The sequence below is a fragment of the Rhea pennata genome, chromosome 2 (assembly GCF_028389875.1).
Source record: "Rhea pennata isolate bPtePen1 chromosome 2, bPtePen1.pri, whole genome shotgun sequence".
NCBI lineage: Eukaryota > Metazoa > Chordata > Aves > Rheiformes > Rheidae > Rhea > Rhea pennata.
In genome coordinates, this window is record NC_084664.1 from 106,602,281 (window position 1) to 106,746,459 (window position 144,179).

Sequence of the window (144,179 nt, forward strand, 5' to 3'; positions counted from 1 at the left end):
TTTTTCTGCTGGGCTTGATGCAAATTACCAATGTCCACTCAAAATAAAACAGGCATGATTTGGCATGGGCAATCTGGGGGCATTGTTGCCCTTGAAGCCTTCAGCTCTTTTTATTTACTTGTTTATCCATCTATGCATCTATTTATTGTACTCTTAATAAATTCAACTTACATTGATATCAGATCAGTATTTGAATAATCTATTTTTTCTATGATATTATTTGCAAAGCCTATCAGTTATTACTTGAAAATTGCAAATGCCATTTATAAAAATACATCAAAGAACAAATCTTCTCTGTTATGATATACCATTAAATATCATAAGCTGCATGTGAAACAACAATATCATAAGCTGCAGGTTAAATAGAGGCCAAAGAAAGATATAAATAACATCCACAATTTTAGTTCGCAGAAACAATGCATTCCTATGCAAAACCTAGCACAGGAGCTAACTCTTAGCATATGTTAAGATGCTGCTTTTGTATAGAGTACTGCTATAGAATTTGGCAGACTTTTGACTAGTTTCACTGAACTTTTTCCAAAGTATGAAGGTTTGTTAGCTAAGTGTTTTCTTTTTTAAAAAATAATTACTTAAGTTTTTTAGATAAAACTGCTACCTCTTATTCTCTGTAAACTAATATATATGTAATTTACGCCTTTGTTTTCACCTTCTTCCAGAAACAAATGCATTCAAAGAAAAAAATCTAGTTTTGCTTTGGATGTAAAGTCTATTTTCTATTCTCTGCCTTATTATAGAAATTCTCCCTCCATTGCATAAAACTGAAAGCTAGACACTGAAATTCCTTTAGACATATATTTTGGGTATTACAGGCCTCAGACATAGGAGAAGCATGATTAAACAGCAAATAAATGACACAGTGGGAAAAGAAGTATTTTTTTCTCTCTCTCTTTCCTTATCAGAGCTTGTCTTCTTTTCTGGTTTTCCAAGAGTTTTCTACAACATAAATAAATAAATAAATAAATAAAAAGAATTGACCTTGTCGGGGGATCTATCTGTATCAGTTGAATTCTCCCGATAATCAAAAATTATTCAAGAAAGAACCATTTAAAGCTTCCTGTCTTCACCTTTACCTGTAGTCCTACTGAATGGACCCTAAGAGAGTGAAATCTGATATCAGTGGAAGTGATCTTTGCCCCTTAAGTAAGCAAACTCAAAGATGAGGATACATTCATCTCCCTGAATAAGAACTGACCCTTTTCTACTCCTATAATTTCAAATTTTTTCTTCTTTCTTCTTCTTCTTCTTTTCCTTTTTTAAAATAAAGTACCTTATTTTGTTTAAAAATAAACAATATGTCTTGGGTTTCCTATGTTACTTTATTTTTGAGTTGGTGAGAAATGGAATAGATTGTCTTAAAAAGGATAATTAACCCTACCAAATGCCTAGGACTGTCTTCCTTCAAGTCATTATGGCAAGAATATGAGCCATAATACACATAAACATACAAAACACAACTGCTTAATCTTATTATACATTCTCATTATATACAATCTCATTATAAATAGAAATTCAACACTAAAAGACGTGAGTAGACATCATTTTACAATTGACCAATGGGTAATCAAACCTCAAACCTGTATAGACATTTTAATCCTACATTTTTTCCTCATTTTTATTACCTTACGTCCAAGCAGTCAGCTAATTTAAGCTAACTAAATATTTTGAATGGATAAAATCCCTATTTTTAATCGCATTAGGGTTTTTTTTTGTTTTTTTTTTAAAAAAAGAACAGTTTGGTTTGAATTCTGAACCTTCTCTCACAACTCCCAATGTCTATATGACAGCTTATTTATTTATTTAGGTAAAATAAAGCTCATCAGCTTTTCAAAATCTTCAGTGAGGATTTGCTCAGGTGATGAGTAAAGATTGTCATATCTTTTTTTGCTCATTCATCTTGATTGCACTACTAATCCTGCTGTCAGCAAGCAACAGACCTCCCCTGTGGAGCAAGATGATGTTAAGCTTTTAACACACCTTGGAGGGAAGCTGTGACAACAGTCAAGGTGACAGTGGCTGCTGAAAGCTACCATATTGCTGAGATCTCTCTCTGCAGGAAATAACATGGTCTGTGAGATCAGTAAAGAGCTAACAGGGTAATTATTTTCCTCAATATGTGACAGTGCAAATTATTTCCTTTGAATGTTAATATCAAAAAAGGCTGCTGGTAATTAAAATGTGCCTGGACAAAGAGAAGTAGAAATTATTCATTACGGGAGAACACTACTGGATATGCACTCCTTTGCTAATAATATCTTCCCAGTGTGTTTTTTTTTGTGTGTATAAACTTACATTTAGATTTAGATTAATTTCCATCTACATTAGTATCCAAAGGGCCATCCTCCACATTGATTATCCATAGATAGACCTGAAAGGCACGAAGAAGACCATGTTTCTTAGATTCAAAGAATCTAACAAAAGGACCTGCTCAGGTTTCATACCTATATTGATAACACGCTAGATAATGTGCTTTCTCCTCAGCTAAGAAATATTTTGTCATAATTTTGAGAATCCACGTTCATATCTAGCTTCTTTTTTTAAGGTGCAGACTTTCTCTTATTGCTGCACACTATCTACCTCCTGTTAAAATTCCCTCATTTGCTAGCCAGTTCATCTCATCTGTTTTTCAAAAAATATTTCTAAGAAATTTACCTTTTTGATTTGCCTCCTACTGCCTATTTCTGTTCCATTCACATGACATATCCTACATAAAGTACATCCTGTGACAAGACTCAGCATTCTCAGTAAATGAGTATATCTTCTTTACCTACTACCAACAGTACTGTTATTCCTTTCTTTCACGTATATCTAGTTAATTCTGACCTTGAGAATGAAATATAACCTCTTCTGGATTTCAAGAAAGTCAGTACAGTCAATAAGAAATATGATTTCCAGGAGGTAAATATCAATACATTGAACTCTAGTCATGCGTCTGTTTCCACAAATCTTAAGAGTCCCTTCCTTTCTTCTTTCTTTCTTTCTTTTTTCTTTTCCTTTTTTTTTTTTTTTTTTTTTTCATTTTTCATCCTCCAGAAGCTATACTGCACCAGTACAGAGCTGATGTCAGACTGTGAACCAAATGTAAGGTACCACTATTCTTACTAAATTACAGCTATTCCTAAACATTCCTGCTTCTAAAAATGAGATGCTTGATAAAAAATGCAGAAGATAGGAAAATGTGATCTTATATTATGGTGATTCCCTCACTCAAATCAAACATCAAGTTTTATAAGGAGAAAACATGATGTTTCATGGTCATGTGCATCATGGACTAAAGTGCTTTAATTAAGAGCACTAGACATAAATCTGGAGTTTTGTCATTTTGTTTTAGATATTTGCTTTAAAAATAAATAAATAAGAAATATTACTAAAAATATGTACATTATTATACCAGAACTCATGTATGTATAAATCAGAGCTCCAACCTTTATAGACTGTTCTATACAGCTGTTGTTCTCTGACCTCACTACCTTATTTAGTGGTGTTTTTTATAATATTAGATATGCTGAAGAAGCACGTATCCTCACCTAGCATCTTTTGTGTTCTGTTCACGAGATTCTGAATGTCTGAATAAGATCTGCAGAGGTAGTCAGAATTCATTTTCCTTCCTTTGCAGAAAAAAATACGTTAAAAGTACATGAAAAAAAGTACGGACAAGAAGTTCTCATCTTCCACCTAAGAATAGTTACTAAATATTCTTCACTACATGAGGAGGAAAAAAGAGGAACAGGTCACTTTTCTCAAGAAATCAACATTTTCTATTTAAAGCAGGAAATTTCAAGAGTCTGTTGGTTGAAAACATATTTACTCCCTAAGCTGCCAATTTCATAAAGTGAAAATATAAAACTACTTAGTAAATCATTTTTCTAGTTTATCATTAACAAAATGTTAAGCATAAAAAAACATAATGTTTGTTGTTTTAACATTTAAGCCCTTTTTTTTTGGGGGGGGGGGGGTTGAATTTAATACTTGTGTAACTCTAAGAACTAAGTTATCAGACCACAAATGTAAGCCAACCATAATCATTGCAGAAGTATTACTGTTATCTATAGTTCTTAAACATGTTCCAAAGAACCTTAATTTCTTTCTAATCAATATTTGTATTACTAGTCAAAATTCCTAAATTGACTTAATATAAAACTTAATTTCTATGAAAATATTATAACATGTTGCATGATTTTTACACAAGATTTTGAGGGGAGTTTTCATTTTTTTTTCTTTTCTGAAGATTACATAATTAACTTATTTAGTTGATTTAAAAAAGAACAATCTAGTTAAAGGAAGGGAAAAAAAGACAGCTATAGAAACTCTCTTCTTTTACTAACTTTTGTGACAACTCTAAATTGATCACTTGTTTCCCTGACTAATCTCTAAGCATAGGGCATGTCCCTTTCACTTGCAAAATACTCTCACACAAGATGAATTACCTTCTTACCACCTTGGTTACTTGCCAGGGAGTACTTTATTTTTCCACAAGGAAAAAGAAAATCAGCTTGTATTTTGCTTGCTAGAGCCTTCTGCATTTTAATTCTGAACTCTGAATGAACATCAGAGAGGCCTTATGATGTTTTGCACAAAAGTGCCTGTGTTCATAGTTTTCCTTTTTTTCTTTTCTTTTTTTTTTTTTTTTTTTTTTCCACTCAGGGCACCCAAAATAGCATGCAGTAAGCAGTGTCGTACTGTGAGTTTTCAAAACTAAAAGCAGAAGTGACTTACTCCAGCAGGAAGCTGTAACTCCTAAAGCTTTCTAAGGATCTGTGAAGTGAAGAACTGCTTATTTCTCTTCATTGGATGTTTAATGTGAATTTTAAGCTATCCATTTCTTTAAACCTTGAAGGTCCTGGGGTTACACAGGTAAGATCTTGATCTTTTTTCTTCATTATCTTCACCAATGAAATTTAAAATATGTAGCTAGTTGTCACTAGTCTAAATTCCAAGAAAGGCAACGACAAAACTAGAAGCTACTCAAAATCTCTAGAGAGATAAAACTACTTTTGTTGTTTCCTCAGAATCTAACTTCCATAGCTGTAGAAATCTAACTTTCTAAGCTGGATTCACCAGATGAAACTTGCTTTTTTTCTGAGGCTAACATCAAGATGACTAGAAAGTCACCTGCTGTCTTATAGAAACACTTAGAAATGCTCCTTGACTTTGTATTCTGTGTTCTACTGCAGTAATAAGCTTTTTCTTTTTTTCTTTTCTTTTTTTGTCTTAGCTTTACATGCACACTTCTGTTCCCATTTCAGTTTAAAATCCCACATCTGGCAAATGAATTGTCCTTCACATCATCAAAAAAGAAAAAAAAAAAGAAAAGAAAGCTTTGTTTTTATTCGATAACAAGCGTAAAATAGCAAATAGTTAATGAGCAAGATGTTCAAACAATAGTACAGTATACTATCAAAATATTTTTTGCATGTTTATTCTTTGTACTTGCTACTAGCGGGCACAACTACAGTTTATTTTTCATATTCAAACTTTCCATTTAGAATATTTTGAGATTAAAACCCTAGAATATAGCCAAAGACATTTAAGAACTGTTGACAAGTCATTAAAATACAAAATGTCCATCAGTTTCTTCAGTTCTGTGAATCATCTTGGTATGAAACCACCAGGAATAATATGGCTTTTGGACTATATCGTTATTTTACAATATATAGTAATTTAAATTCAGTTGTCACAAATGCACTATTGCATAGATACACTATTTATAATTCATACCTGAGTGTGTGTACATATATATATATACACATATATGTATATACATATATATATGTATGTATATTTCTGTGGACTCAATTGTAAAAATTATATTGATATGTTTCAACAGTCAGTAAGTCTTTGTAAGAAGTGCTGGACCAAGCATTTACATAAAATGGATAAAAGGTTATGTCTGGAGTTCAGACTTCTTCATTGACTAAAAAATGTATCAGAATAACTACAAGCAGACACTGAAAAACCATTACTAGAATCATTTTTAAGTAAAGGATGATAAGAAAGATGACTTTGCCCTCTATATACTCTGAGAAAAATAACTTAAACTTGAAGAAAAAATTAGAAATCTACAGAAAGCAGCACATGTTTAGAATCAAAGAGTAACTATTTTGACATAATATTAGATAATTTTTAAAGTTCTAATGAAAATTTTATATTCAGACCTGCTATAATGTAAAATATCTTACAGCAAATTAAAAATGTTTTATCTCTGTTTCAGAAATGATTAAAAATTACTAACCACAGAGAGAAATATTATCCAATATCAGTATATCTTGACAACAAAATAATAAGGGAGTATGTGATATGGTGTATAGGTAGATTTTTAATGATGTCTATGGTTTAGGCTACCTGTTACTTTTCATTGTAGCTCTTTGGGCTGAAATTTTCATTTTTTAGCCTTTGTATCAGGTTGACTATAAATACTCCTGGAAGTTTCTTGTTTAACTCTAATCAGGAAGATCTGACTATTTCTTAGAATCAGTTTAACTGAAAATAAGGAGTTTTGTGAACAGCTCTAACAATACAAAAGGTAATCCAGAATTACAGTGTTAATTCTGTTACAGCTGAAAAAACGTTAGTCTCATTTTACTCACATTGCAGTCACGAAAAGTTTTGATTTCTACCACAGGCTGTAAAACAAGTTCCATAATTATCCTTTAATTTTCCCAATATTTTAATTATGTTCCTAAAAGCTCTTGCCCCTACATGACACTAAATGGAAGAAAGACATAAAGAAATGTCTTTCTTATCCCTCCCTTCAGCCTGTTCAGCCCACAAAATACTTGTTTCTGAAGATAAACTATTTTAGAGGCTGGAGACTACAGGCTGTAGTCTGCTGTCCTGACTACAGCAGCCCTGAGTATTGCGGAAGTAGTTTTGTCAGGTCCTGTTAAGCAGGCAAGGTAGGTACGTGTGCTTTAGAGAGGAAGCTAATGAGGACCGAGTAGGGTGAGCAAGACCTCATGGGGCAGAACTGGGAGCACAAGCACGCTTTGGATGCCCAGATCCAGGTCTCTTCTTTGCATTCAAATGGCCTGTAGCAGAAAAAGAATTCCTATTCTAAGGAAATGCTAACAAGCTGTAATTGCTAACAGTATTTGCAAAAGACATTGCTCTTAGGCCTTTTCACAGACATAGTGGAGATCCTATATATGCAAGGTGAGGTTAAATGAGAATCTCTCAACCAAAAGCTATTGATTTAATTTTTATGTCCTTCTCTTTTTGAGACAATAGCATGGGAATCATTCAGATAAACGGCATAAAAATATTCGACTGAGGGGGAAAAAAAAACTTCAATGAAAGATTATTCTTGTGTGTCAGATATAATAATGCAACTGAAAATATGGCAATGCATGAAATAAAATTGCTAAGATTATCTGCATGGAGGCACGTAAGATATCTATATTCTGATACAATGTTAATTATTTGAGGCCATTCTTTTTCACATTGGCACTATTGGTATTTTCCAACTTATGTGTGACAGATGTTACAACTTAAGAAACACTAACTAACCATCAGAGAAAGTGTAAGCTGTGTTTATTTTTGCCATTTTAAGATTTTCCTTTTTTACTTTTTACATGATATTATGACATATTGGAAGCCAAAACCTATCCTACAAGAGTAAATTATAAACTAGAAATAAAAGAATAATTGAATTCAATGTGACTGAGCACTGGCTTGAAGAATTTATTGTGATTTAGATCTATTTAGGATAAATTCTCTCCACAAAATCAACTCTTTTCCAGTATTTTACACATATTTAAGTGATAAATAACATGAGTTTGAAATAGAAATTCAAAGTTCTTCTTGATGTTTCATTCTTCTTGGCAATTTTATGTTTAACATTCTATTTTTGCAATTACATTAAACATGAATAGCAATTTGAAATATCCTGCCCTCATTCACATACAGCATAAAGAACATTTGTGGCTATTCATTGTCAGCACTCTTATGGTGTAGCCAATTGCTGCATTCTTTTAAAATAAAAGGTGTTAAAAGGGATAATGCTTGGCAAATGGAAAGCAGACTACAGTTAGTCTCTTTTCTTCATCGCATACACAGTGCTTTCTCTGCAGAGAAACTTTTCAGAATGGTGAATAGGACATGTAGAATAATTGATGATAGGAACAATTCACATTGCAATATGTTATATTTTTCGCATCCCACAGTTTGTAAGTCTAAGTAGGATATCCTTATATGTAAAGGCCATCTTGCAAAAATGGTCAAAAAAATAAATAAATAAAAAGATTCTACACAGGAAATTTCATTTACTTATTGTCTCTTTAGCTACTTGAAAATGTTAAACCACATATCAGAATTAAAATTTATCAGAAGGTATGAAAAAGAGCTATATCATATATTACTTTCTAAATGGAGCATTGTTCACTGAATGTGGTCACAAGTGAGCAGAACCCACTTCCTGGGAGCTTTATTCATGGTGACCAAACTTACATGAGAACATCAGAAACATGAGATGTGAATCTCTGTTAAACCTGATCTCTGATTTCTGAATGACTGGAAGAACTCTGACAGTTTCCATAAGTGAATTAAGAAATTGTATAAATAAAGCAGAGAAAATCATGGCTTAGCATCATGTTATGATTTATATAATCCAAAATATTCTAAATATTCTCTATATATTTGGGGAAGTTCTATTGCAAAGTAATATAAACACACACACCTATACAGAGAGTCATGTTCTGTTGTATATTGTCATGAGGTTTATCAATGTGCAAACTGCTACAGAAGCTTTCTAGTGCTTATTTGTATGTATTTGTGAGAAGATGGACAAGACTAGAAGAAGTCATAACTGTTTTTTAGGCATTATTCATGGCATGGAGTTGATACAAAATAGGAAATTAACTCTGTACAGTGCAAATTCCTTCTCTTTCTTTCCATCAGATAAAGAACATAAAAAGAGGCCACATTGCCCAAGAATTCTTCATCATTGTGGAAGCCTTTATTCAGGCCTTGGTGGTGAAATTACATTTTTCGAGCATAGAGAACTACAACAGAGTAACTCGATAATTAAATCAGAATTTAATTTGTTGAGAAAGGCATAAAAAGGAAAAGGGACAGGATTCCAATTAAATTTAATGGGGTTTACCTAACTCTGACTTTCTAAAAAATCATTCTTATATGTGTTTATTTAAAGTTAATTTGGGTCCTTCCTTACTGAAATTACTAGACAGTGACCTCAATGGTAACAGAGTTATCTTTAAAAAATGTTATGAGAAACTAGGATTTTTACCCATAAAACTACAAAATGAGACAGTTTGCTTTTGAATGCTGAAAGATGAAGTTTTCTGTAACTATTTTGATATTAGATAGCTTCAGCCATAGAATGTCTTCCAAGCTTGTGAAAATCATTATCTTTTCCCCACAATATCAGAAGTAATGGAAATAGCTACAGTCTCCTCACACAATCCTACTTTGCTTAACGGAGATAGGAAATGGTGTCAGTTGAAGCCCTGATTTTTTACCATTCCCTTCTTTTTACAAAATGACACTATTTCCATTTTGGCACTTTCTTTAAGTGGAAAGGTGCTGTTAAAGGGACTGTCAAAGGAACTAAATTATAGAGTATGGATATAGGGTAAAATACCTGGATCCCGGATGAGGTACCAAGCAGTCATGCTGCCTCAGAAAGTGAGCTCTACACATAGGTCAATTCACAACACAGTTCCCAGTCTTCCTGGCATCCCTCAGAGTGCATAGAAAATTTCAGGGAGAGAATGGAGGAAGAAAAGTATATGTGCTAACATGATGTGGACTAAAACCCTTGCTTTTGCCAGCAGTTTGGAAAAGCAGTGCTAGTTTCAGTTACTGCCTGTCCATCTTCCAAGGACTGATCTCTCACTCTTTTTCTCCATGAGATGCAGATAGCTGTCGGAGATGATAAAGGGCACGGCTGATGCTCTTTTTATGTATCACTGTGATATATATTGGCTAGGCCAAAATTTACCCGTAACAGTAATTCCCAATGGTAGATGAGCTAGAGTGATTTATGTTACTTTATATCCCACAATGTGCCCTTGGAAAATAAAAAGACATCTCCAGACAAATTAAGACGACAACCAGCCTTACGTAACAAAAATGTGGTAAGCGTATTGGTTTTCCCATAACATCAGATTTAACATATAAATTGAATTGGTTTCAAATGCCAGATCATTAGATAGCTGGAGTACACAGCTATTTTCATAAAAGGCTGACCCATGAAATATACAAATAGCATTTGGAAATGTCACATAAAGATAAACTGTGCGGATTGCTCAACTTTTCATATGCACCTTTTCAAAAGTGTGCTAATGTTAAAAAATTAGACCCATTTTCTGGTGCCTCACATATGATATTATTCTACTCTAACGCGTCAGACACTCAGCTTTTTTTTTTAATAAGTGATGCTCTTATGAAAAGCTTTTCTCCCACTTAAGGATTAAGGGAAAACAGAATCTAGACACAAGGACTGTCATTGTTTAAGACCAGTTGGACCATGGGGACTAAATGGACTCAGTTACCAAAACATTTTAATCACAACTACATGCAAATTGTTTGAATAACATGACTCCCATTGTTCTGGCAGGAGGGATGGCAAGGTCCAGGAGAGGATGTGGGCAGGTTGGCACAGCTGTCCCAGCCGCAGGGTGCACAGTCAGGGCATAGGGCCCATGGAGCCCCGGGGGTCTCTCCAGGGCTCTCTCGTGGTCCTCCCCCCCCGGTAGGTCAGGGGTACTCTACAGGTATACCTGCAGTCTCTCCCCCCATATCCCTGCAGTGTCTATAGCTAATGTGGTGGTTCTGCAAGCTGAATGCAGTGGGGGGTGTCTGTTACTCACAGGTGTTTACTCCAGGGCAGATGCTGAAATATCTGCTCTCAACAGGACAAGTTAATTCGATTCAATCATTTAAATTCAATTTCAATCATCAAAATTACCCACAGGCATATCTACCTGCTCCTAATAATCCAATGTTAACAAATTGATTTCCAATTAGCAACACCTTTTTACACAAAAAATCTCAGGGCCTCTCCATATATTCTCCTAAATCTCCGTAAGCATACTGCATATGTTTGGAGAATGTGAAGCGTATGGATTGAATAACAAACTTACGTTGACTACCTACAGCAAAGCAAGAGCAATAGATATTACCCAAATACACTGTCTGTAAGTATGGGTTTGCTGCCTGTATGAAGCATTCAGATAAGCCCTGAAATATAAATTTATAATAATGTTTTTCACATATAGAACAGAAACTGGAAAGGTAAATAATTCAGAGTGATGAGTAATTGGTAAGTTGTCATAAATCCTTGCTCTTCTGTTCTGTTTTCTGCTAGGTAGCTTTTCCAAAATAATAGCTGATTTCCAAGTAGAGCAACACTGCATAAGTCTGAGTTACTATAACCTAAGTCAGTCCATTTAACTTCTAAAGAAAATAAGGCTACACTGGACAAGTATTGCATCATAAAAGTGATAGACTATACTTGGAGTGTTACTATTCATAAAAGTGAGAAAGAGAAAAAATACATACTTTTTCAAGAGGATATATAAAGCTAAACTCCAGTGGTATAATTTTGGTAGCATTTTACAGAAAACAACTTGAGATTTCTAGGAAATTGCAACTTTTGTGTTTAGAAGAATTGTGTGGCTTTTTTTAAAAAAATATTTTAATGCTAGTTATGCTAGAACAATGCTCATTACACCTGAAAGGGGGTGGGGGGAAGATGAGCCTTTTACATGCTCAAGTAGAGAAACCTATTGCAGGAGGGACTGGTTATCACTAAATGATTGAAAAGCAGCTTACTAGAGTATTGTATTCACTTGTGAAGCCTGAAAAATGTGAGTTAATATATGTGTGATAAAAGCACAGAAATTTATAACGTGTGGAAATGTAGAAGACTTAGTTTTCCTTTTTTATAACCAAAAGAAACATTTTTATTTTATTTTTCTACTATAAAATAGTATCTATGATGTATGTGTAATGGTAAGATTATAGTAAGATATTGTAGTGGTGTGACACTATTAGTACGATAATAATCATACTAACCATAAATCATTCTAATCCTTTGGAGGGAAAATATTCTGATAATCTATGATAAGGTAGGGTTTCAAAACACATGAGAAGATTTCTGGAATAAATTTATTTTATATTTTATATATATGCACACTGGAAAATGTGAAAAGATGCCCATTCCTTTGGTACTGTTATACCAAATATATGCAAGAGGGACATTATCGACAAACAAAATTGTTTATAGAAAGTACTTATTTTATGTTTCAGTGTCACCATTCTACAATTTTACAGAGTTCCAAATGTCATTTCAGATGAAATCTAAATTATGTTTATTCTGGTCTAATTGACTTTAACTGAAATCATCCAACTTTACCTAAAGTGCAAAATATGAGACAGGAACTGAGTGCTATACTCCTAACATGAATTCAGAAGTGAAAAAAAAACAAAAACAAAAAAAATCCTTGCTCAGAAATTGGATATTTCTGTGAAGATGATTGTAACGTACAGAATTAAGTTCATCTGACCTGATTGCACATATCTAACAGAAAAATTATTTGTTCAGGTTAATTATCAAGATCTTCTGTAGAGGGGGAGAAAAAAAGAGGGTAATTTAGACTGCTTAGTTATCTTTCTTAAAATAGAATAAAACACAGATGCCTGTCTCTTTCTATTGACTGTTGAGGGGGCCTATGTAGGTGTGTTACACTAGATTTCTAACTTTTGCTGTTTTAAATAATAAATCAAACCCTAAGAAAACATGGGAGCCTCAGGCTTTGTATTATTAAAAAACAAAAAGACAAAAAAACAACAAAAAAAACACAAACAATAAAAACCCACTAATCATGTCATAAGCAATAATCATTTACAGGCATGGAAATAATATAGATGACCTCTTAGGTTATTAGCAGGCCTATAACATCGATGAGTCTGTAACAAACACTGTAGGATCTTTAATTCTTATTATGTTTTGCTCTTCCCATAACAAAATTAATTTTTCCACCTCATTTAAAAGCTGTGGTTATTAGATACTGATTCTACGAGTAGAATTAATTCATACAAATTTTACTAGTAAAAGGTAATATTATTGGGATAAATAAAGTTAAAAAATAAAATGAAACATTTTGGTCACATTAAGTTTAGCTGAGGGTCTGATATATCTTGTCAAAGTGGCAGTGGCTACCTGTGGAGAAGCGCTGGTTATTTTTTACTCAGCAGAAACTGTGAATAAGTTTGATTTAACTGAGGCAGAGAGGCTGCAAATTGATTTCTTGATTCATTTAGGACACAGGTAGAGGTAGCATACAGAAAACCGTAGAGAGAGAAGAGGACAGCGTTATTATTTCCTTCTTTAATAGGTGCAAAAGGCTCGAGGTCCGTCAAGCGGCGGCGAGTCCGCCTGTGGAAAAGGCGGCGCACGGTATTTGCCAGTCAGACGCATTGATTGCTTGTGGCAAGGGAGAACCGTAGGTGACAGCCTCAGCAGCCCCTGGTGGCTTGCGTCCTCCCGCAGCTGGGGGAGTGGGATAACCAGCAGCTCGCCCGGCCCTGCTGCAGTCATGCCGCGCAGCCCGAGCGTGCAGGCTGCCGCCGACCGGCTGAGAGATTACGGGAGGTTTGGTTAATCACGGGCTGCTCAGTGGTGCACGGTATTGCTTCACTAAGTTAGCAGATCTGGTTCAAAATTAGTGTTAGGTGAAAGTTATACATATTCCCACGCCTATTTCAAGGGAAAGTGGGGGGGAAAAAAAAGAAAGAAAGAAAAAAAAAAAGAAAAAAGAAAATGAATTTAAAGAACACAAGTCTTTCCAAGTTTTGAAAAAAAAATAAAAAGCTAAATAGTCTGGTCTTCATACATGAAAAATGCCAATGTATTTTTAAGCTGTGGTAACAAAATGCCATGGAAACAATTTGATAAAGAAGAGAAGCTAAATTAAAGGGGCCTGCACTGAAGTTATAATGACTTAAAGACCTTTAGAGGACAACCTCAACAGTAGTTTCTTTAGAAGTTCAGGCCTTCCCTATAAGTGAGCTAGCTATAGATGTATATCAATAATTTGCATAGAGATAGTGTTTACCACTATTCATAATTTTTGTTTTTTAAATATACTTAAAGACTTGATTAGGAGTGTATTAAAAAAAACGAATCTGATTGCTTGATCATTCAGATTGCATTTAATTACTTAATTTACAAATATAATTTGGTGAGATGGGGGATTTTTTACAAGTCTAAAGCCTGAATGTATAGTGATATTATACTCTATTAATAGTGTGCTAAAAAAACATAATTTCTAGCCTGAGAAATAATTTTACATTTTGAACTTCTGAAATACTTAAAAAAAAAAAAAAAAAAAATGCAGTAACTGTGTATACATATGTATATATTTAGTTAGTTAGTACTTCTAATATTCATAGTATGCCTACTCTGTCATTTCTAGATCTATGATAAAGAAAGCAAAATGGTGATACTTAACATCTTGGATCCTTGCTATGAGTTGTGTTGATGGTAGGGGAATCTTTTACCAGAATAACCATTTGCTGATAATCTTTGGCAAAGTCTATAAAGTTTAATTCACTTCATTAAACTCAAACCAGTCAAAGACCTCTTTCTATAAGGAATAAACAGGTCAGGAAAATTTTGATTATCAACTGTGCTTGATATCAAGTGGTTAGACTCCGTGTACCTTCTATCTTATACTGGATATCGTACAGAGCCAATCTCCGTGATACTTAGATATCAATTAGAATATTGTGCTAAAGCCTGTCAAAAGACATTAGCTTGAAATATTAATTTCCTTGCAGTTCTTTTCATGTCTGCTTTCTACATAGAAAAACAAGCAATTGAAGGTATATAGTTCCAACCTACACATTATTTTTATGTTTGAAATATTATCCTCACATTCTAAAAGGTGAGCACTTGTATTTAGGTGTAAGGAGATTTCTAGTAGTTCTTAGACTCTGTGCTAGGATAATGAACAATTCAAACACTATGCTTGGAGAAGCCCATGACCCGAAGACATTAACCCTAGCCTTGAACAGAAACAGCACCATCTTTAGTAAGGAGCTGAGGCCATAAACATGCTGTAAGCATCCCAGCCACTCTCCTTCACTATCGTGCTGTTTCTGCCTTAGAACCTTCTCTTCTATTATACTGACAAAAGTGCAAAGCAACCTGGCAAAAAAGGGAGGAAAAAAAAAACGGAAAAAGAAAGAAAAAAGAGAGAGGAAAAAAAAGGGAGAAAAAAGGAAAAAATGGGAAGGGAAGGGAAAGGAAAGGAAGGGAAGGGAAGGAAAAAGGGGGGGAGGAGGTTTCTGTTGTTGTTTGCTCAATTCATAAATACAAATTCTCAATTCATAGGTTCAAACAGCAAGAGAGGTTGACTACAGGCAACAAATGCGACAGTGATAGAAGAGAAGGAAAAGTCAGTCTAAACTGTCATGGTACTACTGGCGAGAATAATTAAATAAATAAATAAACTAGACCTTTAAGAGGATTGCAGAAGTGTAAGGTAGAAATTTGAGGGGGTGAAAAGAGGCCTGCTTACAATTCATATGCCAGTTAGGGCAAAAAACACAGAATTTTTTAATGTAAAACAATTTTCTGGTGAGAGAAAGAGCTCTTCAGAGTGAAATACTTTCATTACAGATGAATTATGTGACCTGTTTACTAGATCAGGTCCTGTTTCCACAGAGATGGTACTGTAAATCCAAATAGATTGGATTGCCATAATCTTGATAATAGATCATATTTTGTTTTAAGATTGCCTTTTCACAAAGCCTGCTTGGTCTCTATTTGATTCTTGCTTCAGATAGTTCAGCATCTGGTTTGACATCAATATATGAAAAACATCTATTGATAAGATCTGCAGTTAAATATACCCTCTTCTGCTGTGAGTATGAACCAATTGTTTCTCTATGAGACATCGCTTATTCAAAATTTGTATTATTCTCTGTTCAACAGAGGAAGATAATACTAGACATTTCAGAGAATTTGACCAGCTTGGAATTTTTCAACCTTCAAACAACTCAGAGTTGTTCAGGGTATTCTTCTTTTAAGCTAATTGCAATTTTAAGCAACAGTTCTGTTCCATTTATTCATTTTAAATATTATTGTATGTATTCTGTAAAACTTGCTGTATATCAAGCAGAAAATAGTAAGACATCCTGAAAGTCAAATTCAGAAGACATAAGATCATTTACCTATTCCCTGTTCTAGTTGGCATTTTATCTCTTTTCTTTCAGAGAAAGCATGTAAATAGTTCATATATTTGTTTTAATTTTACCTAATTTCTCTTGACATTATTTCTCTTTCATCAATGTGTAAAGTTAACACAGTAGACTTAGTTACTCTGTATGTATTGTTTATTTTCTTGTTTACCTAAGAAAGTTTTAAACCTTATATTTATTTATTGGGAAAGTTATACTTTCTACCCAGTGTTTTTTTTTCCCTCATGCTACTATCCAAGCACTCTTTCTTAGACAACCATTCTGACCTCTTCCCAGAGCGTGTGATTTCTGTGACTTTCTTAAGACATCATAATACTGCTCCAATACACTGTCCTTGCTTTTATACTTTGTTACTGCACAACTCTGGGGGTGAAATAGTACCCCCAGTATAATATAATAATATTAGTATAGTATTTATATTAGATAGTATAATAATATCAACAACATACATTTTGAATCGTACTTCAGTTAAGGCTGAGGAGGTCACAAAAGTAATTTAAAGTAGAATGAGAGGGTAAATGTGCAGAATTTACCTTCATGGCTGAAAGTTGGCAACAACTGAAAAACTCAAGACTAAAATATTTTTAGTGCTTTTTTTGTACATCCATTTTTTTGTAGGAAAACTGTAAGAACATGGAGTAAGTTCAGGCTATCTCGCTACACTAATTTTCAGCAGTCATTTGAATATTTTCTGCTCAGCTTTTTTTAACAAGGTAGTAGTGGAATTGTGATGCACCACTGAATGAAGTTTCAGTACATAGTAACTGAGAACATCTTTGTATTTTGTAAATACTTTGCATATGAAAATGTGCTTCCGTTCATTGCAGTGGTTTATGATGTCCTTCGTGAAAGCAGTTATAAATATTTCTGGGGACTGGGACACTGATTTCTGAGCTGTTTTTTAACTCTGAACTTCTAGAAGACCAATACTTTCTTCAAAAAACAGATACTTTTTTCAAAAAGACAGAATACTTTCTTTAAAATTAACCCTTGCTGTTCAAAGCATAATAGGCACACACACACACACACACAAAAGGTCATATAGACTTTAACAACCTTTGAGAAAATGAACACACAAACAAACAAAATATATATAAATTAATTTTATTTTAGAATTGCTGAATTATAAGACTTCTAGTGAAAGCACTTTCAAAAAAATGGACATCTGAAAAATCAAAAATGTGCTGTGTAGGCATGATATAGAAGTATAGTAGTGTATTGAAGGGAGATGAGAGTCAACCTATCATTAAAGTAGCTGCTATGTTATCCTGTACCAGTTATGGAAACTTCCTAGTCAAAGTAGAATTTACCTAAATTGGCAAAATTACCTAATTGGCAAAAAGAAACAAACAATCAATTATTTATTATTAGGACAAAAATTGAAATTTAGGCTGGTGTTGTGTCTGACCCTTCCCTGTTTTCTTTCACTTCAGCTCTCATCTTCTTTTTATTTTTCTGAATAGATTTCAGCATCCTGTTCTCTCATATCCCATTTATCACCTATTTACAAGAACTGTGCAAGAATCTATAATAGGACCCAAACCACAGGGAACTGTAGAAGATAGCCAGCATGACAAGAAATGTAAATCTAGTAATAAAATCTAAAAGCATGATGAGCAGTGGAATTCCACCCAGGGAGAAATATAGGTATCAATCTGCTCTTGAATTAAATGTGCAGGGAAAATTTTCAGGTTCAACACCTTGCTGAAAGATGGCACTAGAATTAAAATGTACAAAAAGAATGAAATAAAGCAACATAAAATAAAATAAAGCTGTAGTTGCAATTCCCATCTGGGCTGTTCATTTCACACTTGCAGGATTAAAATGAATAACTGATGTACTCAGGAATCTCATGAAAAAGAACTGCAGAATTCATTAATCTAGGGAATTAAATTATATAGCATTGGTTCTGTAAGATGTTGAAGTTATAGGTTGAGGCAATGATTAAAAGATCTTTTCTATCCATTTACTAATGCAAAGTTACAACAAGATATTTATGATATCTATATTTACTAGTGTTATTTAAGAAAGTTATGGTACAGCAGGCCTGGCTGATGATTCTAATCTGTCCAATTGCTAAATGTTGCATAAGGCAGAAAGTAAGGGGAAAGAGGGTAAAATCAAGCGGACTGAGAAAAATATGTCTGTAATCTGTTAGTGGGTGATCTCAATTCAATTTACAGTAAAAGATTTTCAGATTGAGATCAAGAAGTTGAGAAGCTGAGTCTTTTCTGAACTCAGTAAATATATCTTTTTTTATTATTATTTAGTTTTGACATATCCCATCTTGATACTACCTAGTGTAACAGGTGTCTATGTCACACTCTTGTTTTAATGCAATAGAATGCAGTACCCCTTAATAAATCACACTGTGGCATAATGATATGATTTATAAGACATACTTTAAGAGACTTTTCATAGTCTTGCTCCACAACCTGTTATCTGAGCAGCATCCCTAAAATTTATATGCATGAACATGGAAAAAATGACAATAGACTACAGGCCAACTGTTTTCACTGTATTGCAAAAGTGCACTGTCCTCTGTTACTGTGAATCTACGCTATTTTAATGGAGCTTAAGAAGTCATTTAAGGATACTTCTTCAAAATAAACCATCCATAAATAACATAATGCCTAACCTGTCTTGACCTGGAAAGCACTACTGTTACCAAACCATGGTTTCTTGTCCCTTTTCATTCCCCTTGACTTTTTGACTGGCTTACTGTCACACAACTACCTTTGAAACGGCATGGGGCAATCGAGCCCATTTTTCACTATTAAGGAATTGACACCTATTTATTAAATATATATATATAATCCATTAGCAGTGGACTTTCTGGACATAAATAATTTAAAACCATTACTGTCTGCAGGATATGAGTTCTGGCTTATATAAACTGGTGAATTATGTCTTTGTCCAACCAGTTACTATGGCAACTTTACGGACTGCCCAGTTCAGCTGGTTTGTAATGAATTAAATAGTCAGAAACCCTGAGAGACTCCTAAAAGAAAGAGAATTATGCAGAAGAAATTAGCTTTAAAGGAGAAAGATATCCATAGAATCCTATTTCGATAATCTCTGTTGTACAAACTTTTTTCGTGGGCAGTTTTAAACAACCTGATTTAGTCAGCCATTGCATCTTTGAGGGCTCGTGCATGCGCATATGTCTAAATGCACTGAAGGTATTCACCCAGCTGTGCAAAAACCAGAGAATACTATCAGGCTTGAGGAAGGCTAAATGAGGAATGAAAATGACTCCAATGAAGACACACTGGTGGCCAAATCTAAGGCCAAGATGTGTATTGAAAAGGAGCCATTCAAATCAAAGGACTTTAAAACAGGCCTTCTTCACTGCAAATTTTCATAAATCATGGTGAAGGGATGAACTTTGAAAGAATTACAGAAAGTCATCTGCATCAGTTTGACCAAAAAATTTATTTATATATATATATATATATATATATATATACACACACACACATACACATATACATATATACATACATACATGCATATATATACATATGTATATATCCACGTAGAGGGTTATGACTATCATTTTAATCAGCCCAGGGAATACTAATGGATAGTATAGAATTATGTAACTGCCTCCTACAATCTGGTCTCAGTCGGAAGCGCTTTAACTCCATCCAAGCCATCGTATAAAGTCCACACCCATCACTGTGTTGAATAGACAGCAATGTACATGGAGGCATATCTTCAAAACCAGAAGCAAAAACCAGACAGACTTTCCCAAATCACAATGACATTAAGCTGTTTCAGAGCACTTTCAACTTGACTTTAATTGTTATGAATAGATTTTCTACCAATTAATATCTGTAATAACCACATTTAGAAATTATATTTGACTTCCTAGGCAAAAACTTTCATATCTCCAAACACAGGATTTTTCATTTGAAGTGTTACTCATATTTACTGTTCTATTCTGAGATTTTCTTAAAATATTACTTCCTAGCATAAATAGTCCTGTTGCTCTCACATATATCCTATTTAAAGGATTGAGGGAAGGGAGATAGGATCCATGCTTTTTTTCCACTGCTCTTCTCCATGAGTTGCTAGCTGAAGTTACAGTGACATACAAAACTTACTAATATAGATGGAAATAAAATTGACTGAAATGCTCATGACAGAAATACTCCTGCTCATATTTTGCCTACTGAATACCATGTTGGTCTAATTTTTACAAGCAGGTCTGCAAAGACCAGCATGCTTCGATAATAATATTATCTAATTGCTTCTATTTAGGAAAATAAATACAAATAAAGAAGTCAGCTACAGAAAATCAATTTTATTGGTAATATACTTTCAAGTTTTATTTAATCCCTTTTTATTTCCTTTATCTTGCTACTTTTATTCTTTATTTATTCAAGAAATTGATATTTTGCTATTATACATTTTGTGGTATTATTGAAAAAAAAAAGGAGTTGTTAGCTATTCAGTCATACAGCATCTGTGGATAAGCTTACGATTTGCTAAAGCCTCATGTTCTTTCCATTGTTCCACTCCTAAACTTTCTGTCACCTGCTTTTCAACACATTACTTCATGGATCTTTGAAATGTTCTGGAATTACTTGTGTTATCCATATTTTCTGCTCCTCTTTTAGCTGCAAAATTTCTTTTGGTAGTGGTGTTGTATCGCTTCCTTCGGAAGGTCTGATCATAGTAAATTTCCTTAATCTCTTCTCTTACTTCCTTTACTCAGTAGAAACTTTTTTGATCGTGCAATGAACTGCACTAATGCCACTGCACTGACACCAGCCTTCACTGATTTTAATATTCTTTTGAAGTAAATGGGAGAATACTTAATATAGAGTGTTTTGCTACTTTTTACCAGACATGGTGCTCTTGCACTAAACTCCTGCAGTTCCTACAGACTACTGTTAAAAGGACAAAAATCACATTAGTAGTAATATTTCTGAATAACTTCAATTGAGCTAAATTGGATATACCTTCACATTTTAACTAACTGACTTTTAAAGCTGAGAAGAAAATTGAAAAATTCAGTAGAGCTGATTAATGGTTCATGTAGCCCTGCTCTACAACAAGGTGCACAAGCAACGAGGTAATTCATCCTGTGAACCAGTCTCAGGGACAAAACTGCTGCTGGCCTGCCACTCTACTGCTTTCCTTTCTAGGCCAGGTCTGACCCAGCGTTTAGCCTCTTTCTCAAGCACATCGAGAAAGTCAAATTATCGTTATCTTACTTTTGTATTCTAAAAGCCAAGATCTTCTAGTCGCTCGTTTTTTCATGTCACTTACTACTCATTATGATTCCTACTATATTAAACCTCGTGTTCTGGCTCATGCTGTTCTGGCTCATGCTAGCCAGGATTTTTTTTTTTTTTTTTTTTTTTTTTTTTTTTTTTTTAGTAGGAACTCCTGTTTCTATCTCTCTCTGCTTGCTTTACGGCTTGAGAAGATTTTGGGGTGTCAGAAAAAGAAGGTAATGAAGTTTAAAAATGTTGAGTTTGATTAAGCATTTTAATGCTCTGGTAATACATAAGGGACTGAGGATATCTGCTCAGTTTGAAACATAAAAGCTAAGGCTACAAAGTTATAGTTACTATTGAAATAGGCAAAATTACCCTCTGAATGACTCACGGGGACTCTGCTCAACAATAGAATGCGGAACCATTTACTTTTTACAATAACGTTCTGTGAAGTAAAATATCAAAAAAAAAAAAATCTGTACAAAGACGTATGACTGAAAGATACCATTAAAAAGAGAAGTGCCAGACACATTAAAGAGGCAATAACAACGCATCAAGATGGAGAATTTTTTTAAAAAAATAATAACTTGGATAAAATTGCAATAATCTATTATTGCAGATAAGTTACCATCATGGAGACAGGACTAACTGGTGAACAGGTAGATAGCCAGTCTTAAGTCTAAACAGACAAACAGGTTTTAAATGAATGACAAAAAGTGGAGAGGGAGCTTCTGTGCCTTCATGAGTGAGAAGGGAGAATTTGGCTAGGCAGAAGAAGAGGGAGAATTTTGTTTTACTAAGCAAGCTAAAATTTGGTGCAAAAGGGAAGGAATGAATGAGAGGTTAAAGAAACAGAATAAAAAACAAGGAGAAATAACAAAATATTTCCCATCTTCAAGAATAGCTGTAAGAAGACAATCTTTTTCTACAAAGAGCATTAGACCATAACTATTAAGTAATCTTAATAATATTAAACTTATTTTGGGGACCATATTTGAAGTCTTTGGTAATATTGAAATTTGAATCTAATTGTCTGCTACTCTCACCTCTTTTTTGCAACTTTTCATTTGAAGATTGAACAGAATTTAAGGACATAAGATAAATGTGCTAATGGAAGGCAGCATTTTACCAGAAGTAGATGCAGGTGTACAAAGCAGAGCTAAGAACTTTTCAAAGAGTGGCTATTTCCAATCCAGATATAATATAGCGCAAAAATCACCAACAACACAGTCCAGTCGGAACAATTAATTTTAGAAAGGTAACTTTCAGTGTAAATAATAATGATGTTCCTGACTTTCTGATTAATGGGTTTTTAGGCAAAAGGGAATCCATAATTTATAAGAACATCCCAAGATATTCAATTATAGGTAACAACTGAACTATGTTGAATGATAATGGAAGCATCAATGATATTTTTCCCCTGATTTTACAAGTATAGGTATATTTCATGTCCCAACCATCTAACAAGCTGATAGAGGAAAGTGGGACTCCATTTTATGGAAAACTACATAGTCTTTTCATACATGTAATGGACAAAAGTGAAGCTCTGAGATATCAAAGGGACAAGAGGCAACTTAACTACAAAGAGCATTAAAGTTAAGGTCCTGGATAGGATGTAACTGAGTTCTTTGGATATTCTTTTTTTTTTAATAATATCAGAGGCACTTGGAGTAGAAGTTTACTCATCTCCAGACTCTACCCTTTAAAGATTTTAAAAGTTTTATAGTCTAGACTTTTTAAAGGAGGGGATGTCAATAACTAGAAAAGGCATTCTATTTTCAGAATAAAAGTTTTGTGAATCTCCTTTCCCCTCCCTCTAAAAAAGGCTGAAAACCTCCATATACTTTATAAATCTTCTGATGTTTTTTGGACTATACCAGGAATATTTTATTGCATGCCTCTAAACAAAATAGAAAAGGAAAGAAATCTAGTTTGAAGATCTTTGACATGAATGAATGAAATTAATTATGTAATACCATTTACCTGGCCTAATACTGTGTCCCTATCAAGTTCTGAGTATCTCAGTTCTGAAAAATGTCTAGAAAGTTGAATGAAACTGAGAATGAAAATGAGAAGAACTTCATTGGATTGATACATCTTTGGTAAGTAAAGGTATGAAAAGCTTTTAATATAATTGATAGTAAGAGAGAAGAAAGATGGTGAGATGTGTTCCCAGCGGTGGAGCAGAACAGTGAAAGAATAATTGAGGGAGACCTAAAGATGAAGGTAAGCCTCCGATCAGCGAGGGCTAAGTGGGAGAGAAATTGATATTACTCGATTGTGGAAGATAATGGAAGACTCTCCAGCTGAGAACTGGACTAAGATAGAGAATAAAAACTAAAAAACAGTATTAACTTTTTAGCAAGTTTGACAGGTGTGCCTGTTCAATCTCTAATTATCACTATTCTGAAAACACTCTTCATTTTGTTTTTTTCCTACCAAGAAGCAAGCAGATTCTATTTGTTCCTGTCTCATGTTGTTTGCAATCTTTCTGAGGGATGATGCATTCTTTCAGCAATTTTCCAATTGACATGCACTGTGCTGGTGCACTGAGCGGGAGGCATTGGTGCTAAACAGTAGGGTTTTTGTTTTTCATATAAACTTGCAAGTGCTATTTTCTGTTCATGAATCTAAATTGTATCTTGAAACTCTGTTAACTCCTGGTAAGTTTGCTCAGCAACAAGCAACAACTACTCAAATCTGATTTCAGTCAGGTTTACTACTTGTATAGCCTGGTTGACATCATTTAAAGATGTGTCTGGTTTATCTCATTATATGTGGAGAATTGACTACAAAATCAAAACTATAAATTTAACAGGCAAATATAACAAAAACATAAGCAAATTTAAAAGTTGAAACTATTCTTTAACATTGGCTGTCTAATGTTTGGAGAAGTTGAATCTTTTTTAAAATGATGGTAAAGGTGAAGCCGCTGTTCTATTAGTCTTAATGTATGCACGGAGTAATTATGAATGAAAGCAAAAAAAGAAAGGGAATCCTAAAGAGAATTTTGGAGTATTTCATGAAGCGCTTTCCTGAAAATCATCTGGCAAACAGATTCAAGTGTGAATCACAGAATGTGGTCCTTTACATCATTACGCTGACAAGTGGTTGTACAGTACTGAGTGATATCCTGTGGAGATGAAAATGTTCCAGTGGGATTTGCCCAGTGAATCAAACATCTTGTAACTGGACTTGCTATTTTTCTCAAAAAAAAAAAAAAAAAAAAAAAAAAAAAAAAAGCCAGAATGCAAGTATTTTTGCTTTTATTGTGTATGTGTGTTAGTCTTTTCAATTGGTAAAATATTTATGGTAAAAGATAGGCTTTTATTCAGGAGTTTTGTAATTATAACTATCTTAAAAATAAATAATAGTCATACTTAAGGAAAGCTACAGTTAAAACTAAGCATTCACCTATTCTTAAATAGTGTAGTGCACCACAGCTACTGGCATAACTGAATCTTTTAGCATCTTAGCATCTATTAACTAAACTAATTTCTTGGTCTAAATAAAATTACTGAAACTGTTCAATGAGTGCCAAAAATGAACACAATTTCTCATAATGTTTAGCTCTCAGGTAGGCATGTCATTTCTTTTTTCGCCTGGAAACATCTGGACTAAAGTAGGATGTAATTGTGTGGCAGAATACGAAAAAGAACCAATCATTCAATTATTGTGTTTAGAAACACTGTTCAGCCAACAGCTGAGTCAACTATATTAAATTTCTGATCCCGGTATTAACATCTACTGTTTAAAACTGTGTAATCCAAAGGAACTTTAGGTGTATCTACACACAAAATCTTTAACACTTGCTTCCTTTTCATAATTATCAAAATTAGGTTCAATTCTAGAATATTTTTCTATTTAAGTTTAAACAACCTATTTCAAATCAGCAGTATTGGCAATATCATTATATGGCTTGTTACAAACAAAACTAACATTGTCTTATTTTTTTCCAACTTCGTTTTTCTTTTGCAATAAAATGCAGTAGGGATATCAATGCCTTTTGTCTATGAAACAGTTAACCAAATAATTTCAATTCTTCAGTTAACAACACATAGAGAAGCTACGGTTCCCACAACTATCTGGAAGAAATCCTAAAGGATTAATTATGTTCAGAGACTCTGCTGAAACTCCAGTGTGACAACTTAGTGATATCTTCAGGATCCTTTGGGGAATTTCAGTAGACTCCAAAAGAATCCTTTAGTTTTTCTTTATCACTTTTCGATGTTCCAGATTTAACTTTAATACTTTCTTGGTTCCAGCTGAAAAACAGTAACAAAAGAACTTACAGGGAAAGATCACACAAATATCAGATCCTCTTTAGTTCCACCCACATACAATGCTTATTTACTGTTAATATACTGTTTGATAAGATAATCAGTAAACAATTACAAAACAATTGGAATGACAGGATTTCTAGTCAATCAGCTTTACATTGATTTATATCCACAGACTTAAAGGCACTAGTCAACTAACAAATGCATTTATCTAAAGCTATTTTCTCCATGTATAACTGTCACATAATTACTCTAGTAGTTTTGTATAATAGTTTGAAGGCCTTCCCTATGCCAATAGCATATTTACAAAAAGGAGAAAATAATGCGGTGATTAGAATTAAGTGAAGTTTATGCCACATTCATAACATCTAAGTAACTGCTCTCTATATAAGTGAAGAGCTAGGTGATGAGTAGAGACACATGCAACCATACTGTGTTAATAAGCGCTACCAGTCAATATGATTTGGTCAAATGTCACATCAAGTTGTCCTTTAAAGAAGACACTTCTCAAGGTTAAGCAATAGCTTTTAATCAGCTACTCATGCAACACACTAGAAAGTCTATTGTTGATATAGCCCTAATTAACTGACTGAAGATATTTCTGTATTTTACACGCTAGTTCTGGTAGGCATAGTAGAGCTGAATTCAGCACACTTTTTAGGCATACCGTTCCAAAGTTATCAAACGAAAAAAAAAGTATGTAAAAGACCAGAAAGTCAAAGAGACTAAATTAAAATATTCAGATCCTGTACAAATAATAGTTAAGATGAAAAAATTATTAAACGCTAAACTAATAATAAAGAAAAAAAAATCAGGCAGATAAACATAAGCTAAAGACCATTATAGAAAATGTAATCTGAGCTACAGCAGTGAGGTTATGAAATTTACAGATTCACACACACAAAAAACCGCCCCTATATTTCCGTGACATACGCCAACAGTGGAATTTAGTAAAAAATGAAGTATAAACAATAAAATAAATCATTGCAATTTTTTTAGATATTTCCTCCCAGTATTGCTTTTAACCAACCTAAAGAAATATTACTGTTACAGCATTGATGTTTTGCTGTTCTACTCTGAAAAGATAATTATCAGAGGAGCCAGAAGAAGAATCCAGCATAGTTAGAGCTAACTATACCATATTTATTTCTCAGGAAGTAGTACACCTTTTTCTGTTGCCTCTTAATAGTATTTGTGAAATTCATGAAAAATAGAAGATTTACCTTTGCACTGACTGCAAAATTCAAAAGCAATGAAAATGGTAATGGTTTCTAACATATCAAATCTGTAGTAATTATTATCTGTTTACCTTCTCTATGAAATTCAGTGATCATCAGAAATATCAAGAATAGGATTAAGTCTACTAGTTGGAATACACTAAAAGATTTTATCATTATTCCACATGGTTTGAAAAAAAAGTATTTAATATTTTTAAGTATCAAGACAATAATAATTAATTAGACAAGCTGATCTATATTTGATTGATTTCTTGCAAAATATAAATGTAATATAGCATAAGTGTCAGCTAGATTGTGTGCAGCCTAAACTGTGGACAGTGAGAATGAGTTCAAATACAATGTTTTCTGGAAAGGAGGTAAACGCATTATAATACACTAGGTTATCAGTAATTAACCATATAAAATACAAGTAGGACAAAAGTTGTGGTATAGAAGACAGGCTACCAATAAACAAATGTAGAGTTGAAATTATAAAGATTTCTATCAAATTTTTATGACATAGTAATCTGTAGGTGTTGGTTAGAAATAATCTTTCTTCTTTATTCTCCAAAGTGAAAATTAAAGATAACCGTGTACATGGGAGATAAATTTCATTACAATCATAGCAAGACCAACACAAAGAACTTATAACTGAAACAAGATCATGTTATGCTTAAACATAAGAACTGAAAATGGGTATTAATGAATTGGATTGGCTCACATGAATTGTTCCACTTTTTATTTTGCTTTTATTTCCTTGATGTTTTTAAAATAAGCAAAGCCAACACCAAATTTCACGAAAAGAATGTATTTCAGTCCGACATTTTTGGTTTTGCTCAGGACTTGCAGAGACAGAGTGTGCTATTTTTCTCAGAAGTCACTTTTTTCAAAATCCAGCAGTGAAACAGGAGGAAGTACATATACAGGATATTCTTAACAGTGTCTAGTAAAGGAGTACCTATGACTTTCTCTGCTACCTGTATTCCATTCTTTCGTTACCCTCTAATTAGAAGGCCCTACTTCTAATCAAGTTATTTTCTTTTTTACAAAATTAAGCCACTTTGTTCTTATTCTTCACCCAATATGCAACATAATTTATCCCCATCTTATTTATATATATATATATATATATAAAAAATATTTTAGAAGGTTCTTGTCTTGTTCAGCCTTAGCCCCTCTACTCCCCAATGCACAAATTACTTCAATATTTTCCAGAGGCTGTATTTTTTAAACTTACTCTTCTTGTTATTCTTGCAATGCTAGACAGTAACAGATATTATTTTATAAAGTAATTCTATTTTCATAATTTGTAATTAATTATTGTTATAATAAAGGGAATTCAAAGCCATGTAAAACTAATAAGGTACTGAAAACTAATCTCCTGTTTCAAACAGTAAAAGCATTTGATTTGGAGGCAGTTCTGGAACACACATAGCAAAATACTCTGTGACTTTATGCCAGGAAGGTAAATCTGTACCTAGCCTATAGGAAATTCATGATTTTCATTAGGTATAAAGGGAAGACATTGCTTTAAAAGATTTAGCCTACTTATTGCAACTAAAATTGATATTCTCATTGCTCTTTTCTGTGTATCAGTCTTTATTAAACCAATGCAAACCAATGCAAGTGACAGATAAAGTGGACTTTCTGAAGACTAGGACAGGAGCAGAACAATGGTCCCAATTTCTCTCATTCCCTTTGGGAAATTATTAGTGATAGTTCAATTGCTCATCTCTGAAAATACATTTGTCTTTTTTAATGAGAGATTATTCTACTAAGAGTTTATCTATTTGTTCACATTACTATATCACCTAAAAGCTCTGTGCTTTTACTAAGCCTCCTTTCTGCTCCATATTATAATTATAAGAGAGAGTACAAGGTCATTTCAGTTATAAAGAGCTTACAAATTAAGCATAAAACAATAGACAGCTGATGGGTAGGGAAAGGCAGAAGTGTACAGCTGAACAATGAGACAGTACTAGTCAGTGCTCTCAGCACAGAATCACCTTATTTTTATTTTTATTTTTTTTTTAAGTAGGTAACACCAAAAAAGATAAGAAATAGATCAGGGGACAAGATATTAGTTTCTGGATGCTACTTCTGAGATTAAATTACAGTTGGGGGAAGAGTAGGAAGGTGATTGTTTTGCAACTGAACAATTGGGTATATAGAAAATGGCAATATGTTCTCACCACAGCCTAGAGGCAGGTTTTTAACGCCAAATGGGTAGAAAGATGCTGGAAGGAAATATGCTTTGAAGGTTCTTGAAATTAAAGGCAAATAGAGTATGTCTGATGTTGTAAAGAGGAAAACAAAGAGACATACAACCACTTTTTCTATGATAATTTGCTAAAAATCTATATTTTTAAGCCAAAGGCATTTTATACAAATAATGCAATATGTGACATCTCAAAATCTGAAAACGTTTATTCTCCCCCACTATTTTACAGATGTGATACCTGAATATACATATATCATAAGATATTAGTACAGTTTAGGAAGAGATGGCACTGAAATGGGCCAAATGTTAATTGGTGTTTCTAGGCTGTCCGTCATTGATGCCTAACTGCCGAGTGCATCGCCAGAAGGTGGGCAACAGCAGTCTAGCGATATTCTACACCTTTATTACACTGATATATATACACACAGAGCATGTCAGATGAATTTGCTAACGACTCTCTATTTGCAATCCAGTCCACATGAAATACTAGCCTGCAAGAATACTTTGTTGAACTAAGTAAGCAGCGTCAGAACAAATGCTTGGAAAACAAGCTAAAGGTGAGCCAGCAGCATTTGCTATGGCCCAGACTGAACACCTGGCTCCTCATTTAAATAGTGATTGAAACAATTTTTTTTACAATTCCCCTGAAAGGTCTCTTTGACTATTGAACTACTACTTTTCTTTTGAGTGGTCTATCTTTTGCTAAGAAGTACTGCAGTAAAAACAAAACTTATTTTCAAGAGCAGATTCTGTGCAATGCTTAGAATGAAATGTACTCTTTGTACAGAGACACATTTCAAGACCTTGAGGCCTTTTAAGACTCATTTAGGCTTTATTTGAGACCCAGGCTGAGCCTTTGTGGGCCTCGTCTTCCATGCCACAAATATTGTTATTGTAGCTTTAGGGAGATAAGCAATCTTCCACATAAAGCTGGAGCAAGAGAGTACCTAACTCCCATTCAAATCTTCTCTTGTAATATCATAGCCTTAAAGTTGAAAAATAGAAACTTAAGAAATTGGAATCAGGAGTCTAAGACCTGCAGCTCTTTATGCTTTGCTATTAGAACCCCTCTATATTGTTTTCAACAGAAATATGTATGTAAATTTTAACAGAATAATATTTAGAACCATTTATAATTCCTGGAAGGAAGGAAAGATATGTATATGTTTCATCTCTATTATTTTAAGCAAATATGATATTTCTCTTTGCATAAGGAAAGATATTTTTATAGAATTAGCATTTCAGTCATCATCTTAACAGTTACCTTAATTATATGTTATCCTTGATAGGTAAAAAAGCTCATGGATTTTTCAGGCTCAAAATAAATACAGTCAAATATTTTTTTCCAATGTATTGTACAAAATGACTAATGTGGAATAAATTCGTAAACCAGACTTTGTTCCTACAAAGGAATTGTTGTTCTTCAAGTAAGGTTTTAAGAATCAAAGAGTGTGTGGTATGGAATTTCAAAATTCTCCGCTTCACCCCATAAAACATGGCCATTCTCAACCAAACATTGCACCAAAAATTGGGAGTTTTGTTAGTTTTGCCAAAAATCGCGGACATCAATAGCATATAGTTTGTGAAAAGCCTAAAAGCCTTGGTTTTCTGAAAGAACGCTTTCTGACAATGAAACTAGCTTCTGGACCCTAGCACTGCCAGAATATATTTACCCTTTGTTTAATTCAAGACAAGAATGTCACAGGTGGTAGAACAGGACATGGCACTTGTTTTGTATTGACCAGGAAGGAGAGATGTGCACACTTTTCCTGCTTCTTCATGGCACACTAGCTCCTTTCACATTCTTGCAGGCATTTTACTGAGTTTGGTAAGAGAGAAAGAGAAGATTGGAAAAAAAAAAGCACTCTTCTGTTTCGGCTGTCACTCATTAAGGCCGCTAAGGCTAGTTGTTCACCCTGGAGGCAGTTCTGTGACTGAGACTTAAAATGAGCTCTGTCTAAGCAGAAACATACAATTATTCCAATCAAATTATTGCTGGGCTACACAATACAATTACCCAGCTTAATTTGGAAGATGAATTAATTGAAGGATGGTTTTCGTTTTTTGCATAGAAAGCCCCTGTGTAGGATATTCATAAAAGAAAGTTGAACACTTGACTTCTGTGCCACTGAGTCTCTAAAAGAATTTCTATTTTAATGAGAAACAGACTTTGTTCTAGCTCTTTCCTTCTAGGAATGGGAGGTTTTAACCTTACCCTGCAAATCAACCCTTATATTAGTATATAATCAATACATAAAAAAGGGAGGGCAGAAAAGGTACTTTGTTAAATATTTTTATTTTTATTTCTTCTCTTCTACAGATGAAAATTGATTGAAAGGAGGTTTCAGCATGAATTATTATACCTTGCTATCTTTTTTGCTGACACTGGTTCAGCTTTGGCCTTGCTCTCCAAGCTTACAGAAACAAAGTACTAGTAGCACGGATCAGTCTTTCGCAGCAGTTCGAAGAGTGAAACGTGGCTGGCTGTGGGAGCCACTTTTTGCAACTGAGGAACAGACTCCGAGGACGCCTTTGTATGTTGGGCAGGTATGATGCCACAGCGCAAAGAGGTACAAGGTTTGATTTAGCGTGTTGAGTAACAACTTACTACCTTGCTTTGGAAGATCAAGCATCTCCAGTGATTGGAAAGTTCCAGGATAGGTTGGAGGAGGAGCTGAGGGAACTGAAATCAGCCAGTACAACATTTGTCTTCTCCTGTAACCTCGTTAGAATGAGAGATCTCCAGAGGCTGAAGGTCGCTGCAGTGTCGAGGGCCTACACTCATCCGGTTCAACCACCAAGGAGGCACCAAATTCACTCTGTACTGAAAGTAAACCATACTCAGCAAATGTAGGCATCAAGCTTAAATTTTCCTTTTTGCTTTCTGAATGAAAGTTGAGGACTCATTCATCAACATCTGGCAATTTACTTGTGTTATTTTTGGCACTGCATCAAAGCAGCCATATCGAGTGCAGTGTAGTTTACAAACAGTATTTAGCATGATTTTCTATTACACTAAGTAGCAGCTGATTTACCCCTCATTAATTTTTAATGAAACAGATTAATACTAAATCCTTTTACCACTGTGAAGCTACAGGAATCTGCATGGTTCATTAGATTAACGTAGCTTTAGCACAACGAGCAATTATTTTTCACTCTCCTTTAAAAATGCGCTTTAAAGATAATTTTCTTAAGGAGACTTTATCTTCCCTTTTTTCTCTCTCTCTGCTTATTATTATTATTATTATTTATTATTATTATTTATTTTTGTAATCTAGAGGTAATTGTAATCTTAAGATCTGGTTTCTTTTCTTTAAGGCACTTTCTAGATGAATGAACTGAAATAAGTTTAACTGCTAATTAACTAGCACTAAAATTTAATTGGGCCCAAAGGGTGAAGTGCTCAAAATTCATTAATTACTTTTTCACAGCCCCTCGAAGTAACTACTCTGGAAACATGATGTCTCACTTCTAAAAGAACAAGTGTAGACATATTCTTTTTTAATTATTATTACTTTTCCTGTAGCTGGAAAACACAGTTTCCTTCAAAAGAAACTTCATAAATGTCATGTATTTTCATACAGCTTTAGACCATGTTCATAATCTTGCCTTTCTGTTCCTGTAAATAAACTATCTGGAATTTTAATTGAGGATTGTTGTTAGTTTATTGCAGCCTAACTGTTTAAATCAGACATATTTACTTGATGTTGTCTACCAGGTTCTGCTTTCAGTAAGTCTGTGAGCAAGCAAAGACCTTGGTAGTAAATAAGGCCCTGCAGGAAACTATGTCAATAAAAATACTATCATATTGGTAAAGGAAAATTAACTATGCCTAATTTAGACTTGAAAACTCTGAAATGATTCAGGTAGACCAAGAGCAAAATGAAAACAGTACCCTAACTGCATTCTGAATAAACTGTACAGCCGATGTGTATAGACAATCAGACACTTTGAAAATATTCAAAAGATATGGGAATTGTTGCAAAGAAAAAGTAAAATAATTTTTGAAACTTCAAAAGCTATTCCAAAATAGTTTGAGTTTATCCAGCAGGGAAGTGTGCCATTCACAGCTCACAGCTACTTCTTTCTGTCTCTGCGGCCTTGCATCCTACACTGACCTGCAGGGTCAGAAAGGGGCAGAGCTGGTAGGTAGTAACACTTTTTTCTTTATACCCTCTGGAGAGTCTACGACCCTCCCCTAGGAGGACAGGTAGTCTTTAACAAAAGCTCTGTGGCGGGTATCTTCTGTTCCAAAATGGCATTAATGTGAAATGAAGGCTGGCAGATTTCTAGAATGGCAAGTGCACATACACTTAACATTTCTGGAATGAGAGAGCTGAGCATCAACTTTATTTCTAAACTCCATCAATTAGTTAGTCAAGGTAAATTTCTCCTTGGTCTGCAAACCTAAACCTAATCAGTGAGAATCTTTTTGAATATACTATATATTTTAGTCAGGGATACTCTATAATAAGCAAATATTTTTGTGATGGTTTATGTCTCCAGAAATTATATTCTCTTATTCATCTACATGACTGTCAACTAACATGCATTATACTAGTGATAATATATTGACTGATGAAAGGTTACCATCATGGCCTAGAACTGCCTGCTCTGAGGTCTGACTATATGTCATTGGCCTTAAAGAACTAGTAAGAACAAAGCAAAAGAGTAGGATTATTGAAGCCAACAGGTAGAAATATTATTTATATTTAAAACTTTCTACTTAGTAAGAGAAGCAAGTGCAATAAACTTTTTATTCCACTGATTTTTTTTAATAATTAGAGATTTTATATCACATTATTTTTGATTGTAAACTCAAATGAAATAAAGGAAAAAAACAGAGAATTAATGATATGCTGGAAATTGCTGTTCCCATAAAACTCAACTGTGCATGTTTGACATGTTAGGAATTTCAGTTATTGCTTTTAAAAAAATGCTATAACATACTGTTAACACTAACAAAACAATTTTGCTGGCATGAACAAACACAGCTGGATTGCAATGGTCTCCAGGATTAAGTTTCTTCAGAATAATATGACTGTAAATCTCATCTTGGCAAGACAACACAGGATGAAGATCATCCTGGAAGGAAATGGAAAATGTCTATCAATTTATTTCAGAATAAATAATAGAGACTTATACTGCAGAATGACTTCATATCTCTTTAATATTTCAGGATAAGTAGAACACCACTCTCTTTCATATTTACACTTACTGCAGTATTACTTAGAAGAGGAAGAATATTAAAACAGATGAAGTACACTTGAGATAATGTTTAATGCCCTTTCCATTGTTTTCAGCAGAAATCTATCGGAGCTAATATAGCAATGAGCCAAGCCATGTACTTCAGCTCATTTCTTTGACTCCAAAGTGGCTGAGGCAGCCTTATTTTAATCATACATTTATAAGGCAGTTACATTAACTAAAACTGTGCCAAATCTGGTTAGAAATGTGACAGTAGTTGCTTTTGAACATTAGTTTCCAAGAAGATTTACTAGTGATAGGGTTCACTGTAGATGAAAACAAACAAATCCTAAAATAAATATTTCAAAACTTTGTCCCTCCTAAAATGGGTTGTGTTGTTTTTTGTTGTGTTTGTCTGTGTTTTGTCCTTACAGCTGAAATCCGATTTAGACAAGCAGGATGGCAACCTACAATATATTTTGACTGGGGAGGGAGCTGGAACCATTTTTATCATTGATGAATACAATGGTAAAATTTACGTGAGACAGAACCTGGACAGAGAAAAGAAACCTTTCTACACTCTAAGAGCACAAGCAATTAACAGAAACACTCACCTTGCTGTTGAACCTGAATCAGAATTTATCATCAAAGTACGAGATATCAATGATCATGAACCACAGTTCTTGGATGGACCGTATGTGGCTACCGTTCCAGAGATGTCCCCTGAAGGTATGACATGTTATGAACCAATAAAATTCTTTATTTTCTGCTTTTGTTCTGGATAGTTATGCTCATATAAAATCTAAATAGCATATTTTATAGACTGCCTTTCAGTGAGAAGGAAGTCAGAGTATTTTACAAGTTGGAAATTTACAAAGATATCTGCTTAAACTGAAGGAAATTAGTTCTAGGATTTAAAATACTTGCCTTTAAATATTTAGGTAGCTACACGTATCAAAGTCCTTTTGCAGAATCTTGGTCTGGATTGATGCTTGCATTGACTATAGAGAATTTTCTTTTTCATCAGTGAAGCAGCCTTGAAATTTATGTGTTTAAAAAACATAGCATTATACTTTAAGATAGATAGACTAGTATAGCCAGGTGATATGGCAAAGAAAATTTCAGGCAGACAGATTTCACTACTTTTTGAATTAGGACCCCAGTCTAATCTCTACAAAATTGTTCAATGTATGATTTGTCTTACAACCTGTCAGCTCTCCAGGCTTCTAACATGTGAAAGGAAAGCAGTATGTATTTAAACTTTAAAGGTCTCTAGCCTTGGTTAGCTCTTTTAGGTACACATATGCTCAGCTGAACCAAAATGTACTCAACAGACTCCTTCAGTCTACTCTGACTCTGCTTAATAATTAAACAATAGGCCTTTATTATACCCTGTGTAGTATAAAACACATTGTACTGGAACTGGAAAAGGATCACATTCTTATCACAAGCACTCACTTGCTCACCGCTCAAAGATGAGGACAGTTTCCTTCCTTTAACTAACAGGTTCAGAACAGGAAAGGTATGAAGCTGATGTGGGGCTGGTGTGATGAACATCCTCACATTGTGTGTGATGTCTACCTATTCAGATTGCCAAAACTCTTTCACTATCAATTATCTTCCTTTTGCTTGGGTTGGATGGTGTACAGTAAAGGAAAGTCTTCAGATTTCCTAAGCACATGAACTGCAATTTTCTTGTCAAGAGGAAGAATTTAGCCTGTACCCCTTCTACTCCATAACTACACAGTCAAAGAGATCTGGGCCTGATCTGCCATGTATCTGAAATTTCATACAACAAATATGAAACAAAGATAATGCCTAGCAAAAATGTATGCACACACACACATGTACACACTTAAAAAAAAAAAAAGAGAAAGTGTGAAAGCATCTAGCATAAATGAGCATGTTATAGATACTATTATCACCAAAAACCTCTTCTGAAAATTAAAGGAAAAATGGATTCTTTAAGACTTACTGAAATAACCTCACTAATATTTTTTTTAATATTTTATACCGTTTTCTCTTTTTGTTTCTATTGAAAATAATATTGAAAATAAATTCAAATATTATAACACTTAAAACTGTGTGAATTAATGAGCTCATTAGCTCAATAGTATCAGTGATCATAAAAGGCAATAAAAACTATGCATCATTCAGTGTTACTGCTCAACTTTTAGGGCAGATTCATTGAATCTTTTAGAGAAGCTGTAAACTATATCATCCTCTGACAGCCTAGATATCAGTTACAAGACAAGGATGTTCATTCTTGGGGTTTAATCAGAACGAGTATTAATATCCCAGTTCCTATAGGGAATCAGTAGCTCACCATCACTACCAACAACAGCCACAAAAGCCATCTATTTAGTCAACTGATCTTGTAGTTATCCTGCTTCCTCCCAGCTTCTATCCAGGAAATCACTCTGGGTCCTGTGAGTGCTCATTCCCTGTTAGTTCTTCCACACAACTTGTTTGCCTCAAGATTTCAACATTTGAACTTGTAAGGAAAAAAAAAAAAAAAAAAAAAAAAACACAAAAAAACCAAAACAAAAAAAAAACAAAGCTAGATTTAGAATATGCTTGCTTTTGGTCACATAACTCATTTTCTAAAACAAATTGCCACTGGATCAGGGGGTACTTTTGGCCCATGTATCTAAATAATTCACCCAAGCTAGGAGATGAGAAGACAGGTCTCCTGCCAAGTACCTTTGTGTTTTTCTTATAAATTATAATTGATCAGAAATTGTCAGTTGTAGCAGTTTATTGCATCATCTGGGTATTTTTATCTGGGGTTACATAGATTTGGGACTTTGACAATGTGGGTTTTTTTGTTTTTTCTTTTTCTGTGGTGGTGTTATGAGGCATTTGGTCGCTTTTAAAAATGGTTTAAAGATAGCTTGCAATTTCATTTATACTCATCTAGACCTGTAACCGTTCAAAGAACTATATCAACAATTAATTTCTGAAATCTTCCTAAAAAGCTTCTGTTTTACAGACGAGTGGATAATTCCATGTTAAAAAAAAAAAAAAATCCCCCAAACTAGCAAACAAAATGAACATATCTTATCTTCTTGGATAAACTTCCCAGTTAGATTGATACTTATGCCCAAATATAACTGTAGTAATTTTTTTCCATACACCTTTGTTTCTTATCTTCACCATTACCCTCACCAAGCAGTTGTCAGATGAGAGACTTTGATTTGGACTGACAGGGTTTGGCTATAAACTGACAACCTAAAAACGTAAGGTTCAGCAGCCTTTCTCCAATCTTCTGAGTAACCTATTATATACTTCTATTCTGAAAGTACTATGTAACTTTGCATAAAATCAACTACAGTATAAAAGCTTTATTTTATTTTGTAATATTTCTGTAAGATGACAAAACAGACTCCAGAAAACTGTAAAAATATATGAAATTAAAAAAAAAAAAAAAAAAAAAGAAGTAACATTCCTCTCAGTTTGTCAGGACGAGTAAAAAAAAAATAAGGCTAGATCTTTATGTGCATCCCCTTAGACACAGACTGCTTGAAATAGCAAACTAACAAGTTTGTCATTATCCAGTGTATGATATGTGAATCTAGATCAACTCTTACATATCTTGAAATATTTCCTATACCGCTTCTATGTTTGACCTCTTTTGCATATATAGCAATAATTCCATCATTATTTTAGAGATTATTCTTTCACCTACTTCACCCATATACACACTAGTACACCTATAGTATATTAGTGAGTATGTGCGGTGTATAGAATACAGAGATGTTATATAATCTCCTTTATACCAGCCATTGTGGTGGAACATACTTTGTTTTGTGCAAGACACACAATTGCATTGGGCATGCCTAAACTACAACATAACGTTAAAGTACCTTGTCCAGCTTTATATCAGGCAGAAAAAAGCCAAGTTTTTTTCATGAAGTTCATTCTGGGCTAACTTACCTTGGCTCTTCAAGTGTAGGGACTGTACTTCTGAAGGGAAACTCCTTTCAATACGCACTCCAAAGGATTAATCCTCAGAATGAGGTTTGTAACTTCCCAACAGATGGGAACAATAAACAACCATATCTTGCAACATCAATATCATAATTGGTGCTTCTCAGTGCTTCTGTCATGATAAACTAGAATTTCTTTTGACTTGCTAAAGCTGTAGACCAGAATTAGCTTAGATGAAACAGTCCAAGAGTACTTATTTTGTCCTTTGCTCCATTTCAGAGCTCTCTAGCAGCAGCTCGGCTCAGTGATGCTAGACCTGGGATCTCATAGTAATTCTCTTACAGAAAACATGCTCAAGCAGCAAAGTGAACACTTGGGAAAGCAGTTCACTGTTAGTAAACATTGTGTGTGAAACTAAGAAAGCAAGGAGAGAATAATTCACAGCCAGCCATGCATTACTTCCCTCAGAGAACCAGTCTAACCTTTTCCTAGAAAAAAATTGCCTAAAGTTACGTACACGTATCAATGTGAATATCAATGTGACAACAAATTAGAATACATTTTAGTCCTTTCCTAGCTCTCTTTTATCTTCAATATTAAATTTTATTAGGATTTTATATTTGAGTGTCACAGTAAATGAAAAGTGTATCAGCAAATGGACTCTTCTGAGAGTACAAGACTGGTTTTCCCTCAGGCATTTGGTATGGTTTTACATTAAGTGCCTCCCATATAGCTGTTAAACTTGTACAAATGTAGTATATCTGATGGAATGGTTAAGTGTCAGATGCAATAATATATCAGTACTTAGTCTTTTTATAGATTTCAGGCTCTAGTTAGAAAAACAAATAACTATATCTTACATGATTGCCCTATAGTTTACCTAATGGGCTGCATGATTTAAATTGTACTGTTATGTTTTGCTCAAGAGAGGTAAAACCAAATCTCTGGTAATATAAAGAAAAATCTTATACAGCAATCAGCAAAAAGTAGTTTGTTTCAAATAGATGCTAACAGCAAGTAAAGATAGTATAAACATGTTTACTATCTAGCTTAAGACATTTCCGTGCACTTTAAGCACATGCTGGGGGTAAGCTTCATATCAACATATGGGGATATATCTTGATATGTGCCATTCACACATTACAAATTAAGATAAAAGGAGTAAGATATATAGTATTTTAAGCATTATAAATAAAGAAACCATTGAAAAATCATATGCTATTTCTTTTTATTTTAAATGAAAATTTGAATGGAATCAAAAGAGTTACTGAAGAAATATTTTCCCTTTTTTAAATGATGAATTTTAGAAGATGTCATTTACTCCTGAAAATTTTCAGAATGATTTTCTAATATAAGTGGTGTTTTTAAAAGGTTCTTAAAATGTCAGTGCTGTGTAATTATGAAATAATTTATACAAAATGAAACAGGTTGAAAAGAGATAATAGTAAAGAATAGAAAAAGAGGCATGTATAATGATTAAAAAAATAAACTTGTAGGTCATCCTATAGATACTTAATAAGTAATTTGAATGGGTATTTTTACATGTTTAATGCATATATATATATATATTTATATATACACATTTTTTTTTCTTAGGTACATCTGTTACACAAGTAACAGCTACAGATGGTGATGATCCTTCTTATGGGAACAGTGCACGTCTGCTTTACAGTCTTATTCAGGGACAGCCTTATTTCTCTGTGGAGCCAAAGACAGGTACCTCAGAATATCCTTGTAACCTGAAATTAATTTGTAAAACATCGTAAAATGGATGTAAGCAAAAATAGACATTTTCTTTATTCAATTTGACACAAATATCAACTCCTGACATCGTATATTTGTATGTCTTTGCATAATTTCCACATTTCAAAGATTTCATTTTTTTGAATGTGACATTCTCTCACTCTCTTTAGAGAATCAACAATTTATTTATCTTGCCAAAGAAAACAGAGTTGGATTCTGAGCATTCTATCCAACGTATGGACTCAGGAGCACTTCAGTTAACAGCTCTCAAGCTCATTATGTGGCCTTTCCTATCTCTGTATTAGAGTAACCCCAAATATGTAACATACCTCAAAAATCCTGATCTGAGGGGAAGAATGGTAAAAGAGAGATGGGATATTCTGCTCCCCAGTAGAGCCATGGGACCAGAAGGCTGAGCATGCTACAGAGTGGGTACACCATACAGACTAGATGTTGCCAAGAGTACTAATTCTGAGCATTAGAACGGGTGTACTGTGTACTGCCTAGAGTGTAAATTCAGAACTCTGTCCAATTACACATTTTATACTCTTATTTCATGGTCATATTTGGGGGAAAAATGTGACTATTATATGTCAAGGCCATAAAAAGGTACTTTTAATTTTTAGGGGTTATCAGAATGTCTTCCCAAATGGATAGAGAAACAAAGGATCAGTACTTGGTCATCATCCAAGCTAAAGACATGGTTGGACAGGCAGGTGCTTTTTCAGCAACAGCCACTGTTACCATTAACCTCTCTGACATCAATGACAACGCACCTAAATTTCAGCAGCGTGAGTATAGGCTACTTACAGTTGTTGCAGACTTGAGGAATTTAGATCTGCTGTAGCTCTTTTATGCTCACTGAGGTCTATCTGTGCTTTTCTTCAGCATCATAGATTTCAAAAGGAAAGCTCAAACTTGAAATAGAGCAAAACCATCCACTACTATCCAAAGACTTCTGGCTACTGTTTTTATTACTAGCCTTTGGAGGCAACAGAGTTAATAAACTGTTTTCCACATAGCTTGCACTACCTAAGCCCAAGATTTGAGCAGTGGGATACATAGTACTGTTTTCAATCTCCTTCTTTCTCTCCTATCTTCAGTCTTTGCTAAAAGATTCTGTAATCTTGGAAATCTCAGTCCGAGAAGTATTCAGCTGGCATAAGAGCTGCCAGCTGGGCTGGCTGTAGGAGCTGATAAAATGCACTTAGGAAGTGCTGCCTTCCACAGGTTGTTCACAGTGCTGTGGTTGATTCTCTTCTTCAGCCCTTTATTTACTCCTAAAGGGGGGCAGGGAGAGAAGGGCTCGTGGGTGGAAAGGTTGTCTCTCCCCACCCCCAAAGTCCATCAGTATGTCTAATAAAAGCTGGTGCTTTTCCCCAGCTTTCTGATAGCCTCATGCCATCATTGCTATAACGGTTATTAACCAGGTAGATCACTGAATTGTGTCAGTATATGTTTCTTTAGGACTCTACTATATGAGCGTCTCTGAAGAGGCTCCTGTGGGCACTACCATAGGCAGAGTCATGGCAGAAGACAGCGACATAGGGGAGAATGCAGCCATGAACTATTTCATTGAAGGGGATAGTACGGATGTTTTTGACATCATTACTGATAATGAGACTCAAGAAGGAATTATTTTATTAAAAAAGGTGAGATCTCAGAAAGCTACTCAAACATCTCTAAATACTGGAAAGAACCTCCTCAAACAAGCAAAGATTTAAAAAGTGCATATTCCTTTGGATTTTACTACCTTTTTTTTCTTTCTACAGGCTTCATAATTTGATGGGAACATGAAGGGGAAAGACAGAAATATGATTTTCCTTTTGTTTATTTTTTTCCTCATTCCATTTACTGGCTAAATGCAGTACTAGCAAGTAAAGTATCTTAATTTTATTCCCAAATATGAAACATAGTGTACCCTGCTGTGAGAAAATGTTCTCTCTCTTCTGTAAATTCTGTAAAATCTTTATCAATAAAAGGTACACACTATTTCCTTCCTTCCAAAGCTTCCTCTTAAACTGAACTGAAGCCAAAACATATTAAGATACTGAGACAGACAGTGAATTGTGTGGAAATGTTATCATCATATAGCTTTTAAAATACACCAAAACCACTGAAAATATACTAGATTTCTGAATTAAGATATTTAAGAGGCTTTTATTTACCATATGATTTATCTTGGTATCATAAAGGAAGAGGAAATCTGAATACGTCTGAAATGATGATAGAGTTCAATAGTCACCAGTCAAATCCAGGACCTTGAAGAAGTGAATGCCATAATTTTGTTTTTTTTCTATTTGGATTTATTACAATGCAGGAAGCTATTTCTTTAGAATTTCATGTTTTAATTAGAGTGGATAGTAACTATCAAAAATAGTAATATAATTATGTATTTATTAAACTCTCTGTTACTTCCCATAATTTCTTTCTTTTAGACACCAAATTTTAACGAATTCTGTGTGAACTCCTGCAGATTAACTGATAACCATTGTTTATACAGAAATCAAGATAACATTCATTAACATTCTACCTGTTGGAAATAGGAGTACCGGCTGAGGAAGTTATTTTGCTTTGAGCTGACATTCTATAGGAAGATTTCCTTCACAATGTTGTTTAACAATAAAGCAAGCCTCTATGCCAAGGAAATCAATCTTTAGCAGTGAAAACCAACTAAAGTATGCCACAGATTAATTGTTAGAGTGTTTTTATGCTTCATTTCATTTCAATTTCGTTTTCATTTTCTTCATTCAAAAAGAAGATAGCATTATTTTGACTTTAATCTAACACTAGGTATTGGTCTATTATTAAAATTCAAATATGAAAAAATAAATATTCCAAATTCCACTTTGTTTCTTAACAGAGGGTGGATTATGAGAGCAAGAGGAGATATAGTGTTCGAGCAAAAGTTGTCAATAGGTATATTGATGAACGTTTTCTGGAAGAAGGACCATTTGAAGACACAACCATTGTCAAAATCAATGTGGAAGATGCTGACGAACCTCCAGTTTTCACCTCAGAGAACTATGTGATGGAGATTGCTGAAGGGGCTATGAGTGGCTCTTTGGTAGGCGCTGTAACTGCTAGAGATCCAGACAATGATGACAGCCCAGTCAGGTTAATTTTAATTTTCTTAATTTTAATTTTAATTAACTTAAAACATGAATAGGCTTCAAATGTAATTGGGATGTCCAAAGGAACCAAGGACTAGTTTTGTGACATAAATTTCAAAGGTTCCTTTCCTTGGTTCATGATTACAATTAAACGTGCTTTCTTTGTGATAACCTAGGTTACCCTAGGGCAAATCCTGACCCCTTGCAGGGAAAAAAAAAAAAAAGAGAGAGAGAGAGCTTTGTTTGTGCATCTGTACAATCACTATGAGATGGGACAGTCTTTAAAATAGTGCAGAGACTATAGTATAACAGCAGAGCTAGGGTACCATAGCCAAAACTGTAAGTGCCTTGAGGTTTTCCAATCTGTTCCTAATTACTTCTTAAGAAAATAAGAGATGGAGTCATTGGTGGAAGAGATAAACAGAACATCTGGATGGAAAGCTATCCTACTCAGCATAACTAAAATTTACTGTTCCCCTACAGCTACCACAGCTGCCCCATAGAGGCATCACATATTTTTTTAGAAAAAAATCTCACATCAATCTCTTTTGATTTTATAAACTAATCTTGCTGTATCCTAAGGAAGGAAATAGGTAAATAATCTTTAACATGAGATTGAAAATTAAAATAGCTTGTTGACTTACTTGATGTCGCCATGTACTGTGCAATTTAGATAGCCTGGGATACAGTGAAAAATGTGTGAGATGCAAAATAACTTATGGTATGTGGATTAATTTAAAAAATTCCTAATAGTTAAAAAAAAAAAAATGTGACATGTATTCTTTTTTATATATCAGGAAAAATATTTGTACATATCCTTTCCATTTGAGTCAATATCTTGGTGTCTTTTTTTCAGTCCATCACTGACCTGTGACAAAGAGTTAGACTTTACTAAAATTGAATGGAGTGTACGTATGTATGTATGCATGTATATGTCCACATATGGACATAGCACCTAGAGCCTTTTGGGTTAAGATTCTGGAACCCTGGACTCATTTGCAGTCATCTCTCATGTTAGGATTGCGTACCTTGTCTTGGTGACACCTCATTATAGAAAGTTGTCTTTCTTTCTTTCTAATGCCCATTCCCTCAGCATCAGAGCCTGTCAGCAATGACAAAATGGATTTACCATTATACCTCTGCTTAGCTGTTAGTGTTATTCATTTCTCAAGTGGCACTTTTGCTGTTTCTTTGCAACGAAGTCATTCACCTGCTGTGAGCCTGACTTAGAACTAAGAATGAATAATGCATTTCAGATTCAGTTCACATTAATATAGATCTGAGGCATATTTAGTTTTATAAAAAGACGAGCTTTGATCTCAGCAGCAGTGAATTTTAAATGTTTATAAGTGTACATTTTTCATGATTTCTGAGTTGTTGCAGCACACATTTATATGTATATATGCATAGGTCTGTTTTCTCAACTGACAATAGCTTTATAAGTCCTTTTTTTTTTTTTTTTCTGACAACATTTTGGTATTAGGGAATCTCTTTATTTTTTTGGTGCAGGTATTCTATTGTCCGTGGCATGTATTTGAAGAGATTGTTCAGCATTGATGAAGACAATGGAACAATCATTACAACTAAATCCCTGGACCGAGAGATAACTGCTTGGCATAACATAACTGTTACAGCCACAGAAACAAGTGAGTAAGAAACTTAAAGAACACTATGCTTTATAGCCTGCATACTGTAATTATCATCTGAATGTGCCTTTTTAAAATGGAGAATACATGCTTTTTTCTCATTATATTACTGTTGCTTGTTATACTAAGGAAGATTATTAAAATGATTAGTTAAATAGAAGCAGAGCTCCAAGGTCTTGTGCTTTCTCATAAAAGATGACCTTATTAAAAAAAAAAAGAAAAAGGGAAATTGTAATAGGATCAAGATTATAATGCTTTCAAGTTACACTGAAGCATATGAATTGCTCCTGCAATGCAAGATCTTATGCTAAATTAGACCCTGGTTAATTTCACACCAGATTTTTTACTAGTGTGAAATTAGCCAGGTTCTAATTTAACTCCCGTCAGAAACCTGTGGCTCATATTAATTGTGAATATAAGGTTTAAATCAGCTAGACTCCTCTTCAGTGACAATTAAATCCGTGAAGCATCCTTTATATAGATTTCACCTGTGAGTTTTATTTGAAAGTCAAATGCAAATTATCTCTGTTTGTGCTTCTGGTTATCTGGTTGCCCTAACTCTGGGACAATACTCTAGAAAATTAACTACTGCTGATTTATAATGCATTTTAGCAAGATTATTGGGATTTAAAAAAAATAAAAGAACTAATTCCATCCATTCTTAGGAATTATGAAAAAAAATAAAAATAAAAGTGAAACTGGAGGCCAATTAATAGATCAAAGAATTTTTGCCAAATATTTTTAGCATGTTAGTTTCATCCTGAATCTCAGTTTAACGCTATTAATTGAGCAGTTTAAACATATATTCATCAATTGCACTCTGCTGAAAGAAAGCATTCTCTCTATATAGGTCAGAATAGTATGGCTAGAAGTTTAATATAGGATAGCCATTAGCGATATTCACTGGAGTTTCTATTTTGTGTTTGGGAATTGATGGTGTTATCTTCCTTTCAGCTTCTCTGTGAGTTTTTAAACATAAATGTATCTTACTTCGCGTGTTGTTGGACAGCTGGCAGGTGATGGTAAAATAGATCTCTGGCACATTTTTGTCCTGCCTTGAATAGCTCTATGGAAACACAGCAGGACAACTTTGGTCTGGACTTTTCTGTTAGGCTAAACAATAAAAAAGGAAAGGACCAAATGTTAAAAATGGTAAGTGTCTCCTACAGTAAAAGGAAGCAGGTCTTTTGCAGTAATGAAAGTTACTGTAGAGAGACTGAGCCCTCATTCTATTCATATTCTTATTCTTTATTTCTTCAACAATGGTAAGGTCACTGTCTATAAAATCATATTCAAAAGCATTGAAGTAGGTCACCTTGGTCTGGGCAATCATTTCACCTGAAATAATTTATATTATCAACTAGTAGTATTTTATTCCTTGAAATATAATCCTAATGTGCATATAAGATTTTGTGGATGATACTGTGGATACACTGAAGCCTAATCAAAACACCACTAGACTTCATCCACTCTTGACAAATCTTGAAACTGCCTTACAACAGTTATTTCTTTATGGCCCATACTGATGTCCTGGCATTTGCACAGGGCCTAAGTCTTTTGCCTCCTTTCTTATGATAGGGATCAGAGGTTAGTGAGAGAAGCTTGCCTCTGCTATTATAAGCTCCTAGAGTAGATAATATCTCAATAACATGTGTAAAAAATACCCAAAAAGATACATACCCAAATAGACCTAATCCGTTGGATGTAAGATTGAAGTGTTGGGAGCCCACTATCTATTCAGCCTTGTTGTGCTTTATGCCTAAGAGAATTCTTGATCAAGAGAAATCAGTTTACTTATGTGCTTGGTTTTTACTTGCTGTTAATCAGTTTCTACCTAGTACAAGATTCAGGCAAAAATACAGCATTCTACCAAGACATTAGAGATAGAAACCCTTAAGCCATCAGCTTTACTTGATAGTGATTAACTGATGATAATTGAATGACAACTTATTAATCTAGAAGAGGAATGCTTTCCTCAACTTTCTTTTAACTGAGCTATACATGAGCAACAAAATTTTGCAGTGGAAACAACTGAATTAAGCTCCCTTCGATTCTCTTATGTCCAGTCGGACAAAGGACTATCAGTCTGGAGCAGACGTATCCACAAGAGTCAACAGCCATAGGATTTCACACAAAAAACTTTTCCCAGTGGGTTTCAGAGGTAGAATCATAGAATCGATAAGGTTGGAAGGGACCTCTGGAGATCATCTAGTCCAACATCCCTGCTCAAGCAGGGTCACCTACAGCATGTTAGGCAGGGTTGCATCCAGGCAGGCCTTGAAGATCTCCAGAGAAGGAGACTCCACAACCTCTCTGGGCAACCTGGTCCAGTTCTTCGTCACTCTCACAGGGAAGAAATTCCCACTCACGTTCAGGTGGAACTTCCTGTGCTTCAATTTCTGCCCATTGCCTCTTGTCCTGTCACATGGGACAACTGAAAAGAGTTTGGCCCCGTCCCCTTGACACCCTGATAAGGTTACGTTGATAAGATCCCCCCTCAGTCTTCTCTTCCTCAGGCTGAAGAGGCCCAGCTCTCGCAGCTGTTCCTCATAGGGCAGGTGCTCCAGCCCTCTGATCAACCTCGTAGCCCTACGCTGGACTCTCTCCAGTAGCTCCATGTCTCTTTTGTAGTGGGGAGCCCAGAACTGGACACAGTACTCGAGACGAGGCCTCTCCAGGGCTGAGTAGAGAGGCAGGATCACCTCCCTCCACCTGCTGGCAACACTCTTCCCAATGCACCCGAGGAGACCATTGGCCTTCTTGGCCACAAGGGCACATTGCTGGCTCATGGTCAACTTGTCATCCAGCAGCACTCCCAGGTCCTTCTCTGCAGAGCTGCTCTCATGCAGGTCAGCCCCCATCTTGTGCTGAGGATTATTTTTCCCTACGTGCAGGGCTCTGCACTTGCCCATGTCGAACCTCATGAGGTTCCTCTCTGCCCAACTCTCCAGCCTGTCCAGGTCTCTCTGAAGGGCAGCACAGCCCTCAGGTGTATCAGCCACTCCTCCCAGCTTGGGATCATCAGAAAACTTGCTGAGATGCACTCTGTCCCCTCATCCAGGTCACTGATGAAGAAGCTGAACAGGATGGGATCCAGTACGGAGCCCTGGGGGACGCCACTAGCCACAGGCCTCCAGTTAGACTGCACGCCACTGATGACGACCTTTCAGCCAGTTCTCAATCCACCTCACTGTCCACTCGTCTAACTCACACTTCCAGAGCTTCTCTAGGAGGGTGTTATGGAAGACAGTGTCAAAAGCCTTGCTGAAGTCAAGGTACACAATGTCCACTGTTCTTCCCTCATCTACCCAGCCAGTCGTTCCATCATGGAAGGCTATCAGATTGGTTAAGCAGGATTTCTGCTTGATGAATCCATGCTGGCTACTCCTGATCACCTTCTTCTGCTCCATATGTCTGGAGATGACATCCAGAATGTGCTGTTCCATCACCTTTGCAGGGATGGAGGTGAGGCTGACCAGCAAATAGTTGCCTGGGTCCTCCTTCTTGCCCTTCTTGAAGCCTGGAGTGACACTGGTTTTCTTCCAGTCCTCAGGCACCTCTCCAGTTCTCCAGGACCTTTCCAAGATGATGGAGAGCAGTTTGGCAATAACATCTGCCAGCTACCTCAGTACCCGTGGGTGCTTCCCATCGGGGCCCATGGATTTGTGGATGTCTTGGATGCCCAGAAGGTCGCTAATCCTATCCTCCTCAACCAAAGGAAAGTCTCCCCTTCTCTGGACTTTCTCCCTCACATCCAGGCTGCAGGATTCCTGAGGGCTGCCCTTAGCAGTGCAGACTGAAGCAAAGAAGTTATTCAGTAATTCTGCCTTCTCTGTATCCCTTGTCACCAGGGCCCTTGCTCCATTTGGTAGCAGGCCCACATTTTTCCTAGTCCTCCTCTTGCTGCTGATATATTTGAAGAAGCCCTTCCTGTTGTCCTTGACATCCCTTGCCAGACTCAATTCCAGCTGGGCCTTAGCCTTCCTCACAGCATCTCTGCGTACTCTGGCTGCATTCCTATAATTCTCCCAAGTAGCCTGTCCCCTCTTCCACATTCTGTGTACTTTCTTTTTCTGTCTGAATTTGGCCAAGAGCTCCTTGCTCACCCATGCAGGACTCCTGCCCCTTTTGCTGCACTTCTTACTCACAGGGATGCACCGCTCTTGAGCTTGGAGGGAGTGACACTTGAATACTAGCCAGCTCTCCTGGACCCCCTTCCTTCTAGGGCCTTAACTCATGGGATTCTTCCAATTAGGTCTCTGAAGACCCCGAAGTCCACTCTCCTGAAGTCCAGGGTTGCAATCCTGCTTGTTGCCTTCCTTCCTTCCTGCAGGATCCTGAACTCCACCATCTCGTGGTCACTGCAGACAAGGCTGCCCCCAACCGTCACATCTCTAACCAGTCGCTCTCTGTTGGTAAGGACAAGGTCCAGCAGGACACCCTTCCTCGTAGGCTCCTCCACCATTTGCGACAAGAGGTTATCATCAATACACTGCAGGAGCCTCCTGGACTGCTTGTGCCTTGCTGTGTTGTCCCTCCAGCAGATGTCAGGGTGGTTGAAGACCCCCATGAGAACCAGGGTCTGTGGTCGTGAGGCTACCTCCAGCTGTCTGTAGAAGGCCTCATCAACTTTCCCTTCCTGGTCAGGTGGCCTGTAGTAGACACCCACAACAGTGTCCCCCATGCTATCCTGCCCTTTGATCTTTACCCATAAGTTCTCAACTACCTCCTCCTCCTCCACCCCCAGGCAGAGCTCGATGCATTCCAGTTGCTCTCTCACATAAAGAGCAACTCCACCACCTCGCCTTCCTGGCCTGTCTCTCCTAAAAAGCACAGAGCCATCCATGGCAGCATTCCAGTCAGAGAGCTATACATAATGAACAGGTATACAGGAAAACATGATTACAGTATTAGTGGCTCTCTGGAGATAAGTCACTGTTTACGTCATTAATTTAATGTCAAATTGTCACCTTACTTTGGTGAATATGTTCTTGTTGACATACTTTGCCGCAGCCCATTCTTGGCAAGTAAGAGAAGGAACACACACAAATCAATGTGATGCAAGTTCAATCCAACTTTATTCCTTTGTCTATCTAATTTATATATCTTTTCTAACAAGCTCATGTATCAACGCGCCTCGCAAAGCATTTCTATTGGTTGTCTAATATTGTCCAAGCACATCTACTCAGTTTCTAATTGGCTGTTGTGTTGACTCCCCTTCTGGGTGCACATTCTGTGAGTGATTACAGGCATCTGCTTATCTGCTGGGTTGACTCCCTTTCTGGATGTATATCTTGTGAGTAATTACAGGGGTCTGCTTATCTTATCTTATTAGTCCTCTTGCCCTCAAGTAATCCCTCCTTGGTGACTTTTGAATGGCTTGTTGCTTACTTCAGTTCTTTATAATCCTGCAAGATAGCCAAGGCCCGGACAATACTTCTAAAGTTTTAGGTTACTCCTATATGCTCTAATTTTACTACTAACTTCTGCCTCCTTTTCCTTTGGGAAGTAGAGAAAGGCAAATCATAAACTTGCCCTAGCCCAAACTGAACTTTTTCTTTTTTTAATTATTATCATTATTATTCCAAGTTTCCCCTTACTGGCTAGTGACAATCTCAAACCTCCCTTAATCCTCTAAAAGTAGTGAGTTCTATTTTGTCCCTAGAAATAGTCAGTTTTTTTCACACAACTCCCTTGTCCTCCTGAGTGAGTTACTTCATTTGGTCTCTAGTAAGCAAAGAATTAGCTTATTCTCTACACTGATACAGCCTATTCCAGATGACAAACTAGTTTCACAGATCTTGTGTTTCATGTACTGATTTCTATCATGGAGATTATGACAAAGAAATTCTCTTCTCATTGAAAGATCTTTAGCTTAACTTAGGGCCTGAGTATGATAGCTATATTTTGATTCTGACAGCTTTCCTGTGTGAGGCAAACCAAGTGTTGCCTACTTTCTTTCCCAGTTGTATGAGGGACTGGAAGAGTCACTCTGCTTCACCCAACACCTTAGTTAAATCTCTGGACAGCTATTTCAGGGGGTTCTTGGTAATGTGTTACTCCTTCCCAGAACAAAATTCCTAAGATTTCAGAAAGATTTAAAACTGCCATATTGTTATCTCCTATACAACGTGGGAAATTTATTCCTTGTTACTTAAGCACACACTGATGAAAAAAATAAAAAAATAAACAAAAAAACCCCCTTCAAATACGTAAGGAAACAGAAACAAGATCATTAACAAAAATAAATTAAAAGGAAGAGCAATTTGGTGAAAGCCAAAAAAAAGATGTGTGAATAACAGCTCTAGAATGGAAGGTACTGTCTGATTGTTCCTGCAGGCATCTGAGGGTAGGCATTAAAACCAATATGTTTTCCATGAAGTTCATCGAACAAACCAGTCAGGAGTCAGTTCTGAACAAGTCATCCAAAATTTCTCAGTAGCATTTTTAAAAAAAGATACATGTTAATTTTTACATTATTTAAACAATAAACCAAGCGTTGTATTATTGTTTATCATATGTGTGTTGGGTTTCAACAAGAGAAATGTCATCTCGCAATGAAATATTTTTAGGAATACGTAGACAGATCATAAGCTTCTGGAAATTAGAATAGATCTGGTGATTTCACAGGAGGAATGTCAGTGTGAATCTGCTGCTTATCTAGCTCTTTATCTCCATGGTAGTTGCTTTTGCTGCCATTTCCTTTGGCAAAAGACTCAAAGCTATCAGCATAGATTCCTTAAGATCCAAGAAAACAAATGTTTGCTCCAAGCAACTATTCAATAATACATAAAAAAGCAACATAAGAATGAACCAAACCTCTACTGCTGGAGGAAAGGCGAAAAAAGAGAATGTTTTGCTTTTCTCTTAAAGGCCTATTTGCCTAACGTAAGAAACAGCCTTAAGGATTTAAAATCTGGTCAGAGGCAGTGATACGTCATGCAGTATATTTTAACTATATGAATATTCTTATGAATCACCTATTTGTGGATTAGACAGAGTAGGTTGAAATAAACTTATTTAGTATTCCTGGAATGGAAAATAAAGAGTCATTATTCAATTAAAAAAAATCATTTTAATTAAATTGTTTTAAAATCAATTTAATGTGAGTAGATCAAACCATTACTGATAAGCAAAAGACTTCCAAGAGACATTTAGAACCCTCAAATGTTCCTTCTATTGGTTTCAGGTGACATATTTATGAATACTTTTATTATATAAGAAAGCATTTTTTGTTTAGACCTAATTGACACATAGGTTTTGTATCCTGTTAGATCTAGATTCTGTTTGTCTGAAATAGTTATAGCTGTAAACCTTAGGTAAATGAAGTAAATACAGGAATAAAAGTGCCCTATGGTGGAGGTTTATTTTTCATTTCAAATCAGAATAAGCCACATGTACATCGCTTTTATTTCTAAAACCACAGAAGTAAAATATACTCAAGTGAGTGAAACAATACAAATTTCATGGACACATAATGCCTACAAATTAAATTTATTGTGCAAATAACACTTGGAACAAAACTGTAAGCTCGGTTTATCAAGTGAGTCAATAGTGATACTTTAGGCATGTCTCAGTAAAATCAGATTTCTTTACAAATTTTTTACAAATAAGTGTTTGGAGACCAATGGATAGAATAACTCCGTTGTTCAACATTCAAACTGTGTTCTTTAGAGCAGTCTCAGCCTTCTGAGAACCAGGATTAAGTGTGAGTATCCATTGCAATTATTCCATGGCTAGCAGTGGCAGAAGTGTTTTGAAAGTATGTATAATTTGGGGAAATTTGTTCTAAAAACTTCAATATTTTAAAATAATAAAGGAAAAGTGGAAGAGTAATAGAATTTCTTAAAGGATTATGACTGATCATTGTGCTTTCCATGAGCTAGAGAGGTTCCTCATGAACAAAACCTTATCCAGATCGGATTCTATTTCTTACATTAAATCAGATTCCAATCTAGTAACTGAATGACTGAACAAATATAGTATTTTGTATCAAATATGCTTACGTATTTCTATATATACTATTGTATTTTAACCTTATGGGTTGTAGGAAAAAAAACTTTTTTGGAAACACAGCCCTAGTAAATCAGGAAAACACTGTATAATTGATGTTGGAAATTCAGATTATAAGATTGGAGCAAAAACTGAATCAGAAACATAATAAAAAGATCATAAGATACATTTGAACAGGAATATTAAAAAAAGATATAAAATGTAGCTATAGGTCTCAGTAACTATTTTCTTTCATGTAAAGATTTCTAATTTCTACATTTCTTTAAAATAGGTAGTAGATTACTTAAACTTAAGATTTCTTTCTTTTTTTAAACCATTAGGAAATCCAGAAAAAATTTCAGAAGCAAATGTGTACATCCAAGTTCTCAATGTTAATGACCATGCACCTGAATTCCCTAAATATTATGAAACATTTGTGTGTGAAAATGCATTTTCTGGCCAGGTAAGTGCAAAGGTGTTAACCATCATTTTTCACTTTGAAATAAACTACATATGTGATTGGAGGTGTTGTGATTTCCTTTTAATATTGATTATTTCTTCATTGCAAGTACAAGTTGTATTTTGTCTATTTCCAGAACTAGTTCTATTGATAGATAAATGCATAATCTGAAATTTAGGTTCCAGAAAATGGGTGTGCATCTTACCGTCCCTTTAAAACAAAACTAGTACAGCTCTTTGCCAAAACTGATCAAGAAGTATAGAGTAAAACTTCTAAAAAGAACTAAACAACATAACAGATAGATATTAGTCATGGTAACATCACAGAAGCAAAAAATTAGTCCTGGGAATTTCAGCAACAAGCTAGCATAGTCTAGAATGATCATTATTATTCTCTTAATACTATGTTTATAAATCATTCGTTATGGACTACATTCAAACTCTGTCTAATTCAGTGGAAGTCTAAAGATCTTCTTTAAGTCATGGTCTTTGCAGTACCTTCCCAAGCTGGTTACTTGCAGAATTGCTGTTTGAAGGAAGTGTCCTTCCTTTGAGGGTCTCCTCATTTCCTACTTACAAGTTCCCTGCTGTTTCCCAGGTGAATGTGGTCACAGGGGATAGCTGCCCTAATCTCCCAGGTACACCACTGAGACTTCACTTTCCTTTACTCACTTTTCTCCACAGCTATACATTTTCATAAGCAATCCAATTTGACAGTCTAAGCCCCAAAGTGCACACAAGCATACAGCCAGATTCTGCTCAGGATTCTAAAAGAAAACTGTAAAAGAAAAAATAAAAAGAGAAACACTTTTTAAAATAAAACAAAAAAAAGATACAACATAAACAGCAGAAAGCTGTATACATAGAAAATCTACTTTTTTTTTCAATGCCCTAAAGCATTCTTTGGACATACAAAAGAGACCTTTGGGATAACCATGACATTTCTGTTCAAATGGTTTTGCTTTGTTCTGATTTCTGAATCCTAGAGACTTTCTCTTTACAATGGCTTGGTTTACTTTGACCTTGATTAGTGTACAGTTAAATAAAGCTTTCTCTGTTGCCTAAGTAATTCCTTTATAGCTTTCAGCATCTTTTTATATATTCTTCTACCAGCACATGGTTCACATGTTCTGCATTTCTGAATTCTGAAAATGCTACCCTGATTTAGAGATATTTGGAGCAAGCCACCTCTCTAGCCTTCAGCTAACTCATTGTCAGGTCAAAGAACAATCATTAAAGCAAAGGACATATCATTGTGTCCTGTCTTAGAGGCACCATCCGTCTCATCCAATGATGGATTCCATAGATTGTTTTTTTATGAAATTTCTCTTTCATAATAATAAACTGATTATATCAACAAAAGTTTAAAATATACAGAGACAGATTTCCTAAATCATCAGGCTTGCTATATCAATACTTGAAGTTAAATAACAGAATATCACAGAATTAAATATGGACGCTTATAACATGGACATGTTTTGCAATTGCTTGCAATGTAAAAAGCCAGGTAGCTTATTTTCCAAGACTAGTATCACTGCATAGCTGTTTACTGTTAAATAATATCTATTACTCCATTAGTGGTTACTTTTGGAAAGCAAATTAAGGTATTTTAAAATCCACTGAATAAACAGTCACTGTAAAGAGGAGGAGGAGGAGGAAAAATAATAATAATAATAATAATTCAGAGAGCAACGCTAAATAATCTTCCCATTAACAAATGTTCTTGCAAAGAACAAAAGGAAGCTGTAACTGAAATGCATAATTATCACAGTCAGAGATTATATTTTATTTGATGTTTAAGATTTAAAAGAGAATTGATAGTTGATTTTAACATTCCTTCACAGTTATTATTCATTTTTGTAATTTTACTTACATAAAATGTTTATTTATTTTCATCAGCTAGAAGCTAAGAGGTTTAGAAGTGGTTGTCCCCTGAATAATACAACTTGCATTTCAGAAGCATTAGTTTAAGCAATTGATGGACTCAATCAGATAATTAAATATCTTAATTTGGCCTTATTTCTACAATCAATTCAAAACAGTTCAGAAATCTGCTTACATGTTATGAGTTGAGATCAGAGCCTGTATAGAAATTGAAATAAAATAGTATATCTAAAGTAGCTATTTCTTCCTAATTGACTGGAAAAAGACATGCTGAGGGATAGTCCCCAAGATCTTCTGCACCTCTGAAATTCACTTCCTTTCCTTAGCTACATACTATACACAAAGTTTTCTTTTGCACATTGTAAAACCATTTTCACTGCACTACAAGTATTAAATATATTATTTTCAAAATAACTTGAGCATGAAATTTGCTATTTAAAATGGAATTACACTCTATTGTAGGAATAGCTAATATTAGATCTAATAGAATTATATTTATAAACCACCCAATATAGGATTTCATTTTCATTCATATTAAATCTTACTGTATAACTGTGTGGTGTATGATGTTAAGTGATGACCATGATGTGGTGTTAGTTCTTTACAGCTTTTCTTTATGTATGTGTGTAATGACTACAAACTGTTGAATTCTACAGACAATCTATAAAATTGGTCGGGAGACAAAAGGGACCAAATTTGTCTTGAAAGTAATGCTACAGACAACCCAGCAGGAAAGGATTTGACCCAGTAAGCTTTACTCCTAAGGCATTAATAAATTGACTCAGGCTGAAGCTACAGATTGAGAGCTTGAAATAAACTATGTCAAACATCTTTGTGGGCCACTTGTAAGCAAGCTGAGCATCCAAAATGTATCTAGTTGTATGTATGGTAATTTCAATTTCTTGCCGATATTGGTTTTTCTTCATATCATGCAAGAAACATATTTTGGCTGAAGACAAGCTGCACTGAATATACCTACATTGTGATTTAGCACTGCCTTCTCTAATGCGTATTTATTCTGGCAATTCTAAATTCTTTCAATTTTACATTTGATTACATATGAACTGCATTTGATGTTGCAGCTTACTTAATAGTGTTTATTAGATCTATAGAAGTGACTATGCATTAAGCACTTAGAGATAAGAAAAAAACATTTATTTATTCAAGACAATATATAATAAAATAGTCATAAGTTACTGTAAAGTGAAGAGTGTTTATATAGAATGTTACTAGAATAAAAGAGGGGGAAATTTTAAGAAGACTATGTTCTAGGGGTATAAAAGTAACTTTAAAAAAAAGCAGTTTGCCAAAACAAATCCTTTCCAAGAAGTCATGGCTTGCAATTATTTTTGATACTGGAGAAGTTAAATTGATGGGTTAGAAAGGTAACAATTATTTCGCCTTGTTTTGTTCCCTTGAACATTTACAAAAAACATCTAAGCAGCAATGATGAAAAAAGAGAAAAAAGAAAAAAAAATGAGGGCATCATTTTAGAGTATAAAAAGGTGGGTAGAGCCCTGGAAATATAGTATTTTCTAGCAGTCCCTCTAAGTTACTCTAAGCTACACCTGCAGATGGACAGAGTGTAACATTTTGAGAATGTGGGCTCAGTGCTCCATGGAAAATTCCTTATTCTTTTTTTTTATACAAATCATGATTCAACAGTATCAGATCATAGAGGAATGGAATAGGTAGGAACAGTTTATCAGCATATATGAACAAAGATAAAAAGAGGACTTAAATGTCATGGCATTAACTTGATTATAGTGATTCCTTTGCTGAGCTCTTCACCATTTTGTTTATAGCTGAATAGAAATATCTTTGAGTACATCCAGAGGACTCAGATCAATGTTGTGTCAACCTGGTCCTCAATAAAAGGGTAGAGGCGGCCAAAAGAGAGACTGTGGTCTTCAGGTAGAAGTTCTACTTGGAGAATGTAGATGTTCATTAAGAGAGCAGACATTTCATCTTTTACATGTACTAAATTTTGATGGTCATCAAATATTATTAAGCAAAGGATGTGTTCTTTCATGGCATGATAAAAATCCAACTTGTAAGGCCTCTACCAATTTAAACAAAACAGATATATGATCTGATTTCTTACGTCCTTCGAAGTTGAGTGAAAAGGAGAACAAAAAACAAAAAAATAAAAAAAAAGAACCTTCTAAAGATGTTGATACAGTTATTAAAATTATTAAATAGAAGGAGAGAGGTAGCCAATCAGTTCTTATTTCCTTCTGTCTGTCTAATAGGAATGACAAGGCTTTTTTAATACTACAGTTGCACATGGAAGCATACACAGAAGACTCCAAATCATGCACTCAGAAGACCAGCATCAAACTGAACATGATTTTTCAGATGCCTTAAGCTGAACTTGAAGGAAAGAAAAGACTGTAATAGAGAAGCTTTCCCATTCCTTCTAGATATTTCCATAACTCCAATTCACTGAGACAATTTGGACTGAGGAAATACATTTTCAATGAATTTTCATCAAGAATATCAGGAAGCCAGCAACTCCTTTACCTGTTATTTGCAGGACAAACAATACTCTAGTAGCTAATTGGAAGATTTATGAAAAAAAAAATCCCTTCTATACAAAATAATTAAGCATTGAGATATCAAGACTGTTACCAAAATCTTAGACACCACTACCGATGACGTTTATGGTAGAAAATATCCACTAATCAAATAGATTCATGAAGTTAGATATTTTAGGCCATCACTTTTTTGTGAAACTATAACAAGTTTTACTAACCTTTGCAATTTCAGCAAAGGCAATGCAACAATATGATATAATATTGCAGAAGCAAGATTATAAATGGCAAATATTCACCCTCCTTCTTTGTCTACTCATTAAAAGTAGGTTTTTTTGAATCTTAACTCAGAAGTAATAAATGCAATTTTTCATTCTGTAAAGCCAGTTTCTTTGGTGAAGGGCTAAAATTTCCTAGTTTAGGTGTACAAAAGCCTAAACTTTTGTTTAGGCTAGGAAGCCTAGGAAACTTGGAAAAAATATTCTTCTTTCTGGGCTATTTTTTTTCCTTCATACTCAGCAAAATCAGATCTTCCTATTGCTTTATGAATGTTTTATAGACTTATCCAAGTTTTGCCGAATCTTAGCAGAATATAGTAAGAAAAAAAAAGGAATTTGCCCTGAATCACTTGTATTTATGCTTAGAAAGCTATAAGAAGTATTAAATTTGCATAGAACAGCACAGGACAGATCAAAACAATGGGAGTTTTCTTCAGGTAAGACGTGCTCCTCAGAATTATATTGATTTGATTCAGATATAGCTAAAATTTATGGAGGAAAATGATAGGCTCCTAAATTTTTTTCCCAAAGTTATACTTAATACTTGGTTAAATAACCATTAATCAGAATGAAAAATGGGAGTTTAAAAATCACATCTAAAGCTAGCACATTTTTTGTTAGTTGCAGTAAGAAAGGAAATTTGGAATTCCTATAATTCTTACTTCAAAATCAGGGTCTTAGCAAGCTACATCCTTACCTAAACAGGGGAAAAACGATTGTATGATTAATTAATCCAGTAACTATAAGACTTCTTATATTCCTCATAATGACTTCAAATAATGGACAACATCTTTTGCGAAAAAAAAAAAAATTGAAACAGTCTGTTCAAACCCTTTTTCCACCCATAGAAATTTCCTTGAAATTCACTTTACTTTTCAAATAGAAAGAGACACCACTGAAATCATAAACAGACAGAAACTTGGTTTTGATTTTAAGATATTTCTAGGACTGGTGAAGAAATAGTCTGCTAAGCAGAGGTACCTGACCAAGCTCTGAATAAGTCAACTCAGGTATCCCATTAGTATGGCAGAGCTAAATTATTGGGGTTCTCTTCCCTGCTTCAGAAGCTGAACTAAGAATAACAGTATATTAGATGTGACTAAGACATCCGTATTACTGTACAGTATTGCTGTATTAACCTATATATTGAGTTCATTGCCTTCATTACCCTGAACTGTAGGGACGAACACATATCATACAAAGATTTTTTTCAACAGTAAACATGAAGTCACCAGAAAATCCTCAGCAAAGACCAGTGAAGTCTTTTTAATTTGTTGGGGTATATAGCAGAATAACATCAGGAAAATGTGCTACTTGTTCCTGTTTTAGACTGGATATATAGAGTTTCAGTCTCTACTGCTGTTGATATTTAACATATTCTAGGAAATATATTCCATAAAAAAATAAAAATTATGATTTACTCTCAAGATAGTATTAGGAATCAGTTATTACTCTACTCTGATTTCTTGACCCTTGTGCCTATACTTATGTATTTTCATCACCTTAGTGATTTTTTTTTTTTCACTGAGGAAAGAGAAAACTTTTTCTCAAGAAGTTTTGTTCTTTGTACACTGTTACCAGGTACATCACTGAGCAATCACTCATCTAATTAGTGACAATAAGAAAAATCTTCATATTCCCATGGAGTCAAAATATAGATTTGGAATAAATTTCATGTATAAAAAAGGACAAAGTACAAATGCTTCTATGGTATGTGCCACATTTTTCACTCTGCTGTGATGACTTCATCAAACTCAACTTATTTGAAAAGAGAAAGAATGTGTGCTGAAATCTTAGATTTTGAACTGAAAAATGGTTTAATCAGGAGAGAGTTTTCAAAGACACAGGTTGAAGGCTGGTGTCAGCTTCCACTGTCTTTGCTTCTAAAATGGTCCTTGTGGTATTCAGGTACTTTCTGGATGAGAGGTGTTAAGACTTGAAATCTCCTGAGTACAATTATCTACAAAGTATGGGGTTACTGACAAAAAAAAGAACTTGATGTAATGGATTTTATCATTTCTGAATTTTGTTGGGCTTGCATCAGGTTGCTTTCCTCCTGATTGGTGAGGATCTTTTCTGGCTATATGCTGTGATGCTTGAGTCACTGCATATTCACTGATAAAAGTGACAAATATTAGCTCTTTGTAACCAGAAATATTACTAATTGTATTAACTAGAATGTGGTTGTTTATTTGCAAAGATAAAAGACATTCTTCTTAATGCTATAATGTTAATCTTGATTTTCATCTTACAGATGGCAATCAGGTTTGACATATTTGTAAGAGAAAGTTTTTTTGTCTTCTTGAGGAAAAAAAAAATATTACCAAGAAATTCCATAATCAGTATGTTATGATTTCCAGAATTAACAATTCAGCACATGAGCTTTTCATCATATCTCACTTACTGCAATTGCAATATATAAGCTGAATGATGTCTATGTATTTTGCAGACCAGAAGGAAATGGACATAGCATAGAGGGATTTGTTCAAAAGTAGAATAATATACTTTCACCTTTTTTAAAAAAAGGGCAAATACTGTGTATGTGTGTGTATATCTATATACGTGTGTATGTGTGTATGTATGTATATTTTAATGGAAACGTTTTTTATCCCTTGTCTTTTGATCGAGGAAATCTTTCATATTTTCTTAAAGTTTTAATGCTTACCTCTCTCAAGATGAAAAATCAAAACAGCATATTTGCAGAACAATTTAATACATATGAGAACATCAGCAAATCTCAATGAGACTTGTTTGGGTATGGCACGTGTACATTTATGAGTGCATACAGCATGCATACATATTCACAGATTCCATCTCCAGAATCAATAGTTTACTATAACATAGTATGCCTTTTTATTGTTTTAAGAACAAGTAAATACTTTTATTCTTAAATAATTCTGTTTATCTGTGTTTTCAGCTAATTCAGAACATCAGTGCAGTGGATAAAGATGATTCAGCAGAAGGTCACCATTTTTTCTTCTCCTTGGCTCAGGAGGCCACAAACAACTCACATTTTACTGTCAAAGATAATCAAGGTAGTGTCACTCATATAAGCTCTTTAAGACCTTCCTAATGAGAGTCATGCTTCTAATGGTCCTAGAGTCATCAATTTTATTTAAAAAAAAAAAGTATAGAAAATTTTGGTGTAAGATATGAGCACATTATGAGACACATTTCACAACAATAATACAATAATCCTAAAGAGGTTGGAATAGGTTATGAAACTGAGTTTTTGTTTTATGCTCTTCTATTAAAAAAAATAGCAAAACCCAGTTTTATTTCAAAGAAGAAAAGAATATTAAGATTAAAAATACACTAGGATTCCTTAATCATTGTATTTTTAATGTAGGATGTGGATATATAAACTTTCTTGTTAAAATCATTGGTCTTTCTAAGAAAAAAGATTGACAGAAACAGAAAATTGCTGTTAATGCAAGTGTGTTACATTTTTACTACAGCAAAACCAAAATTCTAAACAAATACTCTAAACAAGTACAGAAGAGTGTAATCTTATTTCCTCATACAGTTTAAATCATGTATTTTATCTGAAAATTGCTCTCTTTAACATGACTAAGAAACCGAGATGGACTTAAATGTGAGGGAGTTAACTTTGGTAGACTGTTTGAATAAACATACGTTATAGATAATTGTAGAAATATTTTTTCTATGTACATCCATGCAATAATTCTTCCTGCCATGATTAAAAATCCCAACATGTAAATATTTATGTTTTATTAATATTTTTCTTCTTTTGTATATGTTTTCTTCTTTCTATATGTTTCTTTTCTTCTTTTCATTACACACAGATTTAAGCAGGGATAATTTAGCTTGTTGGAGAAATAAATCTTAGACAAGTTTCAAATTTGAATTAGTTGATATGTAGCAGAAGGTGAATATTTGCTGCTTAACAGGTTTCATATAGAGTTAATTTCTGAATACTAATAGTTAAATACAAAGCAAAACAAGAGCCTCTAGCAACGTTTCCCTGGCTTAAGCAGTAGCTAGCTCTAGTTTTAAGTCAGGGAATGAACAAATGGCTATTTTAATGCACTCTTTTCTTGCTTTCTCTCCTTTGCCATCTGCCTTCTCTCTGTACTGTCAGACAGTTTTGGAGCCTTTTGATTGGTAAACTGTCTATGACTCATCTATGAACTGCAGGACTCATAGCAACTGGTTACATGGAACCATTTTAAGAATGTAGTCTGAGCAGGTGTTAAGATACTGAATGAGTTGGGTTTTTTTCCTTATCTTTGAACATTAAAAAAAAAGAGCTCCTATTGCCCCTCAAATATATCTGTTAAAATAAATACATTTGTTCAGGGTTGACACTAAAATAACACTTATCAGCACCCGGCTTAACTCTCTTACCTTTTCTAATCTGTAATTTTCCACAGTACTATTGTTTATAATAGTATGGTCAGATACTGCTGGATTTTATTGCTATTGTTAAAACGTGATGAATGTATATCATGCATATGATTTATCTTCTAGATAACACTGCTGGAATTTTCACAGCAAAAAATGGCTTCAGTAGACAAGAGCAGCTTTCTTTCTACTTGCCAATCTTAATTTTGGATAATGGAACCCCACCACTTACAAGCACAAACACTCTAACTATCACTGTCTGTGACTGTGACATTGAAGTTAGCATCTTCTTTTGTCGATATGGAGCTTTCATGTATTCCTTGGGTCTGAGTACAGAAGCTTTGGTTGCTGTTTTGGCTTGTGTACTAATTCTCCTAGGTAAGTAATAATAAGTGAAATAACTCTGTTTCCTTTTGCAGTAGGCTTGATTGTGTGGCAAAGGTGTTTCCTAGAGTAGAAGACTGGAAGTACTGTCCTATTGAGAAAAATCACAATAAGGCAAATGTTTCATTCTGCTTCTGTTTTCTTGACTGTAAGTTTCCTGCCCCCCCCCACCAGTTCTAAGGAAAAAAAAAAAAAGAAAAGAAAAAAGAAAGAAAGAAAAAAAAGAGAGAGAGAGAGAGAATTTTAATACAAGGCCCTAAAAGCCTAAAAGTTGACTTTAGCTGAGTTATGGTCCAGTCTATTCCTTTGGCAGTAGTAGTAATAAAGATCTGGAAAGCCAAAGGCTGTATTAGAATTAGATTAGTATGAGCAGAACCCTACTCATTCTCATTCTGCCTTAGGTATATCAAATGTAGAGCAAATAATAACATGCAGAGCAAAGTGATAAGAGAAAAAGTAAAAAAAAAAAAAAAAAAAAAAAAAAAAAAAAAAGAGTAATGATACTATCAGGAAGCAATACTAGCTCTAGAAATAAACACAGAGTTGCTCACTCAATAATGTAGCATCTCCAGACAGCCATTTCTTCAAGAGCGGAACACCACCTTTTTCCCCTCAGGAGACTCCAAATTAGCTTCAATTACATCTAGGAAGTTGTGGATGCAAGATGTGGGTTTGAGAGTTATCTAAATACATAAGAATAATTTATGAGGCAGCTTGTACCTCTGCAGAGAGAAGCCCCTGTCATAGGTAGCTGGTGAATGGCCACCCACAAAAGCAGTCCCACCATCCAAGGTCCTGCCCTGCACAGGACTAGGGCTGCCACAAGCCATAGTGGAGTGACACCAGCCAAAGAAATAGTCTTCTTACCAATGAACTGTGCAGCAATCCCTGCTATTTTCTTTCCAAAGTATGTGATAACACAAATCCATTATAATAGTTGGCATACTGCATTTCTAATCATGAGCCAAAGGTTAAATGCCTGTCCTCAAACTCCATGCCTGAATTAGAAAGGGTAAGGTATGCTAGTTTCTGAGACCAAGAATGAAGAAAGAGTGATGTGATTAGAAAACGGAATTTATGTTCCCAGCCAAGTAACTGAGTTTAGAGTTGGTCACTGATGGTGGCCTTTGGCCTGGAGGCCAGACTCAGTAAAGAAACACTGTTGTTTGTGTAGTAATATGGCATGTCCCTATTATGCCATATAATAGAACATGTCATAAAATGTTATTTCCAAAAATATCATCAAATAAGTGATGGGTCATGATATGGAAACAAATTTTTCTAATGGAAATAAAATATTTCAAACAAACAACTCCAAATTCAGAAAACATATAGAATCAGGATTTCACTAATTTAAAATGGCATAATATCAAATCATCATTATAAACTGAAGATCTAGCATAAGTTATATTTTTCTCTACTTTTAGAATTTTGTTGAAACAAAACAAACAAGAAAACTGCAATGTAATACCCAGTTATGTAATGTCAAGAAAGAAAGAAGTAATAGTAACAGAAACTACATTACTCTAAGAAATAAAATTTTCATGGATAATTATTCTCCCAATATATTTCTTAATGAGAGTGAATAAAATTAGCAACATTTTTTAAACTTCTCTATCACTGAAAGAATTACAAAGCAGTTTTTAAGTAAACCCTACTTTTTTTCCATGTAGGATATTGAGGAAAAGAACATTCTTTTATCTACCCTCATTATACAGTATGACCTCTACTAGTCTATAAATAACAGCATACAACACTAAGCATATCATCACTAACCACAGGAAAGCTGTGAGGCTTGAAAATGAAGGTTGGCAGTTCTATTCTGATGCTGTATTTTGATCTGTCATTGTAGCAATGCAAAAAGAAAGACAAGTCCAGCAAAGTTAATGGAATTATTTTGACTTTGTACCAATGAAAAAGGAAGACATGTTAAAGATCATATTCATTCTGTCTGCAAGCTTATGGTTTGATTTTCCTTAGTGTAAGGTATAGAATCTGGCTTTAATTATTTCCTGTTATTGCACCTTTGGCCCCCTGACTGAATCTCTTGGTGAGCACTCGTTGAAATTTCTCCCAGAATGGAACCCTATGGTTCCCACAAACCCTATGGTTCAGTCCCACAAACTCATTTGAGTTCTCCAGAAGCAACACCTTTATCAATTAACTGTAAATCAGAATCCTTATATAACTTTGAGCTATTGTGAGTAGGTGACAAGCAGAAAACTGCAGAAAAACAATGGCCTACAAAAAAATCATTTTTTTTATTAATTATTTATCCCTAAGAACACACTGAGTAGCTAACACAGGGATTCTATTCACAATAGAGTAGAAGAGTTCACAAAACAACAGAAGAGTAGCTCACAATTATTGTGTCTAAATAACAGTCCTCTTGGACAGACTCTAACTGTATCCTGGCTCCATATCAAAGTCTAGGAAACTACCATCTTCTGGTTTCCAACAGAGAAAACCAGAACATATGATTGAGATTTGTGGTTTCTAGACTGATCTGCAGTTCCAGAACCACCTTATCTGAACCTGAGTTTCCCTTGTCCCAGGCAACCTTCATTATTGGCACTCGAAAGCAGCTTTCCTGACTAATGTCACTGCATAATACCTTCCATTCAGTGTGAGTTTACAGGTGAGCTAGCATGCATTTCAAGGTTTTCTTTGCTTGCAGTAATACATCTAAGCCTGCTCACTTTGCTTTATGCCTGTAAGGGGGTGAGAATGAGGGACTATCACTGCATTGCCTAGGTCATCAACGGAAATATTCATCAAGGGCTTCATCACTACTTGCAGAGAGATCTTTTTTCCAGATGGAATTATCCCTTGGTGCTTTATGAGCTAATGCATATCACAAAAGTCAAAGCAGAAATACAAACACACATATCAATTACAAACAGAAAGAAACAAATCTACCGCACTCCTCATATATATATATATATATATATATATATATATATATATATATATATATATATATATATTCAAAATGCATTAAATCACATAAAGTATTTTGGTGGTTATTTAAAATTAGATAATAAATGTTTTTTACATATTATGTTTTGTCACTTATGGTCTGAAATCCAAATGTTCATTTTTTCTTTTTTTCCTTTTAGTCAGTCATACTTATCATCATACTTGTTATTAGAAAAGTTCATCATGCCAAGGGTTTGGAGAACTGAAATTCCTCTTTCTATTTGTAACTGTAGCATAGTATTGTAGAAATACATTTTTTCAGTGTTGTCAAGTTTGGTGTTAATATCTCCTACTCACATGATACAGTATGTAATAAATATAGGAAAATAAAGTACTTTGGGTATCTAATCCCTATAAGTGAGGTGAAATCTAGTGGTAGTTTTGTTATGTTACATCCTGAGTAAAGAATTTTAGTTCACAATCTACTTATTTATTGAATAAGTATAATGAGATTGTAATAAATAGTGCAGTTAAATTTAGTTAAAAACTGAAATCATCAATTTCTGTGAATGTCATAGAGTACTTGGTTCACTCAGTTCAGAATGATATGAGCTAAGATTAAAAAAGAATAATGCTTCTAAATAGGGGGAAAAAAGAAAATAAGATTTCAAATAAGTAAGAAACAAGCTGCTCTGATTCATAGGTCTTGGTGGTAACTAGGCATTTCTACAATAACTCCTGAATTTAGTGAGTCTTCAAATATCAAAACCAATGTAATAGAAATAATTGAACCGCACCCTAAATAGTCTGTGTAACTCGGTTATTTCCTACCAGTTGAGGAGGATCTCTCTCTCACTCACTGTCTTTCATTTTTTATCTGCTCTTCCTGAGGCTTTCATCTGAGAAGAAGATGGGCAGAGGGAGACAGAGAGAGAGAAATTAAATTTTGAATTTTAGAATTGATATATTAGATGATAACGCAAAGCAGTTTCAAAAAGCGTAACCTGTGTTCCTATCGCTGCTTTAAACTCTCATTTGCCCAAAGAATGGCTCCATTTCATTCACCCATTTTATAAGTCCCTTCGTAACCATTTTACCATCACATACTATGTTCATCTCAAAACCATAAAATCCATAAAGATTAAAGCTCTATAAATCTGTGAAGATAGCTTCACTTTGCAGTAGCACTGATATTAAGACACATTACCACTTTTTAGGTGTTTCTGAGCCCATTCAGAGTCCCTGGTTCTGTTTACTTTTTCCTTTGTGTTTTTGCTTTCTTGCCAGTTTCCATTTTGGCAATTGTAGCCATAAGGCAGCAGCAGCAGAAGTCTCTGTTTTCGGAGAAAATAGAAGAGTTCAGGGAGAACATTGTCAGGTACGATGATGAAGGAGGTGGAGAGGAGGACACAGAAGCTTTCGATATTTCAGCACTGAGGACCCGTACTGTCATGAGGACGCACAGACCTCGAAAGAACATCACCACAGAAATCCACAGCCTCTACAGACAGTCTCTGCAGGTTGGCCCGGACAGTGCGGCGTTCAGGCAATTCATTTTAGAAAAGCTTGAAGAAGCCAATACCGATCCTAGTGCTCCTCCGTATGACTCACTTCAGACATATGCCTTTGAGGGGACCGGCTCTTTGGCTGGATCCCTCAGCTCTCTAGGCTCAAACGCATCAGATGCGGATCAGAATTATGAGTATCTTGCAGACTGGGGACCTCAATTTAAACAGCTTGCAAGCATGTATGCTTCCCATAGAAGTATGAGGGATTAGTTACTTTTTTGTTGTTGTTGTTGTTGTTGTTGTTTTAAGGGCTTAGCAACCAAAACCAACGCGGATTTTCAAACAGAGATCAGTCCACATTTAAGCACCAAAATAGCACTTTTTTCTTTTTTTTTTATTTCTCTAGAGACTGTTGGATGTGGAGATCATGACAGGGTTGTCATGAGCTGGGGAATGAACACTCCCTATTTCGAAAATCTGATCGTTATTTAGGTGCCTGAACACAAACTGTGCTTTGAAAATCTAGGCCAAGTTCTGCCTCCTGAAAATCTGGATGCTGCAAGTAGAACAAATAGGAGTAGAAGCCATAAATGAATATTGTAAATATTCTGTCATCTGTAAGCTTTAAACTGTTTCCAAAGTTAAGACAAACTTTTGCTATTGAATATATTAATTTAACCAAAGTTAAAACATGCATATTTGTATAATGCTTCATTATAAAATATACTTATGTGTAAAGGTAGACTCTAAACATTCTAAAACAATTGTCAGAAGGACTTACAGAATTATCTATTTATTTTTGTTAGAATGATAAAACTAAATGTTTTTTTTTCCTATTAATGTAAAAAAAAAAAAAGGACTTTTTATAACATCAGCAGGTACCTTCTACTATTTTTTTAATGAAACTATTTATAAGTGCCTAAAACCAATAATTAATTTAGCAACTACAATATACAAAAAGATTAGTTCAAGATAGAATCACTATTCAACTTAAATACTACAATCAACTACATTATATATTACAGTACTTACAACAAAATACTATCTACATCTGGGCATTTTTATTTTTATTAAGAGTTTAAAAATGACTGATTTACCAGCACAGATTTTTTTTATTATGGAGTATAAAATTAGCTGCAGTACCCAATTTTATTGAATAGTATTAAAGATCTTTAAAATGCTAAGCTGGTGAACATAAATCTTTATGTATAAGATTAGATAATAAGATAGTAAAATGCTTTAATGTTAACCCACTTCTTCAGAAAATGATGCCATCTTTCTGAAAGAGTCAAGTCAGTCTTCAAAATTAATTTTCCACTGTATTTTTCCAGAAAAATTCATAGTGAGTGTAAAGATATTTCAGAATATTTATTTAGTCTAACCTACACTGGTAGTCAGCAGCAATTTTGCATCTAAGTGTCATCAAATATATTCAACATGGACTGTCTGTAAAAAAGGGACCTGCATGGTTTTTATTCAACTTGCTTCTATCAGGTGCTTATTTTATACCATCTATATCATGTAATCAACTGAAATATTTCCACGGATGAAAATTGTCATCAAGATAATGAAATATATTTTCTTTTTTCTTTCTCCTAATAAGTCCTGAGGTAAGCGCTCCTATATATAATAGAGAGGTAGACAAAGCTTATACAAGATTAAAAAGGAACATAATGTACAAGCCTGTGATGTTTACTACAGGAAAAAAAAAAAAAAAAAAAAACATGGAGAAATTTGAAAATCAGGAGAGATTTCTAATGAGAAGTCTAGTAAGGGCAGAAACATTATTCATGATATTCATAAATGGAAAAATATTGGGGGTCATCTGACCAGGTGCAGATGAAGCAGCTTACGCTTCCTAAGGAAAAACTGTCTCTCACTAGTCTGATGCTCATCCGATATCCGATATGAGTGGGTACAAAATATCTCTAAAAGAAGTACAACAAAAAAGCTTTGCTTTAATGGCTTTAATGCTTGTATTCAGTGGCTCTCAAACAGATATGACAGTTCCTAGTTGAGACGGTATTGTGCATTTTAATCATTTCCTTCATGGAGAGGGATAGAGAAAGAGGCAGTAACCATGCATGCACTTGTGTGGGGATGGTGAGATTTTTAAGATTAAATTTCAAAACCCTGCACAAATCCTTTTCCACAAATGGTCCCAGTGGACGTAATTCCTCAGATTTTCAGTTTGTGTTTAGCACAAAAACCTCTGAACCTCTGTCAATACAGATATTCTGTATGTTTAGACGGGGAAATAGCCTCAAACACCTAAGCATGTTTACATTGGTATTATAATTCCCTCCATTCACTGTAAACAATTAATTTTAATGACAAATAACTTTCATAACCAACATATCTCATTGTTATACTGGTAACTTCTTATATAGAAGAGTCTACTGTGCTTATAAAATAATCTTTGGCTGAAAAGGCTTAAGACTGTGTTTGTACAGCAGGGACAAGGAGTATTTTGTTACAAGGAAGTTATTTCCAGTTGCTCCTGGGCCAGATCTTACTGGATTCCTAATATTCAAAGTAAAACTTATTGATTTATTTCTACATGTGAGAAAGGAAAGAAATCACTGAATGGACTGAGTAACTCCTAAAATGTTTGTGCATCTTTTGATATATTACAGTAGTATTACATATTACTGCACATAATTTAGCTCAATAACGACTGTAGAAAGGCTTTATGGAAGTTTCTGCTTATTTAAAGAAGGAAAACATTCTGAGGAAGCCAAAGGTGAACTATGATCATACATTCCGCTTTTTTTTTTTTTTTTTTTTTTGTGAGTACTTCAGAAGGATGTTCCTATATATTTCTTTTTCTGTTACATAGTATGAGAAAGATTAAGAACTGAGAAATACATGACAAGAGGTTTTCTTTTTTGGTGCTAGCTCACAGGGGCTTAGAGTGTTATTAGTTTTAGAATTTAAAGTCAAGAAAATTAAGACTATTCATATTTTAATAAATGTTAAAAATACAGCTTTTCAAAGTAAAAAAGAAAAGACAAAAGGAATGTGATCAGTAATAGTAGATCATAATTTTATACTACTGACATATACTACTGTTCACCTAAAATAAAATGGTTTAATTTGATTTTAATTTTGCATATCAGAATACTGTTTTTTATTGTCATAACACTGGAAAGCTTTCCTAGTTGCCTCTGAGGATAAACTTGGTCTTTAATTCACATAATTTTCCTACTGTCTTTTCTTAAAGATACTGTCATTATACTCCTAGCTTTACTTTCAAAATTTGCATTGGAAATGTGGTTGTTTCAATACTCATTCTTAACTGTATGGAGTAATCCTGTCAGATGAGAGTAAAATATTTCTGAAAAGACAGTGTACATTTTATGCTTCAAAGTCAGTTTTAATGTACGCTTTCTGAGGAGTAAAAGTTGAAGATTATGTGATTTTACATACTGGAAAAGAACGCATTTTACCTTTGATCCAGAATATGAATGAATAGTGATGGCATGGAAAAAGAAAAAAAAAGAAAAAAACATACAGTAACTATTAACAAAGTCTGGAAGATTTCCCTACAAGAAAAAACATAAACCTATATTTTATAAAGAAAAATATAGTGGATTTGAGCTTATAAAAAGTTGAAACATTTTACAACAGGAATCTGCATCCCCTCGTTCATTTATAAAAGAAAAAAAAACGGCACATCACACTACGTCAGCCTTATGTCTCATACACACAGATTCCAAAGAACAGTAAGATTTACCTACAGCACACACAGGAACAAAACACATACATGCAGAGAGGTCACTTATCTGTAAGGTCAGTATGAAACCCTCCCCTCGCAGCAGACTATAACATTAATTTGAAATATGCCGAAGGTTCAAGAGCATGCTTGCCTGCAATAGTACTAAGAACAAATGTTAATAAATAAAATTAAGAACCATCACTACCTCAAAAATCTCCAATAGCAGAGATCAGGAATGGATATCAATGGCTACTAATACTGAAACATTTTAATTGTCATTTAGGTAATGCTTTAATAATATTTAAGTCTGTAATCTAATGATGTTGCATGTGTGGATTCAAATAGGACTGGTTTATAGAGGAACGCTGGTATGTACACAAATAGAAGGATACTACAGAAATTATCTGAATGAAACTTAAAGAGATACAAATCTACCTATACAAATATGATGCACTCTTCTGATGTTATTATAGTAAGTTTATCTCTGTTACTACAAAATTCACAGATTTCACAGCTGTTCTCATCCAACTTTAGTCATCTAAAAATTAATGCAAGTTACTACTCATCTATTCTGAACTGAATGTTTGGAATCACTGTCTGGAAGTGCCAGTGTCATTCAGTTGACTACAGTAGAAGCCTAGGTAACTAATTTAAAGTCAAAAACTATAATTTAGATTATTCAAGATGAGATGAATCCTCTCCTCCATATCCTGTGTTCCCTTTTGCTGCTCTCTCGCCTGTCCTAAAAATTTGGGGCAGGATGGATGCTTTGTGGGGCTGAAAAATGGGCACAACATCTTTTCGTGATCAGCTTATACTTGACAGATGTTCAACAATGAGGGACTCCTGGGGACAAGTCTCCTTCATGTCACTGAGAACTGGAGTTCTCTAGTTCTGATCCACTGATCAACCTCTCCTAAAATTTCACCTACTTTCCTTATCCTGAGAGGGATGTAAGGATTTTGCTTTGTCTTCATACATTCACATATGGCTGGCATCATTTTTAGCAATTTAACAAATATTTTTCTCTGAGAGTAGTATCTGGCAACCTTGAGTGATTAGTATTGCATTTTTATATTCTACTAGCAGCTAAAGGTTTCACAGTCAGCTCCCCATGGAGGTAGCTATTTTGCAATCATAAATTTCAGGAAATGCAGAGAAAGAGACCTGAAATCAAGGCCAAGAGAGGTCAAATGATTCATGTAGCTGGTGTGCTCTGAAGCTGGAAACAAGATGTAGGTCCTGAAATATTCAGTCTACTGTCCAGCTCCGTAGACTACATGTTTTAGTTAATTTTCACAGCTCTGCTTGTGCTTCCTTGATGTATCTGAATAGTCATTTTAAATAAAAATGCTACATTCACCTAAGCTGGCCTGTTCTGGTTTTGTAGGTTACCTTGAATAACACGCCCACAGTCATTGTCAAATGTGAAAATAATGAAACTGCTAGTTTCTTGTTTATGATGTTTCTCCCCATCCTCAGGAGCTAGACCAGGAAGACTGGTGGGGTTTTTTGTTTGTTTAAGAAGTGCAAGCTAAAGACACAGCTCAGGGAGAAGGCTCCATAAAAAAGAACCTTCTGCACATGCTAGAGTATACCATCCTCTCCCTTATATAACACTTATCTAGATCCACCTTGACCCTGCTGTGCCTTAAAAGGAACAGAAATTTCTAGCAAATGTAATCTCATAGAATTCCTGCTCATGAGAACCTTATAAAGGGCATTCTATGACTAAGGCTGAACAAGTAATTGTGGAGAAGCAAAATGAAAAGAGATAAAGGGAAGAGTGCTGAAGTGCTTATGACATCCCCCGTTAAATATTACCAACTAGTTCCATCCAAGTTGCATAGTATGTTACTTAAAACCCCTTCAATTTGTTACAAACAAAATCTTTTTATAGGAAAGGAAAACATACTTGTATCAAAGGCAAAAATTTATTGTTAGTCTGAATAAAGTTATTATTATTAGTCCAGTTACAGTGATACTGATACAAGTTCAAATTGCAAACAGTTGAAATGACATATACTCAGACTTCATATTCCTTTTCTTTGGTGCCACAAGTCATCAGCATTGCTGGTCTTTTACCAGCAAGAATATAATACTCATGCTGATTGTGGCTTCTTCTTTGTGTCAAGAGCTCCATAGGGGCATTTTTATATGATCACTAACATACTCTGTACCTTGATCTTTCTTCATTGGTTTGTAAGTCTGAAAGTGCTGTGTATGATGTATGTAACATGTTGCATACTTCATATTTGTCATGCTGCCCCCAACGGAAATTATCTAATGATGAGGTGACTATTATGATAAAACAAAGTAAAACAGATCTCAAGTCAGACCAAGACAAGTCCATACAGTAACAATACAGGTCTCAGGACCTGTCAGCTAATTCAACACCAAGTCTGTGCCAGTTACAAGCTGTTTCATCTTCATAGTTACTGGGCTAGAAGGCACTCTGCTCCTTGGAAGGTTTTCAAAGAGAAATCACTGTCAGGAACCAAGTAACCTCATTCTGCAATTTCAAGTATTTCTAAAAGAGTGATCAGCTCTGAAAGGAGAGGTTAATCTTGGCATTTCTGTTGTTCTGTATTAGCAGGGGCAAAGTAACAAACATTGGAAGCAAAGTGATTTGCACAGATTTGCTAGAAGTATGTATATATCCTTGGTATTCCATCACAATAGATTTGCAATTTGAAATTCCTACCTGTTCACCATACGTTTTAGTTTACAGATCCTTGCCCCTAGCTGAAGATTTTCTCGGTTTTCTGCTCTATGAGTACCCCTTTATGTTAAAGGGTTCAGAGTGTTTCAAATAAATTAAAAATTGAAGCCTACTTATTTATTTATTTTTTTTTAGAAGCAGTTTGCAATAGGAGGGAGGAGGGTATGGCACAATAAGGATCTGAGTAGTATTAGATAGCAAATCTTTCAAAAAAAGATCCACAAAGTGAACGCTTCTACCACAATGTTGCAAAACTTTTGGAACTCAAAAATGGATTCAGAAACAGCATTTGTAGCATGGGTACTCAAATTTCAGAGACAGGAGAAATTCATAGAAAAAAAAATCTATTTAGTGCTTTCTTGTTTTCTTTTTCTGATGTCTAGGAAGAGAATATCATAATGTAAATCATTGTGAGGGCAATTTGTGCCAAATGCATAAAATATCTGCTTTAGCAGACTACTGCAGAGTTCCACTTCGTCCCTTGGAGATGCAGCAGGTCCTTGCAGGCTACTGATAATGTTAATAGCATAGTTTAGGCCTGAGTAGCAGGATAAATGAAAAGGAATACTTCCTGACACCTATTAAACTATCCAGTTTGTACTTCCTTTATCATTTTCTTTTGCAGTATCTGTGGCATAAGTCAACTACTCCAGAGATTTCTTGTAAAAGTCACAATTTTGGCTTCACTCCAGAGACCATACTGTAAAATCTTATCCACTTTTAGAGTTGCAGGTTACGCTCGCTTACTGATCTAGAAGAATTCTGTGTGCATTTTTTGGTTTGAGCATTTTCTTAATGTTCTCTTCTGTGCTCCAAACACGCATCCACCCCCACCCCCCCAAAAAAAATGCATACATACATACCCACACTTCCCCTTTGCAGGGCAAAATATACCACTATAAACAACAAAAAACTTTCTAGCTGCTCCTGAAACTTTTTCCATCAATGACCTGGATGAGGGGACAGAGTGCCTCCTCAGCAAGTTTGCAGATGCTACCAAGCTGGGAGGAGTGGCTGACACACCTGAGGGCTGTGCTGCCATTCAGAGAGACCTGGACAGGCTGGAGAGTTGGGCAGAGAGGAACCTCATGAGGTTCGACATGGGCAAGTGCAGAGCCCTGCACTTAGGGAAAAATAATCCTCAGCACAAGTTGGGGGCTGACCTGCATGAGAGCAGCTCTGCAGAGAAGGACCTGGGAGTGCTGCTGGATGACACATTGACCATGAGCCAGCAATGTGCCCTTGTGGCCAAGAAAGCCAATGGTCTCCTGGGGTGCATTGGGAAGACTGTTGCCAGCAGGTGGAGGGAGGTGATGCTGCCCCTCTACTCAGCCCTGGGGAGGCCTCATCTGGAGTCCTGTGTCCAGTTCTGGGATCCCCACTACAAAAGAGACATGGAGCTACTGGAGAGAGTCCAGCGTAGGGCTACGAGGTTGATCAGAGGGCTGGAGTACCTGCCCTATGAGGAACGGCTGCGAGAGCTGGGCCTCTGCAGCCTGAGGAAGAGAAGACTGAGGGGGGATCTTATCAACGTATATAAGTATGTGAAAGGAGGGTGTCAAGGGAATGGGTCAAACTCTTTTCAGTTGTCCCATGTGACAGGACAAGAGGCAATGGGCAGAAATTGCAGCACAGGAAGTTCTGCCTGACTGTGAGTGGGAATTTCTTCCCTGTGAGAGTGATGGAGCCCTGGACCAGGTTGCCCAGAAAGGTTGTGGAGTCTCCTTCTCTGGAGATCTTCAAGGCCTGCCTGGACGCAATCCTGCCTAACATGCTGTAGGTGACCCTGCTTGAGCAGGGATGTTGGACTAGATGATCTCCAGAGGTCTCCTCCAACCTTACCGATTCCATGATCTTCTTTTCTTAGAGCAGCATATTATAGATCTTTTACTACATCTCTTAAGTTCATGATAAAGTTCTGGAAATCATTTTGTAGCTCTTAACAGGGACCTGATAGTGATAAAGATGCTTCTAAGGTAGAAAATATTTCTAACATTGTTATATACACTCATAGGAGCCTAGAATCACTGTTACAGGTGGTTCAACTGACCTCCAAATGCCTGTTTCTAATTCTTAGCATTTGAAATCATTTGACAGTTGAAGCCTGAGAATTTCTTTCAAAATGTTTAAGAATGGATGATCTTGTCTCTGGGAATTGCTTAAGGAAAAAATGACAAAATCTATATGATAATTCACACAAGAAGAGAAGGGGGGGGAGGGAAGTGACAAGAAGTCTCATTCATTCCCACAGTGTATTTTAGCCAGCCTAGCATCTGCTGGAGGTGCAGCACAGTGTGCTTTTACAGTATCAAGCAAAGCAGGAGGTTTCTAGCAAGTACATATCACAGCAGTTTGATGCATGTTTTGAATGGGCTGGATATGCTCTGCTGGCACCCACAACTAGTCAAGGATCAAACTACCCATGGAAAAACCTGTCTCTTATGACCTCATTAAAGGCTAATTGGTGCAGGAAGCAGAGCAGGCATGGCAGAAGGTCAGGTCAGCTGAATGGGGAACCCGTTTTACTTAAATGCAAAAGAGGAATATACAGAAGGTGGAAGCAGAAACAGACTACTTGTGAAGAACATAAAAATATTGTTTGGGCATACAAAAATGGCTTCTTTAAAGCCTCTTAGGAACCTATGGCTACGAACAACTTTGAGGAGAGAAGTTGAAAAATATTGATGTGGTTTGTACGGGTAGACTGTAATGCAAGTGAAAGAAGTCCTAGACAAAGGTATGGAAGACAACTTCAGTAAGTTCACATTGAATATCAAATTGGTAGAAGCACTCAATATGCTAAAAGGTAAGGCTGCCCTTAAGGGCCTCAAAAAGCTAGAGGAATGAGCTAACCAGCAGTTGTACTTCTGTGATAGGCTGAAACGATGAGAAATTATGACTCTGCAGGACTATTTGTAGGTGTTTTGATCTGACAGAGGTCACTTTCACTTGATCCTGAATCCAAATATACCAGAAGAGTCATGCATTACCTACTTGCAGATATGAAATATTCTTACAATTTAGAATCAGGCAGACTCTAACTTAAGGCTACCAGGGTCTAGTTAAAAGATAATAGCATAGTTATCTCCCCACTGAGCAGTTCTAGCCTCTCAGGCTTTCAACAGAGTACAAAGATAGGCATTCCAAGCACCCTAACCTCTTCAATAATCCCTTTCCTTGCAAGGATGGAAATGCTCAACTGAATAGAGTAAACTAGCAGTTCATTTCAGGCTAGTTCATTTTAGACTAGATTGTCTAAATAGGTCCTTTTGACTAAACTGCCTACATATGGTAGAATTAATTCATTAAGCTTAAAACAGTAAAAATACAGAATAATTGAGATACCACCACTTCTAAGCTTAAGGATGTAGCAGGTATTTGAGTATAGTTTCATACAGAAAATGGTACTCACTGTCATCTCTTTTGTTTAATTAACTCCAAAGGGAAAGCAGTGTTTTAGCCAATTTAACTTTAGGGATAACTTTTTCTAAATGTAATAGCTACATCCAGAAATACTCTAGCTAAGAGAAAGAAAAGGTACAGAATAAGTAGCACAACCATCTGCTTATCTGGAAAGCTGTTAGTACACTGATGAGCTCAAAAGATAGGCTTTTTTGTTTTTGATGATTTAAGAGGTGCAAACAACTTTCTTACCAACACCAGAATATGTATGTCAGTAGAGAAAGCATTAAAACCAACTAGGTTTTTTTGGATCACAGTTTGAAGCAATAAAGCATATTTGAGTTTCCTGACTTACTGGAAATATAATACTTCCTGACTTACAGGAAATATAATCCTTCCAGCCATTTTTCAGAAGCAGGCACACCCATAGGAAAGAGTCATATTGAACCCAGGTACATCTGAGGGTTGGACTAGATGATCTCCAGAAGTCTCTTCCAACCTTACCAGTTATATGCTTCTATGATTCTATGATCTGAAGGGTTTTTTTGTACACTCACCTTTTTACTATTATCTGTTTTAACAGCTGCAGTAGGGAAATCCCAACAGCCTGTACCTTAGAGAAAAATACAAGCAGGCAGGAAAGGAGGCACTTAAGATGAAAATTAAGTCACGCAAGCCACCTCACTTAACAAGAAGTAAAAACAAACAAACAACAAAAAACCTTTTTACAGATCTTAAAAAAAATCATTCATGTGTAAGATTTAGAGAGGAATCTGAGATACAAACACCAATTTTCTTTCCCTTGTGATTGTTTTAAAATGACATTATACCTCTGAACCATGGTCTGAGCTTTCAAAAAAAAATCATAAGGGATAACAACCTGAAGCATAGGAAAATACTACTTCCAGTAGAGCAACTATCTTCTTCAACCCCCTCTTCACTTCAAGTTAAGTTAATCTTTGAACAGAGATGCATTCCAGGCAACAGTCCAGATCAATCTGACATTATAGCCTTCAAATACTTTCTTATTCTGGTCTCAGATGCCTCTTTTTCACCCTGCCTGCTTCCTGATCCAAAAGCTAATTATACAATTTACAGCACATGTTCCAAATCCTTACCACCTGAAACTGATGTACAGAACCCCCAGTGCATACTTAACCCTGTCCTATACAGAAAAAAAAAAAAAAAAAAAAAAAAGAAGAGAAAAAATGTATCTACTGATTTTCTTTAAAAGTATTTATTTTTACTGAGACAGGATTGTCAGCTAGGAACAATCAATCATGTATAGTGTTAGAAACCATATTAGAACAGTCACTAAAATAATGTTATTATTGGGATATTTGAAATTTCTTAAAAAAGAAAAACTACAGAGCTGTTTACTAGTGATAATGTTTCAGGTAGGCTTGCTTAGACTAATTGAGGAGGAAAAAATCACTAAATAAAAATAGTGTTGGAAATTCTACAGATGCACATAGACTCATTAAGACTATCTGTATTTGTATGCTTTAACACAGCAGTTTTCTGGACTGGTATACTACAGTTCTGAAAGCCCAACATTTTTATTATATCAAGGCTATTCTTCATTGCTGGCCTAGATTAAAAATTTGTTGAGAATCTTAGCTGTTGTGATTCTACATTTCATTGAAAAACCTCAGAGTAAATGGTAAGATTATGTTCTTGATTTCCGAACATCATTCTAATATATCTTCATTGTTGCAGCATGTTTATGTGCCATGTGGAAAGCTTTCATCAGCTGAACTTATTTTGTAAAGTTATCGAAACGATGCAAATGACATATAGCTATATCTACCAGGTTTTTATTTTTCTGCTGATTGCAGAAAATAGTTTATCTATTTAAGCAGTGAATTTTTATTGCTCTACAAGAGACCTGAAGAGCACTACTTACTGAAAATTATTACACAAGCAGCTTCCACTAAATAGATGATTATATAGCTCCTTTCACACTCCTATATTAACTTGAATGCTGATTATTGTATTTCTTTTACATTTTCTATTTTTCTTCCTTTTTTTAAAAAAAAATAAAGATGGTTCATATGGGTTCAAGTCTTAGCATGTAAAGTGTAGATGTGCTACAGTAGGGTCTACTTTATATACTGCAGAGCTTATTGGTAGGAAAATCCTGATATCCAGGATTAGCTTCACACTGTGATTAACTTTTCAGTGGCAGCTGGATGGGATATTTAACTCTAGGTTTTAATAAGTTTATGTCCGTTATCAGTTAAACACTTTGGTTAGAAATACACTACTCTCACATAAAATGTCTTTATTCTATATCCTCTTCTTTTTTTTTCAGCTTCTAATAAACCAATTCTGCAAATAGTTCTTATTCTTTCTTAAAGGATAATTTCAAAATAGATTCACACAAAGCCCGTGAACTTCCATATTTCACAGTTGTTTTTTTCTCGAAGCGAAACTTCTACTGAATCTTACATAACTGTTAATGTAGCATTCACAAATCAGGACTATTTATGGTTTATACATATGGGCTCAGCTGAGGAAGATGAGGAGGGGAAGAGACAAATACTAAGTACCTGAAAGTTATCAAAGGTCCTTTCACAATTTTGGAAACTTATTTACTTTTATTGACCTGGGAACATTAGATAAATATGAATAATAGTGCTCAAAAAATGTTCACTAAAGGTTCACTTCTGAACCCCGGGATGACCAACCATCACCCAAAAGCAACCTGGGTATTTGATCTGTAAAAAGCGTCAGCTCTCTGGTTATGGATCAGCTAGATGTTTCTTTATTTATTTTCTATATGTGATAGGCTAAATTTAATGTTTTCAGGAGACATTCTTCCTGAAATGAGTATAGATCCATTGTAGAACTGAATGACTATTTTTCCAAGGCAGCTCCACCTGTAGTTATCAGAAATGCTCATCAATTCAGTTGGATTACAGATTATTGAAACTCACATCTTTTTTTTCCATCTGTCCTAGTTTAAATGCAACATATACCTGTCTCATAAGCTGTTTTTACCTCCTATTACTAAAATTATAGTTATAGTAAAGGTATTTATAAGAACCAACCATTAGCCTGGATGTCGATCCACACTCTTCAACAGCTGGAAATAATTTACTTTAATGCATATGTAGGTAATAAGGGCTTCTGTGCAAGGTTCCAGGAAGGCTTGGCAAGTTCATCAAAGATGCCAAAATGTGCTGTTAAGTGATACCTAATCCAGCACAAAGTGCTATTTAGTGTGCTCTCCTATAGGAGACACTATTCAGAAGGTAATAGAAGTGGGGTATAGATAAGAGGTGATTGTCTCCTGTCACCGTGACTATGTTTGTCTATATGTATGTGTATATATAGGTACACAAAAATAGATAGATGCAGTGTCATGTAATTTTTTTATCATTCCCTGAGCTGTCCAAATGCCAGCCAGCTGTAGTTTTAGAAAGTATGTTAACCTGAACTCAGCTCAGTTCTTTTTTGTAGGTTTAGAATCGTAACTGGCTTACATGTAGTTGCCCTGACATATCTATATCTGCCTGCCAATGCCTCTCTGCAGAGAGGAACTGTACCACTAGCCTAGCCCAGGCTTGTTCTGCTAGATAAAGAATGCTGTTAAAGGTCAAATTCAAAAGAGCAGCTTCTCAGGGGAAAAGACATTAGAATTTTGTGATTTAACCATTCTAACAGCATTCAATAGCACTGCAAATTGCAGAAGTGGGCCTTGCATTATAAATCACTTGTTTCTGCAAGTGGTGCTCTATTTTGTAATTAATTGGTCATGTAAGACTTATGGAAACTTGGGACCACATATTGTAGAAAACTATGGGAGAGTAGTACACTTCAAACAGGTGAAGAAAGAACAAAGGTTAGATTTTGCCTCTAAGCGATGTTCGTGTTGGGCAGACTATAGCCTGAAAACATTCACAGTATGAAATAAGCTTTAGATATTTTACTCTGCACAAAACATGGAAAGCCAGATAATTTACTACAGCTGTACGGATTCTTGTTTCATTTTGTTATTTTTTTATTGTTGCAAATAAAAAGAATGAAGAACGAGAGATCCCAGCTAATGGAGAAATGTTATTGCTGTTAATGAAGAGCTTTGAAATACCGTACAAATTGAGAAATCAAACAAAGAGATACATAAAAAGATGTCTAACGAAAAGAATGAAGGAACGATATGATGGAAAAAGAGAAAAGAATAAAAGAGGTCATGGACTGAGCTTCATTGTTTCTCCTCCACAGTGTGTCTCCTGCTGTTCCACAGCTGCAGTAACTTCTGTAGGAGAGCCAAAGGCCAGGGAATGGGAATCGTAAATGAAATAATCAGCTTCCTCCTAAGGGTGGCAGAGCTTAGAGTTGTAAGCAGTAGTGGTCTCATCCTTCTGGTTGGTGATGAGGTCAGAGCTCACAGAGAGTGCCCTGCTCTCCTCAGTGCACATGGCTGAGAGCAGACACGTGCTTCTGCAGCACCGGGGGGCACACGGAGCTAACCGGTTACCAGACTCGATCTAACAAGATGACAGGCTTCATAAACTATTGAAAGAAGTTGTTTGTGTAAGGGGCAAGGGAAGAAAACCCACTTTCTGCATGATGTTTGTTATGTTTCTACATCTGTACTCTACACAAAAAACCTTGGTGATGTTTTTGAGTACCACAACAGGGACACGTTTTTGACTATTTCTCAAAGACTAGATATGAGAAGAGATATGAGATTTGTGCTTTTTGTGTGTAGTGTTTTCCCGCCTCATATAGACAGTTAACTAGAGAACAAAAGCAGAGACTGTTCACCGTAGTGACCTCAGGCTGTCTGAAGATTATGCAGTTTTCAGAATAAACCTCACAGCCTATAGGATAGCTTTCCTGGCTGACAGCAGACTAGGCTTGACAATTGATATAAAAAAAATAACCTAGTGCTCAGACAGTCAAATTGTTAGCTCCAACTAAGACTACTGCAGTTTAAACTTCTCTAAAGCATGATGAGCTTTATCTGTACTGTCTGTGTAATGGGGAATACAAAATTCCAAAATATTCTAAAAATCCATGTAAGGCGACTCTGAGAAAGGATCCCACAGACCTGGAATTCTTTCGCCCTCACCGTGTTTTACAAAATGGTATATGAAGGGTCCAATGGGTCGATCAGGCTGCTTAGCTGATATCCCAGGGCAGATAGTTAGCAACAAGTAGGAATGACAAATTCTGTGTTTTTTTTTTTTTTTTGTTTCTTTTCTTTTCTTTTCTTTTCTTTTCTTTTCTTTTCTTTTCTTTTCTTTTCTTTTCTTTTCTTTTCTTTTCTTTTCTTTTCTTTTCTTTTCAGTATGTGACAGGATTGACATGATCCAGTATCACTGTTGATGGCAATCTCTCATTTACTTTCACTGAAATGACTCTTCTTTTTGTTCAAGGTCTTCTAAGTAGAGGTCTTTGGGGTGAGTTTTTTGCAGCTATTAGGTCACTTTCGTAGATATATATATCTTAATAATGAAAATTTGAGACTATACCATGACTTTCACATGAGTTTGTCAGGTATGACAGGATAACAATGTGAGGCCAGAGAGGAGTAAAACAGTCCTAGTCTGTCTTAACAGCTGTTGCGGTGTATTTCTTGTCCACTCAGTCTAAGCTTTCAAGCATTGACTTTGAAAGTATAATATTAAGTTCCTCCTTTATCACCGTCTCATCTTTTTGGCATGTTTTTATTGTGTTATATAACATCTATTTGTAAGAAGCACCTGTCAGAATACTTTTGTTTTCTTTTTAAAAAATAGATGAAACATTTAGACTTTAAAAAGTAATTTTTTTAATAAGAAATCATTGAAAGATCAAAAATTTCAAATTTAATACCTATCAACTAAATATTTTTGATATTTTTGTTTCTTTGGGAGAGGAGTAGAAAAACTGAAATGATAATGAAAACAGGAAAAGTTTAAAAAATGGAAAATCTTCCATGAAAACCGTAGTTTAAAATATAAAAATATATATATTGATTTATTTCCAGTTTTATGTGAGGTTTTTTTTTGCATTTCTTTTGTAGTTTTTTCTTTTCCCTACTCCACTAATTTTTTGTTTCAGTTCAGCAACATTTTCTATGATTTTCAGGTAGTCTAATTTTGCAACATTTTTCCTTACATTTCACTAATAATTTTGTCCACTTTTACCATTTCTTTGAATTAATTTTTTCAGAAGAATAACTACCTTGTACAGCACTGCTTATGACTCATGCTGTTTAACCACTGACTCACCCTGCCATATATAGCATGGAAAGGGAAATATCTAAATTATACCTAGTTCCTCCCAAGCCTCCTTTAATTAAGATAGATAATGTGCTAAAACACCTTAATTCTTTTCATCAGGTGTAGATATTGAAACTGATTATCATACTTCCAGGATTTTATTTTTCTTTTATTCATTATGTCCTACTGTAATTGTATGTCAGTGAATTGTATGCCAGTGACACAATGAAACTTCACGCAGGTAAACTTCTCAGGCTCCAGCAGAACATCAGAAACTGAGAACATTCTTGATCAGTTTTATTATCTGCAAAGTGGGCTAATAATATTTCATCTACATCTATTTGCCTTTGAGTTTATTTTTAATTGCCTCTGGATTAAAAGTATTCTCTAAATTACTTTTTGTTATTTTTATTATTGTGTTCCGACACGTCTATAGAACTGGAACAGCTTCAACGGTCTTAAATCAATTAATTTGTTAGACATTTAGACTCAAGAATATGTTCAAATACAACATAATATCACAAATTCGTTACATTCAGAATACATAGTTCTCTAGATGATAGCTCATTAAAATGTCATATTCAAAGCATAACAGAATTCTGGAGAATGATCTAGGATTTCAAAGAAAGAAAGAAAGTAATTAGCACTAAATTAGCATTCATAGAAAGGTCTATCCAGTCATTTATAAAGGCGTTGATTTCATAGACTAACTTCCAAATTCATGTTGGCAATAAATGGTTAGCACCAAATTCTAAACATGGAAACCAAGTAACATAACACTAATCTGCAGAGAAGATGAGCAATTTTGAGTAATTTATTTACAAATTTCAGATAATTAATTTGATGGAAAGCTTGTCAGTGTTCACTTTTCGAATCAAATACTGGCTTCTATTAAAATTGTCTATTTCAGAGTGTTTTATTTTTGCCTATGCACCATCAAAGATAATGAGAGCATAGAGATGTTTTTCTTCCCTGGCATACAATAGATAACATCTGACACTTGTAAGCAGTAGAAGCTATTACTTTAAAGGTATTCTCATTGGCATATCTAAGATTAAAATGTAATGGCTAATAGTTAAGTATCTGAGAAATACAATGCAGCATATTGTCTCCTCTCCTCCCTTTCATTTTTTGTGAATTTAAGTAGCTTTTAGATACAAATGTTATTTTCCAAATCAAAGGTTTTACTTACACTTGAACTTAAAAAGTAGCATTTTTTTTAAAAAAAATATATATTGTTTTCTGCTTGAATACCAACTGGAAAAAATTATCAACTAAATGTTTAGTACATGTGCTTTGGGATTTTTCAGAAGTCAGAAATCACATAGCTTTAACTTCACATGCCTGATGGTGTGTGTGTATTTATACATGAACGTATGTATGTCTATTTATATATGGCAGTTAGGACAAAAACAACAGAAAAAATAAAACAACCTTTAAAGTGAAGGACTGAATAAATCTGGTAGAGAAATCACTGAGAGAAAATGAATGTGGAACTCAACAATGCAAACTCTTGTCAGTGTTTAGTATCCTTAACACTCGAATTGTCATAAATGTCTTGAATTGCTTCTAATATCAATGAAAGATGCTGTGCCATCCAAAATTTGCTCTCTATGCCCTGCTGTTGCTAATACAACTAATTACACACAAAGTGAAAAAGCTAGTTATTTCCTCTCTTAAATGCATTTTTAATAATATATTTACCTCATTGACTGAAGGATTTCTGACTACTTTTCCTTCCTTTGTTCTTAATAACAAATGCATTTTAGAGAGGATACAGCTCTCCAGTAAAATTATAAAAAACTACTATTGCAAATAATTTAGTACAGTCGAGGAGATTATCAGATGAACTTCTCTTTCACCTATTTGCCTTTCCAAATTTACTCTTGTTTTCTACCACTAGGTCAGAATTTTAAGACTTGACGTTAGTATGTGATGAAGCTGAACGTAAATTTACAGTTTCTTCTTGAGTATATTTAGCATTTCCATGATATACTTTTGTCTAATCTTCTTTTAGACTTGTCTTCTCATTGCAGAGATGCTACTTTTCATACTTCCTATTCTTTGTGTTGTGATTAAAATAAAACATTTACATTATTCAGACTCTTCAAAACAGCAAGGGTTCAACCCTTTCAAAAACACTTCAGAACTTTACCAGAAGAGTCTGTAGGTCCCGTAGATTTTAGGATTAAAGGTGATTCATCTTTAGTTGTTAGTTAAAAAATGAATCCTGTTTGCGTGTCTCCAAAATGATGTAGGAGTTGGGAGCCAGCCTTCCTCGCACACAGATTGTGCGATGAACAGTGAGACAAGGAGCTATGGCAAAACTTCCACTGCGGCGTGCAGCCTGTGCGTCTGCGCCAGGCTGCCTGAAACTTAGAAGTGCAGACATGATCTGTAATGCACTGCACATGTATGTGTACATCTTCAGTGTCCTCAGCTATAAATGATGGCGTTTTCTGAAATCAACTTGGCAGCCAGATTCTAGTCTCCTAATAAGATTGTAAATCATAATAGTTCCATACTGATTGCAATCAGACAGGTACAACCAGACTGAAAAATAAGTCATTTTTGTTTTTTTATAAAATGACCTTATAGTGTTTTGCATTCTTTGTTTGGAAGCTTTCCCTAAGCCTGCCTCTGAAACTGGTTTCTGTACAGCCAGTCTGGATAAAGGTAAACCTGGGCTCACGACAATCTTGAAAGTAATATAGAATTTTCTTTCTGGGAAAAAAAGAAAAGAAAAAGTTCCATACATGAATATTTCAAAAATCTATGGAAGATTAAAAACAAAAGAGAGATAAATACAGCTGGACAAGTCATACATTTACAATTTTTTTTCTTTTTGTTATGACATTTATTTTTCACTTACATGTGTAGATATATATATATATATATATATATTTTTTTTTTTTCAAATACTGTTGGAAGACAATTACTCTAAAGAGTTGCTATCTTGTAGCAGCTCTTCTAAAGTTTTATGCCAGCAAGGCACATTGATGTTTGTTTCATTGGAAAGAAATGCAAACAAACAAACAAAACTCCCTAAAACAAGCAAGCAAGCAAAGAAACATGTTGGACTCATTTCAAAGTGCAGCATATGCTTATGTTCTTTTCTAGGGAGTGAATGAATAAAGATTGTAAGAAAATCAGATGGATGTGATTTATTAGTAGGAACACTTAAATGTAAACTAAAATTGTTTTTGAGTAGAAGGCTTGAGGCATAGTATTATTAAAGGAATTGTAACTCTTTGTTGTACTCAAGAGACCAAGTCCCCAGATCATTTGAATCTGATATTTTTAAAAGTCTTGAAAAAAATAAAAGGAAATTAAAAGATTAGAAGCAACACTAATCTAATGTTGTTCAATATTTTGCTACAGTTCAAGGAAGGCCCTGTGGCTGAAGCATTACTTCTAATCTTATGTTCCCTTTTTAGATGGTATTTTATTAATGTTTTCTTTTATACTACAGAGTGAAGAAACATAGAGCTTTTATCTTTTATTTAAAATTAATAAGGAATATATTACTTTACTAGGAAAGGATAATAGAACAAAGTCTTTTCCTTTGGAATAAGAAATATTGGTTTGTAAGGAAATTTGATTTCCAATTCTGGTTCTACTCAGTTTGCAGGGTGGTTTTGGCAAGTTATTTAAACTTCTTGTGCTGAAGTCCTTGGATTTCCATGCTATATTGATATTTGCAAAGCAGCCTCTTAGGTGTGTTGCCTCAATTAAAATCTATGTGATGATATTGAAAATTCAAAAAGATAACTTGTAATTTTTGAACTAATCAAAGGCTCTTGGCTACATTTCTTCTATTTAGTTCAGAGATGGCAAGACATCCCCTACAGCTAAAAGACAACACCATCTAAATTTTTTAGATGATTTAGACAATTTAGAATGTTCAATCACTTGAAGTTAATGACTTTCTACCTGGAACAGAAACAATGTCAGTTTTTCCAGTCTTGGTACACACCTACTTTCTCCCATGACACTCCATTCATTATCAGTTCATTATTGGTTAAAAGTGCAAATGTCCCACAGACTGGGACTTAGAAAGAACAACATAAACATCATAGCCCTGACAGAAGACAGCTTTAACAAACAGGATATCCACAAGGCTGATCGGGGGAATATGTCCATTCTATGAAAAGTTATAAGTTGACCAGACTTTCCATGAACTTTTCAGGGACCTTGTGCCACAGATGTCTTTTCCTTATGGTACGAGGTGTTTGAGAACCCATCACATTCTCCTGCAGACATTAGAGGGCCTGGATTTGTATGTATGAAATGCAAGAGGCATCTCAGGATATGATAAAACTAATGCAGGAGTCATCCCGTTTCATCACTCCCACCTTCCCTCCCCACCACCTTTGCCCATAAGTAGTGTTCCTGCTGAGAACTCTCAGCAAAGACTTTCTGAATTTCTCAGGACCATTAGCTCTGCATGAGCTGGACACTGGACAAATAAACTATTTATATCTACCAAATAAGGTATTCTGAAAGTTAAAGAAGCTCATTTTTAAAAATTTATATTCAAGGTTCAACAGTGAAATATTTAAAACAAGCACACTTTCCTCCTCAGTATGATCATTGTTATGAAGCTGTGATTTAGGATATGTCTCTCATTTTCAAAAAGCTATAGAAATTTCTATACGAAAGTCTCATATCTCAGAATGCCAAGAGAACATTTAAAAATCCTCTTTCTCTGGGAACTTAATGCAGAATACACATTCTAAAACATTAGACTCTAGAGAGGAAATATGTTTAGCTCTAAGGAAGGTTGATTACATTTAGTATCTCAGTTGGAAAATAAGAAAAAAATAAAAATATTGATAAATATGAAGAAAAATATTGAGAAAAATCTAGTATTTTTGTGAGAGACAAATTAATCCTCCATTTCTTAACAACAACAATAAAGAAAGCATTCGGTAGGTATGCCAAGTTGTCAAATATTTTATACTTTAGATTTGTTTTTTTTGGTGTTGATGTATGCATTCTTCACTTGATCAGACAGCTGTGGAGGCTGAGGGAGATATCTGTGCAAGTATATTTTCTTGTGAGATCAGAAAGATTGATGCTGAGGAAGAATGGGGAAAACAGAACTATGGACTCATACCACTTCTGTGTTATGAAGCTGACAGTAGACTTTTTCTCTGTATGAGAACAGAGATGTTTGTATAACAGCTGACCAGTACTGCTGAAGCTATATACCCCTGCTCAAAGACCAATGGGGATTAACAAGCTGAGCACATCAAGATGCCCACATTTTCTATTTGTCTGTTTGTTTTGGTTATCCAGCAAATCAATAAACCCACATGAAAATCATTAATAGCTCATTTTATGGAGGCATAAAATCAAAAATAGCTGAACTGTATCTGAGAAGGAGAAAAAAACAGGAGAGAAACTAGAGATGAAAGTAATTTTAACAGTGTTCACACATTTCACAGTTCAATTCTGTGAATCAGAAACACCTGAGTGAGAAAAAATAAAAATAAATCCACTTTTTTTTTTTTTTGAATCTGTGGAAAACATTGGTTGAGTTCATTAATAAAACTTATGAATTAAGCAAAACATTTGGCTGATAATATTTTAGAGGTTTATCTTTTTCAATTTCTATTCACTCAATAAATACAGTCTCTCAAGTGAAAATTAAGGTTAGACAAATACAGTAGCACTAACATGGTACCAGGAGCACAGCTATGAAGACAGGACCCTGAAGACATAGCCTTGAGCAGTAAATCTTCTGTACCTAAGAAAAACGTCAGTAGATTCACAGACAGTCCTTGGTATTCTAGAAAGTAAATGAATTAACTTCTTTGCTTGGAGTAGCTGATTATTTCTTCTTTTTATGTATCTCAGTGCAGAATTTCTCAGCAAAAGAAACGTTAGGATAGCAATCTTTGTTCATTCTGTTATGGCCAGAATTAAATCAATGTCAAAATCTGTCTAGTGGGACACAGGAGCACTTCTCAACTTTTGAGTACACTTGTGTATCGAGATACCAAGTCAGAATAAGATATAAACGGTCACTGTCTCCCTCTCATACCACAGTTTCATTTAAAAGAAAATTGGACATGCTGGCTGAAAGGGAGTTTAGAGATTGCTCTAAATAGGCTCCCTAATCAGACCAGAAACATGCTGACAAACAAATGTTTTGCAGTTCTCATATGTTTCATATGTTTGTTTGGGGGGGGGGGGGTGTTGTTTGTTTCCTTCTTTCTTTTTTCCCCCAAAGTTTTGCATTTATTTTAATGCAGTTACTTACAACAGCCTATGTATTTAACTGGTCTCTCTCTTAAATTTTTTGAAACTCTCTTTCATCCTTCACAATGCAAAGGACTTCTTTGTGACCATGTACTTATCCAACTCAACATACTCACTGTAATTTTCATCATGGTTAACTTTTGGGCAGCTAGATAATAGGAAGAATAATTCTAATTATTGTAATTAAGGAAGCCAACATGTGATAACTCTAGGTAACAGAGTAAATACAAAGAGCGAAATAACCTGAATGGGGGTAAAAAGAAACCTACAAGATGAATTATTGTCCACATAATGCCTTACTGAAACTCCAGATAGGAAACAAATCAGTTCAAATTACATTATATTTGAAACAGTTCCTAACCCCAAAGTGACTGGTCACACTGCTCCTTCCATATGATTTGTCTGTTTGAATTTCTATAGCTGCAACTACACTTTTCTATACTTGGGAAATGTAGAAGCTCAAACTCTTCATCCACTCATCCAGATCAAAAGCCTGATAGACCATCATGGGTTCACTAAATCATGTTGTGTTTATGTGAAAGTGGAATTAATATCAAAGAAACATTGTAATGATATACACTCATTTCCTCAGCTAATACAGAGTCAGGATGTAGAAGTGAACTTAGATTTGGTAACTTCAAAACATGTATATTTTACAGTCCCGATGAAGCCTAACACATTGATTCAGCAACCTCTTCTAATTTAACAGAACACATAAGCATTTAATACAATGCTAAGCTTCTACTTCAACAGCATGCTCCCAGTTTTCCTGAAGAGAGGGCCATAGTGCCTAATTACCACTAAGATGAGAAGAAAGATGCTCATTAACAAGGTCAGATGGAGTTTAAAGGTCTAATGGCATTGTATTAAAAAAAAAGAAAGTCAACATTCAATAAATGATTTGTTCTTAATGATTTTAGAGACTTTCATAGAATTTGTTTTCATTAGTTGCATTGGAAAACAATAATAATAGCAACAATTAAAAGATTTTAACTTTATTCTGCATATATTGCATAGCAATTTTTTCTTATCCAATTATATATGGAAAGTATGTACGTTCACTGAGTGACCCCAAAATTACAAAATGCAACCATTTAACTTCTCATCCTCTTTCACAATGTTTTTACTTCTTTTTATGAAGCATTCTAGTATCAAATGCCTGTAAAATTGTTGCTTGCTATTCTATTGCAAAAAAAATTATAGGTTTTTATTCTAACATATAAAGAGAAGAAAGTGCCAAAAAACAATTTTCAAAATACTAAAATCATCTTAGCTCATCACTGTTCTTATTAATCTAGATGTTCTTGCCATTTATTATTCCTTCCTTTCTGAGGTTATGCTTCAAAAGAACCATTGCAGTTTATTGCTCACATCAATTGATCTTTCAATTTTCTTTTCATGTTTACTTGTTTTATTTTTATCTTCATTAAATACTAAGCCATGTTGATTCTTCAGACTCTTATTATACCTGACTTTTTCTGCTCAGCGTGAAAACCAACCAAATCTATAGCAGAATTTACAAAGTAAGCTGATTTCCAAGAGAGGCTTAATCTTTATTTCTTGATTATGTTATTTTACATATTATCTGATTATTTAATTACTATAGATTTTTTTTCCTCTTAGGGTTTTCTTTCAGTTGGTAAGGTGAGGATCATTACAAGAATATAACCAAGAAAAGTTTGGCTGTTCAGTGTATATTTCATTCAGCCATACACTGATATACTTAAAGATATATCTTAAAATTCTTAGTAGTCTATGCTCAAAGCACATAAGAGAAAAAAAATACCAACCTGGCTGAACTGGAGTCCTCCTTTGACACAATTCGATTGACCTGCTATTTTAAGCTCATATTTATGCTATATGTATTTAACTGTATGAGAAAATGGGTAGCTAGAAGATTTTGAGTATTTCAAATTCAGAGGAGATCACTGGCCTCTAGGGTGTTTTATCCAGTAGTAATGATACATTTTTTTTTTCCTGTTTATGAAAAAAGTAAACTTACACACACTGATGCATGAGGATAAATGCTTCTGCATGCTCCTGGCAGAGTCTGAGTGAAGACAATAGTGAACAACGTCTTTCTTGAGAGGCTCTCGTATTGATGCTATTAAGAGTTTATGGCAGACTAGAAAGAAAGTCAATGAGGAGTTTAGCGCTGGAGCAGGAATTTTAAAGACATTATAGCAATTTTTTGAATTATTTTTTAATATGAAGAATAAAAAAAAAACACCATTAAACTAGGGCTTCCAAAGTCCAGAATATCCTAAAAAGGAGGGGGAAAATGTTGTAGATGTTGCAGACAATTATTATGAAATGTACTTAAAAAATATACCCTTCTATACCACTTGTTGAGCCATTCTGATCAATTCTTTAGCAGGACATAAAAGAACAGTAAAATCCACATAATTCTATAGAATGTGCAAAAGAAGATCAGAGCTTGTCTGGCATGTGTAAAAATTTGTTTATAGTTCCAAACAACTAGCATTTGTAGTTCCAAACAGCGGAGAAGAAAGTAGTATAGTGAGGTAATAAAATCCTTAAATTAATGGAACTTGAGTCATATTCTTTTGGCGAATACAAACCTGATACAAAAATATTATTTTTTTCTGTGTGAGGGTTACAATTCCTATTGTACTGTTTTGTAGTCTTGCCCTTAGTGTATTGGTGATCATTCTTCTACCACTACTATTGAACAAAAATTTCAAACATGAGACCCACTCTCTAACTTTTAATTGAGTGCATTCCATAACAAACAATTGACAGAGAACCAAACGGAAAAAGATAGCAGCTAATACTGTGACTGGGAGCTGTGTGGTGCAATTCATGAGTTTTTATATATATATATATATTTTTTTTCTTTTTTTTCTTTCCTGTAGCCAATTTGATCTCTAGCTATTTTCTTTGTTTAGTACAAATAAACACTAAACATTGCAGGTATCTCCTATAAGTGAATACAAATAAAAAACATCATTTGCATTTTCATTAACACAGACATTCTGCTTTCGTCAAATATACGCCAAATGTCCAGTCGACACTAAGTGGTTGATAGTAATTATTTCTGAGATTAGAAAAAGATGTTATTAAGATAGTGAACCTCTTTAGCCTTATTTGCATGAAGTATAAAGCAACTATAATCTTAAAGAATTTCAGAAAGAAATATATTTGCTTGTGGCTGCATTAAAATAATTTCAGTATCATGTGTCAATAAATTATATCCTTTTAAGTTAGTTGGTAAAATATGGGAAGACTACTGGTGATATTTTGTGTACACTACTTCTGTACAAATATTCAAAGAGTGGTTTATTTACTAAATGAGTTTGCATATGCAGATATTTCTGAATTGCTATTTTATTAAACAGATGCATTAATTCATCTCCACTTATTTTGTACTACATGGCAGAACATTATGTGTACAAAGGAAAGGCTGCATTCTTCTTACCAAACAGGTCTAAAAAGACTTTTAAAAGCCAGCTGCTGCTGGCTACAATATTTGTATCTGTTCAGGGCCAACCTTATGCTGAAATCATTCATACCTTTGCTCCAAATGCTCAGCATACCTACTTCCTACATTAGTAATACAGAAAATACTCTAATAAACAGCAAATTTGTTGATAACATGAATTTTAAAATAATTTGCACCCTGATTTAAATGTTGTCTGGACTTCCCTGACTCAGCACTGAGATGGTTCTCACCAGCCCCGTCTCACAGCTTACGCTTGTACTGAGCGCACACCAGCCAGGAGGCAGGGCGTGGATGAGACACAGCAGAAAAGAGTCTGTTCAAACACAGAGCTCTCGTTCCTCAAACACGGAGCTCTGCACTGGCACCCAGGTTAAGGGGCCTGAACTTCAGGCCAGAGGATCACCCTTGCCTTTTCCATACCCTGCCTCACGTCAATTTATGGCAAAACCTCATTTCAGTGCAAGGTCCAGCTAGTTGGGTCTCTTTATCTTGATGTTTATGACACTCTTCTAGAAGTTATTTGAATTCCCTGTGCAGTGAATTCAACGCAGCCCTCTTTTTGCTTAGGATAAACAGAGCTCGTCCTGTTCATTAAGCCGCAGCTCTTGGAACAGATGTACGCGAAGGCGAGCATCAGCTCTTCCTGCATTCTGGGTACAGCTAGATTCAGCATGCAGGAGTTGGTCCACTTACAACAACAAATCTTTTTCTGAGCCTGAGACAAGCACTGAGTTTATAAGCCAATATCATAATAAATGCCTAAATATCTTTACTGATATGGCCCTGTAAATCTTTAGTCAAAATATGCATTAAGGAGCATACGTATAAAATTCCCTAAAAATCTATTTTTAGTCAGCTTCTTATTCTACTTTAAAAATATCTAAAAAAAATTGCCAGTTCAATACAAGTGGCATTTTTCTGCTGTCCACTTGGAAATGTCAACCTAAAGCAAAACTCAAACAAAGCAACAAATAGCATTATTTTTCCCTTAAATGACATCCCATGCATCCTCACTGAGTTTGCCTCTCTGTATGTAAAGTACTTGGACAGAGAGATTGACAAGCATTATGTATAATTCCATTTGATATAGAATAGTATTTATGAACGTGTGTACACATTTATATATGATATATTGCTTTTAAAAAGCAGGAGAGCGTATACCTTATCAACTAGTCAAAAATCGGTCCTCTTTTTTTCCAGCTTAGTTGCTTTAAATAAATAGTTATTAGAAAAAGACAACTTCTTCCAGATACTTTCTTATAGAAAATCTTCCACTTGACTCTCTTTTGTGCATATTCCACTTAGTAATATGGCACTGAACAATGAAATGAGTTTATAATAATCCACACTTTTTATGGAATCTTATCCTAGCACTTACTTGCGGTTGTGGATGTTGGTCAAGTATGTCCTTTTTTCTATCAGCAAGTAACTATCCTGGTACAATGACAAAGCCCCAGAAGTGTCTTTTGTTTTTTTATTTGTTTGTTTGTTTTGAAAAAAACTGTCAGGCTGCTACTATGCAGCATGACTTGAATAGCTTTCATACTTTTTTCTGTACTCCTCTAACGGATGTTGTATTGAAGTGCTTAAAATATAGACAATACTCCCTTTTCCCTATCCTCCCCAGGATAAAGAAAGAAAGGCTCCAACCAGTGTTTATCTTCCCCTTTCACTTTTTGGCACTCTCTGTGGTAGGAAGCTTTGAGCTAAATCAATGCAATGAGCCACCTCAGCTCGGTTTGATGTTCTGATCTTGCAGCCATTGGAGTGTCTGCCACCTTTTAGCCTGTTTAGCACGAATAATTAGAACAACTCACCAAGGACACTTTTGTAATATTTCGGGCTTATGTTACTTGCTACTTATCTGTTGTTTAAAAATTTCTCTTTACGGACAGTTCAGAGCAGTGGGGATAGCAAATGCAGAATGCCGTTTCCAGGACTCTGCTGGCTCTTTTCTGTTTGCACTGTTTCCGTCACACTTACCACAATGGCATTCTAAGCACTTTCCAGTGTTAAAGATGACAATTACACTGACGGCTTTTCTCAAACCTATTGAAGCCTGCCACAAGTTGGCACAGCTTCCTCTCAGCTGCTAGATATGGGCTATGAGATTGCCAATAATTTTCGAGGCTGACAAACCAGCAGTATTTCAGCCCAGGGATTACCCAAACGTATACCCCTTTGGCTAGTGCCTCAGTCTGTCAATTACAAGATATCATCTCAGAAAGCTTCTACTTGCCAATTTTAATTGTTGTCAGAAAGCTGGTGTGTATGGATGCATAGCACTGTAACACTTAGTGGGACAGAAGGTAACCGTAGCGTAAAGTAGGTGAAAATACCAGAAACCTGCAGAAAATTATAAAGGTGCGCAGCTGGTTTTGAGTTCCTATAACATTATTTGTATACAAACAAAACGTATCTGGTAGGATTTTATTTTTCTCTTTATTGCAGTTATTTTTCAAAAATGATTGGAAAGAATAGAAAGTTATTTGTAGTCATCAAATTGTCACACCGTGTATGTTACACAAATTTATCTTCAGGAAATGTGAACACTTTCATAAAGAAAACAGATAACTTTTCCTTCTCTATATACCTAGTGTATCCTTCATTCTTGTACCTGAATGACTGTATTTCAGTGCCATTTAAAAAGTACATTCTGAATAATATCTGCTAGTCCAAATGCTTATTTCCAAATGCTGTACGTAGGAGATTCTGAAATGTTCAGTTGCAGAGTTAAGAGATTCCTCTTGCCATGTAAATTCGTGTATGATATTAATCGGAAATCTCTCTCCAAAAAGTTATTGAACAATACAATGATAGGTTAACTTTCTCCACTTAGCAGGATATGGAAACAGGAAGAAAGCAAGGTTTTAGTGCCAATGGGCTATTGACTCTGCTTGTATAAATTTGCATGCTTTTATGAAATTAGTATTTACTTTCAGGATTTGGGGAACTTCAGCAACAAGTTAAAATTGGTATCCTATTCCATCTTAGCTATAAACTTACATCAAAACATGCAGAAAGAGAGCATAAAAGAGCATACATTTATAAAATGTTACTTAATAAATATTTTATATCATTTGTATATTAATAAGGCACTCAGGGCAAGTTTATACATTTCTTTAGACTTCTCAAAACACTCATGATGTTTAAAGATAATTATACACCTAAATCTAAAAGAAATAAATTGACATTATGTCTAACTGTTGCTCATTTAAAATGTAGCTCATAAGAATATATCCCAGCAGTGAGAAAATACAGCTGTATTTTCTACTGTAGGTAGAACATCCAAGTTGCAGCTAATAAAGCAAGAATTTCTACCTCATAATCTCAAACCTTGACAATTATATTCATCCTGGACTTTAACCAGAAGGAATAGAAGGAAAAGAGATATCTCTTTGTTTTTTGAGAAATGTTATATATGTTGGAAATGGTTTTTGGATGTGAATGTCAGCGTGAAATTTACACATCCTCATTACCTAGAGTTTAAATTTTGATTTTGTTTGAGGATTTCCTGCTTAAAGATATTTGCTTATAGTAGGTTACTCTTTGATAAAGAGACCGGCTTTTATTTCTTCTGCAACTGGGCTATTGACCTCCTCCAGAAATTGCAGGAGAAACCAAGGCTATTTTCTTAGACCTGGGGATTCCAGTAGCCACCAACACATCCAAAATACAGTTGTTTCCACATTGCTGCAGTGCCTCAGCAGCAGTGCAGCACTGTTTTATGCCTCCAGATCTAAGCATGGATCCATGATCCAGCTATTCATGCTGTGAAGATTTATTCACTACTTTTAGATGGCCAAAACAGCTTTTAATAGTAGACATCTTATGGTAACTAATACAAGAAGGTGACACTGATTTGGAAGGTTTATCTTGCATGCCTCATTACCACAATCACACACACAACCCCTACTAAATACTGATTTAGTGGTACCTGTTTTTGAGTACTTTGTGATGTAAATCAACACAACTCCACTAAGGTCTGTGAAACTACTCTAATTATCACAAGTTGGTGTTCTGCAAGAAGATATTTTTATTACATCTTTGTTTTGAAATATCACGAAAGTAGCAATTATATTTTAAGATTCTGGAATGTACTTAAAACCTAAACTAAGACAAAAAAACAGAAAGTGTATTGTGACTATAGTTTTATGCACTACATGTAGTTGGTATATAATCTTTATAATAAATACTACAATTATATGTATCACAGAAACCATCAAAGTCAAGAGATTTGTTGCCAGATTACCTGAAATTAGAATTGCATCTTTTGTTTTGTAACCAAATATTTCCATATTTTGTAATGTGAGAAGGCAATATGTACAAAGAAAATGAAAGCATATATCTGAGAGAAAAATCTTACTTTTCATTATTTGTCTGGGCAGAGTCATGACCTATGCTATCCATGAAGTGGGGGAATATGAACCTTCTTAACACTTAACATATGCCTACACTGTTGGTAGTACTATGATTTTCAAAAATGTCCTAGATATGTCATCCTCAAACAAAAAGTCATGCACTCCCATTTGTTAATCTGAATTAATGAGCAGTTGATGTCCAGTTGAGGCTGAAAAAAATAATGATCATATATTGTTAGGGGTGACTAGTGTGCACATATATATAACATGTTCTGAGGAATAAATTTTGCATCATAAAAACTATCTTCTATCTATTCACTTAAATATCGTTGATATTTTTAAGGGCCAAATTTTGGCTGGTCAGAAAAAGTCTTGTTATGCTATCTTTCTGGATTTTTTTCCTGAAAGTTTTTCAACATAACAGTTGTTACACATACACCAGAAATAATGTGTACTTCTGTGGATTATTTTTAAGAGAGCAATAACAATTTTGTTATTTACTATTGAATATTTATGAAAAATAATTTAATATATTACTAATATTTCTACTTAGCACATTGTTATATTTACTGAACATAAATTAGAAAAGTATACTACAGTTTATTTTACACATCCACAAAGTTTACTGTCTGAGATTTAATGTTTTTCTGTTAATGGGGAATGGTATTTTTAGCTATTTTTATACTTTAATTATGGACAGCTATAGTAAATGAATATTTCTTGGGTCTTTAAAGAAGAGTTTTGCTTAAGAGAAGGGACACAGAACCAGTGCCTAGAGAAATTTTTTATAAATTATTGTGCAATTAGTTTTCTTCTATTTTGTCAATAAAATACTTTAAATTTATAAAGAAGTAACCTCCCCCAAAAAAGCCCTGATACTTCTAATCTCTCTGAAGGTGAATAGATTTCTACTATTTTAGTAATAATTTCTATGGAGTATTAGGATAGTCCTTTTTTGCAATCTAAAATAATTATATGTAAAATACACTCAGACGCAATTCAAAATAAATTACTACTTCATGGATTTTTTTTACTGCAAACTATATGATTATATTGCATAAACTCCCTCAGAAGAGTGCATTTCATATTCAGATGGCAAGACCATTTGATAAGACTGCTCTAGCACAGATTAACAAGTACAGAACAAAATCTATAACCCTTCAGGAAGAGGAGTCATAGAGTATTAAACAATCTTTATGTATTTCCAGCTCTGGATTACCACAGAGACTAATCTGGACTTCACATAAATTACACAGCTCTGGACATCTGACTAAGGGACAGTGGAGGATACTTTCTTGCAGTCAACCCTTCTTTGACTTGTAAGACTATGTTTAGGGAAAAAAAATGGGCATTTTTTCCAAAGTCTTTCTTCAATGGTTCATTCTTCTTTTTAACGTATAATTTATGATAAATTCAGTAAGCAAAGAAATTAATAATCTACACATAAGGTATTTCTGGTCCAATTGTTTATTATTGCATATTTCTGTATCAGTTCTATTATATGTTTTATCTTCATCATTCAGACGTTGAATACTGTAGTTTTTTTTAAAGTTATATTAACAATAAAATCCTTCCATATTGGTCAATATGCACTTCTTCAGACAGAAGATGTAAATCTGTTTACTCCTTCCCTGAGCTAGATGCGGAATCAGTTGACTGATGGACAGTCTCAGCTGTGGATCTTTTGATGGTCATTAAATCTCCAAACATCTCTGGAAGCTTATTGCAACTCAAAATTCACCCTTTACTTTCCCCTTTTCTAATAAAATATATCATTTGAAAGGTCTGTATTCCCTACGTAGTTTAAAAGTGAGAACTACTAAAGATCTCAATACACTGTAAATCCTACAAACATATATAAGAGTGTGTACTCCTAGAACACAGGTAGAACACTGCTAGCTTGTGGTTGATACGTGTGTGTGTGAGGTATACACATTAAGCTATCAAGTGCATTCAGGTTAACATAAGTTTGAGTTTCTGGCTGTTCATGGAACTTGGTATATACTAAAATTAGAATCTTCTCAATGTGTTGTATTGTCCTCCTGACCCATAATTGACTCCATGTATCTTTTTCTTGATCCTTTACACACCTCTACCATGATCAAGAAAAAATTTAAGAGTATAGAAATGCAGAAGGGAAGCTGGGATTATTCTTGCTAAATCTTTTATTACTGTGGGTCCCCAGCTGCAAAAGATCATAGCTCTCTTAGAACGAAGAAAAAGGCATTAATAGTTTGCACATTGAAAAAGATTTATTTAATTCCAGCTCCTTTGACAAAAAAATCTACGTTTAGTTTATGAACTCAAGTCAATATTTTAACCCTTATAAGGCTATGAAAATGTGGTTACAAAAGCAGACTTGCTTGTAATTGCAGCCTGAACATCATGAGGTTTTTTTGACAGGAATTATATTGGCATATTTTATACTTTTATTTTAATCCATTATGTATAGCTTAGGCTATTTTGTGCCATTAGAAATGATGGACAAAAGTGATATGACACTTGTCAAAGTAGAGAGCTCTGAGAAAACATAAAAGAATGGGATTGTACTTCATCCACAGCTGGGTTCATCTGGACAAAAAGAAAAGAAAAAAAAGGACTTTAGTAAAAGCAAAATGTGGCTCTTCAACAGAAATTTGTGTTTATTGACGTTTTATGTTCCTTTCAGAGGCATTTTCAAGGGCTTTTTTAATGAAATTGTCTTAATGATAGAAAAGAAAGCATATCATTGTGAAGTTTTTGAGAAAACTTTTAAAAATAAATAAGAAACACAAAACTTTCATCTTTTAACCCTCCTTAATAGTTACAACAGCTCAAACAAGACAACCTTTCCCCTCTATCCTCTTCCCCTTTCACAGACCTGCAGTGCCCAGAAGCACAGTAAAGCAGGATATGGACATGAGCCATCTGATTGCTCTGGTGAAGGGGTACAGGGTTCAGTAGCCGAGGCTCAGCTGAGGCACTGGTGGTCATTCCTCTGTGCGTGGCCTGCAGGGATGTTATCTGCTGTCCTGCTTTCACTGATTGCATTTTCTCTTAGTCTTGGGATAAGATCTTAGAAACATAGAATTCTCTCTTTGCCCACGTAAACAGCTTCTCCCATAAATTTCTCTGTTTTTTGTAACTTGGAAACCAAGCTGGGAGACAGAGAACCCACTGTCTGCCTACAAAAAACAACTCTCCAACTAAGCATCGGTTGCTGATAATCTACTGTGTTTACCAGTTATCTATCTTTTCTCCAGAGACTCTATTTGTCTTCTTTCCATAGCATATTATTCATTACCTATTTCTGTGGTATGTGTTAAAGGGTTTGTTTGTACATAAACACTGAAAAAGCAGCCATAAATCTCTGGAATGAATTATACATGTTTTGGAAATCAAGTGTTTTTGCAGCCTGTTTTCTTCAGGCATTCTGTAGAAGTATATGTTACACTAACTGTAGCCCAACTTCAACATGTTTACCAAATGCTAGTCAAATATATATGGATTACTGTATTGCTAAGAACAGATATTAGCACAGCTATGAAGTTTATGGTAAATAGAATATTTAAGTTCTTCATTAAAGTGTGGCATTTGGAAAACATTTCATCGTTTTAAAAGATGTAATTGTTTCTGTTATCTAAGAGGAAGCAGCTTGGTGACTATGTTTTGAGAGGAAAAGTGATCTTGTTTTGAAGGTATTTTTAGGTCTTCTTGGTGTAGATGAATAAAGGAAAAGAAATAATAAAATGGGCAAAAATATAGGAGCTGAATATTTTTTAAGCTGAGCTTCAAAAATCTTGAGAGATTAGATATTGAATAGATACCTCCTGTCATTCATATCCATATTTCTTTAAATCTTCTCTAAATTCTTTAAGTTTAATAAATTCTATTTATTGTAGGATTTTTAAATACCTTTCAAATACTTAGCATGAAATACTTAGCATGAGGTTTTGAATTCTAAGAGATTTATTTCATCAGGCAACCAAGTTGTGGATGATCATACTAAATTCTTTTCCCCAAAATATACTGTTTAAAAATAAATTTTAGATATTCCAACCTGGTAAGCTTTCTTTAATTTTAAAAAATTCCTACCAACTTGTTAGGAATTTTTATGAAGCTGGATATCAGTAGGTATAAATCAGTGCATTTCTGGTGGAGATACACTGATTTATGTCATGTCAAGTGATAGACTTATCCTTTTAATTTAGCTCTTGCAAAATGTTGAGTACTTTCCATTTCCACGGAAATCAGAGCTAGTTAAGAGGAAAAAGGATCTTACCAGATGCCTCACTAGGTTGTGGAAATAGACTTCTGAGCCCACAGGCTATAATCCATGCTAATGAAAATACTATTTTGCACTGTCTTGCATAGATGTCACACACCAGTTTAAAAGGTGAGAACAGTGAATCTATAAATCTGAATCCTATTCCTGGATCATTGAATGATTACTTTTATAATATAAAGAAGATGTGTATTAATGACATTACTAAAGTCCTAATCATCTCACCTGGGTGGATACAGCTCCCTTTTGGCTTCTACAAACACCAGGGTACTTTACTTGTCCTGTTGTCCACGGTCTCCTCTCATGCATTTCTAGCATGCAACTGCAGGCTGGAGTTTGGAACACTGCTATAGGTCTCACTCTTAGAAATAGCTTCTGAGAACTTAGGCAAATTCTGGGTATTTTTTTGTCTACCTTATGAGTTTAATTTCATGTCTGTGGAGAATGAATAATTTTCTGAGTCTATATGTTTGCACATACTCCATCAAAATAGGAGACTGATCTTGGTTAAGAGTTCTCTGTGCTCTTGTAAAATAAAAATACTACAGTGCAATTATTTTAAGTAAAGCTAATTGCATAAGTACAGAATATCTCCAGAACACTTTGTTGTTGTTTTCTAGCATGCTACAAAGGATGTGTGTGTTTAGTCATTTTGATCTGCTTTCTACAACTGCTGTTCCTAATAACCAACAGGAATGTTAATTGAACCAATTTAAAATAAGTAAAAAGATAATACTTCTGAAAAAAATGGAGTTCATGTTCATAATACTCATCATGAAGATCTACTTTGAAAAGGTACATATATCCATTCCAAGATTACAAATACATGACTTATCCAGGTCAAACAATGAAATTGAAGTAATGGACTCAGGCTATTCGTAATGTCTACTAATTACTTTATAGCATTGCAAGTAAATAGGACTCTTTTGCCCTTTTGTTTGACATATGTGCACACTCTTACATAACAAGAAGTTGTCTGACCCAAGTTTAACCCTACTATGTAATAACGCTACCCATGCGCCACAAGGAACTGGCTGAATCTGTCTGACTTGTGACACCAGTGATGCACGTACCCCTAAAAGGGTACTAGTAGAAGAAGGAGGAAGGATTCTATCATTCAAACTTGCTCCTTCTCCCTCCAGAGTGGTGATTGGCCTCACCACCAAGCCAAGAGCAAGGCCACACCATCGTGGAGGAATCTTAAGGAGGAATTTCCTTCATAAAGGGGGATCACCTGGACTAAGCAGAGATGCTCATTTGCATAGTACGTCAGGGCGTATTGATCATAGCAGTCTGTCATTCACATCACATGACCTAGCAGTGTAATCTGTCAAGTAACATCTTAAAAAATTTGAGGAAAGATAATTTTCTTCTTTTTCTTTTACAAAAAAACAAATGCATATTTGAACAAAAGAGTCTGAAAGGCCAACTTACAACAAAATGATCTTAGTGTCCAAATATGCATTATCTGGATCTTTAATTCTGAAAACTGTGTATCTGAGAATTTAGTCTAATGTCATTCAAGTAGTACACATAAGAGCTGAGACAAACAAACTACTATCCTATTTTGAAAAAGTTTATTTAAGCCCTTCTATTTCTACACAGACACTTACGGTCAGCGTGTTTGTTAAGACAAACAAATGAACAAACAAACAAGCAAAACCACTCATTTACTGTTTTTCTATTGTTGGTTTTGTTTGGTTTTGTTTTGTTTTTCCTCCATAAAGTTTATGTGGGGAATCTAGTCTCTTGAACTGATTGGACTGTTGTTGTCTGTATAGTGGCGGGAGTCCTTGCAACGGCATCGTCAGCTGGATTAGGTGAAACTTCCCAGACTGCTGCTCTGCTCTGTTCTGTTCTTATAGTACAGTTGAGTCATGGTCTTGTGTGATCAATCCAGTATAGGCTTGATCCATCGGTATTGATGTGTCCAGCCTCTCCCCTAAACACACACACACACACACTTTTTTTTTTCTTTTTCTTTCTTTTCTTTCTTTTTTTTTTTTTTTTTTTTTTACATATTCACCATTGCTCCATATGCAGGAGCGCAGGAGCGGGTTCTACTGCTGGTTTAATATTATCTATGTACAGTCTGTTCAACTCAACAGCAGGAAGTGCCTGATAGGAGTCTCAGGGGTTGTCCAAGATTCTTCTATCCAGATGTTAACCAACGCATCTGAACTTCAGATAGTGTACATTCATAGCTGTTTGGGGGAACCTCTGGAAATGTCTGAAATTCCCTCCTGGAGAACGCCTACAACAATTAGCCAATTCCTTTGCTGGATTAATTCAAATTAGACAATTCCTTCGTTGTGAAGTAAAGGTAGCAGTTCAGTCAAACACGTCATCTCAAGTCAGTCCATTTTTTCCCTCTGTGCAGAGACCAGCTGGGAAGTTCTTGGATGATCCAGGAAACTGATGACTACTTGTGCAGGGTACACACACACACAGACACAGTCCTGAAACCCTAGTATACCACAGTTTGTTGCATTGCCAAATTTCATCCACAGCTACGGCTTTTATGCTTGCCCCATTATAAGACAGTTTTGCAGTGTATAAAATTATTCCAGTATAATGGATACTGTGTACTTCATGCAAACCAAAACAGCTTTTCCATCTTGGAAATGGCAGCTGAAGGTCAGGAGGGATACCATCAACTGGTAGTATGTGCATATACATGAATCGACACCCAGCACTGGAAATACAATGACACAGGTTGCACAGATATCTTTGATGGAAGTGACTTATTTATACATAATATATACTATGTACTATATAATATATAGTATATAATATATTATATTGTATGTAGTATATAATATATGGTATGTGGTAAATAGCATAGTAAATATCATACATGATATGATATATAATATGTAACATATAATATGTAATATGTAGACAGATAGTTGTTGCTTTTGATTTTAAAATTTGCTGCTACATACTAATTAGTATTATTTTATCAGAAGGAGGCATGTGAGAAAGAGTAGTAGGTTATTTTTTATTATGATACTTTCTGTTTTTATGGTACAGTCTATATCCTTTCTAAATCAGGCTGCCCATTGCAATCTAATATAAATCTAAATATAACTATATAAAATACCATGAAATGTGTAATTCCTTTATAAAAAAGTATCTGTTTGTATCAGCTGTTCATTTAAATCAGTAAATAGTAAAGGATATTTTAATATAAATATTATAAAATGTTAGCGCTAAGATTATAAGATCATTAAAATAAAATTATTTGTGGTGGAAGCCAATGTTCTAGTAATGAGTACAGATATATTGTGTAATTACTTAATTATTAATAATTTACCATATGGAGAATAATACTAATTGTAGTTGCTATATTATACGTTTTAGTAACAACATCCCCAAAACAGCTATACTAAATGTTAGTCATCTCCATGAATCCTCCTTCACAACTAATTAGGCTCTTCCAGTTATATTGATGTAAATCAAGAGCTATTCTTCAGTATAGTTAATTTGGTTTATAAAAGGCAAGACTCTTGCCTGCCTGCCTGCCTACCACCCTGTATACTCAAAATGATGCTTCTTCAGAAATGTTAGTTATTACTGTGAAAGCCAACATTTTTTTTCTCTATATTATGAATTCTTATCTGGTTATAAAACAGATTTTCATGAAGAATGCTTTCCCATGCAGTGATGTACGTGTTGGTCTTTCTTAAATTTCCCTTGGACTCTTTTCAGCTAGTAGAATAGAAAGTGTTTCAATCTTATGTAGGCCACTACAAAAAAATTCTATTTTTTCCTTCTAACTTTCATTCTCTGCATCAAAAGTAGAAGGATACTATCTCACAAAATGTCCTTACATATATTACTGATAATCTTTCTCATAATGAGAGGGAGTTCTGTTTTTTTTTTCCCAATATTAATTGTTAAGAAAGGAAAAAAAATCTGAGCTCTGACTCTATTTGACTCAATGTTGAAGGGGTTGATTATTTCTGTTCAACACTATATTCCTACCAAAAACCTGTTCAAGGAACTACTAAAACAGGGACATACTGTAGATTGTCCTAAACATCATTTTGTCTGGGGAGAAGATTATAAATAAATTATATGCTGTTTGAGGTAATGAACAATAGAGTTTGATGGAGTGATAACAATAATATTCATTTATCCTTCCTTATTCCCTCCATGTATCATGCAGATAACATTTATCCCTGTATCTGGGATTCGAAAGGATTATTTCAAGTCAAATATTTAATTTTCTCAGTGTTGTGGTCTCACTCAAATTAATCCTTAATGTATAAGACTGTATGAAAATGAATTCCATATAAATTATGATCTTAAATAAATTAAATGTATTGATCATGTACTTAAAATATAAAATCTACTATTATAGGGTTAACATCCATCAGTTATTATAAATTAATAGTAAGCCCTGTGCTACTTAGAGGTCTGCTCCATAATATTTAAAAAGTCCTTTAAAAAATCAGGATAATAAAATTAGGTCTAGTGTTACATTTAATGCCTTTTGATATAGAAAATAAGAATGGAAATTTGATTAGATTTCAAATAAATTTTAATAGTCAAAGTGGAGGGACATTATTCACTTTATTCAGCATAAATATTGGGGATTTTTTAAGTATTAAGATGAGTAGGAATGAATATTATCAAATAAGTAGTATGGCTTATATACTGAAACAGGTAAAGGTGAGATGCTCTGTAAAAATATTATGCTTTCATTCCTGATAACACCCCTGAAAATATAGGAACCCAAACATAAAAATACTGGCACACTGTATATATGATAAATTACTAATTTAACTCTTGTTATTGGTAATACTGAGATCTCTCAATGAAATTCTTTTTACACACAAATAAATGGGTTCTAAATATAGTTGCAGCAACTACCTATCGTATCCAAGGTGAAACATATGCACACAAATCCAGAATGTGCATTTCTGGATTTATCACATAGAATTAATACTATGTCACAGGTGTAATATCTTATCACAAGCTAAATTATTCTATTTTCAAAGCAGACAAAATATCTGTCATAATCAAGAAATGTGGGTCACAATCCTGAAAAATGTTATATGTAATCAAATTCAGTTAAAAAAGCCTTAAACTTTTTGACATAATTTTACTTAAGAAAGCTGTCAAAATCCTTATTTATGCCTTTATCTAATTTAAATGTATATTTTCTGACATTTAAAATGATTTATATGTTTTTGAACAGAAAGAAAACCTTTTTTTTCTTTTTTTAACAACTCAAAGAGGCTTGTTAAGAAAACATAAAATCTAATTTCATTGAAATTGCAGCTACCCTGTCTCATTATAAAGTTCAACTCCTTCAGATAATGCTAATGAAGGATATTGATAGTCATATTGAAAATGTCAGCTGGAACAATTATATTTGCTATTAAAAATACAAAATACAATTGAAAAGTAATTTTACAGTGCCAGAAAGATCTTTATTTTGAGAGACTGAAAAATATTTATTTTTGCAGATATTCAGCCCCTTCATCTGAGACAAACAACTTACTGCCTTAACTGTTATACAAATATAGAATAAGAGTGCTTACAATTTATGTTCTTGAAACATAAAGAAGAAAATAGGCAAAGTGACTTCCGCAATATCCTTTGCATAGCTGAGGAGGGTGAGAAATAGAATATGTATTAGAACCTAGACTGGTAAAAATAATAGGTTAGATTACATGGCATTTCATAATTCTCTGATTTTTTTTCCCTAGTATACATAAATTTATTTTATTTTATGAGGTTCCTACTGTTTAAGAGCATGAAACATTCCCTATCGACAAAGAAGTCATTTTTACTGACTGTTACTCATTTTCATAAATTTTGCTTTGCATATTATAATATGTCATGTTGCTACAGAAAGAGATTTCTAAGCTATCTTGAAATCACATGGTTCTGATGGTTATAGTTGGTAAAAGTTACTTTCAAAAAAAATAATAACATGTTAGTACAGTTATAGATGAATATTTAAAGACTCCTTGAATTTTGGCAAATGATGTTTCATCACTAAAAAAAAAATAAGCTTTATGAATGACAGAATAAATGTGGCTCATATATACATTCTTGGGGTAACATGAATAATGACACTATAAAAATGAAAGTTGAGCTGAGATCACCCTAATAAAGGACAAACTTTCAAACACATTTCCAAGCTGAACACAACTCTCTTTTTTCTTTTTCACTTCTTCCCCTCTCACTTACCCTAGACTCATTTAGACAACAGACATCATCAGCTCCCTATATCTAAACTATATCTCTTAATTTCATAGATGTCTTTGCTGGAAAGTAGAGATAGTATTTAATCTCCATTGCCTACACTCCTTAATTTATGCACAATAATTTTGTTGACAATAGGAACTAATTATCAGTAAACAGTGTCAGACAGAGCGGGGAAAAGGAAATACTGGCCCCAGAATTTGATTTGAGAAACTGATTCTATGATTCTATGATTACTACTTTTGAGAGAATTTGGGTTCTAGTTCTGCAAAACCTAAAACTGAAAGCAAACAGATGAGCTGATAGAAAGCTGTTTAAAAGGTCAGTGTTCTCCCTTTGGAAGGGCATGATATGTTTGTAAAAGGCTGTTAGTTCTTGAAATTACCTGGAAAAACAGAAAATTAGTGTTCCATTAGTTTTCTTTGATTCTTGTATTTATTTTAAAATCCCTTCAATGTAGGAATTATCTTTTATTATATGACCAACAGCTTCTAGCACAATGAAGTCAAAGCAAACATACTCATTTCCTAGTGCAGTATTTTAGTTAAATAATAATAAAGGTTTTTTTTTTGTATTTTTGAATAAATAAAGTCTTTTGTTTGCTTAGACTACAACTGGAATGTCCTTAAGCATTGAATTCATTGATTATGACACTGAGTCTGTGAGTTGAAGGATAAGAAAAGGAGATTATTTAGAGCAGGGTGATCTTTAGCTCTGGGCTCAGCACCTGCAAATGGAAAATTCTGAACATATATATAAAGAACTCTACCTGGCATGTGCAGAAGTCATAGTTTTGTTGTCTACATGATACAAACCCCTCTGCACATTTATAGGTCAACTTTAAGCATATAAGCTCCAACACATAGACCAGACGGCCCTTTCCTCATTAGTTATAGGACTTTCTTCAAACCAGATTCCTTCTCTCAAAGGTGAGTTGATGGGAGAGTTCCTCAGTCGTTGTTTAGATCATTATAGGTATGCAGAGATAAGCAATACTACTCATCATTTACATGTGTCTGAAATGAAATACTATATATAATTCTAGAGCTTTAAATGAATGTGTGAAATCATTTACACATGCTGCTCAGAGAATCAATTACATATTTGAGCTGTAAAACAGCTAAGTATGTGTCCCTGAGTTTTTACCATACTGTCCAATCCAGAGTTGCCAATTTACTTATTTTTTATGATCGCAGATAGAGACTAGGCTCATGCAGAGAAAGCAATTCTGATAAATACACAGTTCTCAAGCTGCACTGCCTTATAAGCCATCAAAGCAATTTGAAAATCAATTTGATGTTTGACAGGGAGCCAGTGTATTCCCTTCAGGATACAAGTGACATGCTGAGGCTACTTAGTGAGAGGAAAATTCTGACTATGCCATTTTACCTAAGTTGTAATCTCTGCAACATTTTTGCAGAAAGATCATAAAATTAAGTGTGATAAGAGTTGAACCAAGAGTTTAAAACCCAAAACATTGGCTGTAGCTTTAACATCAATCCTCAATCAGAGCACGATTTCTAAGTGGATGATACTACTAGATTTTTTTTTTCTGTACAGATGTAATAAGACTATCAATGATTTTAGTGAAACGCTCTTGAGTTCTCTCACATTTCTTAGTAGGCACTATCAAACTAGAGAGTTATGAGGAAAAAAATCCTGGTTCTGCTGGGGATCACTCACTACTTCTAAATCATTTGCCTCCTCAGCAAGTTTGCTGATGATCCCAAGTTGGGAGGAGTGGCTGATGCACCTGAGGGCTGTGCTGCCCTTCAGGGAGACCTGGACAGGCTGGAGAGCTGGGTGGAGAGGAAACTCCTGAGGTTCAACAAGGGCAAGTGCAGAGCCCTGCACTTAGGGAAAAATAACCCTAGGCACCAGGACAAGCTGGAGGCTGACCTGCTGGAGAACAGCTCTGCAGAGAAGGAGCTGGGAGTGCTGCTGGATGACAAGTTGACCATGAGCCAGCAATGTGCCCTTGTGGCCAAGAAAGCCAATGGTCTCCTGGTGTGCATTGGGAAGAGTGTTGGCAGCAGGTGGAGGGAGGTGATCCTGCCCCTCTACTCAGCCCTGCTGAGGCCTCATCTTGAATACTGTGCCCAGTTCTGGGCTCCCCACTACAAGAGAGACATGGAGCTACTGCAGAGAGTCCAGAGCAGGGCTACAAAGATGATCAGAGGGCTGGAGCACCTGCCCTCTGAGGAACGGCTGCGAGAGCTGGGCCTCTTCAGCCTGGGGAAGAGAAGACTGAGGGGGGATCTCATCAACGTGTATAAGTACCTCAAGGGAGGGGGTCAAGGGGACAAGGACAAACTCTTTTTAGTTGTCCCATGTGACAGGACAAGAGGCAACGGGCAGAAATTGAAGCACAGGAAGTTCTGCCTGACTGTGAGTGGGAATTTCTTCCCTGTGAGAGTGACGGAGCCCTGGACCAGGTTGCCCCGAGAGGTTGTGGAGTCTCCTTCTCTGGAGATACTCAAGACCCACCTGGATGCAACCCTGTCTAACATGCTCTAGGTGACCCTGCTGAGCAAGGAGGTGTGACTAGATGATCTCCAGAGGTCCCTTCCAACCTCAACCATTCTGTGATTCTGTGATTTCTGCAGAGCTGACTTAAAAGACTAACTTTTAAGAGCAAGGCCTTTTCTTTCACACTTGAAATGGACAGTATTAGATAACTGGTATCTGACTGTTAAGTGTTTCTTATTGAAGAAAGTTATGTATTATTTTTCTGGACCCAGATACAGCTATTTTGAATTACATTAATATGGACTTTTCTAAATCCTCAACAAGTGTATACTAATATAAAAATATGAAAATTTGTGAAGTTTCATTGATTTACATAAATTGAGGTATAGACCCACTGTGTTTTTGATTGAAGAGCTGCAGAAATGGTTTTCAATTCAAATGGAAAAAGGTGGCAATATTCTGACATTTTAAAAATATATTCACTTTGACACATGGATTTTGACCGCAGGCAAGAAAGATGAAATCTATAAAATCCTTTTTAAAGTTATAGACATGATAATAATTGTAAATGCTCTAAGGCCAGAAAAAGTGTTTATTACTCTGAAGAGATTTATAAGTCAAGGATTGCTTAGGTCCCCATCAAAAAAATAAGCAAAACATTATCAAGTAAAGCTGAACTGCAGTAGACATTTTCAAAGTTTGATCAAGACATTTTTCTGAGAAATCTTTTCAATTAAAATTTATTTTTATTTCAACAGAAGATTTCTGGTTTTGATTAACATCCATCTGAAAATACAACAGATAAAACAGCTAAGGCATCTTTTTGCTAAAAAGACAAGTTTAAAACCCCACCAAAAATCAAAATTGATAAAGATGTTTAGTTTCCAAAACTATGAAAACTGATGGAAATCTCTATGCAACAGATGAAGAAGTAATAATAAGGGTATTCTTTCTATGACAGTGGGAAATAGATTAGAACTGCGTTTTACTTACCTGATCTAACCTACTATAATTTAATATATGTAAACACTGATTGTGAAAAGCAGGTATGGTACTGATATACCCCTTTCAGATTCACTGAAAGCCTCTAGATCACATTGTGTTAATGCATCCTAATATCCTGTAGAAGGGCTAGAGCTTTTCAATTAAATATTTTTTGCTTAATTACTTTCAGTATTGATAGAATAAAGCTGAGTTTTCTCTTAATGAATTACATTTGTATGACATTAACTTCTATTCTTAAAAATGATTGAACCTCATTTTTTGAGATTTTATGTATGCACATTGACATAGATTAGTTTAAACTAGATAGCTGATAAAGAACAAGAAATTAATGATATCTGGAAAAGATTTTTAAAAAGCTATATACCTGTCCTTATTAAAAGTGAACTTAATTGTGGATGACATTGTCAGGCTTCAAAAACTTAATTTATCTTCATAATTACCTGTAAGTCGCAGAGAAGTACTTTTATGGACAAACTGAGACACAGAAAAGTTAAGATGTTTGTCCAAGGTCACATAAGTAGTCCATTACAGAGCTAAGAATAAAAGTACTTCTATATCCTATCCTTAAAGACTATTTACCTTTTCACTAAGTCACTCTCCTGCCACAAGATACCTACTAAAAATACAAAAACAAAACAAAAAAAAGAACATTTCATTAATAGCTGACAGCGAAGATGAGTAAAAGATGGCTACTACCATGAATATTCTTTCAGTTAGACATGCGGCATGGTGCCATTTGAACTTCTGTTGATTTATAGATATATATTTTCTCCTATTCATTTCCCATAGTCTACTATGTCGTTTGGATAATTTATTTCTTGAGAGATGTAGCTGTTATTACATTTGCGGCCATCTCGCTGTGTTTTTCTTTAATATTTCCATACTTAACTATGCTTAAAGAACTCCTAGGAAAAGGTAATGTACTTTGTTATATGTACAAATCTTACATAAAAAAAAAACAAAAAAAAAAAAACAAAAAAAAAACAAACAAAAACTTTAAATTCTAGATATGTTGTTATAAAAGCAAAGGCAGATACTTACTATGACTTTCCAATTATTTTGCTTGATCATGCCAATAGTGTGAGAATAGTTATTAATTTAGATCTACTGTTAGCAATACAAGTCTGCAGCAATTGTGATTACTAGCAATATTGCAATAGTGTCTGAAATGTTCCCTGTGCAATGTAGACTCAGATCCATATGGACCAGGATGAGAGTGAGTGAGTGAGTTACATCACCTGTGGTGTTATTCCTCATTCTGTCAAGAATAATCAAAATAAACAAAATTGTGCAGTATAAATCAAGTTTAAAGCAAAGTGCTCTGGGTAATGATAAAGAAAGAACCCTATTAACTACAGATATTAGTTTGCTTTTAATTAGTATTTATTAATTTTTCTTCCTCTTATTTCCTAGCTTCCTATTAGCTGCTTCCTCTTGCCTTTCCAAAGCCTACCATCATTTAATCAGGTCATTTGGGCCTGCAAATCAAATTATTGCTTTAGCAACTCTTACTGAACTAGTTGCTCACAAATTTTTGTCTTTGTGCTAATGTGTTTACAATCATTATGTTAATCTAGGTGAAACATTCTGTTAGTGTCAATTAAGACAATTCCTTTTGTGTAACTTTACAGACAGCTAGCTATTAGTGGCTAATGAACAGACCTTGATATCAGAAAAATGTTGGTAATATTGTAACAATTTAGAGTTTCACCCAAGGTAGAGGTGAACAGAAGGGTAAAATATTGGCAAATCAATTAACTGGAGTGTCATTTAAAAATTTGTATTCACTTGTGAAGTGTAAAACTAAAATATTTAAAGCAGTTTATACCACTCAAGAATTATTATTTATTTATATATATAATCAGTGCACCAATAATCTGGCATTTATCCATTCTTTTTCTCCTATAAAAAAAACATACTGAACATATGTACTCCACCAGGGAAGGCATATGTGATATGAAACATTTCCAACTTAACAAACATAAATGTAAGTTAAAATCCTGAGATACTTTTATGTACAAAATTATAGCTGAAGTAGGCTCAAGAAAGAAAAATCTGTGCAGTGGGATTTTTCATTTGCTATAGAACAAGACTTCCTAGTAGATCTTTATACAGGTAAAACATGTCATGCATAAATATGGGTGAGGTCAGTAGGTCAACTTCCAATAAGAACTATGAGTTTAATCGTGGGAGAACAGAGAATATAGGTTGCATTAAATACCCTTTCCCTTGCATGGCAATCAGTAGTTCTTCAGGGAATAGACTTGCAATGGTATTACCTAAATAAGTCAAAGACACTTGAGCAAGAGCAGCAACAACATTTAGTAATAACAATAACTTTAGTGCTCTTACTTTGATCCATAGATTAAAGGTACTTAAATTATCTCTCTTTTTTTTTTCAGTTTGGTGTTACTGGTGTTCATTGAGAAATAAAACTGAAAAATATATACTAAATGAGGAGATATTATTCATAAAATCCATGGATGCCATCATGTTTTGTCTGGTTTTAGTAAATCTCAAAAGAAAACTCAAATTTTAAAGGAAGAGACATGAGCATGATCTCTTGTTTTCAGGTGCTGACAAGAAGACAATTGCAAGTCATATAGGTCTGTTTAAAGTTGGTTCGTTTTATATATCTTTTCATTGGTTTATCCGGGCCTGATTATTTTTAATATAGAGACAATGAACAGTGAAACAGTGAAACAGCTGCTGTTGAAATCCTCGCTAGCTAGCAAATGCATGATAAAGTGTGTGTGCCAGAACTGCACTGAGAATCTGTGTATGCCATGGCATGTCCATCTGCTATACACAATATATGCCAGGTTCTTCAGTATGTGCTGGGAAGACAAGGCTAGAGTGTAAGGAAGCAGAAGGAATTAAATGCAGAATATAAATAAGACATATTGCATGTGATTACCACATCTATTTCTTTTTTTGTTGTAAGGCCTTTCATAATAGTTCCTGGTAGGAGCAATGAGTATATGGAGAAAAACTTCTTCAGGGCCCTTTTCTCTAAACACAAGATATAAGTAAATTACTTTGCACTAAAGTGAGTTATTCATATGTTACATATTAGGGAACTGAGCTTTCTAATTTCCTGAAATAAGCAGAAGTAGGGTAGCCAACTTCTGCTATGTACTCCTGCTGTTGGGGTCATGATTTCTAGCACACATTTAAAAAATTGAAATTTAGTCTTTGAAATTCTGATACGACATACAAACTAGGGTAACCTAAATTATCCATTCAGAATGAACCAGACTATGTAAAATTCAAAGACTGATGAACCTCTGCATCTACATGTTCTGACTGGGGATAATTAGTACTATTTACAGCACCCAAATGTGTCATAGGCCAATGAAAAGGCAGGGTGCCTGTCTAGAAAAGAATAGTCTTACCAACCAGTCAAACAAATAGTCGGAGTCTTTAGTTGATATGCACTTGATGCTTGCACAGGCAACTCTTGAGTTGAGAGTCACTGCTCTACAGCCATGACTATTAAGATACGATTTTTTTCTGTGTCAGAAGTTCTTCAGTTAGGACCTGCATCACATACTCTAGGGAAAGATTTTTATCTCTCAGAAAGTATAGAAAATTCATAATAATAAATCTGAGGAAGGAGCTGCAACCATTTTTGCAAGTGTAGCAGAAAAGTAATGTAGAGTTCAGTCATACTATTTAGTCACAACTTTGTGTTGTGCAACTACACTGTGTCTGAAGAAGCACAGGAGCGAATTCAGCATGTAACCAGTTCACTCTCAGATATCAAGTGAGATCAGGTGCTCACTGAAGATATGTAAAGGTTCCAAGAAAAAGTGAATAACTCTCTCTTGCTTTCTCTTTTTCTACTTTGTTCATTTCAGAGTTTCACCTTGGGACGTTAAAGAAAGTAGGGCCTGTATTTTTGATATATTTCGGTATGCTTCTCTGAGGGGGTACATTAATTTGTCATTTGTATTACAGTAGGAAACAACCTTGATGCAGTCTGGTGGCACAGCTGGTTTCAGGGATTTCTATCTCTTCATTATGCAGATTTTCATGCAAGAAATGAAATGCAAATCACTTTGGTCAGTGGTTTTCATTACAATGTCTATGTTTTATGCTGACAACAGCCACTTGTGAGTAAAGAGCTGCATCTTTCCCAAAGGTATATCACATCTAAATCTGAGGCTAAAATTCAGTGTTCATTTAGTTCTCATATGAGAAAAGTTCTGATTTACTTCAGTAGGAGATTTAATTCTGGAGGCTTGAGGTGAAATAAAGTGATAGATTTCTGGGTTATCTCTTCACTTTGTGTTCTCCTGGGCAGACACATCTTTTTATATCTCTGTAAAGCCGCTGATAGACTTTTGGATGTGATTATTACTATTTGCAATATTATTTTTAAGGGTTTTTTTTTATTATTTGTATGCAAAATGTGATCTATCCCACATTTAATTTCCAGCAATTTTAATTGTATCAACATAACTTTAGTTTCACTGGGACAAAGTCATGTAATGTACCAATTTTTAATAAGCCAAACCCAAATGAAAGTCTTAAATATGTGATGAAAACTTTTGATTTTTGGAATACAAAAGCAGATATTTTAATAAAGAATATTTGTGACTATTTCAGCTTCTCTTATTAATCTAATTTTTAGTACAATTAGAGATATATTAATCTCTAATCTAGAGGTTATGAGGTGCATATTCGGCTACATTAAGACTACACTGTATCATTGTTTTCAACAAGTTTGTACCTGGCAATACTTCTTGAACATCTGAAGATCCCTTCTTCTGATTCATTAAATTCATTAAATTAAATAAAATACAGGCAATTTGTATTAGAATGTGAGTTTTCATTTTAATAACATCAGTTGTGCAGTTTTATAGTCTTTATCTGCATCTTTCAATATCATTTTTATTTTTGAGAACTAAATTTTCTATGCCATGCCTTGCCTTGCCTTGCCTTGCCTTACCTTTCCCTGAGCTTAGCTAACAGCATTTTATGAAATAGCTCTGAGCTGGAAAATAATTCAAGAGAGTGATTTTTAAGCAGATATATCAGACATTTCATTTTCCTGCAGAATTACTGAGCCCATGAATGTCACAACACCTTTCAAATCTGTACAGTGCTTAATCAGATCTCATATGCAAAACCTTCTCCATGTCAAATCAGGGGATTTAACACACTCTCTGCATTCAAGGATATTCTTGACTCACAGCTGTATCATACCACAGTTAACACGTACAGTGGACTTGTTTAACTCTTTGCCTTGTATGTGTTAAGTACTCTGAGCTGAAATGACTGCTGAAATCAGTCAGTGATCAGTTGTTTACTACTTCACTGTGTCCTTTTCCTCTTCACCTTCTCCAGTCATTTTGACTTGTAGATTTGTCCTCATAGGACTGACCTTCAGACTCTTCTGCTCTTCCTCCCAGCAGTTTTCAATTTCTTTTCACTTCCCAGACTACCATATTGTTCCCTTTCCTGCTTTTCTTGAAACTCCATAAAAGATCTACTGTCTATTGTTCATTCTTCCTGAGCTGTAATGACAAATCAACAAGAGCTGTGTTTTTAAAAAAATAAAAATTCTAACTTTCTCCCTCTGTGGAGTTGTTCCTTGTTCCTGATAGGGTTATTCCAGTGTTAGATAATCTCATTTGAATAAAATAACACAAAAGTGTTTCATACACCTTTTTTCCTGGCTAAAAAACATTTTTGTTACAACATTTTTTTTTTGATCAAAGTAAAGGTAAAAATGATCTGTCAAAAGTATTTCAATACAAGAATGGCAATGGCTTAGTGCCCAAGAATACTGCTCTTAACATGATACTTTTTGTGGTTGTGTAATATTGTATAAAAATTGTTTTTCAAAATTAGAGAACAACAGTAAATTTGGGGTGTGTTTTTATTATGCCTCCATAGCAAAACCCAGGTGTGCATAAAACTCTCTTAAACTAAATTAAAAATATATTAAAAATAGCTACCTGTGACCATATATTTTAATGTATATGATTGCTTACCTTCATGGTGATTACAAGTTTCTGTGATCATGGCCATCATCTGATTAAATATTTTTGGCATATGTTTAAGGATATCTTGAAATAATTCTTCATATAATATTTGTTTATAATAAACCCCTCTATTTAGAGTTGAACATATATCATCAGTCATAAATATACCTTCCGCAAATAGCACCTCTGACCTACAGATGCAAATGCAGCAGATGTAGTTCTGGGCACCAAAGTTCTATTTATTGAATAAAACAAATGTTACCCTCTTCAGAAACTTTTATTGTAATTATATTTTAAATCATGAAATTGTTATCTGAGGTAGAAATGCTCATATGCATAAGATAGAAATCTTTTGCATAGTCATGCATATATTTTTGAACCATATCTCTCTCACACTTCTGCACCCTCTTTTAATTAATTAATTTATTGATTGATTTTGATTTTCCACTTGGTCTTTTGCATGTTTCAAATGTACTGAGTTACGTTTTCTTGCTAGAAAAGGTCGGCACCTGAAAATAAGTTCTATAGTGATTTGAACATTAAGTACATGATTTCTAAAGAAACTTGACATACATTTATCTTCAACTGTTTGACATACATTACGAAACCACTTGACTGTGACCTTTTTCATGTAACTTAAAGGCTAGAATGTACTTGTTTCCCCGTTCTCTTTCCCAATTGGCAAACTCTAATGAGGACAGAAGATAGCACAAAATGAACCCATTCTCACAAGGCATTAACAAGGAATGAGGGATAGAACAAACGTAATCATTTCTTGCAACAGTCTTGTGATCACAAATGCTTTTAGGAGACACTAAAAGAAGTATTTTCCAAAGCTCAGTGATTGCGCTGATGTGCAAGTTCATCTAGACACAAGAGATAAGCCTTGCAAAGAAATACAGAAAATCTGAAATCATAAGCGCTTTCTGTCAGAATGACCTTCACAATCTGACATGCTATTTCTGTAGTTAAAGACCGCTTATAAGAGTAGTGGAAATGTTCAGAAGCTACTAGGAATTGTACTCTGCCAAGGCAATGTGACCATCCTACTTCTGACTCGTACATCCCAACAAGACTGGACACTCAACGCAGTGATGAAAACCATCAATAGCCATTACAAGTTGTAGAAGGCCAAGATGCCATGACAATTTGACCTTCTGGTTTGGGAATCCCTGCAAGGCCTGCCCAACATATTTTGCCATTGTTTTAACAAGAATGTGCATGTTTTGTCAGTACTTAGGAAAGGCAGACAGGAAATAGGAATACAAAATTGCTACCTTTACCACTTACATTTACGTTTAGAGAGATGAGACTTACTTTCTCTAACTAGCAGCCATTAAACCATTCTTTTGTATTGCAGAATGTAGCTCTTTGTAGCATCCCACATGCTACAGTCTAATCAACAGGATTAACGATGAAAGAATTAAGTTCAATGCAATTCATTCAGTTCTGATGAATATAAATTATATATATAGATATATATATATATATACAAATATATACATATATATAAAATAAATACAAATCCACTTTAAAATATGCTTTAATGCATACAAAATATAAAGTCCATTTTATATTCGTTTTGAAGTAGCAATGCTACTAGTATTCACATACTACTGATTTTCATTACCAATAAAATCCTGCTCTTCTGCCTATAAACAGTGTTAAATCCTGTGTGGTTTCTTGTTTCAATAATAGCTGCTTACATGACTCTTAGAACAAATGGCCACATTAAGCATGTCACTCACTATGTTAAGACATAGGACAAAGGCAGAATCGCAAATTTTTATATCTATATATATATACACACACACATATATATATGTATATATATGTATATATATGTATATATATACACACACACTCAAACACAGGTTATGATCAGTTGTTTTAATTCTGGTCACATGGTCACACTCCATGTCTCAGTAAGATGAGATGGAGAACATGAAGTCTGGGATATACCTTCTCAAGAAAGGAGTTTAGCATATATAGATAATTGTCTATTACAGATGGTTGACTGAGAGCTACTTTATGGGTGCATAACTTTTAAGGAGCTTGTTATTTTCCTAGATAATTCACTAAAAATTTAAGAATATCTGTTAAAAACAGGGATGTGTGAAGATTGCTAAGGTAGCTGTTATCACCTACAAAAATGCTAAGGGATGGATAAGGGAAGATGCATAATGGATCTATGGAGATCTGAAAGACTGTTCCTTAAAAATTAATTTCCTTTGTGTCACTGAGATTTCCTACCCTCTGACAACCTAAACTATTAGGACATATTGAGAAAATGTTATATTATTTTAAAGGTTTTAGCAACATTCAAACATAGTTTGAACACTCAGTCTTTGATAATCGTTACAAGCAAGTAGCAATGATATAAAAGTTTTATCCAAATAATTGTAAATAAAATATAAGGTTTCAAGCTGAAAAAGATTATTTGAAGATATTTTGCTTTTCCATTAATAAGCTGAAGAAAGCAAGCAAACTGTGGTTGAAATTAAATATTAATTATCCACTAAAGTCTCTATTTTAGCAGCCTACTATTAATACACCCCATGTCTGTGTCCAGCAGTTTTGTATCAATATTTTTAATGTTTGAAACCAATATATATATATTGTACTCTGATTCTGTTTATATATAATAATTCATTATAAATTCATTATAAAACATTATATATGTTTATAAAAATAACATTTTTGCATTGAACAGAATGATTATCATAAGTAGACTCAGCTCTATCCAGGGTACATTAGAAGTTCCAAAAAATCTTTAATTTTGGAGTAAAATTGACATAGAAGTGTTATAGACAGTCAGAAATATAGTGTGACCATTTAAAGATGTTACCAATATGTTAACATCAAATGTGAGGAAATATATTACCTTTATAGAATTTTTCCGTATTCTAGAAAATGGGACAAAAGATAGAAAAAGCCAACTGAAAAGCTTGAACATTTTCATGTTCAACCAGATCTTAGTACATTTGGTCAATTTGAATTTTAAAAATCCACAACTGTGGTTTTGTGAAGTTTTGTGATTGTCTATCTTCTTCTTTTTTTTTTTTTTTTTTTTTTTTTTGGATTATATATGTGCTAGACCTGGACAGTGACAGTAGATCCTTTGTCTAATTACAATGTAACAAATATATTGTACTCACTCTAGAAATCAGCAAAGCCAATCCTCGCTCAAGTCTACAGCTCAGTTTGAGACCATCCTTAAGAGTAGTCCTGAGAGGGCTCAGGTAGGATAACAGGCAACTGTAGTGGTGTCAGAAAAGGTGAGGCATGATACTATTCAAGTATTGTGTGTTATTCACATATGCTATATTAAGGTTACATTGCAAAATAATAGCTCCAGTGGATAATATTCTTATGATGCTTAGCAAAATATTCTGCTTATGGGCAGAGCTGTTTATTTTTGAAAGACACGAGAATTATTGAATAACTTGCAAGACAATGCTGTGATACCCAAGCCAGATCACCTAAGGTAGACAGTTTGGCCTATATTAAGCATTCTGTATAGTGTGTCCACGGTGATTGGATACTTGGGGTCATATGTTCAGAAAGACCCTAAATATGGATGGTAGGCTTGGAACTATGGTCAAAAAGATCTTGAAACGATACATATTGAAAAGTAGAACTGAGTTCCCCAAAAAAGCAACTGATGAGTTCTGCGGGGTCATTTTCACATTTCCTCTTTTACTTACCTTGATCTCAGGACTAAGAAATTGGATTATCCTTTGACAACAGATAAGATATGCCTTATAGCCATACAATGGACACAAGAATGCAGATATATAGATAGAGATTGAGATAGAGATGTATGCAGCCGTCATTCAAGTCTTCAGTTTTACTTCAGAATGTGTGTTGTCTCTTCACTCACGTGCAAGGGTGACTCAGAAAAATTGCACAAAATGTAAGAAGCAATGTAAAAGTAATACCTAACAGGGGAGAAGCAGCATTCTTGTTTGGAAGCAGGAATAAATTAATGCAGGAAGAAACTTCAAGGAGACACTAGTTACTCGATCTTTATTAAAATGATTACAATGTCCTGTACAGGTGCAGAAACTGTACAAAGAGAACCAGGGAGTCATTTTAATTTTACAAGCACAGAGTTATTTCATGTTATGAGCTGGCATGTGGTAAACAAAGCATCAAATAGTATTTATTATCCAAGGAATACAGCCATTCCTAATTCATTGATAAAATGAAGGGGTGGGAGAGCAGGAGGACTTGGCATATATGTGCTGTAGCTTTAAATACTGTCTGGTCTATATTTTAACTCATAAGTTAATACTTATCTGTGCCAAAAGCTAAGAATTGCTTAGAAAGGAAATAATACATCATTAATTTTTCTCATGTCATCCAACTCAAAGATGAAAACATAATTTTTATATGACTGAATTGTTTTAAAACTATGGCAATGCTATATGATTTTATTTTGAGGATGAGATTTACCACCAAATGAATGAAAAGTATTTGAGCCAATTTAGTCTCAAAGGAATAAATCCGAAATCCACAGAGACTGCTGCAAGAAATAAAAGCTTCTGCATTGATTTTTACTGAACTATATCCCTTTTTCTTCATTTTTTTTAAACAGCATGAATTAAAAATATAAATGAGAAATTCAGCTGCAATGTGGAAATCAATGGGATGTTCAAGAGGAGTCTGCAGAATTTGTTTCCTTGACCGTTGGTAATTCATTTGAATAGAGTTCCTATGTAATAGCAGGAGACAATGGGAAAGTGCCAAAGCAATGACATAATTTATTATATATATGAATTAAATGGACAAAATAATTAATTTTGTAGATTTTTTTCAGAGTGTATTTTTTTTTGATTGAAAAACTGCAACTCTGCTTTTCACTGAGTAAAACTGCCACAGAAGATTGTGAGAAGATAAACTTATTTTCCTTTTTTATTTTTTTCCCTGTTTAATTTTAAATTCATTGAATATGCCCTTTTAGGCTCAGTGAAGGCAGACAAACAACTCCTAGCAGTTGTCCATAAACAATAATTAGCTTTAAATTAAGCTTGCTTTCATTATTTATTTTTTTTAAAGGTTATGATAAGAGCTGCATGGAGCTCACTGAGTGCAAAAAATAAAAAGCTATCTTTAATGTTTGAGCACAAAAAAATAACAGAAATGCACTTTTCAAAGGATTACAGGAGAATACTACTTGAAAATGAGATGCCTTCTTTAAAGGCCATACAGCGAAATGTTCCAGAAGTGGGTTGGCTATCCTATCAGTAAATTACCACGTTTTTTCTCACAAGCATATACTCATATTAAAAATATATATGTGCATGTATATACACACAGAGAGAGACATTATAAACTGACATATACCTCTTTGAACTGTATTTCAGAACTGAATATCTAAGGAGATATAACCAAAATGTTACAACTAAATCTCAAGAGACTTAAAATGAGATCTTGGTTCCATTAAAAACATCTTTGTGACAACAGACACATTAATTACTCTTCCTAACTTGATTTCCTACCTAAAAAAAGTAATGATTTTTCTTTTCTCCCATACTTCATTTTTATTGAAGAGAAGTTCTTTAGCATAGAAACTTTTACTCTGCCAATGCCAAGTATTAAAAGTATGAAATCTCAGCAGCTATTTCTACAAGCTATTGAATTACAAATCAATTATGTTGAAATTAAAATTAAACATTTATCTATATTTTAACAAATTTCTGATGCTTCGAGACTCTAAGGGTATGCTAAATGTCACAGTATTCTTCTTTGCAGAGATACCACAGTTGACTATGAGCAAGTTGGAACTCTTAGCCAGTCCAACAATGTCAATGGGATATCAATATAGTATTCAAGACTACATGACAGAATTTTTTTTCTTGACCTTTAGTTTTCCTTTTGTTATCCATTTTAATAAGATTTCTGTGTAATGGCAGGAAAGCATAGAAAATATCAAAGTAATCACACAATAACATATATCTTAAATAGACAATGTTTAATTCTGGAGATAGTCTTTGAAAGTGGCTTTGTTTGATTGGAAAAATTGTAACTTTGCTTTTCGGTAAATAACTTTTAAATAATTCTATGGGTGCCTAAAAACATATTAAATAAGCTTGGACTGCTCATTTACAAGCAGCTTGGGTGCCCCTACCAGGAACTGTCTCATTATACAGAGACACACACCTCTTAAGTATCCTATATTCAATGATATTCGAACTACTGTCATTAAAATCCTTTATAGACTAGCATTTGTAATATTTACAGAATAAGGCACTTGTGAAGGCCATCTAGCTGTTCCTGGAAAATGTTTATGGCGTCATAGTACAACAACAGATGCTTTGCTGGGATTTCTTCGAATAACAACAAAACTGTCTTTACAAAAATAAGGATTAAAATCTCTGGAAAAAAAAGAAGTAAAGGTAATTTAAATAGTGGACATTAATGAAAGTTTTGGATGACTATAAAACAAGAACATAGAAAGTTTAGTGTTATTTTTTGTAAGAGCTTTTATTTTTAATCCGATGAATGGATTCCTTTGCCCAATCTCTTGTTTTATAAAACTAGCTGCATTCTTTAGTATTCAGATTAATATTCATTCTTCTTGTTTGTTTTGCTTAAACTGAATCAGACACACGTGCTCTGAGATTTCAGTTGATGTAAACCTTCAGGAAAGAAAAAAAAAAGTAATGAATAAATTTAATACAGTTTTACTGATAGCTGAAAGACATTCCTGGCTCTTACAGAAACAATCATATCTATTGAGAATTCAAATGAATTTGCAATAGACCTCTTTTCTCTTTATTTTTCTAAGCGATAGACTCCTTTAATATATTTTGCTAGTGTCTTGTAACGTACTGTTCTTTGTTTATTCCTATATCATGATTACAACATGGCAATTGAACTGGTACATAGTATGTTAAAAGTGTTAACACTCACTGTCACTGTCTCTGGCTGAGAAAATGCCCTTCAGATTTCATTCAGTACTTCACTTCTTTTATCAATAAATCTTTTAGCTTTATTAGGCCCTATGAAAAGGTAGTCACGTTTTATCCACCACATCTCTGAATCCTTTTTTAGACAGCACTCTCAGCAGAACATATATACTTCCTTTCTTCCCCTTTATTTACCTCTATTTATTTCAGCTTAACTTATCTGAGACATACATCTACCATTTCTTCCTGTCACCCTGAGCTTTATGGCACAAGGTTTTATGTTGGTTAAATGTTTTTTCCTGCCTCTTACTTTCCTTGCAAATACAAAAGAAACACATATACAGTCACAAACCATAGAATATGTTTCTTCATTTGGAGCATTGTGAAAAAAATCAGTTAATTGAAGGGTCATTGAAAGTTCCCTCTTTTCAAAATCATTCTTTATTTTTGACAAAATACCATTCTTCATCAGATGTAGTAGTTATTTCTCTCAGCATGACTCGGTGTAGAGCTCATTCTGCTAATAAGCTATGAAAATGCAAAATTTTGTTTTTATCACTTGACAATATCTTGTAATTAAGTATAATAAATATATAAATATTGTCCCCTCTGCAAGTTGGCTGATGATAGAAAACTAGAAGGAGTGGCTGATAAACCAGCAGGTTGTGCTGCCATTCAGAGACACCTCAATAGGCTGGAGAGATGGGCAGAGGGGAAACTCATCAAGTTCAACCAAAGGAGGTCCTTTGGTTGGAAGAACAGCATGCACCAGGACAGGTTGGGATCTGATCTATTGGAAAGCAGCTCTGCAGAGAAGGACCTTAGAGTCCTAGGGGACAAGAAGTTAACCATGAGCCAGCAGTGTGCCCTTGTGACCAAGAAGACCAAGTGTATTCTGTGTTGCATTAGGCAGAGCAATGTCAGCAAGTCAAGGGAGGTAATGCTTCCCCTCTACTCAGCCCTGATGAGGCCACATCTGGAGTGCTGAGCCCAGTTCTGAGTTCTCCAATCCAAGAAAAACATGCAGCTACTGGAGTGAGTCCAGTGGAGGGCTACTAGGATGGTGAAGGGACTGGAGCATCTCTTATACAAGCTAAGGCTGAGAGACCTGGGACTCTTCAGCCTGGAGAAAGAAGGCTAAGGGGGTATTTTATCAACGTGTATAAGTATCTGAAGTGAGGGTGCCAAGAGGATGGGGCCAGACTCTTTTCAGTGGTGCCCAGTGACAAGGTACAACTGGGCAACTGTGACCCTGCCTGAGCAGGGGTTGTGGACTAGATGACATCCTGATTTTCCTTCCAACCTCAACTGTTCTATGTGATTTTGTGTCCTGCGTAAAGCTTATTCTTCTCTCTGGTTACTGAACGTGTATGTCTGTCTCCAATAAAAAAGAATTCAGGAAGAAAACATCTAATCATTAGGTTGATTTTATACTCTAAATGCTATATAAGGATTTATGATAATACTAGTACTGCTGAGTTACTTCATCATGGTTAATTTCATTACAAAGATTAACAAATGAATTAATAATGATTAAATAATTACTTTACAATGTTCACCAATAAGTTTTAAATATACACAGAGATCATTTTAAGAAGTAAAATTACAAGACTCTAGATTTCTGTAATTAAAGTCCTAACCCTTCTACAAACATTTTAGCATTCGTAATAGAGATACATACATACATAAGTTACAGTGGTTAAGAATTGCAAACATATTCCTGAAGAGTTCTTAAGTGCAGTTAATTCCATAGCAACTCTGGAAGTATGTTAAAAACTAAATTCTCCTCTCTCCTTCTTTTCCCCCTGTATATCACTTCCATAGTATTTATATTCTGGAAACTAAAATGTATTGAGATCTTTGACATGGGAACAGTTTACTCATAGAACTCACATTCCCCCTCCTCCCATATCATAATCTCATCTCTGATGGCATAGTTTCTTTTAGATTTCCCCAGCTGTATTTTGACATCCTTTCTTGATAATATTAATTATACTTTATGTCATTTTTATCATTTGAGTACTTATATTCTTTTTTTTTTAAAAGCAAATAAAAAGCCATAAGGAAAATAATATGTCTACTCACTAAAATGTTAATACCTTTTTAACCTCACATTCTCTCAGAAAGGTCACCAAGGTTTTGGGGACTTTGTTTGGTGGAAATGTTTTTGAGGGTATAATACGTTGAACAAATTGTTTCCTGATAATGTAGGTGATATAGATCATCACAAATTATGCATTGCTCCTCTTTACCCTTACGAGAATAACACCAGTAGTAATTACTGACAATAGCCAGGAGCCTGGCTATTCATATCCATATTTAATATCTGCTTTATTTATTTTAATATCTGCATTTAAATATGTTATTTTCTGGTAAGCCTCATTGGCAGAGAAAGGGCTAGAAAATAGACCTGATTTTTTATGAAAGCAATCTTAGCTCTCTGTGTTCCTATATCAAACTTGCCAAAACAACTTTGTCTTTATGGTTTCCTTCAGTTTTTCCAGTAATCTGTTTTTAGGTTTTTGTGATAAGGGTGATAGAAGTGCTGCTGTTCCCTTCCCTTATAAATCAAGATCTGGCTGAGAGAGTCTAGTTTTCTGCAAGACAATGTGGTTTCACATGAAGCATCACTCTGTTTTAGTTACTGAAGCTTGAGAAAAGAATGCCTCTTTTTGAAATCTAATTCACATTGTTGATGATACTGCAGATTGTGTAATAAACAAGTTGTCCTTCAAATGCTGAAGGCTTCCTCATTAAAATCCAAAATCATTTCTCTCTCTCAGTCTCAGCCAAGACCCAACCTGAATCATAATGCTTCAATTGCTATGGTTAATATTCCACTGATTAGAAAGTGGTATGAGACACTTGTGCCATCCCCCAGCATGAGAATGGTCTCTTTTCTGTATTTGTACCATATGTAGTGTTTGGGTGAGGGGAGGGTCCAGGTTGATAACTGATAATTTTAGACGCAGATCTAAAATCATTATTTTCTACAGATAGGAAATAATGAGTTGCTTGCTTGTTCAGAAATTGTTCAGTGATATTAAGGTGAGGAGAAAAAAAGAAAAGCAAAGATCAAATCTTAAAAAACCTCTCTCCCTCAGTCTATTTTTAAAGCCATTTCAAAATTATTAACCACTGACTTCTGCTGAAAAATGAATATTCTTTGTCTCTACCCTGTTTTTCTACAAATACCCCCCCCCAAACACATGCACATTTATCTGAAGATTTAACCACCTGGAGTCACCTTTAAATTTGCGAGTGTATTTATTTCAATGTAAAAGTTCATTTAACACTGAAAGTTCTGCTCTTGTTTTTGGCACCTGGCATCTGGAAATCTTCTCATCTCTAAACCCCACTGAGAACTGCAAAGTAGGAACTCCTCAAACTTCCTCACTTGAAGGAATTAATCCAGCAAGTGTCACAAGGTGACACGTGCCTTATGTATTGTGGTCACACTCCAGAGACTTCCAACTCAACTGAAAGATCAGTGAGAAATGTGTTTATATGGTGTCCTAAACACACAGATGTAAACCTTGAGTTTAAATCTTACATTTAGGTGATTTTCTCCACTCAAGAAGGAAGAGTTTTGTGAGGAAAAGTGTAAAAAAGCTTTACTTAAAATGCTATTTTCTATGTTATTCCTTATATTACTTACAATGTTTTATAAGTGTGTGTTTTACATGTTTAATTTGCCAAGAAAATCTACAGTATTATTTTTGTTAAGAGGTTGGAAAATGTGAGCAGCTGCTTCTTAGGAAGTTATATGCAACAGTTTCAGATAGAACTCTAATACTTTCTGAATCACCTCCAAAAATGCTGAATTCTGGACTTTGCCACTGCAAACTAATAATGCAATACAGAAAATGGCCGTTTACTTTGATTCAACATCACTTAGCTCCATTACACAGAAGCCTCTAGATGAGCTTTAATTTGACAAATGCTTCATAATAGAGTAAAAATATTGTCAGGTGTAATTATCACTCTTGAATAGGAACAAATGAGGCAATAACTATTTTGAAGCACAAAAGAAATTGACTCATTCCATGAAGACATTCTTCTATTTAAAAGAAAAGAAAAAGAAAAAAGAGAAGAAAATCAATGTGAACCTTTAGACATTCCAACCAATATTTAAACAATTACAAACAACAAAAGGCTTCTATTGATTATTCACTGAAACTATTTAATTACACTGACTTAAAATGATATCAAAATGACTACTTTTCTTTTAGATTTGCAAAGAAAAAGATCCCTGCATGCTGTGGACTACAGCTGAAAAGATTCCTCTGACAATAGAGTTAGAAGTGCATGTTCTATATGATGAGTCCAGCTCAATTATGCTATAACTGAGTGAAGTCTGCAATGCAGACAAGGCCTGTGTGGGGTATTCAGCAGTTCAAGGACTGAACCATCCAATTTGCTGAAGATAATGAAAAGTGTCATAATCATTCCCACTGCAAATGCTCATGCAGAGAGGATTTTTCATTGATGACAAACATATGGACTGACAAAGGGAGCAGGTGTGAAATCAACTTAGTTAAAGCAGAGCTTCCGATCTGAGCTAAATTCCCTTTGATATGTCAAACCGGTCTCAGCTCTGCCCTAAAAAAAAATAAAATAAAATCACACAGTTCTTAGGGTCACTAATAATCATCATAATCATTCTTAGCGCTTGTATAGGACTTTACATTTTCAAAGCCTTGTACACATTTGCATTTTTGTCTGATTTATGTGTGGTGGTGCAATTTATGCATGGGGAGAGCTTTGAAATTATGCACACATTCTGGAGTGATAGGGTTTTACATAAGAATGTATATATGTATGTATGTATTAGAAAGAAAAAAAAGAACAAAGGTGAGGTGAAGGGGAGGAAAGAAATTTTAGGTTCAGATAGGAGCTGCCATTCACAGTCCCTCCTGTTGTCTGTCAGCCCCGCTTCAGCAAGAGCAAGAGTATCAAGAATTAATACCCTTCTAGTGTTGAGTTAGGAAATGACACTGATCCTTAGCACAAGCTTCTCATGCATCTTTATGGAGGAGACAAAAATACTCATTGGGTAAAGAGAAGCAGCACAATGCTGACTGTAGAACTGAGCAGGGAATACAGCATGGCCTGAATGTCCAATTTAGAAAGCAAGATCTTCGACGGGCTGAGAGTGCAAACCAGAACAGACGAGAGGGGCCAACTCAAGGCTTCAAGACTATGAACAAAATTAATTTTTCTATTGCAGGAATAAGAGGACTAGAATAAGGGCTAACTGCTCCTTGCAATGAGAAATATATGGCATGATGAAAAAAAGAGGGGTAGAAACACATGAAAAAAAGGGTTATTCCTCTAAACGAGCTAGGGAAACAAGGGGTGGAAAGAAATGATTATGTTATTAAAAGGAACCATCCAACACTAGCAGATATTAATCCACACTACTAGCTGACACTCTATCTTTTCTTTCAGTGAAAGAAAACTTGGCAGAAACAAATGAGACTCAGGCCTTTTTTTTGCTGTTTCCAGCTGTCTGTTGTTCAAGTTAAATTGCCTAGTTTGAATTGATGGACAAAAGAAAACATAAGAGGAAATGTATTTGTCAAAGAGAGTGAAAAAAGAGCATAAGTTAAATAAAGTAAAAAACTGAGTTAAAAATAAAACGAGTATAACAGAGCTAAAAGAATAAAAATAGGAAAGGGAAAGGGAAACAGCAGTGACAAAATAAGCTCAAGACAAATAGAAGCACAGAATAAAATAAAAATCCATAATAAGGAAGAAATGGGAGGGTTAGAGTCAGATTAAAAGAAGAACTAGTGATCTACCTCTAATATAGAAAAATATACTTCATAAAATAAGATCAAGAAAAATATTTTAAAAATATAAAAATACACACTGAATATTTTCAATAATATTAAACATTATTATACTTATCTATTTCATCATTACTCTAGTATATTTATTTTCAATTTAGATCCTAGAAAAGGTTTTCACTTTAAGTTTTTGCAAAGGCAAAAGTCCTGAGCTATATTTTGAACAATTTTATCCTCACAGAGTCACATTTGACTGGGTCTGAACAAAGGAAAATATTATGAGATAGTCATGCTTACAAACAGTGTTCTCTTTCACCAACCTAGTTCCCAAATACATCTATGACAACACCAGCCCATATTATACACAGGAATTTAATGGAATGTGTGACAAAAATGTCTAGACTTAATCAGTTATGATTTTTCTTTGTTGCTGATATTTCACTATAAAAACTCATATTTCTGAATTACTCTCATTGAGGTATATAGAAAAAATAAGTAAAATGAAAGCAAAGTGATATAGGTTATGAATGCACCTATCCATGGAATTGTCTCTTTTTGTGGTTGTTCTAATGAAGCTATTCCTAACTAAAATGGCTTATACAGGATGAGCTATGAGAGATATCCAGAAGAAAGTTCTCACTATTCTTTTCTCATTTCAGTGCTCTAGGAGAATATTTCTATTTTAATCTCTAATACTGTACATAAGTATTTGTCTTTCTCGTGAAATCTCTTATGCTCTTGGCCCTAAGAGGAAATTCACCTGCAAGTGTGATGATTGAAAAACTCTGTCTGGCAGTGATCACTTCTCTGTGATATGACACATATTGAACATAACTGCTAATCACAACTGCTTGTAGGGTTCCTTTTTTTCTTCTGTCCAAAGGTTTTGTATGGGTCAGACTTACAAAACTGGTATCTAGATGTGATTGGCATCTACTGTTCTGCCAGTAGCAGTCTGTACTAGTTTCCTGCAATGCAAATCTTTAACAAAGTTGTGCTTTGCTTATTAACCTGTTTACCTATTACATTACATTTGTTTAGTCAATTAAGAGTGAGTATTGAATATTATTTTCTGTCCCCCTCATTTCAGCTGGTAATTCAAGTGCATACAGGCAGAGAAGAGAAAGAAGGTAATTCAAAGGTAGTTTCAAAATTAGGTCTGAATAGATTTGCTTACACAAAGGGTTAAAAAAAATCACATCCTTCACAATCATCAGAGCAAGTAAACTTCAATGCAGCAGAGACCCCTCTCAGTGCTTAAAACTGCTGAACTTACTCCAGTAAGAGATGGCCAGCTGGCAGAAGGCCTTTTTAAAAATATAAACCATGGTTAATACAAATACATGGTCATTTTTTTGCGTCTTGAACACTAGAAGAAAACAACAAAACCCTTTGGCTAATCTTCTGACACTGCTTGTATGTTATAAACTTTTTAAGAGTAATGGCTGATACCCCAAATTTGCAGTGTGTCACAGGAGCCAGGAGGAAGATCCATAGAGAGGGGATCTGCTAATTTCCAGAGTTGATGGAGAAGGCCCAGATGTCATATCACATACAAATTCTCAGATGGTCCTTCCAAAATTGTCTTCACACTTTTTACGCTGCTTCTTATGTGGGAAATGGTTCCACAAGGTTTCCTCATATTTCAAATGACAGCACATGCCTTAATTGTATCATACTATGAACTGGAATTCATTGACTGAGTCCCCTAGGATAGAGCAATAGCAGTCCACACAGTTCCTGACGGCAGCCAAAGCACAAACTTCCAGTAGATGTCTTCCTTCTCTTCAGCAAAAGGGGTCTCATCTGCAAGGGAAGCCAGGAGAGCTGGGGCCTATCCACACTGCAGTTGAATGTGCCTAGAAACATCAGTGCATGTGACGTTGAACTCACCTGAGGTTTCCACCCAGGAATATCTGCAGAGTTGCCTTTGAACAGACCCCAAGAATATCCCTGCAGGAAGGTTAGGTTGAACAGCAAAGCTATTTTAGCTCTGACCTTGCCTGAGGAGGCTGTTCTGTCCAGGCACTAAGGATGGCTGTATCTATGTTTGAACCCCTTTGCATACCACCTCTAGTACGTGATTTACCTACATCTGGAGAGTATTAGGCATCATAATTACTATCCATGTGTTTTTTGTAAATTCCTAGGGGCAAAAATTCCCTCTTCTACCTCACTCCATGGTGCAGGTGGTCTGTATTAAGTAATCACATAACACACTAAGAGAATGAAACACCTCAAATCTTTGACATAGAATAAAACCGTTAAATATTAATGGAACAATCAAAGAGACAAAAATCTCTTTTTACTGATGTGAGAGTCTAAAAACAATAAGAACAAATAGCACAATCATCAAGCCACTTTGATAACTTTCAACCATTTAAAATATGTTAGAATACGTCATACAGAATAGTTTATAAACAGTTTCTTATGAATTAAGCATCGGCAACTCTGAGTACAGCGTCTGCATCTGATAAAGAGTATTTTACAAAATATTACGGGCAATTTAAATGAATGACTTTTCAGAAAGTAAAGAAGTTGCATATATAGAAAGTGAACAAATGACACTAAAAAGAGTGTGTTATTTTTGCTATTTATCAAAAAATCAGTAAAGGATGCTACCCCCCCCACACAAAAAAAAGAAAAAAAAGAAAGAAAGAAAGAAAAGAAAGAAAGAAAGAAAGAAAGAAAGAAGGAGAGAAATCAAAAAAGCCCTGGCCTATCCCAGTTTTGGCCTTAACCTTTTCTCAGGTGGAACAAACAAAATCACTTTAGCATCTCATTCTATACCTATCTGTGTTTAAGAGCAGCCTTCAGTTGCTGGAAAAGTACGTCAAATATCATTATAGCAAAGGTAATTAGGATGACTCTAAGGTGCTATTTGATATGAGGCAAAGTTTGGCGGCAAGAAATCTTACAGCTGCAAGGACAACCAGGTAGTTTTTCAATGCTTTGCTCTCCTTCACCTTCTCCAAGTTGCTCGAGTGTTACTTATGAGAAGCTGACAGCAGATTTCATTTCAAATGACTGAATAACTGAACTAGACATCATTCACAAAAATCCCGAATATCTTCACTTATTTTACCATAGTAGCTAATGTTTCAAGTCATGTTTCTCTGAAAGTTTTAAATGTGTGTGAGAGACAAGCGCATGGGGGGAGTGAAAGAGGAAGAAGAGTGATCAAAGATCAGTTAGACTTAGGAATAAAGAGGTCAAATGAAAATACAAGAGCCAATATGTATTCCTCTTTATTCATACGGTGCTCAGAATAGTGAATCACATCATAATACTTCAAAATAAAAATGTAATGAAGAAATAAAGGGCAACATAGTAAAAACAAGGACCTTGAAATATTCAATTAAAGCAACCATAGAAAAATTAAATCAATTGAAGACCTTGAGGTCTCTAATATACTGTATATCCAACAAAATGCTCTGTCTCTGTAATTTCTTTTCCCTTGGAAATGATTCTGTTATTGTGATTTATTTATTTTCCCTAATGCTGCTTTAAGTGATGATATTAGTTGCATATATATATATATATATATATATATATATATATATATATATTTCCCTCAGATAAGTGAACAAGTGAACTCACTTCAGTTCTACCCTCAGAGGGTCTTTGAGGAATCTCTTGACTATATTAGGAGGAGGCTTCTGAGGAAAAACAGACCTTATATTCTAAACAATGATAAATGTTTCTTAGACAGATTTAAGTGGGTGTAAATCATTAAAGTCCAGTTGAGAACACTTGCACCAGCCACCAGCCAAGTTCTATTTTCTTTATGCTTTTTTTCTTCAGTAAAGCTTTTTTGTTTGTTTGTTTATTTTTCATGGTAAGCTGTGGATTACATTAAGTACAATTTTCTCAGGTTTTATTTTCTAGTCTTCTGTGATATCCTATGGAGATTCTATACAAAAAGACAAAGTAATAATACCAGAAGAAGTAAAAGAAATAAGAAAAATAACCCCCCCCCCCAATCCCAACACCTTCATATTTGTTTAAAAACAGTATTTCAGCTCTATTCTTAGCAAATGAGAAAGGAGATGAGTTGAAATTGATCGAGAGCATTGAACAGAAGATTGCTTCTGAATTTTTATAATAGCAAAAATTACCACTAGACATTGGACCAGTTATTCCTCACTGTCTTGAAGAAAACCCAGACATCCAGTGGTACGTCAGTCAAGGATTTCCTTCATGCTGAGTACCCAGCGCTCTTTGGAGCAGCTGAGGGGGCTTATGAAAGGAATGGGCAAATCTATTTGGATAAAAAGATGACAGATTTCATCTTTAAATTCACTTTTATTTTCTTTGAGAAGGCTACTAATGTTTTTCACCAAATAAATTAAATTTATTTTCTTCTGGTTTTCTGTTCTTCTTTTTTCATTTTTTCTCTTTTTGCTGCCTGTGTGCATTTAATCATCATTCAGTGATATTATTCCCATAAACAATAGTGGGTACTCACAACCAGTTAAGAGTTGTGAGTGTTGTACAAATCATCTTTTTGATGTTTCATTTGTGTCCATCTAAGTACTGCATAAGACCAGCTGAAAAATCAGGGATAGAGCAAATTTCAAATTGCTTTCAATTTCATGTCACATCCTAAGATAGGATGGACCACTAAACAGATAGTCTGGTAATTTCTATCCTTTTATATGACTGATAACTTTTTGAACCATCAGTTCCCTAATAGGTCTCTCTAATCTAGAGAAAGATATTTTATGAGTTTCAATAAATCTTCCTTATATTACACAAACTGAATATTGATGATCCACTTATCTGGTTCACCTACCTTCTGTAGGTCATCTTGCAGGACTCAAACAATGTTCTTTCCTATGTGAAGAATGGGCATATGTATACGTTGCAACAGGCTTAATCTACATAAGGATAAATTCTACTAAAAACATGCAGCTGTTGCTGGTTTAAAGTCTGTCTTTATCTGCAATGGCTTGGTATAAGATTGAGCAGGCTTTTCATTCATGCATTTTATTGCATAATAGAATAGTGATTCACTAATACAATTGCTAGTTGAATCCAGAACCTAGCACTTTATACTTGGAAGTAGTCTGTAAATTACTTTACATTTGAGTTTTGGTGACATTTATGGATCAGAAGAGAGGAAACAGTGCTGAGAATACTTTGAAATCTCTTTCTGATCTCAATCATTTTGCATGTTATCTGTCTCTCTGGACTGTCATCAATATTCTGTAAAATAAACATCTTTTCTTGTCCATTTGCCTTCTGGATCCAATAACAATGAAATATCAGAAACTAATACATAAATAAATAAATAAACATCTGAATTGTTCATTTTTTCAATCCAGGCTTATTCTGCATTTCAGATATTTCTTTTCATTATGCAGCTCAGAAAGAAAACTCAGAAATACATTCAGATGTCACTGCACAGCATTGTGTGAGGGAGAATGAGAGGATAGGACTGAGGAAGTTGAGAATTAGATCTTGCCAAGTGAAGGGTGAGGGATTAAGAAACAAATAAGCATACAGAAAAGTCACTCAGATTTTCTTTCTTCTCTCCCACCCAAAAAGCACATTTCTGTAGCACACTCTTATTTTTACAAGGACCATGGTCACCTTTAGAAAAAGTTTAGCCATCTTCTAAGTTGGTCATCACTCCACTGACATGTTTACTCCTAACTGAAAAGATTAAGTGAAATCATGTCTGTTGTACAAACTGTCCTGTGCAGGAGTGACTGTTACCCTTGCACACTGATGGGTGATTCCACATATCAAACATTTATAGAAAACCAGAAATAATGCATTATAGTCCCCTTTGGACCTTGAAGTAATCTTGGCAGTTTGTAAGATGGCATCAGAGTGGTTCACTTTCTTGAACCTCTGACATCCTGTTTCTTGTTTCAGCAGGTCTTCAGTCATTAATATGTCTACTGTAGCACTACAGGTGAAAAAGGTGGAAAACAGACATATGGGTTTAGACTCTGATTCTCAGCCTACTTTCATCACCTTATAATATGCTATAGCTCTAAAAATCCACCTGCAAAAGTAGGTGCTAATATATAGGGTGCTACTACTGAGATTAGGAAGCTGATTCTTTAGCTTTTGAATCATAATTTTATCTTTATATATAAATTTTATACAAACTTTTACATACAGATTTATCTATGATTACAGAAAGATTATAGTCACAAAACAGAAAAAAAAATATATAGAAATAAATTTGTTTCACTGAGTTTATTTTAGAAAGTTCATTTCCATGGCTCTTGAACTACATACTGCACTATTAATATTAAGTTCTGTTTATGACTGCAATCTAATTTAATTAACATCTGATAAGTGAAGTTTTGTAAAAGATTCACAGACCTCATGTTTTCTTGTAAAGGGTATATAGTGTATATGAGTGGTTTTTGTAACATTAACACTTCTCAGGTTAACAGATCAGAATGTCTTGACAGGGTCAGGTTTAATCAGAGAGAATGTTCATCAAATTTTTTATGTTTGTTTTGTTGGTTGTAGGTTTGCTTCTTTTTTGGTATGAGGAACTGTGATGCAATTTTAACATTCTCTGCATGTTTCACTAAGAAAATTGATTGCTGGAAAATGGAAAATAGAGTAACACCAAGCACAATTGTATAAAGTGATGTTCATTTAGAAATGTTCTGTACCTTGTGTTAAAGTTCATTAAGCATTGGAATTCCACAGGAACCATGGGACCAACACAATTCTGTATTTGCTCCGGAAACCTTGGCAAACGACAGGCATACAATAATGAAATACATTGATAAGATAAAGTTCAAAAATATGGTTAATGCAGTGAGTGTGGAAATATCATGTAAAAAGAATTAGGTGACATTGATAATTGAACCATGTTAAAAAAAAAAAAAAAAAAAAAAAAGGAATAAAATCAAATAGCCCAAAATGCCAGATCAGGAACTTGGAGAATAATAAAGTTTCCTTCTATGAATTAGGATGAAGATGAAAAAAAAAATAGATCAAATAGACTGTTACAGAACTGTGAACCACCAATAAAACAGGACTCTGAATATACTCATAAAAACTATAGGTAGTAGCAACAGAGATAGATACATATTGGAAAAACATCTCTTGAAAATGACATGTAATTCTACATCAAGTAGAAGGACAGAATTAGTACACTCTTGAAATCTTTTCCAAACCAATTTTTTAATGAGGGAAGTAGGCCTCATAAGATTTATTATGAAATACTATGTCTAAATTCTATGACCAGTGTTTAAAAAAAGTTGCAGTTTAATCTTAGGGAAAAAATAAAATAAAAACAAAGGGATGCTAATTTGACCTGGCAGATGGAATATTTGTTCCATAAATGAAACTAGAGTTTGGCAAAACAAAGAAAATATTCAAATCCTAAGAAAGGATTTTGTTGTTCTTTGCAATTATTTGGGTGTTTGGAGAAAGAGAGGAAACACTGAAAGATAATTGGGCAGTTTAAGTTGAAAGTTAATTCTTAAATATAAGCTTGTGACCTAAGAATTAGAGCTATGTGATTAGGCATCAAAAGAATTAGACTATGGAACATTAAGAATAATGATATCTGAAAATCAAGTCATTTTATATGGATGTTGGTACTTTCTAGGAAAGTTTTATATAGTAGGATGATCTGCAAAACCAAAGAATGGACCTGATGAATGAAGAGATCCCTATCTTTTCACATGTTAAAGAAGGACTCCTTCAAACCTATGTCACAAGATGTGCTTACTAAATAATTAGTTATCTAACAAAGGAGGCATCATGTTCAGATTATTACAGTATCCACACTACAGATTCCTAGCATCAAGTAACTGAGTTATTTTTCTACAGTGAGAGAGAAAAAAAGAAAATCCAATCTCAGAAGAACCTTCTTCCTGAATGGAGATGTATTTCCAGCAGTGACACAATCTAAGTTTGCCTTCAACTTGACTATAACAAAATCATTTCAACTTTGGAGCTGCAATAATGCCCTGGCTCTACGATGACAGGGGCCATGGGCTTTCATATCCTCCCTTTGTTTTTTTACAGCATAGATAACACTCTCTGAAGTTCATCCAAAACATGCTGAGCAACTGAGGAGAAAAGGGAATATTTTATTTCTTATTTTTAATAGAGAGAGCATTTAGAATTTATTAGAGTGCTACAATAGCAATTTCCCTGCAACATTCTCATTGCTAGTAACATTGCGGAGACAACCAGGTCCTTAACATTTTGTTGAGGTTCTTTTAGTCATATGTATCTGCTGCTGTTTTCCACAAGAATGACAGTGCTTGGCAGTCTTATGTGTTGCTACGCATCACTGAATTTTATCAGTCAATAGAAAATTCAAAAACCTTACATATTTTGTAATGGCAGAGTTAGTAAATGGTAAATATATAATCAGTTCACCTTCATATTGTGGCTATTCTAAACATATTTTGATTAAAAATTAAAGGATACTGAACAATTCTGATTTCAGATAATAGACTGCAAAAAGTATGACTTTTAAAAAGAATGAAGATGTAAAGAAGTAGAGCAAACATACTGATGCTCAGAATACCTTCTCAGCCTACTCCTTTCCCAAGGATATTTTCCAGACCTCAGGGGCACCATTCCTTTCTCTCTCCTTCATTTGGAAAAACATTTATGAATTACACTAGTTTTTACCATAATTTTCATTTCTTTAGTTGACAAACAGAAAATTAATGATTTGTTAGAAGCCTAATGTTTTAAACACCACATGTTGCTTGGCAGAACAACCAGGATACTATAAAATTGAAGATATTTCAAAATTTAAGAAGCAATGTTGATGAAATTATATGAAGTTTCAGTAGACTACTTTAATAGCTCTAAGAACATTTCTCTGACTATTTCAGACCTTGTTAGAATCTCAAAATTCAAAGATTTGCTAGCTGCTTGTCTTCATGAATTCTGTTCATGTCCATTCAAACTTTTTGGAGGTTTCATCATGAATTTTTTGTTCATGGACTCTCCAGAAGGATTCATGTGATCCTAAAAAGTTAGTCTTCACTTGCTTAATGTGTGATCTTTTCAAGAGAGGAGAGCTAGAATCTGTCTATTTTTAGCATGAAGGAAGAGGTGAACTTATCTCAATTAAAGTGAAGTCAAAGTAGGAGTGGACAGATAGGAAAAATCTAGCATCAACTTTTGTTTTTTCTGAAACTTGCAAGAACATATCAGTGCTTGAAGCTGCTCTATTTTCCCTAAGATTGTATTTCCCTAAGAAAATATCTTTCTTTCTTTTTTTTCTTTTTTTTTCTTTGTGTAGGGAGAATGTACTTTTCAAACCTACAATGTTCTTAATTATTGTATCTTTAAACTCAAACAGTGCTGAACTGTCTAGAATACATTAACAAACAAACAATTCATCTTTTATCTACAGCAGTGCTTTTCCTGTCAGGTAACGGGAGCATGGTAAAGAAAAGTCTTTTTTTTTTTTTTTTTTTTTTTTTAATTAAAAATAGTGGTATTTGACAGGATGAGATTAGTCACATTAGCTATTTGTTTCAGGTGTGAGTATGTCTATCTTACTGATTAAGAGTGAACCATAGCCTGCATTCAAGGCCATAGTTGAGCGTCAAGCTCAAAAGGTAGATCCTCTAGGTTACAGAGTTTCCTTGAAATAAAACATTACCAACAAAATAAAGAGCTTTAGTTTGGCCTCAGACTACGCTGATGAAGACTGAACCTTCAGGCTCAACCTTTGCACTACCCAGTCCAGCAGTAATTGTCATAAATCCAGCTCTTTCTCACAGCATTTTTAAAAAATAGCAACAGTGAGTAAGTGGTAAAGATAAAAGCCACGCAAGTTATGTGGCGTAGTATGCTAAAGCCTTATCTTCATCCTGTTCTTTACTTGGCAAAACAGGCATTTTTGAGACCTTAAATTGAAGAGTCAAGGCCTCATGAAACTAATACAGAAATCAATGCCCATAAATGATGGGAAAGAAGAGACAGAGTGAATGCAGAACACAGTAGGCCTAGACAAGACAGTGGTGATACAGCAGTGCAAACTTGTTTTGGAGGAAGAACAGTAGAAAAAGATTCTGTGGTGGAAATTAAATGATGTTACATTTCACAGGATCAGCTTTCTACTTAAAAAAATGCCAAGATCAGAGAAATATAAACCTTCTTTGAAGCTTCCTTATCAAAGTTCACTTTTTCATGAAAATTTTCATCCACCAATCATCCGCTTACAGAGCTCCCCTATTTGATGATTAAAAAAAAAATCAGCTAGGCACACACTCTTCCTTGTTAGCAATAGTCAGTGAACGAGATGTGATCTGCCCACACAAAGTTGAAAAATCCCCATTACTACACAAAGGTGTGCAGCATGTTGAGATGATCTGTATTTCAGGAGTGTGTTGTCTTGCTGCGAATCAGCTGTACTACACTCTGTAGCTTCTGATACTGAATATGAATAGGGAAAACTATGGGGTGTCTATCATTAGTGCATCAGTACCTTGCAGGATATCACGTTTGTAGCCATCTATACGACAAAAATACCTTATAGTAACTTCTGTAGAAAATACGAAATGATTTATTTCTTCAACAAGGGCATGCATTATGGCACAATGGATAAAATATATTTTTCACATCATCTCACAAAGCATTATGCAATATAATCTTCTTACTATGTCAGCCAGTGGTTGGTCCATCTTATGTGAGAGATTGCAGCAGCTGGGTAGCAGTGCAGTATTAATGAACTTTTTAAAAAATGTTTTGTAATATCAAAAGGAAAAGTTAAGAAAGAGTAAGGAGAATCTTTATTTAAGTATGCACTGAAGAGAATTGCCTATTAGCACACCTAAGGGCTGACAAACTGCTTGTTGAAGCTCATTGGTATTTTTATCACTCTTCTTTGTATTATATGTTCTTCATTTATTCATATTTTAGTTGATTTCTATTGACCTGCACCAATTTAGTTTTCCACACAACTGTTAAAGTCTGTATTTCTTTTTTTTTATTTTCATTTGTTCCATTGTAAATACTGTTGTAAATAATGGTTTTTATTTGCTTGATAAAAAAACTAATAAACTCTCAAATATGAAGAATACATTTAAAACTAGCTGTGATTTCTATCAAAATCTATGGTAGAACTTCATATATACTTTTTTTCTTTAAACAGGATTTGACTCTTATAACATATGCGTTCTCATATAGCATTCAAATAGCAACCACGATTATGGGTTAAATTGTTATACCTCAATAATTTATAGTAAGGGCAAACTACTATTAAAGCTTCACTGCTGTCACAGGACGAATAGTTTTGGAGAAAGTTATGTTAAATTAGTTATACATCTGTATCTATTCTATTAAACTATCCAGGACATTCATTTGACATAGCGAATGATGTGGTAGGACGAGGAATGGCCCAGACGACCTCCTGAAGTTCCATCCACTCGTATTCCCTCATTTTTATGGCAATATAGAAATAGTCATGTTAATTTATTTGCTCTTTTCATTAAAAATTCTCTTTGACTTTACACTTTTTTAGTCATAGAATAACCTTTATTGCTCAAGAAAATTCTAGTCAAATCTCAGTACTGTCAATAAGTTAGCGTGATTTCTAACAGTTCTTGCTGAAGTATGAATTCCATTCACTTCTGTGTTCAGTAGAATTGACTAAACATGATTCTTCCTCAAGTGATACTAGTTTCTACGTCATGTAACTGTCAGCTTGTTTTCTAAATCAAGCTATTTATTAAGCTATATGTAACCATGACACCAAATAAATTAAAAAAAAAATAAAAACCCACAGTGTTTTCCTAAGTTTATGGCCTGTAAGTTCTGGTAGATTTTTATAGTTTGTAAGATAGATTAGCTGATACATTTTTAAGGCAAATCATTTTAGTATAATTCTAAAAGCTTTATTTAAAGTCCTATCATCACTAAATAAAGAATGTATGTTAGGATCTTTCTAAAGATATTTTACAGTATTCCATACTGCTCTTTATTTGCTTCAAATTTAAAATTTTGGCATTTGAAATTATATTTATAATAATATTATTTTTATATTTTAAAGAATAAAAACTGAATTGTCTTTCATATTTCACTATATTTCAAAACTTTATGTACCATGCCACTGTGCATTTTTCTATGGGAAGAATTAACAGAGATCTGATTAATTTTTTTTTTTTTTTTTGGAAAAAAAGATAACATCTAATCAAAATTTGTCTCTTCTTTATAATGAAAATTATATATTTAATCGAAAATATTTAATAGAACACTTTTTCTTTTATATGTGCACAGGGAATCTATTGATCATTGGCAGGAAAACTGTAAATTATCACTGTTGAAAAATATATGTAGACATATTTATATGCACATTTACATACATACTAGAGAGTTTTTCAGATGTTGTAAATTATTGTCTTCATGAGATCTGTTTCTATCACTGCTATGGACTAATGCTATTTTTCCTAACTTGTCCCTTTTTTTATCCCTTCATGATTTCTGTGTTATTGTATACCAAGTGTGGACCCTGACCTAGACACTAATAGAGACCATCATGGGGTGTTGGGGTGAGAAGAAAATCCATCAGTAGGTTTTGGACTAGCTTCTATAACATCTTTCGCTTCAAAGCTCATTAGGCATTTTGCTTTCTTCAGTCCTTTCTGTCTGCTTCTATTCCTGCTGGTACCAAATGTCACAATTTTAAAGACATATAGCCATGAAATCTCCAGTCATTTTAAATCTTTATTGTCACATGTCTTCAACCCAGCATATCATTTTCTTCAGATAACTACATCTTTCTTTCACTAATGATGGGCTGTATTCACTTCTGGTGTAACTCTATTTTGAGTCATAGGCGTTCGCTATCTATAACATACATAACCTGTAGGCAGAGTCAGGAAATACTGTATATAGAAACATACTCTTGAGAACTTGAGTATCAAGCTCTTCATAGAATCTTGTCTTTGTTAAATAGTATGACATTTATCAATGTCTATTTTTAATTTCATTTTCTATGCTGTTAGAGTGTACCTAACATGTAAGTCATTCCTTAGCATAAATTGAATTCTTCTTCTTTCTATGCACTCTCTTCTTTATTTAGTTAAAAAAAAGACTTCTGATGTATAATTAAAACTCTCTCAATATTTTCTGTAGTATCAGATTTCTCATTTCAAAGGAGCTTTTGGAAAGCTGAAATGAAAAACCAAATCCAAAGGCCAAGATAGAATTTTTGCTATCATTCCCAGTTACAGTAACTTTTATTCATTTTGGAGGGAGTTATTTTAATTCATACTATTAAAAAAAAAGAAAGAAAAAGAAAAAAGGAATTATTCCCATATGGAATAGCTCCACAATTTCACAGATTCAGTTGTCTAATGATTTCTGTATCTTCTTGCCAAAATATAGTGCAACGACTAGACTAGTATACAATAAGATATCCTTTCCATTAGCCTAACTATGTTTTGGTATCTTGCTTGGGAGATAGGCGTATGTGTTATATCAATATGGACTTACCCACAAAGAAAAGATAATATGCCAAAAAGTAGGTAGTGAGTGTATAGCACAGATGTTACTCTGTACAAGATCATAGAATCATAGAATCAGTAAGGTTGGAAGGGACCTCTGGAGATCATCTAGTCCAACCTCCCTGCTCAGAAGGGTCACCTAGAGCACGATAGACAGGGTTGCATCCAGGCAGGCCTTGAAGATCTCCACAGAAGGAGACTCCACAACCTCTCTGGGCAACCTGGTCCAGCGCTCCGTCACTCTCACAGGGAAGAAATTCCCCCTCATATTCAGGCGGAACTTCCTGTGGTTCAGTTTCTGCCCGGTGAACCAAAGATGTCCATGTGAGTTATTTTAGCATGAACTAAGAATACCTTTATAAGATTAACCATCTCCAAAGTGATTTATTCAGTGTGGTGTTTCCACATAGGAAGTGGGCTTACACAAACAATGCTACATCAATTTACACATACAGACAAGTCCTCAGAGGAAATGTGAAATTAGGAATTTAAATTATATGAATAGTTCTTATAAATTAGAGTCATGTGCCCCATAAAGAATGGTGAGTAAGACAAAATTTCTTCCTTCAACTAATTATCTTGGTTTTCCATGTTTTCCTTGCCACTCACTTATTTCTATAGTATTGTCACCTTTCTCTCCTGTTTCAGACCTTTAAACATATATAATCTCTCCTTATATAAAAGTGTGTGCATGTGTGTGTGCATGTGCATCTGTGCACACCTTTTTATATTCTTACTGAGTCTTGAGATGGTAGCTGCAACCATGTGTG

At 34.6% G+C, this 144,179-nt stretch overlaps 1 protein-coding gene across 3 annotated transcripts; it reads left to right on the top strand.

Annotated features, from left to right (window-relative positions):
- Positions 1 to 4,746: 4,746 nt before the first annotated feature.
- On the top strand, positions 4,747 to 98,570 carry CDH19 (cadherin 19). 3 transcript variants are annotated; one of them, XM_062570076.1, is made up of 12 exons: positions 4,747 to 4,872; positions 31,515 to 31,741; positions 34,816 to 35,110; positions 39,908 to 40,027; positions 40,681 to 40,845; positions 41,522 to 41,706; positions 42,918 to 43,171; positions 44,677 to 44,813; positions 53,147 to 53,268; positions 60,878 to 60,995; positions 62,452 to 62,703; positions 98,493 to 98,570. In XM_062570076.1, exons 2-12 carry the CDS (start codon positions 31,544 to 31,546, stop codon positions 98,513 to 98,515), a joined length of 1,869 nt encoding a protein of 622 aa, XP_062426060.1. In that variant the 5' UTR covers positions 4,747 to 4,872; positions 31,515 to 31,543; the 3' UTR covers positions 98,516 to 98,570. The 3 variants fall into 3 exon arrangements, with proteins under 3 accessions (XP_062426060.1, XP_062426057.1, XP_062426059.1); XM_062570073.1 differs by lacking the exon at positions 98,493 to 98,570 and adding an exon at positions 66,916 to 67,877; XM_062570075.1 differs by lacking the exons at positions 40,681 to 40,845; positions 98,493 to 98,570 and adding an exon at positions 66,916 to 67,877.
- Positions 98,571 to 144,179: the final 45,609 nt, after the last annotated feature.

Excerpts from the sequence above, each read along its gene's own strand:
- CDH19 (XM_062570073.1), top strand. The coding sequence starts at position 31,544 with ATGAATTATTATACCTTGCTATCTTTTTTGCTGACACTGGTTCAGCTT. Across the intron at positions 31,742-34,815 it reads CGCCTTTGTATGTTGGGCAG|CTGAAATCCGATTTAGACAA; the intron begins GTATGATGCCAC and ends TTGTCCTTACAG. Across the intron at positions 41,707-42,917 it reads GAATTATTTTATTAAAAAAG|AGGGTGGATTATGAGAGCAA; the intron begins GTGAGATCTCAG and ends GTTTCTTAACAG.